The sequence below is a fragment of the Mustela lutreola genome, chromosome 6, assembly GCF_030435805.1.
Source record: "Mustela lutreola isolate mMusLut2 chromosome 6, mMusLut2.pri, whole genome shotgun sequence".
Lineage (NCBI taxonomy): Eukaryota > Metazoa > Chordata > Mammalia > Carnivora > Mustelidae > Mustela > Mustela lutreola.
Genome location: NC_081295.1, coordinates 101,486,605 through 101,630,783, shown reverse-complemented (window position 1 = coordinate 101,630,783; position 144,179 = coordinate 101,486,605). Strand labels below are relative to the sequence as shown.

Below are 144,179 nucleotides of genomic sequence, written 5' to 3'. Positions count from 1 at the left end.
AGTTTCCTCTAACCAAAATATACCTAAAATAAAAAATCAAGTATGTGGCTCTGTTCTTTTCACCAGTCTAATATTTATTTAGTTATTTATTTTCTTTCTTTCTTTCTTTTCCCCACAGTTTCAGATCTCTTCTGATTTGGTTAGTGTATATTTTTCTGGGCCATTGCTACCTTTTTAGTATTTTGTTCTCTCATTCATCTCTTCTTATCTAGATAAAATGACAAGGCAGAAAAACTCACTTAAACAAACAAACAAACAAACAAAAATAAACAAGAGGCAGTACTGATGGCTAGGGACCTATTCAATAAGGACATTGGTAATATGTCAGAACAAGTGTTCAGAACGATGGTTATCAAGATGCTAGCTGGGCTCGAAAAAAGCATGGAAGATACTAGAGAATCCATTTCTGGAGAAATAAAAGCCCTTTCTGGAAAAATAAAGGAACTAAAATCTAACTAAAAGGAACTAAAATCTAGTTGAAATTTAAAAAGCTGTTAATAAGGTGCAATAAAAAATGGAGGCTCTCACTGCTAGGATAAACAAGGCAGAAGAGAGAATTAGTAATATAGAAGACCAAATGATGGAGAATAAAGAAGCTGAGCAAAAGAGAGATAAACAACTACTGGACCATGAAGCGAGATTTGAGACATTAGTGATACTATAAGACAAAACAATATTAGAATAACTGGGATCCCAGAAGAAGAAGAAGGGGGGGGGGAATAAGGTATATTGAAGCAAATTGTTGTAGAGAATTTCCCTATTTTGGCAAAGGAAACAAGCATCAAAATCCAGGAGGCACAAAGAACCCCCTCAGAATCAGTAAAAAAAGGTCTACACCGTGTCATCTAAGAATAACTTACAAGTCTCAGTGACAAAGAGAAAATTCTGAAAGCAGCTCAGGACAAGAGGTCTGTAAAATACAAGATAGAAATATTAGATTGGCAGTAGACCTATCCACAAAGACCTGGCAGGCAAAAGGGGATTGGGATGATATATTCAGAGTGCTAAATGAGAAAAATATGCAGCCAAGAATACTATATCAAATTAGGCTATCATTGAAAATAGAAGAAGAGATAAAAAGCTTCCAGGACAAACAAAAATTAAAAGAATTTGCAAATACCAAACCAGCTCTACAGGAAATATTGAAAGGGGTCTTCTAAGCAAAGAGAGAGCCTAAAAGTAACAGACCAGAAAGGAACAGGACAATACACAGTAACAGTCACTTTCCAGGCAATACAATGGCACTAAATTAATATCTTTCAATAGTTATCCTGAATGAAAATGCACTAAATGCCCCAATCAAAAGACAAAGGGTATCAGAATGGATTAAAAAAAAAAAAAACCTATCAGTATTCTGTCTGCAAGAAACTCATTTTAGACCCAAAGACACCTCCAGATTTAAAGTGAGGGGGTGGAAAACAATTTACCATTCTAATGGACATTAAAAAGAAGCTGGGGTGGCAATCCTTATATCAGATAAATCAGATTTTGAGCCAAAGAATATAATAGGAGATGAGGAAGGAGACTATATCATACTATACTTAAAGAGTCTGTCCAACAAGAAGATCTAAAAATGTTAAATATCTATGCCCTTAACATGGGAGCAGCCAATTATATAAGCCAATTAATAAAATTAAAGAAACACATTGACAGTAATACAGTAATAGCAGCGGATGTTAACACTGCCCTCACTAAAACTGACAGATCATCTAAGCAAAAGATCAACAAGGAAATAAAGGCTTTAAATGGCACACTGGACTAGGTGGACATCACAGATATATTTAGAACGTTCCATCCCAAGGCAATGGAATACACATTCTTCTCTAGTGCACATGGTACATTCTCCAGGATAGATCATATCTTGGGACACAAATCAGGTCTCAACTGGTACCAAAAGATTGGGATCATTCCCTGCATATTTTCAGACCACAATGCTTTGAAACTAGAACTCAACCACAAGAGGAAAGTTGCAAAGAACTCAAATACATGGAGACTAAAGAGCATCCTACTAAAGAATGACAGTTTCGGTCCTGAGAGAAAAGTATATAGCAGCACAAGCCTTTCTCAAGAAACAAGAAAGGTCTCAAGTATACAACCTAACCCTACACTTAAAGGAACTTTCTTTGCTCTTCTTTCTCCAGCTCCTTCTCCAGCAGGAGAAGACAAATAATAAAGATCAAAGCAGAAATCAATGAAATAGAAACCAAAAGAACAGTAGAACAAACCGACAAAACTAGAAGCTGGTGCTTTAAAAGATTGATAAACCCCTGGCCAGACTTATCAAAAAGAAAAGAGAAAGGACCTAAATTAGAAAATCATGAATGAAAGAGGAGAGGTCCCAACCAACAAAGAAATACAATTATACGAACATATTCTGAGCAACTTTACACCAGCCAATTCGACAATCTGGAAGAAATGGATGCATTCCCAGAGACATATAAACTATAAAAACTGAACCAGAAAGAAATAGAAAACCTGAACAGACCCATACCCAGTAAGGAGATTGAAGCAGTCATCAAAAATCTCCCAACAAATAAGAGCTTAGGGCCAAACGGCTTCCAAGGTAAATTCTACCAAACATTTAAAGAAGAATTGATACCTATTGTCCTGAAACTGTTCCAAAAAAATAGAAATGGGGAGGAGGAGTCAAGATGGCGGAGAAGTAGCAGGCTGAGACTACTTCAGCTATGAGGAGATCAGCTAGATAGCTTATCTAAAGATTGCAAACACCTGCAAATCCATCGGCAGATCAAAGAGAAGAAGAACAGCAATTCTGGAAACAGAAAAACAACCACTTTCTGAAAGGTAGGACCGGCAGAGAAGTGAATCCAAAGCGACGGGAAGATAGACCCCGGGGGGAGGGGCCTGCTCCTGGAAAGCGGCGGAGCAACAGCGCACAAAATCAGGACTTTTAAAAGTCTGTTCCGCTGAGAGACATCACTCCAGAGGCTAAACCAGGGCGAACCCCACGCGGGGTCAGCGTGGCCTCAGGTCCCGGAAGGTCACAGAAGGATCGGGGGTGTCTGAGTGTTGCAGAGCTTGCAGGTATTGGAACGGGAAAGCCGGCTACAGAGACAGAGCCGACAGTAAGCTCACAGCTTGGTGTTACCTTGAACCGGTGGCAGGCTCGGTGAGCTCGGAGCACGGCAGGAGGTCAGGCAGACAGGAGTAACTGGGCACTGTTCTCTGAGGGCGCACTGAAGAGTGGGGCCCTGGGCTCTCAGCTCCTCCGGGCCGGAGACCAGGAGGCCGCCATTTGTATTCCCGTCCTCTGGAACTCTACGGAAAGCGTTCAGGGAACAAAAGCTCCTGAAAGCAAACCCGAGCGGATTACTCACCCCGGCCCCTGCTAAGGGCAGTGCAATTCTGCCTGGGGCAAAGACACTTGAGAATCACTACAACAGGCCCCTCCCCCAGAAGACCAACAAGAAATCCAGCCGAGACCAAGTTCACCTACCAAGGAGTGCGGTTTCAATACCAAGGAGAGCAGCAGAATTCCAGAGGAGGAGAAAGCAAAGCAAAGAACTCATGGCTTTTTCCCTGTGATTTTTTTTAGTCTTGCAGTTAATTTAATTTTTTTCTTTTTCATTTTTTGTTTTTTTTCTCGCCTTCTGGTAAAATTTTTTTTTAACTTTTACCTTTTCTTTTTTAACGTTTTTTAACTAGTTTAGTATATATATTTTTTCTTTTTTATATTTTTCTTTATTTGTTGTCTTTTTTTAAAATTATTTTCTTTTCTTTTTTTTTCTTTCTTCCTTTTTGAACCTCATTTTATCCCCTTTCTCCCCCCTCACAATTTGGGATCTCTTCTAATTTGGTTAAAGCATATTTTCCTGGGGTTGTTGCCACACTTTTAGTATTTTACTTGCTCCTTCATATACTCTTATCTGGACAAAATGACAAGACGGAAAAATTCAAAACAAAAAAAAAGAACAAGAGGCAGTACCGAAGGCTAGGGACCTAATCAATACAGACATTGGTAATATGTCAGATCTAGAGTTCAGAATGACAATTCTCAAGGTTCTAGCCGGGCTCGAAAAAGGCATGGAAGATATTAGAGAAACCCTCTCGAGAGATATAAAAGCCCTTTCTGGAGAAATAAAAGAACTAAAATCTAACCAAGTTGAAATCAAAAAAGCTATTAATGAGGTGCAATAAAAAATGGAGGCTCTCACTGCTAGGATAAATGAGGCAGAAGAAAGAATTAGTGATATAGAAGATCAAATGACAGAGAATAAAGAAGCTGAGCAAAAGAGGGACAAACAGCTACTGGACCACGATGGGAGAATTCGAGAGATAAGTAACACCATAAGATGAAACAACATTAGAATAATTGGGATTCCAGAAGAAGAAGAAAGAGAGAGGGGAGCAGAAGGTATACTGGAGAGAATTATTGGGGAGAATTTCTCCAATATGGCAAAGGAAAAGAGCATCAAAATTCAGGAGGTTCAGAGAACGCCCCTCAAAATCAATAAGAATAGGCCCACACCCCATCACCTAATAGTAAAATTTACAAGTCTCAGTGACAAAGAGAAAATCCTGAAAGCAGCCCGGGAAAAGAAGTCTGTAACATACAATGGTAAAAATATTAGATTGGCAGCTGACTTATCCACAGAGACCTGGCAGGCCAGAAAGAGCTGGCATGATATTTTCAGAGCACTAAACGAGAAAAACATGCAGCCGAGAATACTATATCCAGCTAGGCTATCATTGAAAATAGAAGGAGAGATTAAAAGCTTCCAGGACAAACAAAAACTGAAAGAATTTGCAAACACCAAACCAGCTCTACAGGAAATATTGAAAGGGGTCCTCTAAGCAGAGGGTCCTCTAAGAGACAGCCTACAAGTGGTAGATCAGAAAGGAACAGAGACCATATACAGTAACAGTCACCTTACAGGCAATACAATGGCACTAAATTCATATCTCTCAATAGTTACCCTGAATGTTAATGGGCTAAATGCCCCTGTCAAAAGACACAGGGTATCAGAATGGATAAAAAAAACAAAACCCATCTATATGTTGCCTCCAAGAAACTCACTTTAAGCCCGAAGACACCTCTAGATTTAAAGTGAGGGGGTGGAAAAGAATTTACCATGCTAATGGACATCAGAAGAAAGCAGGAGTTGCAATCCTTATATCAGATCAATTAGATTTTAAGCCAAAGACTATAATAAGAGATGAGGAAGGACACTATTTCATACTCAAAGGGTCTGTCCAACAAGAAGATTTAACAATTTTAAATATCTATGCCCCCATCGTGGGAGCAGCCAACTATATAAACCAATTAATAACAAAATCAAAGAAACACATCAACAATAATACAATAATAGTAGGGGACTTTAACACTCCCCTCACTGAAATGGACAGATCATCCAAGCAAAAGATCAGCAAGGAAATAAAGGCCTTAAACGACACACTGGACCAGATGGATATCACAGATATATTCAGAAAATTTCATCCTAAAGCAACAGAATACACATTCTTCTCTAGTGCACATGGAACATTCTCCAGAATAGATCACATCCTTGGTCCTAAATCAGGACTCAACCGGTATGAAAAGATTGGGATCATTCCCTGCATATTTTCAGACCACAATGCTCTAAAGCTAGAACTCAACCACAAAAGGAAGTTTGAAAAGAACCCAAATACATGGAGACTAAACAGCATCCTTCTAAAGAATGAATGGGTCAACTGGGAAATTAAAGAAGAATTGAAAAAAATCATGGAAACAAATGATAATGAAAATACAATGGTTCAAAATCTGTGGGACACAACAAAGGCAGTCCTGAGAGGAAAATATATAGCGGTAGAAGCCTTTCTCAAGAAACAAGGTCTCAGGTACACAACCTAACCCTACACTTAAAGGAGCTGGAGAAAGAACAAGAAAGAAACCCTAAGCCCAGCAGGAGAAGAGAAATCATAAAGATCAGAGCAGAAATCAATGAAATAGAAACCAAAAAAACAATAGAACAAATCAACGAAACTAGGAGCTGGTTCTTCGAAAGAATTAATAAAATTGATAAACCCCTGGCCCGACTTATCAAAAAGAAAAGAGAAAGGACCCAAATAAATAAAATCATGAATGAAAGAGGAGAGATCACAACTAACACCAAAGAAATACAAACTATTATAAGAACATACTATGAGCAACTCTACGGCAATAAATTTGACAATCTGGAAGAAATGGATGCATTCCTAGAAACATATAAATTACCACAACTGAACCAGGAGGAAATAGAAAGCCTGAACAGACCCATAACCAGTAAGGAGATTGAAACAGTCATTAAAAATCTCCAAACAAACAAAAGCCCAGGGCCAGATGGCTTCCCGGGGGAATTCTACCAAACATTTAAAGAAGAACTAATTCCTATTCTCCTGAAACTGTTCCAAAAAATAGAAATGGAAGGAAAACTTCCAAACTCATTTTATGAGGCCAGCATCACCTTGATCCCAAAACCAGACAAGGATCCCACCAAAAAAGAGAGCTATAGACCGATATCCTTGATGAACACAGATGCGAAAATACTCAACAAAATACTAGCCAATAGGATTCAACAGTACATTAAAAGGATTATTCACCACGACCAAGTGGGATTTATTCCAGGGCTGCAAGGTTGGTTCAACATCCGCAAATCAGTCAATGTGATACAACACATCAATAAAAGAAAGAACAAGAACCATATGATACTCTCAATAGATGCTGAAAAAGCATTTGACAAAGTACAACATCCTTTCCTGATCAAAACTCTTCAAAGTGTAGGGATAGAGGGCGCATACCTCAATATCATCAAAGCCATCTATGAAAAACCCACCGCAAATATCATTCTCAATGGAGAAAAACTGAAAGCTTTTCCGCTAAGGTCAGGAACACGGCAGGGATATCCATTATCACCACTGCTATTCAACATCGTACTAGAGGTCCTAGCCTCAGCAATCAGACAACAAAAGGAAATTAAAGGCATCCAAATCGGCAAAGAAGAAGTCAAATTATCACTCTTCGCAGATGATATGATACTATATGTGGAAAACCCAAAAGACTCCACTCCAAAACTGCTAGATCTTATACAGGAATTCAGTAAAGTGTCAGGATATAAAATCAATGCACAGAAATCAGTTGCATTTCTCTACACCAACAGCAAGACAGAAGAAAGAGATATTAAGGAGTCAATCCCATTTACAATTGCATCCAAAACCATAAGATACCTAGGAATAAACCTAACCAAGGAGACACAGAATCTATACTCAGAAAACTATAAAGTACTCATGAAAGAAATTGAGGAAGACACAAAGAAATGGAAAAATGTGCCATGCTCCTGGATTGGAAGAATAAATATTGTGAAAATGTCTATGCTACCTAAAGCAATTTACACATTTAATGCAATTCCTATCAAAGTACCATCCATCTTTTTCAAAGAAATGGAACAAATAATGCTAAAATTTATATGGAACCAGAAAAGACCTCGAATAGCCAAAGGGATATTGAAAAAGAAAGCCAACGTTGGTGGCATCACAATTCCGGACTTCAAGCTCTATTACAAAGCTGTCATCATCAAGACAGCATGGTACTGGCACAAAAACAGACACATAGATTAATGGAACAGAATAGAGAGCCCAGAAATAGACCCTCAACTCTATGGTCAACTAATCTTCGACAAAGCAGGAAAGAATGTCCAATGGAAAAAAGAAAGCCTCTTCAATAAATGGTGCTGGGAAAACTGGACAGCCACATGCAGAAAAATGAAATTGGACCATTTCCTTACACCACACACAAAAATAGACTCAAAATGGATGAAGGACCTCAATGTGCGAAAGGAATCTATCAAAATCCTTGAGGAGAACACAGGCAGCAACCTCTTCGACCTCAGCCACAGCAACATCTTCCTAGGAACAATGCCAAAGGCAAGGGAAGCAAGGGCAAAAATGAACTATTGGGATTTCATCAAGATCAAAAGCTTTTGCACAGCAAAGGAAACAGTTAACAAAATCAAAAGACAACTGACAGACTGGGAGAAAATATTTGCAAATGACATATCAGATAAAGGACTAGTGTCCAGAATCTATAAAGAACTTAGCAAACTCAACACCCAAAGAACAAAGAATCCAATCAAGAAATGGGCAGAGGACATGAACAGACATTTCTGCAAAGAAGACATCCAGATGGCCAACAGACACATGAAAAAGTGCTCCATATCACTCGGCATCAGGGAAATACAAATCAAAACCACAATGAGATATCACCTCACACCAGTCAGAATGGCTATAATCAACATGTCATGAAATGACAGATGCTAGCGAGGATGCGGAGAAAGGGGAACCCTCCTACACTGTTGGTGGGAATGCAAGCTGGTGCAGCCACTCTGGAAAACAGCATGGAGGTTCCTCAAAATGTTGAAAATAGAACTGCCCTATGATCCAGCAATTGCACTATTGGGTATTTACCCTAAAGATACAAACGTAGTGATCCAAAGGGGCACGTGCATCCGAATGTTTATAGCAGCAATGTCCACAATAGCCAAACTATGGAAAGAACCTAGATGTCCATCAACAGATGAATGTATCAAGAAGAAGTGGTATATATACACAATGGAATACTATGTAGCCATCAAAAGAAATGAAATCTTGCCATTTGCGACAACATGGATGGAACTAAAGTGTATCATGCTTAGGGAAATAAGTCAAGCAGAGAAACACAACTATCATATGATCTTCCTGATATGAGGAAGTGGTGATGCAACTTGGGGGCTTAAGTGGGTAGGAGAAGAATAAATGAAACAAGATGGGAATGGGAGGGAGATGAACCATAAGTGACTGTTAATCTCACAAAACAAACTGAGGGTTGCTGTGGGGAGGGTGTTTGGGAGAAGGGGGTGGGATTATGGACATTGGGGAGGGTATGTGCTTTGGTGAGTGCTGTGAAGTGTGTAAACCTGGTGATTCACAGACCTGTACCCCTGGGGACTAAAAATATATGTTTATAAAAAATAAAAAATTAAAAAAAAATAGAAATGGAAGGAAAAATTCCAAATCTCACACCACCACCTCACACCATTCAGAATGGCTGAAATTAACAAGTCAGGAAATGACAGATGTTTGCAAGGGTGGTAGAGAAAGGGGAACCCTCCTACACTGTTGGTGGGAATGCAAGCTGGTGCAGCCACTCTGGAAAACAGCATGGAGGCTCCTCAAAAAGTTGAACATAGAGCTACCCTATGACCCAGCAATTGCACTATTGGGTATTTGTCCTAAAGATACAAAGGTAGTGATCCGAAGGGGCACGTGCACCTGAATGCTTATAGCAGCAATGTCCACAATAGCCAAACTATGGAGAGAACCTGGATGTCCATCAACAGATGAATGGATAAAGAAGATGTGGTATATATAGACAATGGAATACTATGCAGCCATCAAAAACCCCACAAAATCCTACTATTTGCAATGATGTGGATGAAACTGGAGGGTGTTATGCTAATTGAGATAAGTGAACCAGAGACAGACAAGTATCATATGATATCTTTGATATGAGGAATTTGAAAGGTAGGGCAGGGGTTTGTAGGGGTAGGAAAGGAGAAAATGAACAAGATGGGACCCGGGAGGGAGGCAAAGCATAGGAGACTCTTAATCTCAGGAAACAAACTGAGGATTGCTGGGGCATTGGGGGGAGGATAGGGTGGCCGCATTATGGACATTGGGGAGGGTATTGCTATGGTGAATGCTGTGAATTGTGTAAGACTGATGATTCACAGACCTGTACCCCTGAAGCAAATAATACATTATGTGTTAATAAAAAAGAATAAAATAAAATAAAATAAAATAAAAGGATTTGAAAGAAGAAAGAAAACAAAACCTTGAATTTGGATAAGTCAATATGGAGCCTGATATAGTAAAGTATGTAACTAATCTCAAATCTGTAACTTTAGTGTGGATAAGGATTATGGCCATTCACCACACTTTATTTTTTTATTTTTTTAAAGACTTTATTTACTTATTTGAGTGAAAGGGAACAAGTGGTGGGGAGGGGCAGAGGGAGAGAGAGAGAGATAGATCTCCCTGATGTGGGGCTCAATGTCAGGACCCTGGGATCACCATCTGAGCTGAAGGCAGCTGCTTAACCCATGAAGCCACCTAGGGGGCTCCTGAACACTGCATTTTAAACACACATTTTGCCACTAACAAAACTAAGGTGCATTGCTATTGTGGTAGATGGTCTGTGAGAATCCCAAACATTCTTAGGATCCCCTGACATGAAATAAAGATAACTTAAAACTGACTTTTCATGTTCACTACACACTATACATTAAGAAATCTCACAATCTCTAAAACCATTGCATTTAGGAATCCAATAAAAGTAAGTGGGCTTCTGTCACCTTGACAACTGGAACAGCTGTTACTCCATGCAAGTCATGGAAAGGCTGGGCTGGAACACTGTGCAGCAACATGATGCTGGAAAAGCACCTGCCGCCCAGCAGCCTGCCCTGCCTCCCAGTCATTCCGCTCTAGCCGTCTGTAACCTCTGGCTTTCTATTTCTCCCAGTGCACTCAGAAACATTTTAAAGGTTGGATGGCATTTAAATATATACTTCATCTTCACATGTTTAAAGTTTTAATTCCCAACATCTGGAAATCAACCTTTGTCTAACTTTGAGTTCACTGGAGAAAACTGCTAAGAGTTTAAAAGTTATTACTGCCTTTATCCAAGAAAACACATTAAGAAATGCTGGTCTTACTTTGTTAATATTTACCTTGTGCCCTTTTTTCAAGGGGATTCAAATCACAAGGTAAATTTCTTAAATACTCAAATACTTCTGTTAAGTACCCAATATTATTATTTTCATGTATTATAAAGGGAATCAAGCACAAAGTTCACTGCCAGTAAGTGGTTTGTCAGAAGATAGTACATGGAGCTTTTCACTTTCCCTCTGTTCTCCATTCTATTTTTATCTAATTTTATTTTAAAACAGTGTCTTTCATCTTATCATGATTAGGATGCAAAATATTTTCAAGTTTTTCCTCTGGAAATCAAATGAGATCATCACTTAAAGTCCTTTCCCTGTGCCAAGCACTGTGAAAGCACTTGATAGAACAAATGTTGTTTAACTCTGAATCATATAAAACACATTTTTAAAAAATTCATTACAAAGTGCAATACATATTGTTTCATACTTGAATTAGCAAAATACATAACAGAATTGTCTTTTCTCTTTAAAAAAATAGCATTATATTCTGCTTGGGGGAGAACCATAAAACATCAAGCCAAGTTTATACTCCCCTGTGCATGAAAACTGTAGCAGGTGACTGATGTCAGCCTTCTGTGAATGTCTCAAGTGACCTCAAGGAGATCTCAAAAACAGGAAGAACTAGAAAACCAGCAAAGCAGAGGCATGTAGGCAATATTTTTGAATAATCAGGTATGACAAAAACATAATGTATTAAGATTTTTCTCCTGTCCATGTGGAAATCAGAAAACCCTAAGTTTTCTAACTGAAACAAATTATACCTTATGGCATTCTCCAGGTATTTGGAGAATTGCTTGCAAGCATATATCCCTACCTCCCACTTTTGTATATTTAACCCCCTGTAGCTAACAAGCCTTGGAACAATTCCTCAAAGCAATCTGAAAAACTGCTTCCTAGAGGATTATCCTCAGTAAGACAATTAATAAAACATTTACTAACCTATTTCGAGATTGGCTTTTTACCAGTTGACAATTTGGTGACCACGAAAGGACCCCAGAAGAGACACCACTCTCTCCTTTGGACTCCACCAGGAGATGGAGCCTTGCCACTGGCTCTTGTGCCAAGTTTACTTGGAGTACAAAGGACATTGTCCTTGGAGAACAAAAGACATGGTGGGTTCTTCCTGGGACTCGGACCTTCCCTTTTGGTAGATGGTCCAGAGCTTTATTCATTGTTATTTTTATTATCCAAAGTCAGGAGAAGGTGCTATTCTGTGTATGACCCAGGTTTCACCTCTTAACCTTTTCTTCTTTCTCTTGCAGTCAGGAAAGTGTGCCATTTTTATGCTTAACACAGGTTCCAGGTCTTATCTGTTGTCTCGTTTCTCCTGCATAAGTCAGAAAGGGCACCATACTGTATAGAGCACAGGTTTCAGGTCTCTTGGAGGGATAAATTTTCATCCCAGAAATTAAAAATCCTTTAGAACCTTGCCAATTTGAATACTTGATGCTACAATGACATAAATGAGGTTCTGAAGAAATCTGAAGACAAGGGCCAGGAGCTCCTCTCATTGAAGAATGCAGGGGTTAACATTACACCCTACATGGTTTCATAGAGATTCCCATGTACAATGCAGATAATCTAGTTGCTTTACCAAGGGATGCATGTAAATCTTATGCTCAGCATTCTGAGCACTTTCATTTTTGCCAGGCTTAATGGAGAGAGACACTGAGACACAAACGCCCATCAGCCACCTCCAGGGGGAGACCTGGAGGTGCAAGCTCACTCTGATCAACACATTGGTCCACAACTAAACCCCCTTAGGTAGTGCCAAGCATTTATACCCACTAGGACTGAGACAAACCATCACTGGAAAAACAGGGTGGGTAACACTTCGAACACTCCAGGGGGATTCACGTTTAACATACATGGATCATGTATTTCCAAGCTTCTAAATAAATGAGAGAATTATACTAAAGATAATTCTAACAATGATTTTGACATTCAAATGGCCTAAATGGGGATCCTTTGAAATATCGTGAATTTACTCAAGAAAGCCAGCGGTTAAATTAAACAACCAGAGTAGGAAGCATATTTTGATTGGTATTTAGAAGTTTTTGAAAGAAACACTGGTGCCAGTTAAGCATCTGCTTTGGCTCAGGTGGTGATCTCAGGGTCCTGGGATGAAGTTCCACATTGGGGTCTCTGCTCAGTGGGGAGTCTGCTTCTCCCTTTGCCTCTGCCTGCTGCTCTGCCTGCTTGTGCGCGCTCTCGCTCTCTCTCTCTCTCTCTCTGTCAAATAAATAAATAAATAAATAAAATCTTTTTAAAAAAACCACTAATCAAAGTTTGTTGGTTTAATTAAAACAGATTTTAGGTTTTTGTTGTTGTTGTTTTGTTTTGTTTTTGCTTTTGTTTTTTTGTTTGTTTGTTTTTGAATTGTCAACATTAAATATATTCGTATTCTACCTAGGTTTACTAAAAGTCAAACAAGCGCATGTAATCTTGGTTATAGAGTTTGTTAACAAGAAAGATCATTTTAAGATGATAGCAGATAAGCATCTTTAAGTTTTTATTAAGATCAAGGTGATTAAAATAGTTCTAAAAGTTTATAAATTTGTCAGCAATATTTGTGTCTACTTAAAGCATTTTCCTCTAATTTTTTTGTAAGTTAAAACGTTAGAGTTACATAATGGATAGTCATTAAATAAGCTAAATCACTTTCAAATAAGATAAAATACTGAAACATTAATTACTAACATAGGTTTATCTACATTTGACTTTCTATTACAGAGAAACTAAAGGTATTTGGGTCTGTTCATAAATATATTTTGTGCCATGTTGAAACAGAGAGAAAGCATATGTTTCTAAAAATTACTAAATGTATTTGTAAATTTCCCCAACTAAAAAATACTGGTATAACTAACAGTTCACAATTGCTTACTACTTTAGTTTTTACTAGAAACTAAGGTTTCTAAGATTTCAGAACTCTAATAAATATAATTAAGATTAATGGACATAATAAGGAAACAACTCTATGCAAAGACAGTAAGATATGTGTTTATGGTATTTAAAAAAAGGCATGGGAAAAGGGAAATGGATTTTTGTTGAGGAAAAACAAATTATTTTATCCTAAAGTGAGATTATTTAAAGAGGGAAAACAGAATAAAATTAAATGTAAAAAAAAAAGAAGACAAAAAAAAAAAAGAAAAGAAAAAGAAAAGAATGTAAAAAAATTTGCAAAAAGGAAATCTTTTGGAAAAGAATTTTATGTATGGCTAGTAGTGGCTAAGATTAGAATAAATTTATAGAAAATGAGTTTTAATGTCAAAAGTACACTGGTATAAGATTAGAATTTGGTTTTCTCTGTTAAAATAAAGTTTTCTTAGATTATTGGTCTAATCTTAATATGAAATTGTAAACAAAGGTTATTTATCTTTAATGTAATCAATCACTGAGAAAAAATTTCTCTGTTTTGTCTTTATGAAATATTTGATCACTTAAGATAACTGAATCTCCCTAGTATTAAAAGAGTTAAATTTTGCTGACAACTATGTAATTTCTTCATTTGCCTTTAGAATCTTTTATTGCTACCTTGCTTAAATAATTAAGCATTATAAAATATTAAGTTTTGATCTGTAATTCTGTTTAGGCACATCCTTTAATACTTTTATATTTTTGACAACCTTCACAAAATTCAAATTTTTTTTTTAAAGATTTTATTTATTTATTTGACAGAGAGAAATCACAAGTAGATGGAGAGGCAGGCAGAGAGAGAGAGAGGGAAGCAGGCTCCCTGCTGAGCAGAGAGCCCGATGCGGGACTCGATCCCAGGACCCCGAGATCATGACCTGAGCCGAAGGCAGCGGCTTAACCCACTGAGCCACCCAGGCGCCCACAAAATTCAAATTTTGAATGAAGTCTTTTTGACTGATTGGTCTTGTTTATTTGTTATATTAAATTACATGGGAAGCATTGGCAGATAAATGATGATAAACCTTCTTAGATTCTATTGTATGGGTGAAAGCTATTAATATAATTGTTCCAGAAGTTTTTTTAAAAATTAACATACAATGTATTATTTGCTTCAGGGGTACAGATCTGTGAACCATTAGTCTTACACAATTCATAGCACTCACCATAGCATATACCCTCCCTAATGTCCATAACCCAGCCACCCTATGCCTCCCCCAGCCCCCCACTCCTTAGCAACCTTCAGTTTATTTCTTGAGATTAAGAGTCTCTTACGGTATGAAATTTCTCAAGTTTTGGTATAACATTATCACTTGTAAATCTAATTATTGAAATGGAGTATGTTTCAGAAATAACCAGATTTCCTTGTCAATTGCCTTATAATAAACTCTCATCAGATCTTTAACCATGGCCATCTTTGAAACCTTTTTCATTTATCATTATTGTTTTTACTCTGATGTTCTCGCAAATGTGTTTCAGCTTCAAGAAAATTCATGGAAAGGACTTAACGACAAATATAGGTATCTGATACCCTTAAGGTCATAAAACTAAACTGGGTAAAAGATTGCCAGAACTAATGGGAATACTGGTTTCACATAGAACAGGAATTAGTAGCATGGTAGTGAATGGGCTGAGGAAAATGGTTCTATTTTTTATGACTTTTGGTTTGAAACACATACTGGCTCTATAATGTTTGCTCTTCCAGATTTAAGGAAACTTTCTTTCTTAAGCAATCTTTGACTAAGAGACATTTGGTAAAATATTCCTTTGCAAACAAATATGAAAGCTTTCTCTTTCTCCCTACCTGATCTCTCTAAAATTTGGGAACTCTCAGTAAGTATTCTTACTTCCAGGGCAGTTATAGTTATTTTCGTAAGTTCAGTAAGAATCTGTTCTCCTTATAACAGGACATCATTGGAAACAACACTTCTATTATCAAGACTTTGACTGGAATGTCATATTTGAGAGAGACATGCATAGACTCAGAGATCACCTGACAGCTTTAAGCAACTGAGGTTGGTTATGCAGCCAACGAAGGCCCCTTGGAAAATGAGCCTGGTACTGCTTGCAGGGTTCCTGGGAACTTTACCAGGTGAGTAAGGAAGGTCACTTCCTGGCAGGCTTTGAAACCTCAGAATATTTTGTGGACCTTAAGAAGAAGGGAAATAGCCTAAATCTATAGCTATACAGGTGAGTCTGATGGCAAGTATTGGGCTTGGTTTCTTAGCCTCGAAGGGCTGTTTGTTGAAAGTTCAATTTAAAATTCCTGATAGAAAGTTTCAGCAAAGCAGATTTGAAAGGACCTAAATGGCCAATCTCTATTCTCGCTGGCATTGTGTAAATAATTAGGATGAAGTTGTTAAAAGTGGACTTGTTTTACAAACAAATTAATCTTAATTTATCTCTCTTTGGGAGAAAAGAGGATGATTTCAGAGAGAAAAACTGTTTCAGTAACACCACTTTGTGGATGTTAGATTATAGTTCTGATTACTTGTCTTTGATTGCTTGTTGTTTGCCTATAAAATTAGGCTGGATCCTGAATTCCTCTGGTTTCCTCAAACATCTGGCTATGACTCTCCAAACTAAGATTTCCAATTTTCTTTTGTTCTTTTGACTTAGAATCATTGAGAACTTAAACTGCCCTTTTCCCTGAAGGCCTGCAGAATAAAGCTAGACAACTTGAGGTAAACTTCAGAGAAATTGCCACGATGGCCATATTTAGACAATCTTCATACTTGTTGCTAAATGGGCTTCTCAGAAAGATCGCTGGAGACATTCAAACTGAACTAGGAAAATCTGTCAGACTGCACTGCCTGTCCTCACTCTATCTAAAGATGCTTTGAGCCCGACATCTAGAAATAATCTCACTGATAACAGTCAGGACCCAGACACTGGGTTGATAATTTGCTCCATTAACCTGTATTTTTCTTTTCTTTCCATAAGAAATGTCTCTCTTCATTACTCACATTGCTTGCGCAATGTAGGCCTAACTCAGAGAGACCGCCTGCAGGACCGCTGAAATGAGACAACTGTATTTAACCGACCTGACCTGTTTTCTAAACTAGGAAATTTTCATGAGTGAGGAAACAGACTTCTTACCTAAGGTCCAGAACAGAACAGTTAAACTCCATCTAAGAGGGAACAGCGTTGACAGGTGATGGTATACTAAGGGGGGAAAAATCTTGTCAAAAGAGGAGAATGTTACTTTGTAACCATACCACAAGGACTTTGGGTGGAAATTTATTCCAGATATGGGATGGATTCGTGAAGATGACTCTCACTTGGGGTAACTCCACTCTGCTGGAACAAGCTAATGAAACCAAATATCAGCCTTAAGTGACCCAACGCCCAGTCTCAGGGAAGTGTTAGCTCAATGGCTTGGGTTCTGATATTCTTGGTATAAATTGATTCTAATGTTTCTAGCTAAGATAGCCTTTTTACTGTTAATAGATGTACTCTACAAATGAACTTCTTGTGTGAACTAGTGTACTCAGACTTGCACTAAGCTAACGATGGTCAAATATCTGGATACTATAAATTATATATACAGTTCTGTATAAAGTTTGACAGTTTATACCCAGACACAACAAAATACCTCAGGCTATAAAATTCCTAACTATAGCAGATTTACAAGTTTACAGATAGTTATTCTTTTTAGGACATGTTTGCCTCATCTATCAGAGTAACTAGGAATGAACCTTCCTAGTGCCCTGGGACAAGGAGATACTTGGTCACCATTGTCTCCCACAGGTTGCAATTTGCCAAAAAGGGGGACTGTGCATGAAGACTGCAGCAGGCGACTGATGTCAGCCTTCTGGGAATGTCTCATGTGACCTCAAGGAGATCTCAAAAACAGGAAGAACCAGAAAACCAGCGAAGCAGAGACATGCAGGCAGTACTTTTGAATGATCAGCTATGATTAAAACATGAGGTATGAAGATGACCTAAGGGTCTTTCTCCTGCCTGTGTGGAAATCAGAAAACCCTAATTTTTACAAATATTACAAATTATACCTTGTGACACACATGTATTTGGAGAATATGCAACCCCTCCCCCCTTTTTGTATATATAACCTATCGCTAATAAGCTTTGCAACAGTTCTTCAAAGCAGTTTGAAAGACTGTTTGCTAGGTGTTTGTCCTCAGTAAGCCAATAAGGCATTTACTAATTTACCACTTTGAGGTTGGCGTTCCTTCAGTCAACATTCCAATTATAAAAACACATCTACATCTGAGCTTTCTGGTAGACTCTTATTAGTTCTCATGCTTATTTTTTTTTTTTTTAAATTTTTCAAGATTTTATTTGAGAGAGAGAGAACATAAGCAGGGTGAGTAGGAGAGGGAGAAGCAGGCTCCCTGCCAAGCAGGGAACCCAACACGGGGCTAGATCCCAGGACCCTTGGATCATGACCTAAGCCAAAGACAGACACTTAACAACTGAGCCTCCCAGGCACCCAGAATGCTTATTTTTGATTTAATGAATATCCAACTTATTTAGCCTTAGTAGTGAACTCAAATAAAACTTAGGTAGTTTGTAAAACACCCAAACAGACCAAAAATACGCCCCCCTCCTAAGCCCCAATAGAACCTTCTTTAAGAAATGTAGTTTACGAAATCTAATTGAATGTGCCTGGTAACTGAGACACAGGGAGAGACTGTGAATAAGCTTTATTCCTATAGCTAGAAAAACGAAGTTTAGAGACACAATGTGTCAATGTTAATATATACCCTGAAAGTTGTTCTCTAAAACAATTCCCTGGATAAAGGTTCTTGTTTTTATTTTGTTTTGGGGGTTGTTGGTTTCTCATCCCAATTATCTCTTTCTAATTCAAGCAAAATAGTGGGGACCATTCTGTCAAACTGATTTTGTGAATTTTGTCACATTTTGTGTTTCCTTGTGGCTCTGTTACAGATGTGACTTGTACTTTCCTAGCCAATGGAGTTCAGCAAGAATAAGGAAACAGTAAGTTCCTATCTAAATCTGTTCTGACGGGGTGTCCACCTCTCCTCATTTCCTACCACATATGTTCTAGGAGTCTCCAGAGGCATTTGCTAGTTTGGCTTCCTCACGGCACCTAGTCTTCACTGCTCTGGCCCTCTGTGGTAATGCTGCCAAGGACCGCTCACCCCCAAAGTGGTAGATGTACTTGCTTGTGCCCAGCAGAGTCTGCAATTTTTGCTGTAACATTTTAATATTAGCAGAGGCTGCTGTTGAACTCAGGAGGCCATGCTGAGGACCAGGGGGCAGACACCCATGGTAGTGACCCTTGGTACCAATTCTCTATGTGCCATCCATGGAGAGTTTAGAGAACCATTCTTCTGCTACAGTCCCACATAGTCAACCTACCTTGATCGATGATCTGAATGACCTTACACAGTCCCCGCTTCCTTCCCTTCTGTGCCATCTGTCTTTTAACTGACTTTGAACAGCTCTACTCCATTAAGTGAATTTAGAATTCATTTTGAATTCTAAGGGAAACGGTTTCAGAGGATTACTTTTTGTGCATCAACAGATATATATAGGAAAAGCATGCTCAGAGAAGACACAGGCCAAAGGGTGGCCACTTACACAGAGTGGAATAAAGATGATTGCTCAGCTGCCGTCTGTATATAAATGACGTCAAGAATGCCCTCACTCTTTAGATGAATTTAGAATGAATTCTTTAGAATGAATTCTTCATCAGGAATTTTCTTTCTTTCAAAAAACATGTGGTCTCAAAGACTAGCCCTTTGGAGCTATAGATGTCAAGATTCTTGGTAAAGAATGGACCAAATTTATACTGGGACCCCTGCTGCATTAACTCATCCATTTTAATGTATTGATATTAGTGAAATATATATTTATCTAACTATAGTTAAGAAAATGACTGGATTCACACACAGAATATTTATCAGGCTTTTCTTCTGTGCACTTTGGTCCAAAGCACAAATCTGGACAAACAGTCTGTGGGTAGCATACACATTTTTGCTGTTAGTTTGGGCTATTCTTAAAACACTCATGAAAACTTGCTGCAGCTTCTGATTACCCAGATATTCTCTTTTTATTCTTATGCCAAAAGTTTGCTGTAACTTATGTACTTGGAACAAAGTAGGTTCCCAGTCCCAATACGCGTGTTAGATAAAAATTGAATCAAATTGGATTCCAGTGGCAGAGCTGTGGATGACCCCACAGTGAAACTGTGGATGTCCCAGTGAAGCTGGCTGTCTTCCCCAATCAGACTGTGTTGCTGTTAATCACTGGCATGTTCTTCACTGCCTAGTTCTTTGTTCATGAGGTTACCTCCACCAGGTGCACTCAGGGTATCTACGAAGAGCTCCTCATCTCCTTGGTGGCCTCACTCTTCATGGAATTTGGAATCCTCTTCTTGTTGCTCTGGGTTGGTATCTAGGTATGAGTTCCCAAGGGTTCCAACCAGGTGGTTTCACTGAATCATTAATTCACTGTGAATTAATTGTTTTGCCATTGTTGGAAGTGTCCTACCTGCTGCTTACAATAAAGGCAGATGTGTAACCATGTCCGGTTTGATATATTTTTCATCTATATGCCTCTTGCTTCAGTTTTTTACTGCTTTCAGCTCAGGTAATTTTACCTCATGTAAATCTTTTTTTTTTTTTTTTCCTTTGTAATTCTTTTTTTTTTTTTTTTAAATTTTCAGTGTTCCAGAGTTCATTTTTTATGCACCACACCCAGTATTCCATGCAATCTGTGCCCCCCTTAATACCCACCACCAGGATCACCCAACCCCCTACCTCCCTCCCCTCCAAATCCCTCAGTTTTTTTCTCAGTGTCCATAGTCTCTCATAGTTCATCTCCCCCTCTAATTTCCCCCAAATCACTTCTCCTCTCCATTTCCCCATGTCCTCATGTTATTCCTTATGCTCCATGAATAAGCAAAACCATATGAAAATGGTGGACTTATTTCACTCAGCAAAATCTCTTCCAGGCCTGTCCATGTTGATATAAAAGTTGCGTATTCATCCTTTCTGATGGAGGCATAATACTCAATTGTATATATGGACCACATCTTCTTTATCCGTTCATCCATTGAAGGGTATCTTGGTTCTTCCCACTGTTTGGCAACTGTGGCCATTGCTGCTATGAATATTGGGGGGTACAGATGACCCTTTTTTTCATCACATCTGTATCTTTGGGGTAAATACCCAGTAGTGCAACTGCAGGGTCATAGGGAACATAGGGAAGCTCTATTTTTAATCTTAAGGAATCTCCACACTGTTTTCAAAAGTGGCTGCACCAACTGGCATTCCCAACACTGTAAGAGGGTTCCCCTTTCTCCATATCCTCTCCAACATATGTTATTTACTGTCTTGTTAACTTTGGCCATTCTAACTGGTGTAAGGTGGTATCTCGGTGTGGTTTTGATTTGAATCTCCCTGATGGCTAATGATGATGAATATTTTTTTTTTCATGTGTCTGTTAGCCATTATGTCTTCTTTGGAAAAATGTCTGTTCATGTCTTCTGCCCATTTTTTGACAGGATTCTCTGTTTTGTGTGTGTTGAGTTTAAGGAGTTCTTTATAGATCTTGGATATCAGCCCTTTGTCTGTACTGTCATTTGTGAATATTTTCTCCTATCCCATGGTTGCCTCTTTGTTTTGTTGACTGTTTCCTTTGTTGTGCAAAAGCTTTTGATCTTGATGAAGTTCCAAAAGTTAATTTTCACTTGTTTCCTTTGTCTTTGGAGACATATCTTGAAAGAATTTGCTGTGGCCAATGTTGAAGAGGTTACTGCCTATGTTCTTTCTCTAGGATTTTGTTAGATTCCTGCCTCACATTGAGGTCTTTTATCCATTTCAAGTTTATCTTTGTGTATAGTGTAAGAGAATGGTTGAATTTCATTTTTCTATACATAGCTGTCCAATTTTACCAGCACCATTTATTGAAGAAACTGTCTTTTTTCTACTGTATATTTTCCCCGCTTTGTTGAAGATTATTTGACTATAAAGTTGAGAGTCCATATTGGTCCCTCTATTCTGTTCCACTGGTCTATGTGTCTGTTTTTGTGGCAGTACCATGCTGTCTTGGTGATCACAGCTTTGTAGTAAAGCTCAAAATCAGGTAACGTGATGCCTCCAGTTTTTTCTTTTTCATCATTTCCTTAGCAATTCAGGGTCTCTTCTGGTTCCATACAAATTTTAGGATTGTTTATTCCAGCTCTTTGAAAAATGCCGGTGGAATTTTGATCAGAATGGCATTGAAAGTCTAGATTGCTCTAGGCAGTATAGACATTTTAACAATGTTTATTTTTCTAATCCATGAGCATGGAATGGTTTTTCCATCTTTTTGTGTCTTCTTCAGTTTCTTTCATGAGTGTTCTGTAGTTCCTCGAGTACAGATCCTTTACCTCTTTACCTCCTGCCACATTACTGAATTGCTGTATGAGTTCTAGTAGTTTGGGAGTGGAGTCTTTTGTGTTTTCCATATAAAGTATCATGTCATCTGCAAAGAGAGAGTTTGACTTCTTCTTTGCCAATTTGAATACCCTTTATTTCTCTTTGTTGTCTGATTGCTGTTGCTACGACTTTAAATACTATGTTGAACAAGAGGGGCAAGAATGGGCAAAGGGAAGGCTGTCAGCTTTTCCCCATTGAGGATGATATTCATGGTGGGTTTTTTGTAGATTGATTTTATGAAGTTGAGGAATGTTTTCACTATCCCTATACTTTGAATTGTTTTAATCAAATGTGGTTTTTTGCATCAATTGAGAGGACCATGTGGTTCTTCTCTCTTCTTTTATTGATTTGTTCTATCACATTTATTGATTTGCAAATATTGAACCACCCTTGCATCCCATGGATAAATCCCACCTGGTCATGTGGATAATCTTTTTAATGTACTGTTGGATCCTATTAGGATCTTGTTGAGAATCTTAGCATGCATATTCATCAGGGACCTCATGTAATTCTTTCCCACATGCTTACTCCTTTCAATCCCCTCTCACCTTAAAACCAGGTACCTCAGGTTGGTCTTTGATTCCTAAAAAGAGCAGAACCTAGTTATGGGTTTCCTTTAGGATGGTCACAAAAGCAAAACCTTACCTATTTTCCTTAATAACTCATTGAACCAGGGTTTTCTTAAGCATCATTTACAGTAAATGGGGAAAAAACAAACAAACAAGGTTCTTACCAAAATTATAGTTATCTACTTAAAAATCACATTTGCCTTTAAAATGACACTATTTAATTCTCAATACCCAGTATTTCAACTGCATCTTAATCTGTGATATAAGGGACAGTTTTTGTTTTTGTTGTTTTTTCTGCCCTAAGAAAAATGCATTTTGAACTTAAATAACTTTCAGACTCTAGGTTATTTAATGTCATTAATTGACATACTTCAAATGGACCTTAAGAATATTTTATCAAACTAAATGCTACAAAGTTATACAAAAGTCAGCTATCAATTTTTAAGCAAAATTGTCTCATTTTTCAAAGTTTCAAGTTATTTAAAATAATTATATTATAGTAGCAATAGAAATAAGAGTTAGTGATAAATAACTAAAGAGAGTTAGAAATAAAGAGAGTTGTTTAAAGGAAGAGTATTGTCACTGGGTATCAGATATGGATAAATTTTTGAATGAAATATAACTGCTAACCCAAAATAAAATGAAGTGTTTAAGAAATTTCAAATTCATAAATATTTAAAAATGTGCACAAATATAAATGATATAACACTAAGTAAAAGCAAGTGTTTAAGTGGAGAAATGTTAGATATGAAGATAAAAAACAACTTACAATATATTGATGTTTGTACAAAATTATTTAATATCCATTTATTAGTTCTAAAAACAAGCTACTTAGGAAGAATATTTCTTTGATAACATTTATGTATATAAAAATGGACTCTTTGGTTTATAATTTCATCCTTTTCATTTTAAATATTCTAGAACCAAACCAAGTATTAAAATAAACTTTTTTAAAGCAATACCACACATAGTTAACGTGAAACAATGATTCTACTTTATATTCCTCAGCTGTAGTCACATTGAGTCATATTTGTCTTTCATGACAAATATCTTTGGAATAATAGGTGAATAACTGGATAATCTTGAGTAAAGTTAAAGTTGAATGTAGCCAGAGTTCAACTTCTTCCTTGCTTACTGGATCCCAGTAGATGTCATCTTAATTAAACAAGATATTTGCTTCCCTAAAAGTAGACTGCCAACATAGACCCATTACTCAATATGCCACGTTAGAATTATGGCTAATCCCAATCATTATAGAGAGACACTAGCGTGTTCAGGATACAGGCACTTAAACTATGCTGAAGGTCTCTGCCCAGAACTGCTTTGAATCCACACTTGTTTTCTTGAGTTTCTGCTTACAAACTAATGTACTATGTAGAGAGTAAAACCACCTTACCAAACTTTACTATGAAAGTACCTCTACGTACCATTATCTTCCCACCAATATTAATATGGGGAAAAAAGAAAGTATTTTGCTTGATAGGGTTACATACATGAAGTTTGGAAGTGTCTGTTGAGAACTTAAACTCTGAGCAAATTATTTGAAGTATTATGTGTTTGCTCAGCCTTCACCCTGAGGAATTTCTCAGCCACAGAAACTTTGGAAAGTTACTACACATAGATTCTGACATATAGATGTTTCTGGAGGGAAAAATAAATAAAAAGAAAAAAAAAGACAAACGGCAGAGGAGAATAAATCTGTACAAAAGCGGAAGCTACAGGTCACAGGGCGATGAAACAAAGCCTCTTGCATTTCGCAATGCCACGAGGGAGAGGAGGAATTCAGGAACTATTTACAAGCTATCTGTTTCCAGAAATGGTGGTGGTTGCTGCACAAAAAGGCAATAGGCTTTTGCTTGTGATTAAAAAGGATTAAAACTAGTCTATGTAATTTCAGTTTCAAAGTTATGTTGCCCTACATTTTTGGACTTCCAATTTCAGAGCTGCCTAACGACAATTAGCCCATTTTCCCCATAGACCTGAAAAATGTCCCATCTAACAACAAATGGGTACTATTAAAGTCAGTATGGTTTGGGTAATTGTGCGTTCTGTCTTTGGTAAGTGGGTAAAGGACGATGGTCCAAAATTACAAAAGTGAATTTTTCCAAGAGCAAAATGAAAAATCTTTTTCATTCACTTGACTCCAATTCTAATGCTTTTTAATAATTTGATACTTACATACAAGAGTATACAATTTTCAGAACTCTAAAAACGAGCCCACTAACGATTAGATTGTTTCACTGCAACTGAAATCTGTATCAGATTATAAGCAAATGCACCTTCCAACAGTTATTTTTAATTGCAAAACTTTTGTAGATCAAGTGGCTACTATGCCTATGAAAAATAAACTTTTCTCTCTCAGTTTTATTTGTATGCTATTACCTTATTGGAAAGTCTGCAAATTTTCCAATCCATTACATGCAGCTTTCCAAAACAATAAAATCCCTGTTGCAGTAGTTGGGAGTTCCCTAGGTTATAATGGGAGTCATGAAACCTACTTTTATGAATAATGTTAAGCTGAGTTTATATTCTGAATTTGTGTTTACAAAATGCTGTAAATGGGTTATGTTACCGCAGTATTTCCGATATATTCCTGCAATGTATAGACACAGAGCAAAAGAGAGAGAGACACCATTCAGAAAAGTTGCCTCAATCATAATGGAGTAGAAGTTGGCAATGTATGGTGTGGTATAGTATTAAAAATACTGGCTTTTGCATTCAAACCCAATTCTGTGTTCAAACCCAGTTCGACCCATACAGAGCCGTGTGACTCTTGGAAAGTTATGTAACTTCACGAAGGATTAATTTTCTCATTTGCAAAAAGGAAGTATTTACCTCACAGGGCTATTGTGAATACTTCACAAGATAATATATTTAACATTGAGTTCCATTCCCTGCCTAGCTTCCTAAAGGACTACTTTGCCTAGCACAGACACAAGTTCAACTTGTAGTTCCCTTTCCCTTTTCATTGTCATAGGTCAACTAGCCCAAGCTCAAAATGGTGGCCTGCCAATTAAAACTGGCTTGCTAAGTTACAATCAGAAATTAATGTCAATTTCATTATTTTGAGCCCTATGTGTCCCGTTGTCGGGTGGAATTCAACTAAAGTTTTCTTGGCTGCTTTTCCATTGAGACAGAAAATATAAACATTCTCTCATTTAATTCTCAACATTTTGGGCGAGGCAGATATTGAACACATTTGGGAGATAACAGGATATGAGAGAATGTCACAGGCACTTTTAGTACTGTGACTTATTAGTTATCTGACATGGAGCATTACTTCTCTGAGTCTCAAAGTCTCATTTATCACCTCAGACATCATCTACAAATAATGAGAACAAGAGTGGCCCCAAAATAATTGTTGTGGGAACTATAGGTTCTAGCTCAAGGCCTGGTCCAAAAAAGTGCTCACTAAATGTTAGGTTTTCTTTTTCCCTACTGTCATGTTTTCTCTTGTCATGTTCTCTTTGTGGTTTTTAAATACTGCAGAAAGCTACCTTAATGAGTGATACTTCAATGCCCCTTGTTTTAATGACAGATATTATTTGACTGAATCTTGAATTTTTAAAACAATATACTGCCCCACATTACAACTTAAAAGGTGTTGATATATTTAAAGTGTTACAGAAATATCTCACACGTCTCAAATGATACGTTGTTTCTTGAATTCTGTCCTTTGTAGATGAAGTGAAGTCAAGTTAAAGTCTCTTTAATGGATGTGGGGCTTTAATTTCAGTATTCTAAGAAAGGCAAATGGTTTCATATGATCTAAATGATTGATGATGATCCAGTTAAGATAGGGGAAGATTTAAAACTTTCAACCGGGTTCTCGGGTCATGAAAGAATTAGGCCAGTTGCCACTTCTTATGTCTATCACGGTACTTTCGTGAAAACAATATGCGCTCCCACTATCCCACTATTATTTGGCACAGCGTAAAAAAAGAGCAAGGACTTTGCAAGCAAAACACCTAAGTGCTGTCATACCGATCTAAGATAAAATTTATGCAAAAGTATACATTTCTCAATGGTTTTTTCTCTTAGAGGAGAGATACAATTCAGATTTCCCAAATATCTGCTACTTGCTCTAAGTTTGAAGGAAGGAATGACTATAAAAGTTCAGCATCTGACTGGTGAGAGCAGCGTGGGCTCATATGGTCCAGAGTAGAAAGCAGCACAACCTGGATGTTTTTCACAAAATGAGGAAAATAAGTTCCTACCATGTACCACATGAGGTTCATATTTTGCAAAGACCTCAGTCAAAATGAAAGATATGCTGAGCTACAAAGTTTAAATTGTATGTGCTCCACAGGGAAATTAAGAAAATACAGCAGCAAGCTGTCCTGTAGAGTTTAAAGGTAATTAAAACCCAAAAAGGCTTTTTCCTATTCTTCTCATAATTTGGAGATAAGAAAACCCATAAGGATATATTATAAAGGGCAACTGATAGTATTAGGATTCTTTCTTAAAAGGGAAGACTTTGGACCAAATGCTTCAAATCCATATACCATCTCTCTCTATCAAAGCTTCTATTTGAGACTTAAGATCTTCGGTCTGCAGAAAACAATTTAATTACATTCTATTTACCATTACCATTTAAAAGTTGTGTGTATAGAGACATTCCATCTACACTGTAATTAAGCACAACTAACTCTATCACACAGAAGAACTTTACCATATATTAGTATACTGGTAAACAAACACATCATACCCCAAACTCTCTCCCTATAGAAATCTATTGGCACATTACAAAAACGGTCCACAAAGTTCTTTGGACAAATGTTTATAGCTGTTGTCATTTGTGTTTTAAAAACTATTTGAAATTACAGTATTTCATTTATTTTTGTGTATAAAGTTTCCAAACTTCTGCATAAATCCTCGGAACTTATTTTCATTTGGCTGGTATGAGTGATAAACACCAGCGTTATAATTAAGCATTGGGCTGGACCTGCCGTAACTCTTGCCCACGGTTGTGGATTTTATTTCTGGGCGGTGCACACCAGTATTTGGTACGTGGCTTACTGACTGAATAGAGCTTTCAATCTTATAAAATGGCTCAAAGCGACTGTAAACGCGCCTGTCGGTTGAATGAGATCTTAGAAGCTCATTGGGCTTTGACCTTGGAGAAGCAGCTGGTTTTCTTTCAGGAGCAAGAGCTGTAGTAATCTCCTTCGAATCTCGATATTGGATCTGTTCAGTGTTAAATCTCGGGGCAGAGGCATCTCCTGCTCTTTCCAAGAACTTGTTTTCAACTGGACCTGGAGCAGTTATGAGTTTGCTACCTTCATCTGATGGAGAACTTATCCCCTGAGATGAGCTAATGGTTACATCTTCCTTACTCTTGTGAACACTGCCTTGAGAGTTTGATGAGGAAGAACGCTTTCTTCTAGGAGATGAATCAAATTTTGGTTCTGATTTTTTTGGTTTCTGATTCTCTTCAGCCTCAGAAACTAAAGTGTCAGAACTACTACACATTCTGTAGAAGGCAGGTGCTTTATTTTTGGAGAGATTTTCTCTCTTCTCTGGGGTAAGACTAAGTAATGACCTTAACTTCTGAGATCCCTTTTTCAAAAAACTGGGAGAGCCCTTAACTTCCTTCTTTGAAGTGAGTTCTTTGCTAGGTTCATCTTTATTCATATCAAGTAAAGCAGCGACGGAAATTGATTTGGTCGTGGGGCCGCTGGGAGGCTGTCTCTTAATGACCTCCCTGTCCTCTTCTGTGCTCTGGGTCACGTTGTGCATGCTTTTAGAACTTTTCAGCAAATCTTCTTTGGGTTTTTCTGGTTGTCTAACTCGATTCCTGGTAAGCGTGCTATATACATAATGCTTACTATGTCCATGATCTAAGTTGGCCTTTGAGTGGTCGAAGAATGGGAAACTACGCCGTTTGAGCACATTTTCATTTTGTTGATTCTTTAGATTTTCTGTCTGCTTATTTACACACAAGGATGTATATAAATAGTTGTTGGCCTCCGTGTGGCCATTTGTAGCTTGATTTAAGACTGGGGAGTGGTTTTCGGGAACCTGCAAAGTGTGCATTTGTGGTGCCTCTGACTGCAGTGGGAGCTTGGGGCTTGATTCTGGCACGGGTTTGTCTGTCCCGTGCTGTTCGCTTGTGGGGGTATCCGGGACCTCCTTAGGTGTGTCACTTCCCTGGGAACCAATGACAGTTGAATTTGAGGAGCCAGTCGTGCAACTGTTCACCTCCTGCTGTTCAGGTAATGTTGGTTTAAACACAAAAGAGGAACGAAGCCGAGAATGAGTATAATGGGCACTGGCTTTCACATTTTCAGAACTATCATAGCCCTCAAACCGGTCACCTAGAGCTGACCCGTTTGAATCAGGTGCAGCTTCTGAGTGATCATTTAAGTAGGATTCAATTCTCCAGTTACGCAAGAAGGACTTTGTGGTATGTTCAAGGGTTGGCATTCGTTGTTGCAAAAAGCGAATATGATTATCTGTCCCGTTAAAAGACCTCCGTACATTTGAGTTCCTCTCTGCAAGATTTGTTGTTTTTCTCTGGGCGAGCCGATCAGCAAAACTCTGGGCAGGTGTGTTTTGGCGGCTCATGTAGCCTCCTCGTGCTGAGGAAGCCACACTGAGACTATCTGAAGGCTTTTTCCAGTTACCTGGCGGATTAATGTTTCGATTCAGAGCCCTGTTAAGAAGCAGGTATGGTGCTGTTTCCGGCTGTTCTCCAGCATAACTATGCCTCTTCCAATTTTCATTTATCTGACTGGATTGATACTGACGGACTGTATTTGGACCATTAAAGTTTGGAATAAAATGAGGCTTGTATCCATGATTTCTTATGCTATATTTGTCATGTTCATTTAGAGTATATATCCCTCTGTTTTTGAAGTAACTGGATTCTAGTTTATGAATCTTGTCTTGTCTGCCAAAAAGGTTTCTTTGGCTGGAAACAGAAGCTAATGAAGAAAGTGAACGCTGATAGGTGCCATTCTCCCAGAGTGTTTTGCCGTGCTTTACCCTGGCTAATTCTTCTTGAGCAAATGAACTGGGGACACAGGATCTGGCATAGAGAGTTCGAAATTCTTCATCAAAGGACTCAACAAGTTGTCCTGTGATTATCTGAACCATGCTGAGGTGAGCTTTTTCAAATGACCACATGTAGCTGAAAAAGAATCAAAATTGGGAAATTTAAATTTTTCTGTTAGATTAATGACAATATATAACTTTACTAAGAAAAAATGTGCTGTTTAACATTGACAAGAGAATTTACGTTCATTTCCCCTGCCTACTGTAATTTAGAATATCTTCAGTCATTAAATGATTGCAATACCTGCCTTATCTCCCTTACTACCATATTTGTATCTTAAATAACAAAGCAACTCAAGTCCTGGCTTTGAATCCACCCCTAACTTCTTAAATTACTTTCTAGAAGTTCAAAGAAAAGCCTGCTGTGCATTTTGCATCCTGCCTACTAAGATTTTATGGTGTAGAAATGTTATATTTCATATAAAGTATCTTGGCAGAAGGCAAACAGGCCAGTATCAGTGGAAAAGTTGAGAGATCTGGCTTTTACTGAGCTATCTACACACATGAGTGTGGGCCTCAGTTTCCAAAATGCTAGCATAAGCCGACATTCCTTAGAGTTCTAGCATGTTATAATACAAGATAGGTTTTTGCTAATACATACATTTTATCTCTGGGGCTTACTCAGGAAGCATACTTTGGAATGCCAGGGCTTGTGCACAGAGAGAGGATTTGTGGGCTGCAGTCTCAGTCTATAAAAGACACTTAACTACTTACACAGTGGACAGAGAACTGGTAAATTTAGCCTCAAAAGCCATGCCAGTCAAAATGACACTTAAGATCTTTTAATATAAAATACAATTTCTAGGAAATTAAGGTTTGTAACTACTTTATAGTACTATGTGGGATTCTGCAGTTTAGAGGTGACAGTTGAAATGTCATATAAATTTTAAATCTGATTTGTAAAAGTTTAGATAATGTAACATACAGAGTCACTGAGCAGAAAAAGGAATTGCTAATATGCTATATATTAGATACTGTTACATAACATGATAGGGGTTAATAAAGGAAAAAGGAGACAGAGGAGCTTGTTTTTATAGAGGGGATATAGTAACAAAGGCATATGAATACTAAAAGAATATACAGAATATATTTATTTATTTATTTATTATTATTATTTTTTAAAGATTTTATTTATTTATTTGACAGAGAGAAATCACAAGTAGATGGAGAGGCAGGCAGAGAGAGAGAGGAAAGCAGGCTCCCTGCCGAGCAGAGAGCCCGATGTGGGACTCGATCCCAGGACCCTGAGATCATGACCTGAGCTGAAAGCAGCGGCTTAACCCACTGAGCCACCCAGGCGCCCCCAGAATATATTTAAAATACACAAACAACACTGCCTATCTAATATACTGAATTTTATCTAGTATGATTACTGGATGCATGTATGAGAAGAATAACTCAGTAGGTGCTCTTTTTGTACAGACCATGTGGGGGCCACCAGGCTGACTTAAAATAAATGATACAAAGTGAATCACTACAGGAATTTTCAACCCCACTGAAGATACAAATAAAAAATCTGTGAGAAGGAGCAAGTAGAGGAATGAATAGTCAGCTATGACATATGAGGAAATCTCCAGAGACAAGTGGAAGTTGAGCTATATTTTGACAGAGATTAGACAACCCAGAAGTTCAAACATAGAAAGTATGGAACAGTTTCTGTGGGAGGAGAGACATAGGGGAATAAGAAGGAAAGAATGGCCATGTTTTGGTTGAACACAGAAAACAAATTACATTTACCTGAAGTAAAGACAGTTATATAATAGACTGATGAATGGGTGGGGAAAATCTTAAAAGCAAAGCAAAATCTTAAAAGCTGAAGAAAGTTTGACTGTATAAGATTTTTTCCCCCAAATTCGGATAAATTATCATAAAAAGATGTTTGAGGAATGATTTTTTTTTTTCCCAGTAGGTATTTATAATACAGATTTGAAAGATGAGGGACTGAATTTACTGTGATGAGTGAAATAACTGAAGTTAGGTGATAAGAGCCTAAACCAGAGTGGAAATTGGAATAAAGACTAAAAATATTGAGCCAGTAACAAGAAGAGAGAACCAGAATACCGGCAGGTCATAAAGGACATGTACAGGTTATGAAATAAAAATAGCCTCCAGGTGTTGAGCTCAGGAAACTGAGAAGATAATGGTACTGGTGAATATGCTGCAACTGGAGAAGTTTCCCTACTTTGGTAAATCAAAAAATGATATTGTGGTATCACTTCAGCTAAAAGGAAGACATTCCACTGTATATATTCAGTGTAGAGATTATTCTCTGGAAACACTGAACAGCCTCAAATGAAAGAGCTAGTTTACTGACATCCAGGCATCTTACAATAAAACTGTCAAGATTCCAGCCAACCGCTCTCATGTAAACTCTGCTGTTGATAAACATTATCCACACAATTTCCAATAAGCTTAGAGTCCCTCAATACACAGCAAAAGATCAGCAGACATTTGAAGAATGTTTGGAAGATGGTTTATAAAGCTTAAAAGTTTAGATGCCAAACAGAGACCAAAACAAGCAGGAAACAGTCACCTGGAGGAAACAGAAACTGCATGGATAAGAATATATATAAAAGCAGAGCTACAAAAAACTACAATTAATATCCTCGAAGAAATAGAGAAAATGATGCATCTATAAAAACACAAACAGGATGCTTTGAAAATGATCCAAGCAGGAGATACTAAAACTATTTGATAGCAAAATTTTAAAAGAGAGTTGTGATACGTTAGAATAAACAACCAAGAAAATTCCTCAGGCAGTACCCACCCAAGACAGAAAATCAGAAGGGGAAAAATACAATGGGAGCAGAAATCTAGTTAATAAGAATTCCAGAGAGAGAAAGAGAGAGAGAATAGAGACAACCAAGGAGAAGAAATGATCAAAGAATAAGTAAGAAAATGTCCCAGAATTGGAGGATAGGAATTCTGGATTCCTATCCAGAATTTTGGATTGCCTAGAACAATAAATTAAAAAAAGCCTAGACCTAGAAACACAATAAATTTGAGAACAGCAGGGGATAGAAGAGAAACCTTGGACGTTTCCAAAAAAAAAAAAAAAAAAAGTTACATAAGAAGGATGGGAATAACAATTGTTTGAGACTTCTCAACAGTAACTTTTGATTGCCAGGCAGCATCTTTCAAATTTGGAGGAAAAAGGATTTGGCTTACAGTACCATCCCCAGTTAATCCATTAATCACTTAAAATTACAAATTTCGGGACTTTAGTTTTTTAAAGATTTTATTTATTTATTTGACAGACAGAGATCACAAGTAGTCAGAGAAGCAGGCAGAGAGAGAGGAGGAAGCAGGCTCCCTGCTGAGCAGACAGCCCAATGCAGGACTTGATCCCAGGACTCTGGGATCATGACCTGAGCCGAAGGCAGAGGTTTTAACCCACTGAGCCACCCAGGTGCCCCAAATTGGACTTTAAAAAAGTTCCATCCTGATGGAAATTGTTCTTGAGCAAACATGAGAGAAAAACAATTATTTGGAAACAAAAAAAGATGTAAAGATGGGATTAACATGGGGTTTAAGAAATTGTGGCTCAAACTACCCGGGAATATGGGATATCACAGGACCCCAGCAGCACTCCGGGTTAAAGACCTGTTAAGCCAGATGGGACATGACAGATTGTTGGTAGTAATTTAGCATTTGGAAAAGTTGTTCATGTGCTAAAAAATCTGTAGAATCAACTGGAAAAAAAAATAGTCATAAACAGAAAAAAAAAAAAAACAAAAACCCAGCAAATAAAACCCAAAACCAAACGGTCATTATTAACTTTGTTATAAGAAATGAAGCATATCACAAATGACTCCAAGGCTCTTCAATGACCAATTCTGACACAATTTAAGAAATGTAAACGGAGACTTCTCACTTAAGAAACAACTGTGATAAAACTGTACTGGGTGAGTGGCAACCAGGAGGTCAAGTGGATTTGGGTGAATAGCAAATGTAACCCTTCAATTACTATACTATAGAATGAAGTGATAATATCTAAAAGTGATATACTGAGCATTCACAGTATAATCATGTTACATAAGAGAATGTAATAACCATCAGAAGAACCAGCTGAAAGAAGTAAATACTGCATCTGGAGATCAGGATCCAGGAGTGGATCCAGATGGAGAACAAAAACTGGCCTGTATTGCATGCCTATCCTCCCTCCCTCCTTTTCTAGTAGGCTCTATGCAAGGCAGGGCTTGAACTCATGCAGCTCCACTGCAGTGCTTGAATTTACAACCCCAAGATCAAGACCTGAGCTGAGATCAAGAGTCAGAAGCTTAACCGAGTGAGACACCCAGGTGCCCCTGTATTCTTCTCTTGGTAATATTTGCTATTTTTAAAAATGTGCAGGGGCACCTGGGTGGCTCAGTGGGTTAAAGCTTCTGCCTTCTGCTCAGGTCATGATCCCAGGGTCCTGGGATAGAGACCTGCATTGGGGTCTCCGCTTGGCGGGCAGCCTGCTCCCCCCACCCTCTCTCTGCCTGCCTCTCTGCCTACTTATGATCTGTTTGTCAAATAAATAAATAAATAAATAAATAATTTTTAAAAAATGTAAATATTTTCCTGGATAAAAAATAGAATTAACTTACTACTCCCCCTCCCTCCAGACACACTGTCATATTCATGACATTAAGAAAATGTGGGAAAGCAAGCACAAAAGGGAAACTCTGACTTTCTGGTTGGAGGTATCAAGAGTGAAATCCACAGAGAAAGTAGTGACAGTACACCAGTCGTATCATGGGTCTCTAAATCCGACAGTCTTCAAGTCTGATCAAAGATGGTACCTGGAAGCCAACAACTTCAGTGAAACATGTCTTTTGAAAGTGGCTTTTATAGAGACCATGAGATTTAGAAAAGAAAAAAAAAAAAAAAAAAAAAAAAAAAAAAAAAGAAAAAGTTTATAAAATTCTCTCCCAGTCAAATTTGTGGACAATATTTTACTAAATAATATGTTCTAGACTTTATACAGTTTCAAAGAGGACATCCAATTAACAATCTGATTTGTACACATTGATAAAAAGTGTATTTGTTATATCTCATCACTGTTAGTATCATGATAGGACAAAGCATCTATTGCGTTCTGATAAAACTGTCACCACGATGAGTGAATAGTCACACAATGTATGACTAGACGTCAGGCCTCTCTGGAAATGCTTGGAGTTTAGAATATGAAGACATTTTGGGATACCTGTGTGGCTCATTCAGGTAAGCATCTGCCTTCGGCTCAGGCTATGACTCCCAAGGTCCTGGGATCGAGTCCCACATCGGGCTCTCTGCTCCTCGGGGAGCCTGCTTCTCCCTCTGCCTGCTGCTCTCCATGCTGGTGCGCTTTCTCTCTCTCTCTCTCTCTGACATATAAGTAAATAATATGTTTATGGAGTTATGGAGACATTTTACGGCAAAGAATTTTAAGTTAAAGAAGGTGGCATTTTGATTTGGGCTATGATGGAGACGATGACAATACTGGAATTAGAGACAAAGGCTGTTTTTAACCAAAAATAAGTCAGTTTTTTGGGGCGCCTGGGTGGCTCAGTGGGTTAAAGCCTCTGCCTTCGGCTCAGGTCATGATCCCAGGGTCCTGGGATCGAGCCCCACATCGGGCTCTCTGCTTAGCGGGGAGCCTGCTTCCTCCTCTCTCACTCTCTGCCTGCCTCTCTGCCTACTTGTGATCTGTCAAATAAATAAATAAAATCTAAAAAAAAAAAAAAAAAAAAAAAAAAAAAAAAAAATAAGTCAGTTTTTAGCCAGTTTCCATGAAGACTAGTTCATAACTGTTCCACCAGATCCTGTTACAATACTGTTAGAGGAAAGGTCCATGACAATGCAGGGGTAGCGGCGAACGAGGGTTAGGACAGTCATTTTTTAAAAGAAGTATATTTAAAATTAACATGGAATAATAAGAAAAATAGAGTTGTTACAGAAGAGTTTTGGTTATTTTTTATCATCTGTGGTCCTAGGTATTCTACATATTCACTTCCATAAATAGTAACTTAAATTCTGCCTTGGCTTATGATATACATAGAAAGATAACGAGTTTCTGTTGCTGTTGTCTGTTTTTCCCAACATCACTTTAAAGTAGTTTAGCCATAGTCATCTCAACATGCAGCTCCTATTAACGCCTAGCACTAGCAAAACAAAGTTAAGGTGAAATTATTGTTCAAGGTAATCTTAAAAGTCAATTTAAATAATAAAAACAGAAAGCATTCATTAGGATGAAATTAAGCAATAAATACCATTCTGGAAGCCAAGTGAATGCCTAATTTTAATTAAAATTTCAATTAAAACCCCTGTAAAACCAAGTGGGTCTGACCAAATACATACATGCATAATGAGTCTTTAAAGGACCCATTAATTTCAAGCACTGGTTGTAATTTCTGCTCTTAACAAGTTTTCCTTTACAACTCCAAAAGGCAGTTTCAAGAAAAGGTCCCTGAGCCTAAAGGGAAAGTTAGCAGATAGTAACAGCTAAAACATGCCTAAAATAATAGCTGACTTTAGGGGCCATGCTGCACGGACTCTTTTAATTCTCACAAGGACACAAGGTAGGCTCGCTCTATCGTTAACTTTATAGAGGAATAAACTTGAGTGCAACCAAGTTGAGTAACTTGCTCATGACCAATCACTTCAACATGTTGTCTCCTTCTTGCAGACATTCTAAGTTCCAAGAGAAGAGGGAAAAGTTTTCCTTCACTGTCCTGTTTACATCCACAGCTCTCCTGGCCTGTTTCCACGGTCTTTAGGAATGAGTCTGTGCTGCCTGATGACCCAGCAGTTCACATGTGCTGGTTGGTATTTTTATCTGCCTGTTGATCTAACCTTATTGTGTAGCCCATTCAGGACCCATGTCTGGAATATATCAGAGAGTATTAGGGTAGCATTGTACTCTGGAGCCAGCAGAACTTGGATTGGGCTGTCCGTCTGGGACTGCTTCTGACCTATGGCTGGGGAGTTTTCAGACAAGTCACTTAGCCCCCTGGAACTTCAGTTTCATCATTTATAAATGTAGATGAGAACAAATATATCCAAAAAGTGGTAAGGACTGGGGAGTACATATGTGGCAGAGCCAAGGTGGAACAGAGTAGGCATTCCACCAGTGGTCTCTTGAAAGAGGTCAGATCACAGTAACCCTAGTAAACCCTGTCCAGTGTCTATCATGGCATTTTTAATAGCCTGACTCTGAAATGCTTTTTTGGGTAGTGCTATATATAGTGACTACATGATGATAACTATCAGATTCTTAATAATACTATAATAAGAACAATCCAGAGATCAGGCTGCTCAAAGTGATAAAGTACCTCTATTTTTTTTTTTAATATTTTATTTATTTGTTTGACAGAGAGAAATTGAGAGAGCACAAGCAGGGGGAGCAGCAGAGGGAGAGGGAGAAGCCGGCTCCCCACCTGGGGAGCCTGATTTGGGGCTCGATCCCATGACCCTGGGATCATGACCTGAGCCAAAGGTACACATTCAACTGACTGAGCCACCCAGGTGTTCCAGGGCTTCTATTTTTACAAACAACTGTTATTATTAAGCCCATACTAAGACTGTTTTCATAAGGAGCAAAATCACTCCTAGAATTACAGAACTTTAGGGAACCTGAAATATATCTCAACACCCCACCCCTCATTTTGGGGATGGAGAACTTGGAGCCCAAGGAAGTTATACGACTTGCCCAATGTTTTAATGTTCTTTAGCGGCTCAACCAGAACTGAAACCGAAGCCTCCAAACTTCCATGCAAAGGTTCGTTTTTTATCTCGAAGAAATAGCTAAACAGATTATGTTAAAATTTGAAACTAATATAAATTCTGTAAATGACTGATAATGCTGGAGCTAAACACAATGATCTTACCTGTAGGAACCATACATAACTTTCTGGCAGTCAATTAACAAAAATTTCTGTTCCAATTTTCCATGAAATTTTGCTCCTGTTTTGGAAAGATAATCTTGGCCTTTTACTGTCCGCACTCGAATATTCTAGAATTACATGTAAACAGAAAGTAAAATTATAACTAGAAAAGAGATATTTTGGAAGTGAAATATATGTCAATATAAAATCTTAGTACCAAAAAAGTATACTTGAAATAATCTTTTAAATCAGCAATAACAAAAAAAATGGTAAAAGCAAATGTTAAGACATCACCAAAAAAAAAAAAAAAAAAAAAAAAGGCTCAAGAAAAACAGTCACTTAAAATATATATTTTAACATAAATAGGAGGCATTATTCTACATTTATACAGAAGGACTTCATAAATCACCTAGAGTCCTATTGCAAGAGAGCCATTCAGGTTACAGTAGCATGATTCCACAATAACTACAATTAAATTCCACGTTCCTTTTTAAGAAGTCAGATGTAACTGAAAACACTATGCCTAATGACTGTGATAAGCAACATCTGCTGAATGAAAGAATTACTTGAGTCAGTGGTTTCAAGGTTATTCATGGAGAAACTAAAGCATTTATTATGACTGAGCAAAGCTAACTCAGAAGCTTAAGTGCCCCATCAAGAAAGGTATCTTCTAAAACCATCATGAAGATGTGTGTTCTCAATCATAGTCCAAAAAAGTACAAAGGTACCCTTCTGTGATAAATCATTATAACACCTTAAATATATTTATGCATGTATGTAAATATATTTATTTTGGGAGTGATATAGCTTAACTTGCCTTAAATTCAACTAAGATAAAAATGATACACAAAATACGTGAAGGAAAAACAAATAAACATGGAATTCTTACCCTGAGTCGTTGAACTTGACAGCCCTGTTTTTCAGTCATATTTAGGAAATGATTAAAGTTGGACTCATCAAGCAGAATGTATATGGATATCCCTCGAGTTGATGCCTCCACTATTTCTTTGAAAATGTCCACATCTGTAAATATATCCATCACTAAAGCAATGACCTATAAAAGACAAAAATGTAAAACAATTTTAGATAACAAGTAGAGGTTTAGAAATTCCTTTCTTTCAATAGTAATTGAATACAATGGAAAATATTCAAATACATAATACTTATAAATGTATAAGTGTGTATAAGTATATAAGTATAAATGCAAACACACACAATGTGTGTGCATTTCCTAAAGTAGAAGATGCAAAAGTATACTGAAAATAAACAAGTGACTACATACAGATTTGCAGAACTAAGTAATTTTATATTGGTTTTATGTCAAAGGGAATCTGCATTTCAGTAGGTTTGCTGAGCAAAGGACAAACCCAAATCAGAACAGGGTAATGGGAAGGGACAGGTAGATGGAAGGTGGAAACCAGTGTTAAAATTTTTTGTGGGAAATATTTATGGGGAAAAGCAACCTCTCTGAAACTAGCTATTAGTAATAAATGTTTTGGGATACTGGGAAAGAGAAATAATTTTTTTTTTAGATTTTTATTTATTTATTTGACAGATCAAAAGCAGGCAGACAGGCAGGCAGAGAGAGAGAGAGGAGGAAGCAGGCTCCCTGCTGAGCAGAGAGCCCGATGCAGGGTTCGATCCCAGGACCCTGAGATCATGACCTGAGCTGAAGGCAGAGGCTTTAACCCACTGAGCCACCCAGGTGCCCCAAGAGAAATAAATCTTAAAGAAATAGAAATATAGGTAGGAAGCAGCCAAAGCTGAGAAAGGGCATCGGACTTAAAAGACCAGAAAATTAAATATATATACCTAAAATAAGCTTAGCAGACAAAATAAACAGAATAAGCAAAAAGGCAGTACGATTAAAAAGATAAACACAGAAATTTCCTAAAGAACAGACTCCTAAAATGGAGAGAGTGCAAGTTAAACTATGGGCAACAGAACCATTACTGACTCTGAGAAGCAGTGGAGGGAAATAATGCTGAAAGAAGGGAAAATGACTAGACTGTCTACATACTATTTGTTGGAGAAGAACACAAAATCCCTGCTCTTGGTGAAGATTGCATATTAGATCAGGGAAGAAACCATAAGCAATAAATACAATAAATAGATAAATTCGGTAATAAGTTATAAGGTGTTTTTTTTTTTTAAGATTTATTTATTTATTTTAAAGAGAAAGAGAGGAACAGAGAAAGAGTGCCTGTGTGCATGCATGAGTGGGGGAAGGGCATGGGGAGAGGGATAAACGGACTCCTTACTAAGCCCTGATGCAGGGCTAGCTGGATGCTTAACTGACTGAGCCACCAAGCACCTCTGTAAAATAAGAAGCTTACTGGGGAAAAAATATAAAAGAGTAAGGGGGTTATAAGCCCCCCAAAATTGAGAAGGTAGGGTTTGGGACTTTCTAGATAAGTCTCTGTGAGAAAGCACCCTTTGAGCAAAGACATAAAAAGGAATGGAGTTAGTCATCAACATGATTATCCTGACAAATTGTGTTCCAGGCAGGGGATATCGGCAGTGCAAAGGCCCAACATCAGGAGTTTGCCTGGCATATTCAAGAAGCAGCAAGGAGACAGCAGAAACGACATGAAATCACAAGGCCTTGAAGGTATTCTAGAGCCTTCAGCCTTCTGTCCTGAATAAGATTATAAACTATGAGAAGCTTTTCAGTTGAGGCAACAAGACGATATGATTTATGTCTGAAAAGGATTTGTTCTGGTAACTGTGTTGATGCTAAGGGTGGAAGCCAGGGTGGAAGCAGGCAGGCCAGTTAGAATTACTGGAGCAATTTAAGTGAGGGGTGACGGCTGCTGGTCCGAGTCACCATCAGTGATGAAGACAAATGGCCAAATGTCAGATACTTTAGAGCCAAAGGATTTCTGAATGGATTGAACATAGGATGTGAGAGGAAAAGCAGGGAAAGAGACGTACTCTAAAATTCTTAGCCTCATCAATGTGAAGGACCAAGTTGTCATCAACTAAGTTCGGGAAGACTACAGCGACGTTAAATTTTAGGGAGAAGATTAAAAAGGCTAGTTAAGTTGGAGGGGCCAGGTGGAATGCTAAGTTGAGAAGTCTAGGCCAGACACGCCAACTGGGTGTCAGTTGTGCGGAGTTGACAATTAAATCCAAGTCACCAAGGGAGACTCGATAAAGAAAAGGAGACCTAGGACTGTGCCCTGGGACAAGAGAAGGTATCAGCAAAGGACACTATAGTGTCAGTAGAGTGATAAGCACAAAAGCCTTACTGTAAGACATTTAAGAGGCAATGCGGAAGACAAGTACCGGAAATAGCAGGTACAGGCAACTCTTCTCGAGTAAACTGGCTCTAAGAAGAAGCAGTGACATGAAGAGGTAGCCGTGGGGAAAGCTGGGTCAAACGGGGTTTTACTTTTTTGCTGTTTTAGGGTGAGGGAAATAATGGCCTGTCTGCACGCTAATGAAATGAGTGAAACTGAATGATGTAGGAGATGGTGGGAGACGGGTGGTGAAGGAAAGAATTTCTGCAGAAAAGTCTTTGAGGAGGCAATAAAAGAGCAAATCTAGTGTAAAAATAAAGTTATGAGAGCACAGAGAATAAAGACCAGGAAAAGATCACCTATAATATCAAGACAGAAGGCCCAGTGTGTGGTAGTGGCGCTGGGCACGTTCTCTTGTGAATGCTTCAACATTTTTCATGAACTGGGAAGCAAGGGCTTCAACGGAGAAGACCCTAGATTATGGAAGATGTGTTAGATAGAGAATGATGACAGGGGTAGTAAGTCATCATCGAGGATGGTAGGAAACAGAATCAATTACAGAAATACAGTATAATTACAGGACATATTAAGGACTCTCTAAATCATAAATTTAAAATGAGAAAAGTCAATGTGGTTGTGAGTTATTCTCCACCTTTTTTCAGCTGCAAGGCTGCCAGCACGAAGGAGGCAGAAAGTTTGATTAAACCATGGATGTAGTGATGGCCATGAGAGTATAATGGAGAGAGATAAGGAAGAACTGAGGGTATAGGTAATGTGGGAGGCTAAAGTGACTTGTCATGGGATTTAAACTAGACAAAGAGAGGAAAAGAGGGTGTCATGGATGTGAGAAGCAGTGAAATAAGACTGGAATCAATGAATTTGTGGTCTTGCTGAGGTTAAAAAACGATTAAATATTAAGAAATTACTGTTAATTTTTTCCATGTTGACAGTAATAATAAATCTTATCTTTTAAATATGCATATTAATATGGCTACAGGTGAAATGATATGTTACCTTGTATTTAGTTCATATGATGGTCAATGAAACAAAACTGGCAAAACATGAAGGTTCTATATACTTACTTTCTACTTTTGGATACTTCCACAACACGAAGTTTAAAAAATAAACAAATAAAGGAATGTTGGATACTATCAAGTGCCAGAGGGAAGTGAGAGTCAGACGAGGATAGGCTGAATTAGGTTCTAGAGGATCCACAGTTATAGGCTACGCTGTGACCAAGGATACGACCAGGAGTCAGGGGCTGAGGTCTGCGTAGGACGAGATCATGGGAGGCAAGGAACTAATCTTTAGAAGCATCTCTTAATGGATAGCTGAGATAGGAGGAGCCCTGGAAAGAGCGATGGAGACCAAGGAACAAAACTGTCAAGAAATGAGAGGGGAGGGAATAGACATGGCAACAAGAACAAGGACAATGTAAGGGGCATATTATGAATATGTTAGAAGATGAAAGAAAGTCATGGATGATATGTATACTTCTTTGTATTTATTCTATTGGGATATTATAGGAAAATGCTGGACCATAATAACACCCAAATTTACAAGTTGATGACATTCTTCAAAGTACCTATGAAACATACTTGAATCAGATTTGTTCCAGGAAGAACAATTTCAATCACTCTAGTAGTGATTGAATGACCCTTTTCTTACTTGTGAATGGTATGAGGTGCCAGAAGAAGGAAAAAGACAGTGGTAACAACCTCATCCATGTCTTGTGCATATTCTTTATAAAACGAAATATGAGGAAGAAACCTTCAAGTCACAGCAAAGTTATTAATTAATGCATTTACACAGAAATAACAAGTGGTATGATGAGGTAGAACATTGAGATAAGGAAAAGAAAATGTCCATATTATAAACCTATTTTACAGAATAACTAGAGAGGAAATTGTTTTTTAAAATAAGGAAACATTGGGTGCCTGGGCTCAGTGGATTAAGCCTCTGCCTTCGGCTCAGTTCATGATCTCAGGGTCCTGGGATCGAGTCCCGCATCGGGCTCTCTGCTTGGCGGGGAGCCTGCTTTCTCCTCTCTCTTTCTCTGCCTGCCTCTCTGCCTACTTGTGATCTCTCTCTGCCAAATAAATAAATAAAATCTTTTAAAAAAATACAATAAAGTAAGGAAACATTGTACTGTTTAGGAAATTTGTATTGTGTAGGAAATTAGCACATCTAGAAAAATTTCTTTTATTTGCTAGAATCTCATGTAATAAATTAATTAAGACTTTGGAAATAAACAAAATACATTACCAGGTTTACACACTTCACAGCATAAAAAATATATGTTTATAAAAAATAAAAAATTAAAAAAAAAAAAATACATTACCAGGATAAATAAAGGTTTCTGTTTGCAAAAACGTAATTGAAGTTAGTCAGCCATTGGATGATTCTAGCATACTAAATGTAGAACAAATTACAGTCTCTCTTGCATGACAGATAATATACTGGATCAGGATCCAAAAGACTAGATTACACATCTTTGACAAAGCTTATCTGATGTCAACCAAGTCAGGTAGCTTATCAGGACTTCTGGTTTCCTGCATTCTCATGAGATGGAAAATTAAATAAGGTCTACAGAAAATTTCAGCTGTGCCAAGAATGGCAAAATAAAATGCAGGATTTTTTTTTTTTTTATGGTGGGTTATATTCCTGGAAAGGAATAATAATTACTAAGGAGGTATGCCAACCTGATCTGAAAGTATTATAATCTCAAGTAGTTAACTAAATCACACTGTGCTATAGAAATCCACAAAGATCATTCCTTATGAATATGGAATAGACAGGATTTACACAGTTTATGAAAGATCTTGAATATCTGAAAGAAAAATTATATACCTAATTAGCACAAGGCTTTTCGAAAGGCACATCAATTGGTTTTTATAAGTCAATAAAGAAACCATTCACATGAAATAGTATTCATTAAACTACTATGATGTTATATATGGTTTAAATTCTTATTTTGCTTCTTCATTGATTCCTGTTTTATTCTTGCTTTTGTAAATTGAAAAAGTAAACAACTAAATGCATTCATCAGCAACAGGAGACTTAGAAAACTTTTAGAAGATATTCTGGGTCATTTTTAAGATTTGAGTGAAACTTCACATCTTTTAGTAGTTTCAGAGAACCTGACTCAAGGTCACTGGTTTTCTCTTATCCGACTTACAGCAAGGAATTCTCCCAAAGTGACCCAGACACGGCAGGTCACACTAAATTAAAATAACATGAACACTGACAATAAATTTCTCATAAATTCATGATCATGACACAGTCTAAGGCCATTCCGGAGATTGTACAATCAGTTGTTAAGTAATATAATATAATCGTCATTCAGAGAAAGAAGTAAATGCTCTGTATGTGCATGGTTATTAGGGGTGGGTCTACAGCAGAAGGGAACAGACTCACAGAGCTTCATGGATAAGCCTTAAATAATGAGTAAAGATTACGTTCAGCTATCCAAGCTGGAGGATCAACATTGCAAAGATAAGGAAGCAAAGATTAGAATAAAGATAGTAATATTTTTATAAAAAATGTTTACTGAATTAACCTCAAGTTAAACACAAAGATCATTCCTTATGAATGTGGAATAGACAGGATTTACACAGGTTATGAAAGATCTTGAATATCTGACATGTTTAGTTTTGATTTGGAAGTGCAATATAAAGCCTGAAAAATTAAGTATCTGGACAAAACAGTGTCCCGAGAAAATGAGTCCGATAGCAATATTCATACTGAAAATATCTAAATTCCACTGAGTGATGCTGTCTGAAGATTATGAAGCCTCATTATTCTTACTGTAATGTTCATATTTATAAATGCACTAAAATTTTTTTAAAAAGGTGAGGTAGGAACCAGTGATAAGATGAAAAGAACTGAAAATTGAAGATAGATTTGATATAAAATTTTTATTACAATGTTAATATTCAATACCTGCATTGCCTCAGAAACACGCTTCACAATCTTCAGAATTTTTAATTTTGAGCCCTATCTTATTTTTCTCATTGTCATCCATTAGGAAAGAAAGCCATTAGCAATATGCTTTTATATGACCTAGATACTTCATGAAATGTAAGTATACCTTGGGTTAATGTTCTGTAGTCACAGAACTGTCATTATCATCCTCAAAATTGAAAAATTGAATATTATACCTTTTATGCTTCAAAATACTAAACACCATTTGAAAGGGTTCAGACTTGCTTCGTAATTGCCTGCATGGATACAGGAGGATTTATTTTTTCCAACAGAAGAAAAGCTAATAAGGAGTTCAAATTTTTAAAAAAGTAAACAAATGGAGTTCTATAATAACTATATTTTTAATAAAATTCGACATAGTTAGAAAACTTCAAATTGAATAATAGAAATCAAGGGAAATGATTCCTTAGGGAATACATATTTTTCAGTCTGTAAAAGCAATGAGATAAGTGGATTTCAAAAAAAAGGTGATGTGAAGAATAAGTGCTTTTTGGTCCTTATCCTTTTGCAGCCTAAGGAAAAGCGTTCATTTTGTGTAAAATGTAACATACACTATATTGTGTGTACTATACTATTTAGTATGACAGCTTTACATTATGAATACTTTAATTTTTGCAGACATTTAACAACCTGTACTAATAGTTGTTACCAATATATCATTTGCTTGGTCTATCACAAGTGACCTTGGGGAAGCCACTGAAACAATTTTGAGTCTCACTGATCTCTGTTCTACATTAAATAAACCAGAGAAGATTTTGCATTTTACCAAGTTCTAAAATTTTGTGTTTCAAGAACTGTTGATTTACTCCCAATTACCCAACATCTGGGGAAATGTTTGGGCTCTATTATGGCTGTGACATAGATTTGTCGAACTCGTATGTATGTCTGACAACTCAGAAGAGAAACTGCATAAATTATTTCCTGCATCTTTTACATTGTACTATATGATAGAAGGTACTTATACATCACTGTTACAGACTGCATGTTTATGTCCTTTCAAAATTCGTTTGTTGAAATCCTAACACCCGGGGCAACTGGGTGGCTCAGTGGGTTAAAGCCTCTGCCTTCAGCTCAGGTCATGATCTCAGGGTCCTGGGATCGAGCCCTGCATCGGGCTCTCTGCTCAGCAGAGAGCCTGCTTCCCCTCTCTCTGTGCCTGCCTCTCTGCCTGCTTGTGATCTCAATCTCTGTCAAATAAATAAATAAAATTAAAAAAAAAAAAAAAAAAAGAAAGAAATCCTAACACCCAATGTGATGGAGTTTGGGGGTGGACCCTGGGAAGTAATTAGGTCCTGAGGACAGAACCCTCATGGATAGGAATAGTGACTTTATAAAAAAAGACCCCAGAGAACTGTCCTGTACCTTCCACGATGTCAGGACAGTGAGAAGACGGCTGTGCATAAAGCAGGAAGGGAGTCCCCAGACAGACACTGAATCTGCCAGCATCTTGATCTTGGACTCCAGAACTGTGAGAAATAAATGTTTGCTATTTAAGCTACCAAGCTACCCAGTCTTTGATATTTTTGTTACAGCTGCCCAAATGGACTAAGACAACTACGAAAATGCATTATGTTTTTATCTTTATAATTTAATCAAAGCCTTTTATCAGCTCTGTGCAAGTCAGATAGGGGAGGGGAAGGGAAGAATGAATTGGGAGCAGGCCTAAAAGCCTGAAAGCAACTGCAAAGAAGAGCCATACTCCTTTCACTGATTTCATAGTTCAGTATTTTCCCTAAAGTGACGTTTCCTGAAGTGTGGCCTGCCAAGGGTCTTCTTGCACGAGCCCCCAAAGCTGACGCTGGGAAAGTCAGCGCTGGGAAAAATGAGCTCAGGACTTCCCAGCCTCTGTGATCACAGCCACTGTCCATCTGACAGCCAAAGCAGGAGCTAGCCCAGGAATGACAGGGAAAGCCTGAATGACAGCAGGCAGCACCAAAGCCTATTCTGTTCAACTGGCAACAGCTACCATCCCACTGACTTTGTGCAAAGCCCAAGTCAGTAGGTCAAAAGGATGCTCTTTAAAATAAAGACCTGTGATCTGTCATAGCACTAGAAATGCTAGTTTATTCTGCTGCTATAGAAAAATCAGTCACATTTTAGTCAAATTCTGGCAACATTTGTAAAAAAAGAGTAGGCGCAAGTTAAATTTATATAGTTATTTAATAGTAAAAACTCCTAATTACTAGGAAACTATGACACATTCATAATTTCTAAAAGACACAGTACATGCTATATAGTACCCTAATACTCTAAGGTATATATGGCAGTATAGAAATATAGTAGTATTACCTCCCTAGGAATGAAATAAAATGCAATATTTATATGTGACTTTTTAAAAAAACTTCAGTCTTAACTTTGATTATCAAAATTATCAAACATATAGAAAAGTTGAAAGACTGACACCAATATTTAAGAAGTGTTAAAATGCTGTCACGTTTAATTCTGTGTAAATGTATTAGAGACTTGGGATCAAAATTCAGAATAAAAATAGAGAGAAATCTGATTATGGCTGTAATTTTTACGCAGGGTGTGGGAGATGGCTTGGGTTGAAACAGAAGGCATTTGACTAGAACAGAAGATTCATTTGAGACCAACAGCCATTCATTAATAGTAATAAACATTTCTCTACTTAGTTTCTTAAAAGCTTGCTATTAACATTTCAATTTTGCACTAAAATTGTATGTGTATTTTCACTGATGATGTTTAAAAGAAAGCATTATTATGCTGAGTGAAATAAGTCAAGCAGAGAGAGTCAATTATCATATGGTTTCACTTATTTGTGGAGCATAACAAATATCATGGAGGACAAGGGGAGATGGAGAGGAGAAGGGAGTTGGGGTAAATTGGAAGGGGAGGTGAACCATGAGAGACTATGGACTCTGAAAAACAATCTGAGGGGTTTGAAGTGGCGGGGGGGGGGGGGTGGGAGGTTGGGGTACCAGGTGGTGGGTATTATAGAGGGCACAGATTGCATGGAGCACTGGGTGTGGTGAAAAAATAATGAATACTGTTTTTCTGAAAATAAATAAATTGAAAAAATTAAAAACAAAAAACTAAAAAAAAAACTAATACCCAAATCAGACACAGTACAAATTTAACTGGAAAACAAAACAAAACAAAAAAACCTAATCCTTTACACTATGCCAATTCAATATATGTATCTTTAAGCCAAATTCTTTCTGAATTATACGAGAAATTTGAACAAAATATATTAAATTTTGTACTTTGCATGTTTACATTAGTGTCACAAATAGTGATGAAATAAAATCTATTTAAATTATCTATTAAAAAAAAAGAAAGCATTATGGGGAAAATGACTTTATTAGAGTAATTATCATTTTAAGTCATTAATTTAAACAAAACAAAACTACTCAAAATTCTGACCAAAGAGGTAAAACTATGGCAAAGGGTACGTCACTATATTTTCTTTTTCCTTTTTGCTTTTTACCAGCCATGAGTATTAGCATGGCATTAAAATGAGAAACTATGATAGTTGTCTTTCTTTGCTTGACTTATTTCGCTAAGCATGATACGCTCTAGTTCCATCCAGACAACTATCGTATGATCTCCCTGATATGAGGAAGTGGTGATGCAACATGGGGGCTTAAGTGGGTAGGAGAAGAATAAATGAAACAAGATGGGATTGGGAGGGAGAAAAACCATAAGTGACTCTTAATCTCACAAAACAAACTGAGGGTTCCTGGGGGGAGGGCGTTTGGGAGAAGCGGGTCGGATTATGGACATTGGGGAGGGTATGTGCTTTGGTGAGTGCTATGAAGTGTGTAAACCTGGTGATTCACAGACCTGTACCCCTGGGGATAAAAATATATGTTTATAAAAAATAAAAAATTAAAAAAAAAAGAAAATAAAATGAGAAACTATTTTTTAAAAATATTTTAAATTTAAGAAGAAGCCACTGGGAAAGAAATAATTAGGAGTGGAAAATTCTTTAAAAATCATTTTATGGTCTTATAAAAACTATAATTTTAAGTAAAACCTGTTTAGACTAAAACATATTTAGTTGTTCTGAATAAGTGTGCTATAATTATTGGGTTAGTTAAACCTTTCTGTAATTAACTCCACAAAACTTAAATATATTTACATTGTTACCCAGCCTCCATGGACAAGTATACCTGAAAGAGATCGGGTGTTTAATTTTTGTTGTTGGCCAGTGGCTACATGGCATCTGGTCTCAAGGAGCACATAGTTTCCTGAGAGATTCACTTGAAGAACTATAAATCAATGTGATACTTGTGATACTTGTCATAATAAAATTATAACCAAACTACTGTAAGGGAAACATTTCTTCTAACTAAAAACTGTATGCCATCAATACCTGGAGCCTAGCTGAGTGAAGTGTCTCCTTAGATCTTGTGAAATAAGGGAAGGAGACTACCTTCTAAGAATTAAATGCCATTGAAGAGTGGATCAAAGCACTGGTACAGAGAGTCCCTTAGCAGAGAAAGAGAGGTCTGCACAATATGAGGACAGCCAACTGAGTCCACATGAGTGACAGCAGCATAAATAAAGGTAGAGACTTCAGCAGAATAGGGCAGTAGGTTAACTGTGGAAAAAGAGTCACAGAGACAAACACTGCCCACTTTCATTTAAATAGTGTCCAGAGGGACAGATGGATGACCAAGGCATGAATTTGACCCTTCCGTAATATTGGCCAAGTAAACTTGGTTTAGTAACAGCATCTGAGCCAGACACATTTTAAACCTCATATAACAAGTTCCTCTTATTCTAATTTTGTGGCTTTTAAGTATACTGGGGCTTACTATGCGTATTGCCAACAGGGAGAGAACGAGGCAGCTAGGTAACTGAGATCTGTCAGGACTGTGAGCCCTTAAAATGGGCATTGTTAAAATGGCATTCTGATGTCAGACATCAGTGTTCAAAACTTAGTCAAAATAAGTTTATTTTAAAGAAATGGATGAGGCTTTGAAGTCTAAGTTCCAAGATTTAGGTCTGGATAAGCTGACTAAACTTTTTGTTCTTCCTGAGACTCCTGGGAGATCTTTTTATTCTGAAACATAATCATCCATGGGCTTGAAATACCTTGTTATGTGACTTTTTGCAATATAAAGGGGGTCTGTCATGAAAAGAGTGAAAGGTACTGGAGTCAGAAAGAGAAGAGTGGAAACCCTGGTGTGTTAGGAACATTGCAGAATACTGCCTGAGGAGGGGTTTGGGTAACAGGAGCTGATTCATAAGGCAGGCTCAGAAGCATGGAAGCACCATAGTAGGAACAGCTAGTGATCCAGTTTTGTTGCAACACGGAAATCTGCCGAGGAGGAGTTAGCAATAAGGCTAGATAGCCTAGGATGGTCCATTTGGCCCTGATTGGAGGGAGAAGTCCTTGAATGCCAGTATAATCAGATTCCATAAGGCACAATGAGGAAACGGTTAAAGCTTTATGGTCAAAGAACGATGTGGTCAAAAATAGTACTTGAGAAGATTAATATGTTGGTAATATAGGATGAGTTAGAAATTGGAAGATCTATCAGCAGTAGAGCAGTTAGCTGATTTCAATCCGAATGCAGAGTAAATGTACAGGATTCCAATGCGGATAGTGGTAGCACAAAGAAAAAGAAGGGGTGGAGGTAAATTCGCAAAGGATGTTTTGACAACACTCCATAGCTGAGTGCTTGAGGAACACAACACAGAGCAGCTAGTCTGGTATCATTAGGGATCAGAGAACCAAATTAAATGGACAGTTGCAGCACCATTATAAGAAAACTTAAAATTCAAAAGTAGCATTTCACATTTTTATGTAGGAAAGCCAAAACAATGTGATGAACAATGTCCTAAAAAAGTTGCATTCTTTGATTTTTTTAAATTAAATTTATTCATTTTCAGCATAACAGTATTCATTATTTTTTCACCACACCCAGTGCTCCATGCAATCCGTGCCCTCTCTAATACCCACCACCTGGTACCCCAACTTCCCACCCCCCCGCCACTTCAAACCCCTCAGATTGTTTTTCAGAGTCCATAGTCTCTCACAGTTCACCTCCCCTTCCAATTTCCCCCAACTCTCCTCTCCTAACTCCCCATGTCCTCCATGATATTTGTTATGCTCCACAAATAAGTGAAACCATATGATAGTTGACTCTCTCTGCTTGACTTATTTCACTCAGCATAATCTCTTCGAGTCCCGTCCATGTTGGTACAAAAGTTGGGTATTCATCCTTTCTGATGGAGGCATAATCCTCCATAGTGTATATGGACCACATCTTCCTTATCCATTCTTTGATTTTTCTCTCTGCCTACCTATCCATCCATCTATCCACCCACCCACCCACCCACCCATCCATGCATTCTTCCTCTTTTTTAAACCAACTTCAGCATTTTTAGGTATAAGGGAAAAGGTAGGTGAACACCAAAAGAATAAAATGGGAAAGAGTGTAATTAGGTTGATGGTATAAGATCTCAGTGGTGTTAAAAGGGGATGGAGTGAGCACAGGAAGAAGAGTTTGTCTTCAAATTAGGTTACACAAAAGTGCTAGGACCACAGGGAAGAAGAGAACTGGTAGTAAGTGACAGAAATAATACAGTTCATGGTTGGAGTTAAAGTGGTCCTCTGGGTGTGCGGTCAGTAAGAGTTCAGATTGTGGGCTTGCACGAGAATGAAAAAGAGCTACTTTCAGGAATACAGTAAAAAGGGGGAAATTAAAAGAGTTTGTGGTGTAAAGTGAGACCAATTGGAATAAAAAATGTGAACTTGTCATGGACTTTTAAGCAAGTTTTTGAGAAATTTCCCGGCAATGTTCAAGAGCTATCAAAGACATTTATGTAGCAAATAGGAAAATCTTAATACTGACTGGATATTTAATAATATTAATGAGTTTTTTAGGTTTGATTTTTTTAAAGCCCTTATTTTTAAGAGAATGAAACTAAAACAATTACAGATGAAATGAAATGATCTGATATATATAATTTTCTTTTATTCAATTCAGCAGCAATGGGAGTATGGAGGAAACAAAACTGACCACAAGTTGGTCATTACTGAATTGAGTGGTGGGTGCATGAGGTTTCATTATATTATTTTCTCTTTTACATATGTTTGAAAACTTCCCTAACAAGAGAAGTACTCAAGAAACTAGACTTCGACTCAACCCATCTGATTCTTTTTTCTTTTCCTATTTTTATCTTTTTAACTCGTGCCATCCATGCTAAATTTTCCATTTATTTTTGTACTCATTCTTCCTAAGTCACTTTTCGAGGTTTCCTTTTCTTCTACAAACGTCTGTCCTTACGTATCTATTTGAATCTGGGATCAGCCACTTTCTAACTGGGTGAAATCGAGAAAGGAAAATTAATCTCTTTAAGCCTCAAATTTCTCATCTATAAAATCAAGTAAATAACTCCTATCCTGTAGGATTGTTAGAGAAATTAAGATGACGTGTATCACATTGCTGGTAAGTGGCCCATGATAAAGAATAATAAGTATTATAAGCACATGGCAAAGGATCATTAAATAGTTGCTATTATTAAAAAAATGTTGGTGATAACATACATTAAGAATAGCCATTTTTGTTATATTGAGCAGAACTTTATAGTCCCTAATTTAACAAGAAGACGAGTGAAGTATTTCACATTTCTCACTTCATTATCCTCTTCTTTTATAATGCTGGTCTAAAAGACATTTTCTTGAATCATTAAAACAACAACTACTACAAAACAAAACTAGAACAAAACTTTCTATTCATGCTTTAAGAGGCTGCATTCTTTACTTGGGCAATAATTGTTTTACTTTAATACCAACCATAAATAATTAACATGACATTTAAAAAAAACAAACATACTGCATGACAAAAATATCACAAATCCTATTTATTCTAGTAATTTCTGTTTGAATAAGGAACTTAAATAGCAAGGAGTTAAAGTCATGAAATAATTGCAGTGGCTTTTGTATTTAATTAAACACATTGCCATGTCCTCCTTACAGTCAAACCATATGTACTTAATCCCTTGCTCATTTAACTCGAATACTCTCTTGGGTTAATTTTTACACTACTAACTTCTGTGAGCTGTGTATTATTTTTCACTTTGGTGCTTGAAAGTTGCAAGACAGCATTCCTTTGGTATAGGGAACAATGTTTCTAACAGCTAGGAGATACGGGCAGTAATTTTCAGGAGACCATCAAGCTAAATTGAAAAACTTTGGCCACATTACTTAGACTATCTCCTGAATAATCCCTCTCCCACGCACTTCAGGTTTCTTAAGTGTTTTGAACACCTAATAGCAGTCATTCTAGACAAATAAACGATATACAGACACAAAACAATAAATGTTTTTCAGTGGGGCTCTAATAAGAAGACACAGAATTTTTGGTTTTATTAGCAGCTATTTTATTTTCAAGTTTTCAGTAATATTATTATAATCCCATTGTGAAAATATTCATTTTCTCTACTGAGAAAATGATGAAGTATAATTTGTTTTCCCAAGGCAGGTTCATAGCAAGGGATGGGTCAGATGTCTACTTAAAGTCTGTTTCTGTTTATTACACATTTTGTATCTGAAAGCTGAGGTTTTATCAAAATGAGACTGCCATCAAGAGCTGAAATAATCACATTTATTCTAACCATTTCCATTTCATTAAACCCAACTGTTTCATCTATAAAATTAAGAAAGTCCCATGTCCTCATATATCACCCTTGATTAATTCTACATAAATATGTCATTGGAAAAATAAAACGTGTTCCATATAATATATCCTCAAGCATCCAGTCAAGCTGTAAATATAGATAAAACGGAAGTTAATGATTAAAAAGGAACAGAATGAGGTGAGGATAAAAAGGAGAAAAACTATACAAAAATTCTCTTGGAATAATACATTAAATTTGTACTTCCATTCTAACAAAATTCAGACTGGAGTTTCAATTTGGGCAAGTAAGATTTTTTTAAAAAAAACTAAATATGTCTATAATTTAGGTTTCTTGAGACTTAATTTTTGGAAACAGATCAAATGGCAAAAGAAACTTATACCAGATAGGTATTAAAACATTAAGATAATCACGGCAGAAGAATAAAATTATCCTAATGATTGAAGTGTGGAGCAACTCAATAAGAAATCCAACCATAGCTTTTATTATTGAGCTAATCATATGCAGCAGTAAGCCTGCCAACTGCTAAGGGGTCCAAAGTAATTTGTCCTCTGAGAAGATGTAGAAAAGGGTTATGCAAAATACTCTTGGGAATTTAAATAACTCATAGAATGTAGCATTTTAAATAACATATTTAGTTTTAAGTTAAATTATAATTCATGAGCATCTAGAAAAGACTCCCAACCCTACTTCATATTACCAGTTAAAAGATTATCTCACCTTTTTTTAGACTTAATGTTAGATTTGCCCTTTTCTAAATTGAACTCAAATTTTCTAAGTAAAATTTAGGGGCATTTCTTTCAATTCTAGCATCTGGGTCAGAAAGTAAACAAATCAGCAGTTAGCAACATTCTTGTAACAAAAAAGTTATAAAACATTTGTCTATTATGCAAATACAGAGTTTGTCTAATTCTCTCCACCCCCAGAGTAAAAATTACAAAAACAAACAAATTCATATTAAGTAAAGAAAAACAGCAATATTTTCATACTTATGCCAGGAACAATAGCATCTCCCTTTCGTACTGGAGTATGCGTTTTGTTTTTGTTTTTTAACAAAACTGAGATTATATGATTTAAGTAATACCATACATTGGTCATTACAGAATATTCACCTATTACTCAAACTGTCATAACATCACATGTTCAAAAAACATAGTTCTCCAAAGCAGTGTGAAGAATGCAGTCTGAAAAGAGAAAGACCAGTTAGAATTCTGCTACAAAAGCCCAGAGCCCTAACTGGAAAAGGGGATTCTATCTTGCAGAGTTCTGGTAGGAAAACAAATTTCCTGCTGACAAATTTGTGAAAAGACTATTTATTTACAGAAATGTGGGCATAGTTATGGGTACCAAGAAGGGAGATGGAAGCCTGGCACTCAAGCAGGGAGTGTGCCAGGACAAGAACCAAAAAGAAAATGAACTATTCTCTGTCCTGTCTTCGCTCTCCTCCTGATGCCTCCCACTGGGCAGTCTTTCTCCCCAAGAGAAAAGCAGGCAGGGGGGACCCAGGTGATGCAGGCTACTGTAACAGCCTCCAAAATCCAAAGGGCAGAGAAAGGTGGAACACAGATCTGAGAAACATGGGGCAGGAGGATAAAACACTCACAGATGTAGAACACAAGCCAGATTTCAGCAATATTTAGGATGCAGATAACAAAAGCATGGGACAGTCAACTGGATGGTGGGGTACATGAGGAGAGTGTACTTCTGGAAAATGTCTGGATTTCTAGATTGTGTGACTGATAAGTTGATATCAATGACAGGTACAGGCAGATGGGAGTTGGAAAGAATGAACTTGGCTTTGGGTCTGTTGCGTGTCAGCCATCAATGACACAGTATTTGGAAACACATATAGGCTGCTGGCCTCTGGGGCTGGGACTCAGAAGAAAGCTTCTGGCTTCCAATTTCACATATTCCATTCTATATTTCAGACTATTCAAAAAAATGTATGGAATCAAACAGGATTTTTTTTTTCCAAATGCGGATTTTTTTTTATAATGGGATTCACCAATCCAACTTTTCTTCTTAGTTTCACACATCACTGCATATTCCATGCACCCCATTCTGATGGCCGTGTTCTTTCACCATCTTTCATACTGTACGTTTGCAGTTCCTTTTGTTTAAAATCCCCATCTTCCCCTTGCTCGATGAAAATCCAGCTTACCTTTCAGTCCCTAGCCTACCTGCAGGTCCCTTTCACAAAGCCTTTGACATTTCCCTGAGCCTAGATTAACTGCATTTTAACTTGTATTCATATTTTATTCATATTCAGTTTATATTAATTTATATTGGATTTTATTTATAGTCCACCTGTAGGTTATTTATACTTTCAGCGTAGCCATTTATTTCACTCTGCTCCACTGCTTACTTAAAATAAGCTACCAGAGGGTAGGAGGAAGAAATAAGCTACCAGAGGGTAGGAGGTATACCAGTCACTTTTGTGTCCCTATCAATTTACCAATAAAGCAATAATATGACTGATATTTCTCCAAAGCCTCAAGTGTAGTTATTTTCAAATAGTAAACAAGCAAATATTTTAAATGAATATTTACATTTCTTCTTTTGAACTCCTCAAGATTTTTGTGATTTTCTAAATAAAGCACGGTCTCGGAAACCTCTCATGGTGGTTGTCACTTAAAACTGACAGAATTTAAATCAATCAATCAATCAATCAATCTGACAGAGTTCCAGGAAGGAGGTAGAAGGAAGCACATGGACTGTTATTACTATGTTTACCGTCTTGTGTTTATAGGCAATATTTTATGTATGTGCACCTGTATGAAAAAGCCAGAAGATTCCAAAAGGTTATCTGCCTGCTATTCAAATAAAGTAGGTGCTGAAATGCACTGTGATTGCCACAGATAATATATATTAAAAATGTGGGTCTCAGTAAACTGGGAATACAAACATTTGCACTGTGGAAGGTATTAACAAGAGTCATATTTCTCAAAACAGCCCTATGAGTTGGGCTGGACAAGGAGTATTTCACACCAATGACATCCATGACAAAAAGCTATTGATCACAGAAACTAAGATATTTATTTAATACCACACAGTAAGCGGTAAAGTTATGACTAGTACTAATTTTCTTCTAGTTCAGCAGTCTAAGATGATGTCATATGAGCCCGTCTCTATCAGTGGGAAATGTGTTTACTGGAGGAGGTTCCAGAACATGGTGGCCATGTCTTGTGATAGAGTTCAATTTGATCCCAGATGTATGGTTAATGCTTCACTGATAATAAGAGGCAAAGAATAGTCTGATGCAGAGTTGCATTCTTGACATAAAGCTGTATGCTACATTCTGAATGTTATCTAAAAAATTCTGACACTCTCCATATTATTGTCTTTGGATTAAACTAGTATTGAATTCTACTTTCTCTCTATTTAGTCTATGTAGTCTATGTCTATTTAGTCTATTTAGTCTATCTAAAACCATTATGGACAGAGCCTTAGTCTGAAGAGTCTGTTCCAAATGTATATAAACTCATTATGGGTGATTTCCAATATATGCATAAGTGATATGAGACATGAAAATTACTAGATTTTTTTCTTTAAAAGTATAGCTGAAAAGTGGTTGGTTGAAAATCTATCTCATTAATTTAAAAATTAAAAATCAAGTAATCAAAGTGAACCATATGTTCATCTATGCTAAAATTCATAGAATATTATATAAGACAGGTTTCAGAATGTATAAAGGAGCTCCTCTCTTTGGTGGTAGAACTATACCTTAGAAATATTTTTCAGAATGGAAGAACCTTAAAGGAATCAAAACTGTAAAAGTATAACTAGAATGGCTCATGAAAGAAACTGCTTAGTTTTTAATAAAGAAACAAAGGGGGAAAAAGTGGAATGAGCGAATAAGGAATTTGAGAGTGAATGAAATTATTGACTACAACTTCTATTAGTGGAATATCTTCCCAGCATCCTTGCCAGCATTTGCTAGGCATTTCTTTTCCCTCCAGGGAATCCCAAAAAAACAATGCTCTCCATTTAGTCAACAAATGAGGTAGCAACAGCTGCCTTTTATTACACAAATATCAAGTTCACTTATTTTTTTTCCTCTAAATTCTGGTAAAGGAAACCCTTAAATAAATACTGGTAATTTTTTTAATCCCTTGAGTGGATTTTCTTTCATAATGAGTTCTATATCACATCTGTTTAATGCCATTCATTTGATAAAAATCATATGGTGACTCAAGTTAAATGTGTTACCATAACATTTATGATATTTGACCCCTTTCCAAGCCATAATAAAAAAAAATCTTAGCTTTAGAAACTAAGATTCCTTCAATTTTTTATATTCTCTGAAATTTGGTCAACACTACAATGTATAACTAGAACCCTGCACAGAGTAAAGAAATTCATTCATTTATCAAAGGCATAAATTAGGTGAATTCTGACCTCTAAAATTCTTTCAAACTCTGAGATTCTATACTCCTTTTAAAAAAACAAAAACTAAAACAAACAATACCTTCATAAAACACATCCCCTATGAAAATGTTACCAAGATTTCTATTTTCTTGGTCTCATGCCATCAAGAGGCTCCTTATGTTATAAGCTAAAGAGATGTTAGGTATAGAAGTTGAAGTAAAGATCACATGAGAGCAAAGAGAATAGGGAACTGAAGAGACACAGTACTCCTTTTATGAGAATGGCTAACAGTACTCAAAAGTGTTAGCCACAGTAAAAAAACATTTTACTTTTATATTTTAGCAACATTGTAACAATGCTTTGGAGTTTGATGGTTTTCCTTGTAAAGTTTCTAAACAACTGAGATCATAAAATACAATTACACTAAGAAAAATAATGCATTCTTAAGTACTATTTGATTGAATAAAATAATGATAGGAACAATCTTCTTTAGTTTAATTAAAAATATACTAAGACTTATCTCAATAATAGCTGTACACTACAGAAACAACATCAACAACAAAAGAGGCTGGAAGATGTTTCTAACTTATTTTTTTTTTAACATTTAACGAGCATTCAAGAAAGGGCACAGAGTAAAAATGTATGCAAAGCACATATAAAAAAGTAGGCTTTCTCCATATAACTGTAATGGGATTTATATTTGATGGTACTGTTTACTCTAAATACACTGCAATAATAACATAAAATGGAAATGGGCACTTCATAGAACAATGAATTTTAATACAATCACACAAGAATGTCTAACCAAAAGTGTTCATGAATACATATTGAATGAAAGAGACTGCAACATCCTGCTGGACCTGTGGACGGATATTTCACCATGTTGTTATTTAGTCAGAGCATTTTACCAGGATTTAAAGATAATTCTTAGCAACACTGTATCAAATCTCCATGTTTTTAAAATCACTGATAGCAACTGTAGGAATAGTAAATAACAACTTCTGCTTTGACAATATAGTCTATAGTAGCGACTTCGATTGAGTTCTGAGTCTAGTAACATAAAGATTTTTTTAAAAATTTCAATTTAGATGATCAGATAAAATAGATAAAGTAGCAGCTCCAGTCAGTCCATGTGTCACCTATATGGGATCATTGTCACAGGTTCGGTTGCTTTTATCTGTTCTTGATAGCCTAAATGATCTAGTTTATTTCTAAACTGAGCCAGACATTCTGTAAGTTGTGGCCTTTGAAAGTGCCACTTAAGAGGAGTTCAGGTTCTCTGCGGTGATGGAATAGGGTGGGCGGCTGGAGCAAGATCGGATTCTACATTTAGCCCCATCAGCGCGCGCGCGCGCACACACACACACACACACACACACGGATGCCTTTACATAGGAGCAATGGGGACACCTGGCCACAAGGTCGGTATGAGAGCAGCTTTGACAGGCACGGCTGAAGCTCACAGCGACCTCCAACTGCTCCCAAGCCTGACATTTTCTCTGCAGCAATTCTGCTTCCCCTCTGCTTTCCTCACCCTCTTCCTCTTACCTTGAGTGGAAACAGAGAAGACTTTACACTGAGTAAGCGGTATGACGTTAGCAAGTGGCCTGAAGCTCCTCCTCATCTCTGCCTCCTGCATTCCTACCTCCACCTGACTACTGCCTCTGGGATTCCTCTCCACTCCCTGCCAGAACATCCCTTTTCCTTACAGGTCCTCCCTCCCATCCATCCCCGACTTCCTCCTCTCAGCACTTTCTCCTCTCTCATTTTATTTCTCTGTCTCTCTTTTCCCCCGTTTCTCTGTCCCTCTAGATGTATTTTTCTTTGCTTTGCTTCTCTTGACCCCTTGGCTTCTCCAGAGAGTTAGTTTTTGCCTCCCATGGCCACTTGGCCAACTTTGGCATGTGTGAGGTTCAAGTAGCCTGAGCTAAGCTCTGGGTCTATTGCTGGCCTCACAGCTCTAGTGCTAATGTCATCTACAGTCTCTGGTTTTGAATCTCTTGGTCTGGTTATCTTAATGCTCAGAACCTCTTAAGCCCATCCATGAAACAAACACTAACAAATGAAATGGGGAGAGGAGAGTCATGTCCATCTGTATATTTTTTTATTTAAAACAAACAAACAAACAGTATACTGAGTGCCAGACACTGTGAGAGGTACTAAACTGTGGTCAGATGGAGAGGGGTCAGGGTACCGTAGATGACTGTTTATCTTAAATTACCTTAGAAAAGTGTGGGAGGCAGTATCTAGGTTACAACAATATTCAATCTTTGGGCAATAGTACTTCTAGACAGACATGGTAATATGTGTACATTCACTTGACAGGGTGCCTTAGGACTTTCAGAAGATAATGCTACTCACTACTTTTAAATAAATTTTGTTTGGGTGAACTTGTTAACTGCCTACATATCAACATAATTACTTATCATTACTCCCTAACACTGTTAAATACCTGAGAACTACTTTGCATTTTAGAGTAAAGAGAAATAGTCTTTCATTTATAATTTTTTAAAACACTGACTCAATACTTAATCAAACACTGAACAATATGTAAACAAAGACTTTAAACTATTTGTGATTAGTCACAGGAGACTTAAAATAAAAAGCAAATATCTTGGCCAAATGGGGTGGGGCAGTAACAATCGAGGGTGCGTGACATAATTCTCACTCCAACGAAGAACTCTTCCTTTAGTCCTACTGGATAAGGGTGGACACTAATCCTTAATGAGGAAGAGCTGGGCAGTGCTAGCAGAACCTACTCTAGATGTGCATGATGTGTAAATATATGAAGTCATGTTTCTAATATTTTCCTGGAAAATAACACATGAATATATAGAAAAATTCATAAAAATCTAAGTAAAAAGTATAATATTTTGCTAGAGTTAAATAGTATGGTACTAACACATAAAAAATAGGCCAGCTGAAAGGAATAGAAAAAAATAATAAAGGAAAGAAGAATGAGTAAAAAATATATTCAAGATTCTTTTGGATATAGATGATTTTAGAACAGTTGAGAAAAAACAATGTATTACATAAATGGAGTTAGGAAATAAGAAAATAAAGACTAATACTTCTATAGAAAAATGATTAAAACCAATATACATATCCAATAAATGTGTGAGAGGATGTACATGACCTCAATAACAGGCAGGATTACAAATTAAACTGGTTATCAGGTTTTACCTATCACCATGTCAAAAAACAAAAATGATTAGCAACAGTCAGTGTTGTCAGGTAATGAGAGAAAACAAGTACTCATAGGAAATCTCAGAGGGAGTACAAACTGAAATAATTTCCTAGATGACAATCTGGCAATGTTCTTTACAGTTAAAAGGTGACTATACCTTTTACCACACCAGATCAATTCTCTGGACTTATCCTAAGGGGGGACATTACTCAAATGTAGAGATGTAAGTACATGCATGTTCAATACCCCATTCTCTAAAATTTTAAAAGCAACCTAAATGTCTGGGAAATAAAAGGGCATTAGTTATGGTACATCCACATAGCAGTAAAAAAGTGATGAAGATATGCCAGATTCAAAGAGTATGTAGGATAGAAACCCATTTATTGAAATACAGAGAAATATAGATAGAAAAAATCTACCACTATACTCACCAAATTATTTCAGGTTATTTTTATTTTCTTCTATGTACCTCTTGTGCTGTATTACAATTATGATAAGTAGGGATAGTTCCATTTTTTGGATTATCAAAATGTATTTAAATATTTATGAAATTAAATTATATAGATTTTACCTTACATAATTGGGAGTCAGTCATTCTGAACAAATCATTTTGTTTTATCCTAAAAGCTGAAGTTAAAGAGCCCCTCAAGATTCTTGTGCATAGAGAGAGAAAATACAGTAACCAGCACTCTAAAAAATTCTGTCTTCATGAAACTTATTTCTTCTGCCCAAGTGAATGATGGGTTATGCATAGAAAAGATTTTAGACATAAGACTAAAATCTTTAGACATAAGACTAGTAAATAGACGTAAAATGAAGAGAGCACTCTTAAATCTTATACAATATAAGGAAGGTCTGCCTAGAATTCTACAGTCCTTTTATCTTAAGACAAAAGTATTGGACATTGTCAAAAACAAGATGATTGTAATTAAGAAGGCCATGTGTAGCCTCTCTGATAACCAAGACAAACTGATTATAATTCTCAGAAAGACTATTATCACAAGAGAGTTGAAAACTCTCATGAGAGGCCGGGACAATCCCTACTAATGTGTCCCTAATTAAGACAAAATTCTATCTAGGGATCAGACTTCCAAAATTTCTCCTTCTGGTAGTTGGTAGAGTCAAATAAATGGAAATAGGATCCAAAATTACTAAAAGTGAATTCACGATTTATAGAATCACATAGGCCTCTGAAATAGAAACATAGAGGCATTTGGGGACACAGTCTTCCAATTTCAGAGTCAACATCACAAAACACAATTACTCGGCTATCTCACAACACGCTGTTTGATTTCAGTGTCAGAAGCAAAACACAGAGATATAGGAAACAATGTTCAATCCCAAAAGGCAATCCTTTTACCATGAATTAGATGAAATAAACAACTGTCCTGAAAGTGATTCAGGCAAACGGTGGCACAATCACATATGATGAATGCAAATAAAGACCGTCGTCGTCATCTTCTTCTTCTTCTTGTTCTTTTTTTAAGATTTTATTTATTTACTTGACAGAGAGAGAGAGAAACGAGAGAGGGAACACAAGCAGGGGGAGTGGGAGAAGGAGAAGCAGGCTTCCCGCAGAGCAAGGAGCCCCACTGGGGACTTGATCCCAGGACCCTAGGATCATGACCTGAGCTGAAGGCAGACGCCTAATGACTGAGCCACCCAGGCACCCCAATAAAGTCAGTCTTAGCCTCCCTAAATAAGACAGATCCAAGGATGGGAAAACAGCTAACATCTAAAGACTGGAAAAGGAGGCAGGAGAGGGGCTCCTGAAAGAAGATTCAATCTGTCAAATTAGCTACTTGCCATACAAATGACACACCTGTCACTAAATAACATCGACCTGTCAGAGTTAAAGTGCTTAATTATCTTAAATTACTTCTTTATCAAGCTGGTTAATAAAAATTATCTGCGTATAAAATACTGACTTCTCTTCAAAGTCATTCCAAAGTAGAACTTAGCATTACCTCAACAGCACAACTTCAGCCAGCAACTATTCTTCTGTTTCAATATTAAAAAAATGGATAAAAGGAGCATGGCTATTTTTATAAGAACCTTCATGTCATTTTATTAACTACCTCTATCATGGCAACACTGTGTCACCACAGAACTTTTAAAAGCTTCTTTCAGTGAGTACATGATGTGTTACATATTCTTTCATAGGACAGAAAAGTCTTTAACATAATGGTTTCAGGGGATAAGACTATCACCTGTTGGCCTTATTATAACAGGCTTTTACCATGTTTTTTTCAAGTGGATAATAATATACAATTTTTTATAAAAGTGAGTCACATTGTAAACCTGATGCAATTTTGCTTACTGAGATACTATGTTGAACTCGGTGTTTACCAAATTCCCTAGTCCCTGTGATGTTTCCAGTCTAGGAAAGCATGGCTAATGTATTAAGAGGAGGGCAACAGATTTCAAGGATAATAACCTTAAAAAAAAAAAAAAAAAAAAAAGGCAGGGTCAATATAAATTATATTCTGAGACATTTATCATTTTTAACCTTCAGCCTTGTTCTTTTTAGACTACTCAAGAATCCTGATTTGGCTAGATAGACAGATTCCCAGTTCTTCTACATATGTGTCAATAATAGCTTTTGTTGCCAGCAACTCAGCAAAGTTGACTTGTGTCAAAGAGCAGTCATGTTCTATTGAAGAAATTTAAATTCTGACCTATGACTGCCCTTTAATGTCTGAATACACAATTAACATTGCTTTGAATGGTGAGTATACCAGTGCCTGCAGTTACACACCTAAAAAGATTTCTTGTGGTCTTGCATTCATATTTCCCAGACATTCTAATTAAGTAGAATGGGCGGTCTGTCATGCCCTTCAGTTTTGGCATCTCTCACTTTCTTGTTAAAGGGACATATTTGAGGCTTACCACCATTTAATAGAAGCAGAGTTGGTGCAGCCTTCCTATGTCATGCATTTTATTTACAATGTAAATGTGTTATAGGTATCTATGCATATATTGTCACTGATATCTCCCATTTCCTCCCTTCAGTCATCAATATTTACTTGATTAAGAGAAAAGACAGAAACTGTAAAGCCAAAATTATTATTTTGTAAATGCTTCTTTTCAAGTATGTGAAAATATAAATGGCATTTTATTTTTGGTATCTTTGAAATATGAAACAAAAGTGTTCTCAACCACTGACTCCTTTTTCAGTAGTACTCTCGTTTTTTCTGCCTTAATATTCTTCAAGAATACCACACTCTCATCAAGGAAAAGCTAGCTTTACATGGCGATTCCTACTGTGTCCAAGAACAGTGAGCAGTCTGAAAAGGCCCCCAGAGATTCTGAGATGCTGCCTTGGCGGGACGAGGCTGGGAGTGCCTCACGCTCTTCCGATCACCCCACCCGACTGAAAGGCAATGATCTAAAGATAAATAAGTTCTATGTTCTTGCTTTCAAGTTGTGCCTTGTAATTTACATGAGGATACTAAAAGCTGCAAAACCCCACCATTAAGCTGAAGTATGCTATAATAATTATTACATTAATAACTTCATGTACATAATTACATTTGCACATAAATGCACATTTTCACAAAATCCTAGTCAATTTCAAAAGTGATACCACATTTTGTAACCATTCATAAACTATATATCCTGGAATAAACTATTTTAACCTCTTTCAGGTATTGGTTTTATTTTTGTCTGTTTTTACCTGAATCATTTCATTATGAATCATTTCATTTAAAAAAAAAAACTGTGCTCTGGGTCATCTGGCCCCTGGAGCTCAACTTACCTTCAGTCACCAAAGAACCCTTTAAAAGCATTCAATTTCGTAATTTCCACTAGCTTTTGAATCGAATACTGACAGAACTAGGTAGAGTGCTGGAATATTGTGCATTTTGATTCAGGCACAGACTTGCCACATTTACTACTGCATCCTAAATTCACAGTGTAAAATCATATTTGCTTGTGATTCTTAAAATGCTTAAGAGAGAAATGTTTGGGAAAACCTGGAACCTATTCTCCTATTCACATAAATGCTGTACATAATGTGTGTTTAAAATATAATAGTAAGACTTTCCTGATTTCTCCTTTATCCATTTATACCACTAATTTTGGATTTCATAACCCATCAGAACATTTTCAATTCATCATTTTGATTTAGGAAAGAGCTGGGCATTTACTCTGTGCTCAGAATTTCAAAGTATACCAGACAAAGGTCCTTTCTCGAGGGCTTCCAAGTCTAGTTGGAGAAACAGGGACATAAACAAAGATGTGGATCACAGCATGAGTAAGTGCTACAACGATGTGCATGGGAGCACGGAAGGCCATACTGAACTAATGTGGGAAATTCAGGAAACACTTAGCAAAGACAATGTGTTAATTAAAACTTGAAGATTAAGAAGAAATTAACGGGAAGGAACACTGCAGGAGAACAGACAGATAAGGGTTTCCCACAACACTATGGGCAAGAGATCATGCAAGTCTGAAGTAGAGCAGATGGCACTGGGGACAGAACAGATAAAGCCAGTTTGGCATATGTTGGTGAGACAATCAACAGGTCTTGATTAAAAAAAAAGAAAGAAAGAAAGAAAGAAAAGCAAGAAAAGAAAAAAAATTAAATGGGGGTAAAAGAAGGTATATGGGAGAAGGAGAGTTAAAAAAAATCTTATTTCAAGGTTACTATTTTCAATGGATGGTAAGATGGTGATACCATTATCCTAGTGAGAATATATAAATGTAATATCCAATTTGTAAGAAGGGTAGATATAAATAGTTCAGTTCGGCAAGGACTAAGTTTGGGGTATAGGAGGCACTCGGACAGAGATGTCCAGAAGACAGTGATTGTGAACTAATGATAGGCAGCAATTCATTCTTTCTGCTCTTGTCCCAATTCTCAACAAGTAACAAAGGACCTACAAGCCCAGCCATCTCCAGGTCTGAGTCTCTGCACAAAGTATAGTGAATACCCGGGCCTGCTTTCTACCTGAAAACAGCTAGTGATGAGTCTCCCAAGGAATCGTATTATTCCTGCAGAGTCTGGGGGTTGGCTGAAAATTCTTTTCTGAGCAATAAGCAGCTTGGGAGGAGAACAGCAACTGACAGCAAGAGGCCAGTTTGAGTATGCCAGAACCTTCTTGTTCATCTCCAGCATTAATTCCCAGGGGACGTATAAAGAAAGCTATGTTGGTTCCTTGGAAACGCTACTTAAGCAAAGAAAAGAAAAAAAAAAAAAAAAAAGAAAGAAAGAAAGAAAGAAAAGAAAAAGGTAAAGTAGCTAACCATCCAAAGAGGTAGGGAGAAGGTAACATTAGCCACTCTAAGACTCTAAGAAGGCCATCCTGAATAGAAAAAGCGAAGTATGTAAGTGATACCATGATTTTGAGCATGCCTGAAAATGCTGGTAAAAATGTATACTAATTCAGATATTTTCCTTATTCAGGTCTTCTCTTTGGCAGAGAGAGTTGATTGTTTGACTTGATTGAGCTAGAACACTGAAATTCCTTAAACTGTAAGGTGGCTGATTGGGAAAACAGGACAGGCATTATTTTTCTTTGGTACATGCCTAATTCCTCCCTGCTTGCCAAAGCATTATGGACTGTGAACTGAGCTGCTTAGTTCTTCCTCAGTGAGATAGCTCATGTCTTTATTACTGTCATATTATCCTACTCGTCCAGAATAAGAAAGTTACTAAGAAGTTCCAAAATATAAATCTACCAAACAAAAGCTTAAACTCTTTGACCTGAATTTGACAGCTAACTTAACAGTTAGCTTTTTATGTTCTTTTGTATTTTTCCAGAAATCTGCCGAATTTTTCAGATGGAAATTATTACGATTTCTGTCAAAAGATCTAAGACAATTTCCTTAACCCTCTGCCCCTCTATTCTATTCATAGAGACCACAATATTATGTAAGTAAATGCCAGAAATTTTGACTTTATTTAGGAGCCTTCTATTTACAAATTTAAACTACCCAGAATACATAATAATTCAATCAAGGCTTCCCTTATCAGCAAGATTATAAACATTATTTTACATTAATAATGGTAGCCATAGCTGTGTCCCATCTGAGGTTTCCCTACTATCCAGATGTCACTGTTGTGGTTTTTCACTAGGTTACGTGCACACCAGTGTAGCAGCAGAATTAACAGGTAAAGCTGTCCCCGCCCTGTTAGAAGGCAGTAAGTTGTCCAAAGGGTCTCAGGGAGAGGACATGGGAAGGAATGATGCAGTGTTGAATAAAAAATTAAACGAGATATTAATAACAGAGAAGACCTTGTGAAGAAAATACAGATACAAGTTTTAACTAAATACTAACAGTCAAGATGCGTCAAATCTATTTTTATGTTATTTTTCATTCCTATTCTTTTCCAACTGACCTCTAAGAATCTAGGCTTGACTGCAATATTCAATTACGTTTAATTTTTAACAAATATGCTTGATTTTTATTAAAGAAGGTCCTTGTTCTTGTTCTGGCTAACATACACAGTGAGTTTTCCTGATAGTTGAATGTGACTTTAAGTACCAAAATAATTGTGTTGTTTTTGTCCAATCGATTTTAAATGGAAAACATTCTTACATAAAGAACAATCTTCCTTGACTTTTCAAGCATAGTATACCGAGTATAATTTAAATCTGGAATTATTTAAAGGTTTCTAAGATAATGGCAAATTATTTAATCTTTTCAATGTATAAAATGCTTTTGATTTAATAAACAGTTAAATGTAACATAATCATAAGAATATTGCAGAAAAAAACAATTTAGTTTGGATCACTAGGCTCTCTTTTCACAAGGAGATAATAAATGTTCTTGAGCCAAAAACAACTGGGTAGAAGTCTCAGGACTGCCTGCCGGTCTGCCTGCTTGCCTCCACCCCTCCCTCCCTTCCTTCCTACTTTCCTTCCCTCTTTTTTATATTTTTTTAATCTTCTGTCTTTTGGATGCGTTCTAGGGAACTTGCAGAATCCATGTGAAGGGATTCATTGTTTACCTATCATAACATAGTATAAATATTTTTAATGTCAATAAATATACATGATGATATATATGTATAATCTTAAAGCAATCACAAATACTATTAGTGCTAATAAATGAATTCAGCAATAGTACAGGATTAAAAAAATAGTGAAAATGCATATTTACTGACAATGGCAATTTAGAAGGTTGCGGACAGTGCCCATCACTACATTCTAAGTTGTAACTGCTAAAGCTCAGAGTATTCTTTTGTCGGCTTCTCGGTTTTTCTCTTATTATCAAGGTATCAAATTGATCTTTCCTCTTGTCAGTATGGCTCCCTGTTTTCTAATGTAATAGTTGTAATCTGATCTGGGTTGGGAAAGATTAGGGAGTTTATTTTAATTGTGTGTAAAATAAAGGTAAATAGGCTCTGGAGGAGGACCAAACAGCATGCCTTCCCTATAAAGCTGTAGTTTCTGGTCATGTCTATATTGGCTGTTTTAGGGCTAATTCATCAATTTCTTGGTTCTTTCAATCATTCTAGATAGATGCTATAAACCGGCAACCGAATCTTGAAAGGTAACACATTAGGCATATACTTTTGTTTTAAGCAGTTGATAAAGTATTTTAACCAATGATAAAAACAAACAAACAAACAAACAAACAAAAAAACTATGCCATGTTATTGGTTACTGGCTTTGAAACCCATTTTCCTTAATTTCGTTTAAGTGTCTCTCAACAGAAACAACCATTATACATAATACATACAACCCATACAAAGTTAAAACTATAAATGTGAACTTCACATGCTCAATGGTAGAACAAGCATCACCTCGGGGTGCCTGGGTGGCTCAGCCATTAAGCATCTGCCTTTTGGCTCAAGTCATGATCCCAGGGTCCTGGGATCGAGCCCCGCATAGGGCTCCCCATGCAGTGGGGAACCTGCTTCTCCCTCTCCCACTTCCCCTGCTTGTGTTCTCCTTCTCTCACTGTCTCTCCTTGTCAAATAAATAAATAAAATCTTAAAAAAAAAAAAAAAAAAAGAACAGGCATCACCTTGGTTATGTAAGTGTGTATTAACATTCTCTGATGGAACAACTGTATTTGAACACATCCTGCTTATCAGCTTGTCAAAGTAAAAGAACCACAAACTTGCACATCTACCTGAGAACAGAAAAGGTACCCACATATCATAAAGGAAATCTCAAGGAAATAAAAAGACATATAATAGAACTTAATGCAAGGCTAAAATGATAAGGACTGAGGAGGCAGCCTTTTTACCCTCCCTTTCACCTTCCCAAAAATATGCTTGCTCCAGTCAAACCAAAACTTGTTCTCTCACAGCTCAGGAATGATCATTGTTTCAATAGTTCTTTGTCATGCTCATTTTCACCCCTCCCTCCAGTATTTGGAAATTATTGTTGTTACTGTTTTCCCACATCTCTTCTGAGTTACAAAGTCTACAACAATGAAGTATTTGTAAACCCTTGGCAATAAGTCAGACACGGGTTCCAGTCCTCCAGCTACCATGTACATCAGCTGATAATCTTGGTCAAATCACTTTCTTGAAATCTCAATTTATCTGAAAAAATGGAATAATAAAACATACCTACAGTGTTTTCAAGGATCAAATGAAATACTCTTTTAGGCACAGGGCACCATACCTAGCACATAATAGAAAACTAAATTGGTAGAGCTGGGATTCAAAGCCAGTCTGGATCCAGAGTCCACACTCAAAACCACCACCCCAAGCTGCCACGTACACTTGTATATTCTGAAATTTCTCTCTGAAAGGTATAAAGTCAGATTTGTCCTTGCTCATTTCTAATACTTTTCTCACCAAAGAAAGCCATTCTCTACTAGAAGCCTAAATTCCAAGGGCCTGTACATTTCTAGCATGTCATCTACTGCAACCTTAAGGAAGAGCTTTGCATTCTATTCCAGTCAAAAATAAAAATGTTAATTCAAACACCAGATGGTTGAGGACAAACCCCTGTAGAGTTGTTTTTTAGGTTCCCTAAGATGACACATATTCTTAATTAAAATCTCTTCAAGTATGTTCTCTCAAATATTAGACACCTGCATAAAACAGATTATATCTGTCCATTTTTTGGCATATGTGTTTTTTATTGGCAGACATCAAACACATATGTTAAGTTATAGAAAGTAGGTTATAGTCCCCTAATTTACCTCTGAGACTGTCATCTTAAAATCAAGACATTCATCAGAATCCAAGAGACCACTTATACCAACTGACCACTATTTATCAGGAAATTAAAGAAAAAAATGCTTCTAGGCCTTGAGAGTTATACATTCTTGGTAGATCCATTGCTTCCTGAATTTAGATATGCAATACCTGGGAGAGCCACTGAGCGCAGTGGAAACCACCATCATCGAAGGCCACCGGCTGCATATACTGCAGAATTAACGTGATTAAAGAGCAAATCACACACTGTTAAATATGAGCCTAGAAAGAATTCTTCTCTCTCACCCTTAAACTAACCCTCTACAAATATAAATGTCCAAATGGAAAAGAAGAGTTTCCTTGGTGGCGTAATTAAAGAGGACTGTTCTCTGACCACCATAAAACATACTGATTCAGGTTAAAATAAGATGACAAAAAAACCAATTATCTTTTAGCACTTGTAACACTTAAAGGGATTAGATTGCCAAATCGCTCCCAAAATGGAGAAGTAGAATGGCTACAGTCATAAATATTGAGGTCTCATATATATAAATGGCTATTATAAGATACTCTTTAAGATTCCTTTTTATATTTCTTTGCATATAAATGTTACCAAAGGAGAATCCTTGGTGCTAAACTTTAGGTTTTTATAAAAAAGAATCACTTCCTATCTATGTCACTTTGTTCAAGTCTTCAACCGTAGATTTAATTTAGAAATTGGCTGCAACTTGCAACCTGATTTAGAATTACAATATTTTAATTGGTTCATGGATGTTGACATATAACATAATTGGAAATATGAAACGTAAGATGCTGAGAATGTCTTCTAAGAACCATGAGGTGATGGTAAATGATCACTTCTAGAATCTCCTAAGACATAAAGTGTGGTTACTGAATTGATACATTGTTACTGAATTGATACTGAATTGAATTGGTTCATATTTTAAGCTCTGATGTATTTACATAGTTATTAAACAGTTCAGACTTGTATAAATTCGCCTGAATTCACCCAAGTATCAAATTTATTGATGAGTAACTACAATACAAATAGACAGTGTCCAGGAACAGGTCAGTGGTATAAATGAAGAGAATTCTAAGGAGGAATCTCATCTCACTCGCAGAGATCAGGCCTCCTGTGTTGGTGATCTATCATTGCATAGCAAATCACTCCCCAAATTTTGTAGCTTAAAGTAGCATATGTTTATTATCTCACAGTTTATGTGGGTAAAAAAATCGAGAGCAGCTTAACTGAGTGGTTCTGACTCAGAGTCAAGGTTGCAGTCATCTGGAATTGGCTGGGAGGGCCTATCTGCTTCCAAGATGCTTAACTTTCATGTCTGTTGGTAAAAGGTCTTATTTCCTCAGCCCACGGGCTTCTCTGTAAACTGCTGAGTGACCTCAAGTCACAGAAGCTGGCTTCCCCACAGAAAGTAGTTGAAAGGGAGTAAGGAATAGGCATCATATCTTTTGTAACCTGGTCACACCATCACTTCAGCCATGTTGTTTTCATTAGAAGAGAGTCACTAAGTCCAGTCCACACAGAACTGGAGGTGTAAGATGAGAGAGAGATGAATCATATGATTCCTCAGTAGCTAAGAAAGTGGTGATGCCTTTCACAGAGAGATGACAGGAGGGGAAGTACTGTGAAGTTCATAAACTTGTAGCTGTTACTTGGGACACACTGCATTAAATGTATTGCGGGCCAAACAAGTAAAGATGCTGCCGGACGGTCAGCTAGAATCCAAGGCCAATGTTCAGAAGACAGGCCACCCCACAGTCATGCATAGCACTGGTAGCTGAAGGTGTGGAGTGGAAAGCAGCACTAAGGAATAGAATGCACAGAGAGAACAGACCCAAGGAGAAAAATCTTTTAAACATTTACTTTCAGGAAACATTAAGAAACAACAGTTAATATCCATCACACATATAAATGTCCATTATAAAGTCCTCTTTAAGATTCCTTTTATATGTCTTTGCATATAAATACTATTCAAGGAGATGCTCAACATCACTCATCATCACGGAAATGCAAATCAAAACCACAGTGAGATCACTTCACGTCTGTCAGAATGGCTAGAATCAAAAAGACAAGAAATAGCAAGTGTTGGCAAGGATTTGGAGAAAAAGAAACCTTTCTACGATCTTGTTAGGGATGAAAATTAGTATAACCACTGTGGAAAACAGTAAGGAGGTTCTTCAAAAAATTAAAAATAGAACTACTATATGACCCAATCACTCCACTACTGGGTATTTACCCAAAGAAAGTGAAAATGCTAATTTGAAAAGATAAATGCATCCCCATATTTGTTGTTCCATTATTTACAATTGCCAAGATATTGAATCAGCTCAAATGTCTGTCAATTAGATAAATGGATAAAGAAGATATGGTGTGTGTATATATATATATATATATATATATATATATATATATATATATATATATACAACAAAATATTATTCAGCCATAAAGAAGGATGAGATGTTGCCATTTGTGACGTGGATGGATCTACAGGATATTATGCAAAGTAAAATAAATCAGAGAAGGATAAATACCATATGATGTTACCTATATGTGGAATCTAAAAAATAAGACGAATGAATATACAAACACACAAAGCAGAATCAGCAGAATCGGACCTATAAATACAGAGAACAAACTGGTAGTTGGTGTAGGGGGTGCAAAATGGGTGAAGGAGAGTGGGAGATACAGGTTTCCAGTTATGGAATGAATAAGGGTCATGGAAATAAAAGACAGTGATGTTGAAATCTATATTGTGACAGGTGGTAGCCACACTTGTTGTGGTGAACATGGCATGACATATACAGTCTGTGAATCACTAGGCTATACACCTGAAACTAATTTAACATCGTGTTAACTACAGTAAAAAACAAAAACAAAAATCAAAGTAATAGAATCGCAGGGGTGTGGGTCAAGCTCACAAATGTTTTTTCCTCTGAAGAAAACTGATTAGAAGAGAGGGTAGCATTTGAGATGGAAAAGCTGAAAACTTCAAGGTATTTGCTTGGACAGTCCCCAGTTGGAAAGGAAGCTTTGGGGATTTTATACAAGCAGCCCTTGGCATTTGAGAACAAAAATGTTCAGTCTAGTTTTAAATGTTAAGCCCCATGTTAAGTGTGTAATTAAAAAAAAATGTTCTTATCACTGTTTCTTCTCAGTTAATATGACCACATGAGTTGAATATATTGTTACATAGGTTATAGCAATCTGCACCAGTTTCTTCAGCAGTAACCAGGATAAACAGAAAATGGACTTTTTTATTTCTGGTGTTGAGGGGAGAATTAACAAATAAGTGCATTCTTTGGGTCACATTTCCTTAAGTATTATTTTGAAATAACTGTTTGGCCTCTCAATTTCTTTGATATTTCCCTTAAAAATAAAACTGTGGATACACATATTTATGTGAAACTAAGCTCTGGGAAATCTGTGGATTTGAGCTCCAGGGATTTTGCTACTGTGAAACTATGTAAATAAATCCTAAAAGCTATGTTGATTGAATCAGAATTGGTCTAAACATAACAAAACATAAAATGGCAGCTGACAGAGCAATCTTTGATTTTAGGAATGAGCCGCATGGTTTTTTCACATTGGACTGTTAACTGAAATACACTATTTGGAATGTAACTTATAAAGAGAAAAAGGTTAGTTGTATTTGGCTCAATGGATACATTTACTGTTTGAATGTGGAAAATATTTTTGAAAAAGATAAGGTATACAGACACTTGAAAAGAAATTAATATTACACTTTCCCAAACTTGCGTTTTATAGAACACAACTGTGAAGAACATAATGCTATAAAATTCTTGCTCTTGGTTTCATTCAGGGTTGTTTTCATCTTCATATTATGAATAGATTACGGTATATATACTTTTGTTTTAAAAAATAAGTTTACCTGAAAGTGTTAAAATACAAAATTTATGGGGCGCCTGGGTGGTTCAGTGGGTTAAAGCCTCTGCCTTCAGCTCGGGTCATGATCCCAGGGTCCTGGGATCAAGCCCCGCATCAGGTTCTCTGCTCAGAGAGCTCTCTCTCTGCCTGCCTCTTGGCCTACTTGTGAGCTCTGTTAAATAAATAAATAAAATCTTAAAAAAATAAAAAAATACAAAAGTTATATAAATAAAGCTTATAAATAAACTATTATTAAATCAAATATGGCTGTATATATTTTTGAGACAAAGAGTTAATTTTTTAAGACCCTAAACTTGAGAGTACTTAAGCTCTATTAAATTTCCCAGTTAAATATTTGCATTTTTCAAGGACTTGCAGTTCTCTCTCTAGTATTTTAAACATATAGAACTAAAAGTCTATACTATAGCCTCATATATATACATGAATGTTCATCCTTACATAGGTAGCATATCTATACCTAAATATATTCTCACATGTATACTATTTGACTAATATTCTAAACATAAGAATTTATCATTTGTAACTTATGCAGACAAAATTTCATTGGAATAATGGTTAGAATAATGTGTTTCACAATATGCATTATACAGAGAAATGTTGACAAAGGCATGAGAAGTTAAAATAAGATACAGGATGGTTTCCATTCATAAACATGTTGGAAATACTCAAGAATAAAATAAAACTAGCCATTAACTGATTCACTGAATGAGAAGAAATACACTTATTTTTATACTAGACATAAAATTGCAAATAATTTTTTCCTAAACATTTAAATAGTGATAGTTATCATTTTTAAATTTTTATTTAAAATTTAATTAGCTAGTATACAGTACAATATTGGTTTCAAGAGTAGAAATCAGTGATTCATCACTTACATACAATACCAAGTGCTCATCACAACAAATGTCTTCCTTAAGGCCCATCCCCCATCCAGCAAAATTATGGAATTCTTCATGAATTTACATGTCATTCTTGCATAAGGATCATGCTAATCTTCTCTGTATCATTCCTATTTTAGTATATGTGCTGCTGAAATGAACACTATCACTGGTTTTTATTTTAAACTACTTACCATATATGATATGTGTTTTTTTTTCTTAAATTCACCTACAGATTTTGTGATACTTAATCATACTAATGCATTCAAAATAAAATAAAAGGGACTTCTCTAATACAAGACAATGATAATTTTATTAGACCAATTCTCCTCCGGGAAGTAACAAGGTTCAGAAAAACAAACAAACAAACAAACAACAAACAAAAAATGCAGCCAGTGTTTATGGAGCCAAGATCATAGATAGAAGAGAAATAACAAGGTAAGACAAATTTTTCTTGCCACTCTTTCACCTAACACTCTTACATGCTTGCCAATTCAGAGCAAGGCACTGATACTAAACAGTAAGTTATGGTGAAAACCTTTTAGCAATCTCAGGGGGATAGAGAAAACAAACAAAACTGGAGGCCAGTACCACCAAGGGAAAAGAACTTGATAAGTACCACCAAGGGAAAAGAACTTGATAACCCGTAATCACAGAGCAAAGGGAACCACAAAGTGATCTCAAGATTCCTTGTGGTAATGTCCTTGAGACTCTTGCAAAATCCAAAATTTCTGCCTGAGTAAAAGGATAAGAAACCAAACAGAAGGAAGTTGATAAGAGGGGAAAATGCTTAAGAATAATTTTGAGAATCACACTGCATTTCAGGTTCTTCTAAGAGAAGAGGCCCCTGCAAACAACTTCAGTGTTTAAAGGAGATCCCAGAAGTGTTACCCTAAGGGTAAGGGAAAACTGGAGATAAATCACTATTCTGAAAGACTAAATCTCAGCCTCATTATATCCCAATCCCTCTCTGGAGTAAGGGTATCTAATCTTACTTTAGCTGTCAAATCAAAGAAAACTAATCCTATCTAATGGAGATCAGCTCTATAATTTTTTATACTAAATATCCAGTATTCAATAAAAAAAATCCCAAGTAAATGCAAAGACAGAACCAAATGAGCAAACACCAAGAGAAAAAACAAAAAACAGAAACAGACCTATAGGTAATCCAAATATTGGTATTTTCATAAACAAACTTTAAAGTAACTGTTATTTAGGCAGTCAAGAATTACATGATTGAAAAATATCAATACCAAAATTAAGAACTCAATGGTTGAGTTTAATAGTAAATAGTACTCTAATGAAGGATTAGTGACTTAAAGATAACTATATAGAAAATATCCAAAAATTAAGTAGAGAGAAACCTATGAAAATTACAAAAATGAACATGAAAGTTATATGGATGTTTTAAATAAAGAAACAATGATGTGTACCATGCTTCAAATTAGAATTAGAATTAAAATCAAAGGACAAGTACAAAGGTGGCAATATCCTAGGAGATGACTCATCATTAACATGGATTTTTAAAAACTGAACAGGAGACACAATACAGGAAAAGAAGCTGCAAGTGGGGTAATAACCATTACAAAATTAAGAAGGAATAAGCTACCACGACACACCCAGAAAATGGCAACTCAATAAAACTGGAGTTTAAGGTGATTGATGGGAGGAGGAAAGAAGATAAAGCACAAAGGTAAGGATGCACCAAGAGCCTCATATACGCCATGCTTACTGAGTAGGACTTTATCTGGTAGACAAGCAGGAATCAAGTGTGACAAGACCTGCCCAAAAGCCTGGTGAAAACTCAGCTGGTCTACATGGTAGACCATGAGGCAATACTGATGGCTGTGTGTTCTGTTTGGACTCCCTACTGGGGCTCAAATACCAGCACTGCCATTTCCTACTTCTAAACCCTAGTATAAGTTCTTTGATCTCCTTGTTCTCACCTCTGAGAGGAGGCAATAGAGCCATTCATCTTCTAGAGTGGTTATGAATATGTTAATACAAATAAAAAGCCTAAAACACTGCCTGGCACACAACAATAAACATTAGATATTATTAATGTTGTTGAGAAATTTAGTTCTCCTTCCCAGTAGAAAAGTAACATAACATAAAGCCTGATTAATGGAGGGTTGCCTGGGTGGCTCTGTTGATTGAGTGTCTGACTCTTGATTTTGGTTCAGGTCATGATCTCGGAGTCCTGGGATAGAGCTCCACATTAGGCTCCTTGTTCAGTGCTAAGTCTATCTGACCTTCTCCCTCTGCTCCCCGCCTCGTGTGCACATGCTCTCTAATAAATAAATAAATAAAACCTTAAAAAAAAAAAAAAAAAAAAGTCTGGTAATGGAAATTGAGAAGCCTGAATACTATCTGCCTTAATAGCTACTAATCAGTTGGGTGACTTCAGACTTTTGGATTTTCTCAATTTCCAACTGCCCATTTGTAAAAAGACTACATGGTTCACGACTCTTTATTTTTTTTTTTTCCAGTCACTGCTCCAGGATTTCAGCAGGCTTAATATGACTACTATGAAACAGATACTGATTTTTGTTCATGATTATGGATTTTCCAGTAGCACCTATTGGATTGATATTTAGCCAAATGGCAATGTTTTTGCTTTTCACATTTATTTACTTGTTTATAATATCTGTTTGAATTCTTAAGGGGGAAATTGAAAGGTGATTATTAATAAGAAAATACAGCCCAAAGGAAAATGTTAGCTTGTGGGGGAAAAAAATGTGTACTGACTACCGTTTTTCTGCTGTTAAAGCTTTGCGAGTCAACTAATTATGGAGTGTCTGATGATTATACAAAAACAGTTATGAAGCTTTGTACCTATCTAAAGGAATATTACCATGAGACTCTCATCATATCAGCACTGCTGAACCAAGGAATGACAGGAGGGGTAAGGATGGGTGGGGGGAGCAGGGATCTGCCCCGGTGAGGAACAGCATATCATCACTGACATTATTTACAATTGCCAGCATATGGTGTACTAAAAAGCAGACTGCCTTTTAGTGAATCTTCTTGCTATTTTTAAATTCCCTAGAGATAATGAACTTCCTTATTACCTGCATCCAGGCCAGGCAGCTCTCACTGTTCCTGCTTTGTGATGCCACTGCTTATCAGTACAGGAAATCAATTATTTTATTATGGGAAAAATCCTAAGTGAAAAAAGTGGGAGGCAGATTTTTATACATAAGTTCAAGTATGATCTCAAGTATATTACATATCAACATTCAATTTCAGAGATCTACAGAAGGTGTTACAATGTATACACACACTTATGTGCATATACTTCCCGATCCAACCACTTCTCTTACAAGGAAGAAAACATCTAGATTTTATTTCCTTATCTCTGTCCCGTGTGTTTTTCCCCGTCTCATGACTTCCTACTGGCCACAACCACTGAACTTGTTTTGAAAGACCTCTACAATTTGATCCCAATCTACCCCTCCAACCAACCCATGCCTTTTTTTCAAAACCACACCACATTCCCTACTATCTGAAAATGCCAAATTTATCCACCCAAATGACCTGTGAAAAAAGTGACCTCCCAAGTGACAACTTTCCAGTATCTTATTCTGTCTTTCACTCACCTGACCCAGCATACGAGAGTTGCAAAATAATTGCCTTTGGGAGCCTCCATGTCTCAGCAGGTTATGTAAGTTCCTGCTTTATCAGGTCCTGTGTCAGCATCCAGCCAGCCAGCCTTCTTATCTCTCACTCTGTTATCTGCCCATTACTTCGTATCTGAATCTTATGTAAGTTACTTTTCATCCCTCACTTATAGCGTCTTCAGGATCAGGACTGATCTCCAAATCCAGTTTCTCTGTGTTTGGATTCAGAAGTGATTCCCAAATAGCTTTTCAGATCTGTCTGTAGGTGTTGGTGGCTAGGTTACTGATCAACCATCCTGGGGAAGTGGTGAAAACAGGAACTTCCAGGCCTCTGTAATCTAGTCTCTGTGCTTCCTGATTCCAAATCTCTGATGACTGACGCCACCTTCAAATGACAATGCCATCATTCCAATTGCTCAGGCCAAAAATTCTGGAGTAATCTTATATTCTGTAAATTATTTCACACCTACATTTATTGTCTTCATAATATATCCAAAAACTAACCATCATTGCTGCCATCCTGACCCTCTAACACATCATCATCTCACACTTGAATTATTTTCAGAGCCTCTGATGTGCTTATTCTTGAGCCCAACAGTCATTTTCAATATTGAAGCCAGATGAACCCTTTAATATAGCATATTTGAAATTGATTGTATCTTTCTTTTGCAGCTCAAAATTCTCCAGTGGCTCCCAATTTTACATAGAGCGTAACAGTTCATGCGGGCCTCCGGGTTACTTCTCTGAACCCACCTACTCATGTCCCCGTTTTCCCAAGTCCACCAACTGGCATCCTTAATGGCATCCTTTACAAACAGGAAGCCCTGTCCCTGCCCTATAGCCTACCCTATGTCTAGCCCTCTCTGCTGCAGAGATATGCATGGCTCATTTCCTCTTTCTTCAACTGTTGCTTTCTTGATGAGGTACCCTCTGAGCACGCTATTTAAAATGCAGACTAACACCATTACCACTCTTAGTCCTCCTGACCCAACCATATTTGTGCTCAGTTTTTCTTTTTCTCCATAAGCATTTATTATGCCTATTATCTACCTCATTTGTACATAAGCTCCATTCATAGGCAAGGTTTCTTATATACTTTATCCTCTTCTGTATCCATAGAATTTAAAACAGTACTTGACATACAGTAGGCATTAAATATTTGCTTGAATGAATGAACACACGGTCATATTTTTTTTACCTATAAGGTTGGGCAAAGACTGACTGATCCCACTCACAGCTGAAGCCTGAAGAAGCCAAAGGACAACATCATTATGTGACTGTCCCTTCTCTTACTTCTTCAAATTTCCCCTGCATTTAAACTCAAGAGAACCCATTTCTTTTTAGTGCCTCCTGATGGAGTCTGTGTCCAAATCCTACATCTCATCAACTTAATCATAACCTTCTGTCAGTGGCTGGCACATTACTGTGACTTCTTCTTCTTTTTTTTTTTTTTTTTTAAGATTTTTTATTTATTTGTCAGAGAGAGAGAGAGCAGAAGCATGGAGAGCTGCAGGCAGAATAGGCAGAGGGAGAAGTAGGGTCCCTGTTGTGCAATGAGCCCAATGCAGAACTCGATCCCAGGACCCTGGGATCATGACCTGAGCTGAAGGCAGATGCTTAACCAGCTGAGCCACCCAAGAGTCCCACATTACTGTGACTTCTAATAGCAAGCCCATAATGGCTTTGCATTTGGTTCACTTAGAAATCAGTGCTTCTACATCTCCATCATCTAGTGTTAATCCTAGAGCCTCTCCACGGTATCTTCTAATACCTCCATTTAGGAATAGGATGTCATCACTGCTTTCCAATTATGGTCATTTTGGAGTCATACCTATCACAAAAAAGCAGATTATCCATCAGTAAAATATGGATGATAAAAGTATGTAATTGACAGTGTAGTTGTGAAGGTCACTTTAAGGTAATGCAGGTGAAGTGCTTAGCACAGTGCTTGACACATAGATGCTCGGTATATATTACCAGATACTGTTACTAGATTACATAACAGAAATCCATTACTCAAAACCAGATCCCACTTTTAGTCCTGACGATAAAAGCCAACAATTTTTTTTCAAAATAATTTCAAGAGTGACTAGTTTAAACAAAGAGTAATTAATATAGGGTTGCCTGGGTGGCTCGGAGGGTTAAAGCCTCTGCCTTCAGCTCAGGTCATGATCCCAGGGTCCTGGGATGGAGCCCCACATAGGGCTCTCTGCTCAGCAGGGAGCCTGCTTCCCCCTTCTCTCTCTGCCTGCCTCTCTGCCTGCTTGTCCTCTCTGTCAAATAAATAAAATCTTTAAAAAAAAAAAAAGAAGAATTAATATAAAAATATAAAAGTACACACCACAGAATGAATCTGTGGCAACTATAGAAGGGCAGGCTGAATCCTTTAAATACAAAATGTCAGTCTGGTGTTACAGCCCTCATCATCTCAAAAGGCTCCCACAGCAAAGGGCCATTACATTTTACATCTCATTAGAGGGACAGATAAGTAAAAGACAGTTATATCCTCTTATTCTCATGAAAGTGAACTTTTGATAAGAGGCCCCAATGTGCACTTGAGGTCTTAACCTTATCTCATTTAGCCTCAAGGTATGTTTCATTTATTACATTTTAAACAAGAATGCCTACAAAGTCAAGTTATCTTCCCTCTGCCCCTGTTCTTTTCAACCCTGCTGCAAAGAAGTACCATATGCCTTCTTCTCCTCTGTGGTTATTTTTCTAGCTTGGCCCTAAACGATCTGAGTTTGGGCACCTGGGTGGCTCAGTCTGTTAAATGTCTGTCTTCCGTTCTGGTCACAATCCCAGGGTCCTGGGATGGAGTCTCACATCTGGCCTCTGGCTCAGCGGGGGAGCCTGCTTCTCCCTCTGTCTGCTGCTCCCCCTCCTTGTGCTCTGACAAATAAGTAAATAAAATCTCTAAAATGAATGAATGAACGAATGGATGAATGTGTGTTAGGTGTCATGTATGACATGTCAACTACCTCACAGGGAGCCTATGGAGTATTAGCAACTCCATTTTACAGGTGGGGAAAAAAAAAGCTCAGAGAGGTTGTAGTATAACAGCCAATACAAACAGCTGTTTGAGCTGGATTAACCCAGCTCTAACTGACCCCAAGATTCAGAGCCTTCATACCCTGAAGCCTCTTTAAAAAAAAAAAAAAAAAAAAAAAGCATCATTTGAAATTTGGTCATCTGAAAAGAAAGAGCAAAGAAGCTACAGTATTTTTGTCCATGTAACTTTTCAAGTCAACAAAGGAAGCCCAAAACTTGATCTTGCAATATGGTCAGAGTCTCTACATGGTGTCTTCTCTCCTCCCCACCTCCCTTAAGCAGTTGTGTTAAAAACTGTATACTGTATCATCAGACTTACTGCTAATAGTATAGGAAGGGAGCAGGTAAATGAACTGGGGAGAATGTGGAAAGTGTTCTCTCCCTGTATGGCACAGGAGCTCCGTGCAGAGAGCAACAGTTCGCACAGCAAAGCCTGTGCACTTTTAACAAGATCTCGCCCTCTCCCAATCATACACACAAATGTCACAGGATAAAAAATGTTATTAAATCGGACTACACACACACTTCCTAGGGAAAAAAAAAAAAAAAAACACATTTTGACTCAAGTTCAAAGAATGAAAAGATTCACAGTGAGAGCGGCAAGAGGGAGGGCAGAGAGGAAATTCTTAATAAAAATTGGGAGCATCCGGGCAGGGATGATCCTAGCCTAATAAAAGCCCTGATAAATAGATTAATATCACTTAGTGGGCAGGATATGACCACAAAAATCATGCAGATGGAAGTGACACACTAGGACACAAAAAAATATTCATATAATGGACTAATTCAGCAAGGAGTATACCATATTGAAATAATCTTGAATTGGAAAGCACTGTTAGAGATCTGGACAGAAACACTAGATTTTAAAAACACCGAAAGGCTTTGCTTCATATCTTTCACCACATAAATGAAGATACCTGGGGAGGTACTATGACCTGTTCAGTCTCTGACTAGTTAGTGGTAGACCCCTGGTAACAGAGCTTCTAGTCTAGCACTCCCTTTACAATGCCAGGCAAATCCCAGGAAAAGGCCCAAGGACTGTTCACCTTCCCATTTGTGGCCATGGGCCAATTGTTGGTTAATATTTCTCTGTATTACTAATAGTTCCCCAGGCCATAACAGCCACACCCAACAGCAGTGACTCAGGAGAGACAGTACTGAACACCTCAGGAACTACTCTGCCCTAATTCTCACTAGATTCATGCTTATGTGTCTTCTTGAGTCCCTGTTTCACAAGAGTAAGATTCATACCTCACAGAAGAGAGCTAGCCTACACTAAGGAACCAGATGAAAAGAGCATTCTGATTAAGCATTCCCATATTGAAGACTATCAGAAATCGTAATTTTTGGGATATCCGCAGAGAGACTACAAGAAAAATTACCTTAATGAAAGATTACTTTTTAAAGTAATTAGAGAGGATACTTTCATAAGAGGTGTTCACAGTAATTAGGAATACACGCATGTATCATCTTGGGAACACCTCTTGAGAGACAAGTAATAACCTGGGAAAAGTCTTGCTAGATGCTATCAGATGATATAAAGTTGACCTGAATATAATTATGGCAACCACATAGAGAAAAATAGGAAGAAGTTAGAAAAAAGAGCCAGTCAATAAAAATATGGCATATTTAGGGCACAAGTAAGAAGTTACTCCTCAACAGGATTCTGAGCTATTTTCTGGTATGGAAAGAAGTTATTCCTAATTGGATTTTCCCAAAGGAAAATTCTCTAATGACAAAGTAAGCAGACATACAAAGAAAAAACATACAAAAGGAAAAAGCAAGAACATAAAACAAAAAACCTCTATACAACTTTTATTCAAGTTTTTTTTTTTTGTTTTTTAATTTGACAGAGAGAGAAAGAGCAGCAGAGAGAGAGAGAGAAGCAGACTCCCCACTGAGTAAGGAGCCCAATGTGGGACTCAATCCCAGGACTCAATCCCCTCCCTGAGCTGAAGGCAGACCCTTAACTGACTAAACCACCCAGTGCCCACCTTTATAAAATTTCTGAGTGACAACTGGCAAAAACAAAATGAGTAAATTAAAAGAAAATTTATGGATCTTTGAAATACTATAAAGATTATATTTTGCTTGTAAAATAGAGTGATTCAGAGACTGCCTCACTTGAGATAGAAACAAGAGCATATAAATCAGTGAAATTTAAAAACAAAGTATTTCCAATAAAGATAGATATGATATACTTTCATTTTTAATTCCTTTTTCAAGGGACTAGAAGGTTAATTTGGTAGTCAGACTTCCAATGCTTGGACCTTTAAGAGAAGTGCTTTTTTGATTCTTTTCATTATTTTAAGATTTTTCCATGATTTATTTATTTGTTTATTTTTAAGTTTTTTTTTGGTTTGGTTTTTTTTTTTTTTTTTGTAAGTACTTTCTGTCAATTGCAAACAGGACAGTGAAAATGCACTTAAATTATTCTCTGAGATTACTTTCCTTGGGTTCTGCTTTGCCAGTTCCTTGCCCTACTTGTTTGGCTTCATATCTCAATAGTTTCATAATATTGATTAAAGAATCTCCCTAAGAAATCTAAAGGCAAGAAAATTTATTCTATTCATTAAAATATATATTACTCAAACACTTTATGGAAAAAATACCATCTTCTTCATAATGCTATGACAATTCACTGAGAGTTATCCAATAAAGAGAATTTGCCTTCTGAAAATAATTTGAAAACAGAAAGTTGACCCTGATAATAAGCTTCCTTTGATTCCAAAGATTATGAGAATCTGACTTATCTGCTAAGTAAATAACAGTCATAAAAACCACACTTAATCTACAAAGCAATGTGTTCTGATGAAATTTTACTTCAAAATAATATTTGCTCTTCTTATTTTAAATTTTTTTCACAAGACTTTGTCCAGTTATGGGCTAAAGAGTGTAACATTTTGTAAAAATTAGTTCAATAGCTTTTTCTTTTCTGGATATTGGATCCTTCAAAATTCATTAAATGGACATAGTGACACACAAAGATATTTCCAAAAGACTGGAGAAATACCTTACATACATATATAGACAACTTGACCTCAATATTTAATGCATCTTGGCAGAAATCAAGATGTTCTCCAACACTTTTGGAAAACAAAACAAAACACTATGTTATGTAATATGTTTTATATTCAAATGCACAAGGTTCAAATAATTCTTTCTTGGAATATATATACATAAAATCCAATAAAGGTAAAATTCTCCCTCTAATTTCATGCTGCTTCGATTTTGTGGAAGAGAAACAGAACATTAGATCACTATTTTACAGTATGGACTTCATGTTTCTCATCTTGCCAATGTAAGTGGGAGCTCCCAGCAGACAATGACCAGGCAAAGGATATTACTTTTAGAGGCTCACTAAGTAAATAGCCGCCACATTAGAAAGAAAGAAAAACACATCAAACAGTCATGACTGATGTTCAGTTTCCAGTGAGTGCTAGCCCGTGAACTTAAGATATCTCCTGAATTTCATTTTTTACCACAGAAATACAATGCTCCAGAGAAAACTAGCTGGGATGTAGGCTCATGAATTCATAACTAAGTTTACCATAATAATAATCTTAGTCTTCAGTGATGTTTCAAATGTTCAGTTTTTATTATAGTCCAAAAACATACTGTCTCTTGAAACAGAAATTAGCAAATGTTATAGTACTTGATATCTGCTATTCTACCTTTACAAGAATTCATATATATTCTTGGCTTTTGTTCTATTGTTTTACAAAAATACAATTATATAACGTGTCCACAGAGCATAGGATGGTAGTGTTAAAAATACTCGGGGCACCTGGGTGGCTCAAAGGGTTAAGTGACTGTCTTCGGCTCAAGTCATGATCCCAGAGTCCTGGGATTGAGTCCCACATTGGGCTCCCTGCTGTTTCTCTCTCCCTCTGCTGCTCCCCCTGCTTGTGCTCTCTCTCTCTCTCTCTCTGTTAAGTAAATAAATAAAATTAAATAAATAAATAAATAAATAAAATTTTAAGAAAAATAAAATAAGATAAAAATACTCATGGTTCAATTCAGAATATTCAACTAACAGTTTAATTCATTCAGTACGTTTGGACCCCTACCATGTATCTGATTTTATAGGTAATTTTTAACAAATAGACTAGATTAGTACTTTCTTTCATGTAACTGCTAAGTTTATGGCTAAAAGCCAGGTTATTTGAATTCAAAAGGCATGGGGGGAAAAAGTCACCTTACTTTTGCAAAGTCCACATTTGACATTAGCCTCAGAACACTGCGTTTCCCGAACATGATTGGAAGGCTTTTAGTTGCCTATCTTGCAAACGATAATGTCACTGAGAATTTCTAGAGTCTTATACTTCTGTACTTCATAAAAAGCAAGCTTTTGGAGCATTTCTGGGTCTTAGTGACATGAAACAAAGCAATGTCATGTATGTGTGGATCCTCAGGTCTCTTCTAGATCTACATTTCTATATTGCATGGCATCTGTAAGAAACAGATACCTTAGGGATGCCTGGGTGGCTCAGTTGTGAAGTGTTTGCTCAGGTCATGATCCCAGGTTCCTGGGACTAAGCCCTGCTTTGGGCTCTGCTCCCTGCTCAGCGGGAAGCCTGCTTCCCTTCCAACCCAACTCCCCCTGCTTGTGTTCCCTCTCTCGCTCTCTGTCAAATAAATAAAACCTTTAAAAAAAGAAAAAAAAAAAAAAGAAAGAAACAGACACTTTATAGTGAAAAATCATAACTCCTTAACCATCCTTTTTAAAGCTCTAGGTCGGGTTCAATAAACAGCTTAGGTAATTTTGTTGTCATCTCAAAATTGTCTATCACGGTACTGATTACCTAGCAAACACTCAAACACTTGATTGATCTAAAGAAAATTTCTACAGTTTTATTCAAGCCCTAAAAAAGAATTTCTGAGATTTATAAGGCAATATAAATATTTAATAAAGAGCACAGAGGCCTAAAAGGCTAAGTACTTCAGGACCTTACCTCAGAATTTTACATTGTCATGCCTGATTTTATACCGTTTCCACACAACTGAGGAAAATAAATAAATAAATCTATGGTTTATTTAATAGTGTAAACTATGTCCAGAGCAAGAATCAAGGTTCAGTCCTTTTGAGTACAAAAATATTTCACCAGATTTCCCAATAACATATTTCCGTTCAGAGACTAAGGAAAACGTGAGTGCTTTTAACTCAATGAATGTATCACATCAGCTTGTTGCCAGTTCATATGCCTTCATAAGCAGAAGAAGGTACATTAAAAGACAGAAATCTCCTGTAGCAGGGACCTAACCACTTTGTTAAATATAACAAGATATGGGAAGTACAACTCTCCTATGTACTCATGTGTATTTTCTGAGAATAATAGGCATGGTCCAACCATACAGAGATTCTTTTATCATACCCGCTATATTACTCTGGTGCATTTTCCACATATTTCATATTTTTCGTTTAGAGTGGAATGAATAAGTTACGGGGATGAAAAGTACAACATAGGGAATATAGTCAATGGTATCATAATAGTGTTGTATGGTGGTAGTAGACAGTACACTTGTGGTGAGCACCAGATAAGGCAGACTTGTTCAATCACTACGTTATACACATTGAAACTAGTGTCACATTGTGTGTCAACTCTACTTTGATGAAAAAAAATTCACTTAAAAATTTCATTTAGAAATGAAAATATTACCTTTCTTGCTTCTTTGATCATCTTCCGAATAGTTTCCTTAATTGTAAGTAATTGTGCTCTCGGTGGATGAAAGAGGAGGTCTATATGGGTGCCCCCTAAGAGTCCCGGCATCACATACGGCCAGCCCAAGTCAAGATTTGGAGCTTCCACATCGGACTCAATGGGCCAGTAAGTCCCTGAAGAGGAGGTATCATCGTAGGAGTTATCAGTACCGTGAGCCGTAGTTTGTGCAACTTTCTGGACATTTTTCAGAATATAATTAATTTCTTCCTCAGCTAGAAAGTCTGATACTCGTTCCTTGGCAAGAAATTCTTGGTATGCTTCTAACCCATGTTCAATGAGTGCATCAATGGCTACTCGATACCATTCCTTGTAGTGAGGCTCAATGTAATTGTCTGATTTACACTCATCATTCAATGAGGACAGCATCGATGAGGTTTCCATGATTCCAAGTGTCTGACAACAGCACTTTCAAATGTCCATTGGTACAATAATGAGAGGTATCTGGCTATCTGAAAGGAAGGACATGAAGATCAGTTAGAATTCTGTAATGATATTTTTTTGTGATCCAAATCAACCAACAGTTTTGCATTTATTCATTTCCACGACCGATAGTAACTCAATAGGACATACACTTCACATCCAAAGTGTCATTAATTGCACCATAATTCACATACATATTACAAATAAACTGAACAGATTTCCTTTTACAAGCCACTAGTTGGTTTTTCTTTTCCAAGGTACCTCTACTTAGTTTCTCACTTAAGAAAAAATACCTTCCTTTCTCTGACATCCAGAAAGGTCACCTTTCTTCATTTTAATCTGGGACTACAAATGGTCCTATCAGTTTCTATACATTTTCTTAATTTGGGTTTTACAGTATTTTAAAATAGAATACAATCAGTACCTGGCCATCCATGAATGTAAGTTTTTACTAAGTACCTGTTACGCATATACTCACATACTAATGGAATATAGAAAGCATGAAATACTTGCCTTCCAGAAATATATTAATTAGCTGAAGAGCCGAAACATACACACAAAACTGTTACCACTTTGTACAAAGCCATATATTGCTAAGGGCCAAAATGAGTACTGTCTATAGTCAATGCTTTCAGATTAAAGCAAGTAGAAATCAATACAGAATAAAGTATTTACGTATATCCCTGTGCAGAATATAGGCTTCAGCTGAACCTAGGGTGATAAGTAAGAATGTGATCAGGCAGCAAGAAGGAATGTTTTAACCCCACACAAGAGTGAAAAACATAGCAAAAGCACGGAACAGGTATGAGCTTGATACATTCATGAATTAGTTAAAAACAAAAACAAAAACAAAACTGCTGGAAAGCAGGCTCCTTTCACTAGGAACAAACGGGACAAATTTGAAGAGACACAATGGAGCCAGGTGTGGAGGGACACAGGAGACTTTTGTGATTCAACAAAACCAGTCTTGAAAACAATTAGTCTGGCAGTATCAGGGGAATGGAGGGGAGACAAGTAGCTAAATCTTTCAGTGTTCAAACACCCAGTCAAGTAGTGACAAGAATATTCAAGAGCTGATTCAAAGTAAGAACTCCTGAGATTTGACGGTTTGACAGCATTTAGGTGATAAAGAAATTTATCATAGCCAAGATAATTCAGGGATTTCTCTTAGGAATTCAAATCTGCCTAACCAAGCTCATACCCCAACCCTCACAATGCCCACCAACTGTCATTCATTCAGTCCTTCACTGTGTAAGATGCCACACTAGACTTTATCTTGATCAAATAAGGGACTTTCCAATCTTTGAAGTCATGTTCTCCGTTGTATAGATGCAAACAAAATTCAGCTCCATGATGTGCTACAAGCACTGAAAAACTAATTTGACCAAAAACATCTTTGTCAAGGGCCCTGCCCTAATTTAAAATTTTCCACTTAACCCAGCTTTTTCAGACTCAGGACTATGGAAACTCAAACCTGATTTGAGAGGGTAACCCACAAAGCCATTATCCAGTATTAACTCCTCAGCTCAAAAGATGCAACCAGTCACTAATCATACAGAGACGTTGTCAGGAAATGGGAAACAGGGCCACAAGTTTTGTTGAAAGGGTGGGGAGAGCAGAAAAGGTTCAGCACACATACTAAGGCAGAGCTAACAAACACGGAAGATAAAAGGATCCACTTAGCTCTTTTAGTGGAGACAATCCTGTCCCTATCCCTAGGCTCAAAATTTTTACCAACAAAGTCCAAAAGTATAGTGAGCCTAACGATTAAATTGATACAAGAAAACAAAACAAGACATGTTTATGTAACTGGCATGTTCTGGGTAGAAGCCAGGGATGTTGTTAAACCTACTTCCATACACAGGACAGTCACCTGCATTAAGAAATTACCTGACCCAAAATGTCTATGGGGCCATGTTTGAAAAGTCTTCATCAAGCTGTTCACTTAATATGCATGGTATCATACTACTAATTAATGACCTTTTCAATGTACATTAAAGTTCTTTTTTGTACCTACACTGGACTCATTTTTAACAAAGACATTAGGTTTTAATTTACTTGACAGAATCAATCCATTGGATTATAGTATAGTTCCCTAAGGTTTACTGAGGTGGGGTGTTCATTTAATAATTCCGGTTCATGTAGGGACAGCATCCAGTGAGCCCATGAAAATCACATCTAATATTTGTAATTGCTTAAGACAGTAGTTAATTACTGGTTGTTTACAAAAATCTTTAATTTTCTTAGCAGTTATTTCCTAAATTTTAAAATGTAACTTTTGAACGCCTGTAACATGAGAAGCTAAATACCTATTATCTATGTAGAAGCTAAAATGCATGAAGTGCTTTAAAAAACTGTATTGATGGGGCACCTGGGTGGCTCAGTGGGTTAAGCCTCTGCCTTTGACTCAGGTCATGAACCCAGGGTCCTGGGATCAAGCCCCACATTGGGCTCTCTGCTCAGCGGGGAGCCTGTTTCCTCAACTCTCTCTCTGCCTGCCTCTCTGCCTGCTTGTGATCTCTGTCTGTCAAATAAATAAAATCTAAAAAAAAAAAAAAAAAAGAAGGTTTAAATTTAAAAAACAAACAAACAAACAAACAAAACCTGTATTGATTCCCAAGCTTTATCTAGGTAAATATGTACATTGCAACTATAAAAAAAAAAAATCACTCAAGTTATGCATAAACTGCAAAACCAGAGACATCAAAAAGGACCATGAACATAAAATAAACCCATGAAGACAAAGACACACAGTTAATTATGAAGGGAAAAAAAAAAACTGAAGATGAAAAAAAGTAAAACACCACAGGACTCATCAAATGGCAATGCCAGATACAAGCAGAAAATCACGTCATGGAAAAAAATGCAACAGCTATGAGCATGTAAGTTGAGATATTATGTAACAGAGCTAAGACAAAAAATAAACAAGCTTGACGCTGTCCTGCTAGAGAAGCTACACCCTCTAACAACTGTCTAGAAATACACATTTGTCACAAGAGCTGTTTACAAGGGATAAATGTGAAAGAACCATTTACAAACAAATTTTAAGGGAGACCAGTAAGGTAATGGCACTTGCATAAATGGGTATTGCAATAAAACAGCACCTGTATTTAGTTACAGATCAAATATAGCACTCTCAGGAGTTCACTCCCTGAACATTGGAAGGGCTTAATTTGAGGACAAAATTAATTGGGTATGCCTTTAAACATGTAAAGGTTCATTATTTTATTAATAACCATTAAAAACTCCTAAAAAGTATATAAGCATACATAACAGAGTTAATGAGTAGAGCAAAATAAAATTTCACTATGATATAAAAGCTAAACCGACCACTGGTCTCATCTGCCTGTAAAGTGACTCATTCCAAGAAAATAGGCTTATAAAATACGGGATTCAAATCCATGCCTCAAAAGCATTACAAATTTATTTGATATTGAATCTTTGGTGTCATTTGTGGAAGTATAAATTCCAAAGGTATTAAACATTAGAATTCAACTCATAGGCTACTCTGGAAAACATTTTGGCAGTTTCATTATAAAATAAAATATGCAAACAACATACTTGTTTATGGTTTCTGATCTGAGAAGCTTCATTGAAAAGACTCCTGAAAGAACAGGTCAACAGAAAAAAAATGCTCCAAAGAGAAATTACAACTTCCTTAAATATACAAGTAGATGACCCAAGGTCAAGATTCTGAAAGAAACACAAAAAGGATCACAGCTGCTGGTATCTCTGAGGTACCTTTTCCAGCCTCTGTCTTAGGCTGTTTCTATTCTACTCCTAAATGCTCTTATGGGTTAAATAATGTCTTCTAACAAGGTATGTTCAAGTACAAGCCCTCAGTATCCGTGAATGTGATCTCATTTGGAAACAGGGTCTTCTTTGCAGATGTAATCCAGTTAGGATGAGGTCATATTTAATCCATGGTCCACAACAGTTGAAAATTATGTATCTTTTTTCCTTGAATTTTTAGCTACCAAGATTGTGTTTGACTTTGAATTTGATTGCCCAAAATTTAAGATGGCAATTAAAACATTAAAGATATTATATTAAAAATTTTACTATAATTGTCAAGCTGCCAAGTACAATTTGATATCAAATTTTAGCATCCAAACTTTTAAAAAAAAATTCTCAGCTGGCTTTATAATAATACTTACAACAAGATAGCCCAACAGTACCAATTACAGTCTTCCACAGGGTCTGATTTTCTACAGGCCCAGGAATACATGAACACACAGCACACACAGTTACTGGGTTCTAAAAGCAAATATCTCCATTTGTAGATCACAGATGGAATCACCCATCTCATCCAAGTCATGAAAATGAAACTAAATGCCTCCAAGTCACTTTATAAATCCCAAATAAAAATTCCACTTGCTCAATATCTAAACATTTTTTAATCCTTTAATTTCTTTTAATCAGGCAATGGTATGACTTTACTGATTTCATAGTATCAAAGTACTTAATTCCAGGGTTTGTTTGTATTACCTGTTACTCAATATATTTTCCATCCTCAGTGTAAATTATAGTCTAGGCATAAGAATACAAAAGCCCTCAATATATATGAACAATATTAAAACATACCTATTCACTGTCATTTGGAATCATGAAGTAATTCTGCAGAGAAATTCATAGGGAAAAAAAAAAAAACAATAAACCCTTTTCTTGGAGAGCATATACTGTATAGTCAAACTTTAGAGGATTACTCTATGCATGGCTTAAAATGCAAGTGGAATTAAAACAAATTACTGTTTTACCAACACCTAAACTACTCCTGAATTGCATCTATCATGACACAAGCATTCCAGAAACTCCAATGGATGAGATAAGGTCATCCTAATGGGGTTGAATCTTGTGCTGTAAACTGTTTCATCTTGTCCTGATCTTGATCAATATATGTAACAATCATCCAGATGAATCAAGAGAAACACATTTGATACAGTTGGCAGAAATAAACAGCATATGCATTAGTTGCCAGAATTAATACACAACATGATCTTAAACTGGTGAAACAATATTTCAACATGAATGAGATTAAATCTAATAAAATAAATGTAAAAGTTTTAATTTACATTAAAAATTAAACACACAGGGATACCCAGGTGGCTCAGTTGGTTAAGAGTTTGCCTTCAGCTTAGGTCATGATCCCAGGGTCCTGGGATCGAGCCCCACATCGGGCTCTCTGCTCAGTGGGGAGCTTGCTTCTCCCTCTCCCTCTGCTCTTTGACCTGCCTGTGCTCACATCTCTCCTCTCTCTCTCTCAAATAAACAAACAAACAAACAAACAAATAAATAAATATTTAAGAATTAACCATACAAGTATAGGATTGAGCAGAGTTGAGGTAGATTATGTCACAAAGAAGAGCTGAAAAATTAGAGGGTTTAATCCAAAGAGAACACTAACAGAGACACAGGAGAGCAGTCTTTTTTTTAAAGATTTTATTTATTTATTTGACAAGAGAAAGATCACAAGGAGGCAGAGAGGCAGGCAGAGAGAGAGGGGAAAGCAGGCTCCCTGCTGAGCAGAGAGGCTGATGCAGGGCTTGATCCCAGCACCCTGAGATCATGACCTGAGCTGACGGCAGAGGCTTAACCCACTGAGCCACCCAGGTGTCCCAGAAAAGCATCTTTTAACTGCATGAAGGGGGAAAGTAGGGTTGAGTGACAAATCGATGGTTAGCTCAGGGACACAGAGGGGGTGAGATGGCTAAAGTTATGCCTTTCGCTCTGCCACATATGGTGTTCAGATTTTGGTCACAAAATTTCAGGGCTCTAAGCTACATGTCCCTTACTAGGAAAATGGGTAAAATAACGGTACTGACTGCAAAGGGACTAAATGAGATAAAAGCCCTCAACTCTGTATCAGCCATAAAGACTGCTAAAATAGGTAATAATGAAAGATGACTTCAAATACTTCCATTTTGATCTCAGTGAGTACTTTGTAATTGATTAAATTCTTCTTCCCAGCTTATCTTTTAACTCAAGCAAAAGACCCTTCAGGCAAAGCATCCCGTGATGGTAACTGAAATTAGCCCTCAAGCAATGAGGACTGCCCTGAGCCAGTGACACCCGCCATGATTGACCCCAAGACAGTTATGGACCTGACCTTTCTTACCCACCTGCAGGTACCCACTGGCCTTTGTCCCACATTTTCCTTATATAAACCTGGAGGTATTTTCAGCACTTTGGAGACAGTCTTTGAGGAGCTAGTCCACTGTCTCCCTGATGGTGGCCTCACGGAAATAAACTCCTTTCTCATTTCCCTACCACTACTGTCTCTGCCTTTGGACTTTGTCAGCAGCGAGTGGCCAAACCTGGTCTGTTTGGGAACTTGGAGCCAGGCACTCTTGCCCCACACCCTGGTTATAGCAATATAGAGGAGAATTTTACTTAATAATATGGTTGGAGCACCAAGGGGCTCAGTCCTTAAGCATCTGGCTTCAGCTCAGGTCATGATCCCAGGGTTCTGGAACTGAGCCCTCCTCTGGGCTCCCTGCTCAGCAAGAAGCCTGCTTCTCTGTCTCCCACTCCCCCTGCTTTTGTTCCCTCCCTCCCTCTGTCAAATAAATAAGTAAAATCTTTAAAAATAATGATAGTGATAATAATATGGTTCTATTTTTCTCTTACTTTCTTAATGAGTATTCTCTTTCTGTATGTAATCAAGCAAAGGGCATATTTCTGAAAGAATCTTATAATGTGTAATAAGCTGGGCTCCAGGGCACCCTTGCCAAAATTCTAATATGATATTCATTTTGCCTGCTGAAAAGATCTGTGATGCCCAGAAACCTGCTAACATTGTCTGGAGGGAGGGAGGTGGTTAAAAAAAGTGTTTATCATATGACAAGGAACTGCCTCATATCCTCAGTTTCTAAGTCAGCCTTCACAATTCAGCTTCATTTTTTTTTATTATGTTCAGTTAGACACTATATAGTACATTATTAGTTTTTGATGTAGTGTTCATTATTTACGTGTAACACCCAGTGCTCCACACAATACCGGCCTTCCTTAATACCCACCACCAGATTACCCCATCCCACACCCCTCCCCTCTCAAACCCTCAGTTTGTCTCCCAGAGTCCATAGTCTCATGGTTCCTCTGCTTCTCTGATTCCCACCCCATCAGTTTTACCCCCCTTCCCCTATGGTCAGTTTCCTTTTTTTTTTTTCTTTTCCGAGAGAGAGAGCATGCACACAAGCAGGCATAGCTAAAGATGGGGGTGCAGAGGGAAAGGGAGAGAGAACCTTAAGCAGTGCATGGATCTCACCATCCATGACCTGTGATCATGACCTGAGCTGAAATTAACAGTCAGACACTCGGGACGCCTGGGTGGCTCAGTGGGTTAAGCCTCTGCCTTTGGCTCAGGTCATGATCTCCGGGTCCTGGGATTGAGTCCCACATCGGGCTCTCTGCTCAGCAGGGAACCTGCTTCCTCCTCTCTCTGTCTGCCTCTGCTCTGTGTATTGTGATCTCTGTCAAATAAATAAAGTCTTTAAAAAAAAAAAAAAAGAGTCAGACACTCAACCAGTCAACTGAGCCACTCAGACCCAGCCCCTCAGCTTCATTGTTTTGAGGTGACATAAAGAATATTCTATACACTCATTCTCAAATGCAAAACAAACAAAAAGCCAAGAAGCCAAAAGCCGCCTCCAGTAGTTTTGATAGCATGCAAAAATGTGTATTTTTTTTAAAGATTTTATTTATTCATTCGACAGACAGAGATCACAAGTAGGCAGAGAGGCAGGCAGAGAGAGAGGGGGAAGGAGGCTCCCCACTGAGCAGAGATCCCAATGAGAGCTCGATCCCAGGACCCTGGGATCATGACCTGAGCAGAAGGCAGAGGCTTTATCCCACTGAGCCACCCAGGCGCCCCAAAAATGCACATATTATGATACTCTATGGAAAGCAAGCAGGCTACCAAACTATGTAATAGCAGAATTATAATTAAAGAAAATTCATCCAAAAACAAAAGTAAAAACATATACATAAAAATGAAAGTGGCTGCCTTGGAGAGGCGGTTTTATGGGTAACTTCTTAAAACTACTTTACTCTTTTCTGTGTTGACCAAATGTTTACCAATACATATGTACTATTTTGCTTTGGGAAAAAAGGAATTTTTAAGAGAATTATTCCAATAGTTATTTTTTACTTTTGAATATCCTCTTCTTCTTCCATTCATGTATTAAGTTGACGGTCATAGGTAATTCAAAATGCTGCATATAAAAGAGTTTAATAATTCTAACAGAGCAACATATGAACAAGTGCAGAATATGAGAAAGTAAAGCTATATGGATTCAGGGACCAAGAAGGAAAAAAGTAAAATAAAAGTAACTGCATACACTTAATGAGGACTGAGTAAGTAGTTCACTGATGGTGCAGTGCCTTCCCCAACTCCCCGGGGCTAGGAACAAAGGCATTGCAAGGAGCGCCCATAGCAATTTCTGCACATATTATCACTTTCCACGCACTATTTAAATGCATTATTCCCCACCTTCTTCACTATAAACTCTGTGATGGTGGAGATTATCTTTGTTTAGCACAATTATTAATGCTTAGTACATAATTGTTACATAACAAGCTAATAATACACTGCTTTAATAACAGCATAATAGAATGAGGGCTGATTAAATATGATAGGCCCAACAAATCCTAAAGTATAATTTTTTTAAATGGTAATATCCATGCAGAACTTTTTAAGACTGAAGCACATAGCTGTTTCTATTAAATGGAGGTTAGTTTTTTGATAATATGAACTATTACCCATTGAAAAGGGCTTTTAAAAGACTAATTACAAAACCACTGAGCACTGCAAAAGTAATTAGATAAATCCATAGATCTCTATCAAAAATAAACATAAATACCAATTTCAAATTTGTACTTTGTGAAAAGGATAGAGTTGTTATCAAGTGTCCTTTGGAAATTCTCCCTAAGAACTGTATTTTGAAATGTTTAATTATGTTCAAATCAGTCTGAAAATCGTTTCTGTGTGTTTAAATTAATCTTCATGAAACAAAGTTCTAAGTCTTCTTTTTTAACACAGTGATACAAATTAGCCGTAAAATAGGACTTAGTTTTCCTCTGTTTTTGATATTTGTTCTGTCATTATATGAATTCATTTCACCAGGAAGAAAGGACTCACTAGGTGTTTAAATGGATTATAATCACAGATATTTAGTATGCCATTAAGGTGAAATTAGAGTAAACTATATATTCCAGAGGAGTACTGAGAAGTTTCAAAGTCTATATTTTCCAACGTGGTAAAACTGAGCAGTGTGAAGCTTAAATTTATCTATGACATCATCCAGATGCAAATCCAGACAGATTCTAGTTTCAAGAAGTATGGAGATCTCTCTACCCTAAAGGTAGGAAAACTTGCAACAAGATCAGAATCTTTTATTTTTTTTTCCCTCCCCTTGAGAGTCCTACAGTCCTAGAAGAAATGATTCTGAAGACAGACTACTGTTACGACAATGGTACCTGAATATCATTGCTTGGGATACTGGTTGGCAGGTCAAAAGGCTAAGAATTTCCTTCAAATGCCATCAAAGCTACTTATTTTTCTGCCATCTGGGCTTGGACTTGGGAACTTGACTCAGCTGTACTTTCACTCTTCTCCATCAGTATTCCTCCCAGGGTAACATCATCCAGTCTTACAAGAGGAAATACTCTATATCTGCGGATGATTTGAACATCTTCAGATGTTCAGATGTGACTGGTCCCCTTGGCTCCAGACTCATCTATCGGCCTGGTTTCTGAACACCTTCCCTGGTTTACTTTCTTTGCACTGAACATGCCAAGTTAATTCCTGTTGTAGGATCTTTGCACTAGTCATTCCAACAGTCTGGAATTATCTTTCTTTTCATTCCTATCTTACTCATGTGGCACCTCCTTAGGGAGGTCAAGAACCTACCCTCTCTGCTATGCTTAACTCTATTACCTGGTTTTATTTAACTTCTAGCACTTATAATTATGTAAAAATAATCAAGACATTTATTTGCCATTGGCTGTGTCCTCCTCACTAAAATGCACGTTGATCAAAGGCCACCAAGCTGTTTATTCTAATTTATCTGTGCCCCTGTCATATCGGGTATTCCTTGAGTATCACTGCTGTCTTAGAGAAGGCCTATTGTCTTACATCTTAAGTATGCTGGGATCTATGTTCCACTCTCTCTCACTTGTCATCACAAAGGGGAAATAACTAGGGGTCTCCCTATTTCCTTACTTGTTTGTCTGTCATAACACCCATCCATGATTCCCTGATTACCACAGGAAGTGGGTTCAGGATCTTTCAACCTCAGCTTTTAAACCTCTGTAGAATAGAAAACAAGGACTTGATATATTTAGATGAGAGCACATGGGGCCCCGCTGAGCAAAATGTTGAATGTGTCTCATATGCCCTCTTGTCCCAGCTTCTGAGTCTACTTAAGACAACAGAAAGCCAATCTGGGCACACACTGACATTTACAGAACAGGTGCTGTAGGAAAACATCATGAATACGTGCTCCCGATGAACAATGAAAATGGCTTTCCAAATACTGGTAACAAAAACAGTGTGCTTCATCTATGAAAAAGTGAAAGTTTACAAACAAAAGGTCTGAAGAAAATGTGTTTTCCTTATGCACCTTGGGAATGTCAATCAAAACTCAGTGTTGGAAGTATTTAGAGGCAATAAAAAAATCTTGGGACTATTAAAAAGTAGAGAAGTGGGGCATCTGGGTGGCTCAGTTGAGCATCCGACTCTCGATTTCAGCTCAGATCATGATCTCAGGGTCCTGAGATCGAGCCCAGCGCAGTGCTCCAATTCTGCCTGACCCTTTTCCTCTGTTCCTCCCCTCACTCCCGCTTGTGTGCAAGCTCTCTCTTCAAAATAAAAATCTTTAAAAAAAGAAATTAAAATAGAGGTTTAAAACAAATAATATTGTAGAAACTGTGCAAGGAAACACAAGTTTATTTAGTTAACATGACAAAAAATATTTAGTATTAGTAATATACCTAGCCCAGAAAGATCTTAATTTGTATAATTTGATTTGTATAAAGAGCCATATAAGTAAACAGAACGAGTAAAGCAATTCCAAAGTCTATTTCTCTCAAGATTCACTTTTAATTAAGCCTGCTTAGATAGCTCTATCACAGATGAAATGAAGTGCTTCTTTTTTATTTTCCCTCAGGAATTCCCCCAAAAAATCTAATTGGAAAACTAGCCCATCCTAGTTTAGACCTCGTATGGTTTCCTTCATTGGCTCTTCTCACTTACAGAACACGTGCACATACAGAAGTTAACCAAAAAGACATAAATACATTTTTTTTTTAATGTGTAAAATGCTGTTGGTTTGTAAAAATGGGATTTCTAGGTCTTGTGGATCCTGCAAGAACAGTGTTCCCACTCCTGTGCTACATTCCTATGACAGTGGTTCTACCCTGGGAAACTGTAATGACTTGAGTGAAGGCTCAGGCTTCTAAAGTTTTAGTCATGGTTCTCTAAACCAGACCCAGGCCAGAAACTGCACCTGGCAGCTCTTCCATTTCACTCCCATTTGTCTGTAAGGCCCAGGTCAGTATAACTGTGACAGAGAAGGGAGACGATACCCCAAATAAAGATACCAGTATGCTGAGAATTAAACATAATAATTAGTTTCTTTAACCCAAGTAATTCATGATTTTATCAAATCATTTATTCTATGTATAATACATGAACACACACTTAATTACAATGTTCATAGGCTCCTGTCCCAACTTTTGTATAACTATGTTTTGGGTCCTACGGTCTTAGAAAGATTTTAATTTTCTTTAGTGTCATTTTCTTACTGAGATCTTTTTAAAACAAAGTTTCAATTATATGTATTAGTAGTACCCTACTTAGTTTTTTTTGACCTTTGAACTTTTCTACATTAGACACTGACACTAAAAAGTACCTATCCTGTCATGAATCCAGTTTTCAACCCATCAATTAACAAATATTTCAACTTACTGCACAGAGGATATGGGCATGTCAATATCCAGTTTGAAAAACACCATTATCCTTCTTTTTTACTATCTTATTTATAAGCACCCTTATTTGAATATCTTCTTGAAACTTCAATCTATTTTATAAGTTTTAGGAAAACGGAAAAATGCGTCTTGATGTTAGTAAAATGTTTATCTAATAAGTTGAGTATAATGGAGGTAAAGATAGAAATTAGTGAACATGCCAAAAAAGGAAAATCTTGAGTTTTAATCAGATGATCACTGTACACATGTTCTATTGTGAAGGTAAAGAACATGTTTTGTAAAAGATTTTATTTACTTATTTGACAGAGAGACGGAGAGTGAGCGAAAGAGCAAGAGCACAAGCAGGGGGGCAGCAGAGGGAGGGAGAGAGAGAGAGAAGCAGGCTCCCCACTGAGCAGGGAGACCAACATAGGGCTCCATCCCAGAACTCCAGGACCATGACACGAGCTGAAAGCAGACGCTTAACCCTGTGCCACTCAGACGCCCTAAAGAACATTTTTTTAAAACATATAAAATGTCAGAAGTGTATTGTTGAATAGTGTCTCTAATATTTGAAAATGTAACTGGCAATTTTATTTATATTTTAACTCTTACAGAACAAAATTAACTCTGCAATATGTTATTTGATTTTCATATCATTTGAATTTTTATAGACTTTTAGGAACCTAAAATGTACCAAAATAGAAAACTGCACTGATATTGAGAGATGACAGACCGAAATAAAGGCAAATAGGTGAACAGATGGAGAAATAGCCAAATACACAGAAGTAGGGAATGGGAAAAAAGGAAAAAAAAAAAAATGATGAGAGGTGAGCCAGAAAATGAAGATGAGCCTAAGGAGGAAAAGGGACAAGGAAAGGAGGGAAGGAAAGACAGAGGAAAAGAAAGAAAAGGAAGAGAAGCATGAACAAAGAAGCCAGAAACCCTAAGATACTACAAAAGATCAGAGGGACAGTAAGAGAGGACGGAAAGAAGAGATGGAGGAAAGGCAGGCATGAACCTGTAGCAAGCAGAGAGTCACGGGGGGCCATGGTCACCAGTTCCTTACTCAAGAACAACTCGGCTTGATTTTGCCCTTCTCTAACAAATAATCAGAAATCACATTTACTCGAGAAAAAGACAATTCTTTCAACACATCAGGAAACAGCTGCTGAATGAGTCAGAGGAGACTAAGCAGTTGGAGCAATGTACTGTTAAGAATGGAGCCATCGCTGCCTACGTGTGGGAAAAAGGACCGTCCGGACAAACGCTCCGCTGGGTGACTCTAACCGCAGCCACTGAGGTGGAAGATGCCACTTTTTAGTGCTCTGGAAACTGCCGTTTCTTCCCCCAAGTGAGTCATGTTTATACGATCAGAGTGACAACTTGACAATCAATAGAGAACTAAAACCCTTTGAAATGAAACTTTGACAAAACAAGTGAAAATAATGAGCTGCCCAGTGATACGATGGAGAGACATCAGTTAACATTATTTTACCATACTTTCCATACAAAGCGATCACAGAGAATCTCAGAGAAGGATGGTACATATGGAACATGCCACTGAAAAACCAGAGAGGCCAGCAGAGTTTAGGTACTTTGTCTAAAATCCCGACTGAGTCAGGTCTGCTAATGTTCAACTTCACAAATGATTAAAGGACATACAGAATATCTGCTGGGACCTCTAGAGAATATGAAGGAAATATTAAGTAAGTCGACCAGATTCATTAATTTCTGTTTGCACTTAGAAAAGTTATTAGGTCCCCAACTATAAGCTTCCTGAGATGCAGGAACAGTCTCTTGCTGGCTCTCTTCCTACCCAGAGTGGAACACATTGCTCAGCACAAAACAGTCAACACATGCATGTTTAACGAATGCATAGAGTGTAAAAGCAAAAAGTTATAACTTGTAGATCTCAGTACTGCATAACTTCTGTGTAAACTCTTCAAAATCGGCCACTGCCAGCATCATGGAGATGACACCTGGCCCATGCCAGTTCTCAAGAGGCTGACTACCATGACCTTACCTTCCCCAGAGATGGGTGCAGTCTGCAAATGACTTGCTACAAAGCCCAAAAGATAAAAGTCATGTGCCTTTAGGGGACATCTGACCTAACTCCTAAGGACAATAAGAAAATAAAACAAAATTACAAACTGAGGAGTAATTAGATGTCCCCAGAGGAAAAGGTTCCTCCTGTCAGCTATGATCACATGATTCAAACACTTCCCAACACAGATGTCCCCAATGGGTGAATAGTCTTTGTGCTTGGATCGCCTCTCCAACCCAGTCTCATCTTCCTCACAGCACCATAGCTGCTGAAAACATCATCTGTCTCTCTGAGGCCCCACCCTGACCTCCTGTATATGTAAGCCTCCCAGCTCCTGAATAAACCCTCCTTCCCAATTCTGGAGCCAACTTGCTTCCACTCCATTTCACCTCCACATGAGCCCTTTCGTCTGAAGCCCAGCACTTGCCCAGTTCCTGTGTCAGCAGCCCACAGTACTCAGTTTCCAAGGATTAGTAGTACTAATCCACACCCCCACCCCCTGAACTCTACTTCACCCTTGGGGGCTTGGATAGACACCATAAAACAATGCTAATGCCCAACGGCCTGCCTCAGTAAGAAGGAAGCTCTAGCTAAAGGCTCCAGCACATTTTCTCAGAGAAATGTTGATGGATTTAATTTTTGGTGGAGCTTAGGCGCTATGTACATAAACTTTAGTCCACAGTATCTTAAAATCTATAGTCATCACTCCGAGCACCATTTTTGGGGTGGTGGGGAGACTGTATTCTGACTTTTAAGTGATAAACTCACCAACAAAACTCTAAAATACATTTCACTTCCAGATTAGAAATAATTAAACAAAAATATATTTCAAAATTACCAGTAACATTGTGTTTAACAGACTCTGAATTGTGAAACATCCTTAGAACACTCATATTTTACAAGTTACAGAAGGACAGATATGCAAACTTACCCAACTAGCTAAACAAGGACAGCTTGTAATTTTACAAATAATTAGTTAAATTAAACTAAGTGGGACCTTTTCAAAAGCTCTCAGCCAACCAGATAATGTTACAGAAGAGGCCTGTTTTACTGGGATCACACTTTCACACACAAGATTCTCAACACTTAAACTATAATGTTACATCTTGGAAACTCATTATTGTATAATGTAATCAAACAGGAAACAGGTAGATGAGTGGCTGTGGGATAAGTCATAGTCAAGAAAATACTCAATGTATGAACCTCCACCATAAACTATAAGGGGATATGGTAGCAGAAGATTTAATAGCAAGAATTATAAAATTAACCTATCCCAAAAGAGGTTAGTTATAGTTAAAGCAATAATCTCCAGAGAGTAATCACAAAGACATCACTGAGTCAGCACCAGAGGTGTGGTTTGTCTCCGTCTATGCAATCCCTTTCAGCAACTGTTCAATAGGTAAAGCTTCCCACAATAAGTTCTGAGCATCTGTAGTCTAGAATGTGCAAGCTTTAAAAGCAGGATCCACCCAGCCCCTCAGGCAGGCTCTGCAAGGTGAAGCCAGCCCTCTTTAATAGGTGTGTACAACCCCATGTGCCCTAAACCCAAAAGCCAGGGGGTGGAATTTGAAACTGGAAGGTGTGGGGGCTGCCATCATCTTGGGAACAGCCATGATCCTGAGAAACAAAACAAAGAAGGACCCCAACCCCCACTTCATGCTGTTTCACATCCTGCTCATTCTTTAGTTATTTTGAAAAACCAACCCAACAAACAAACAAAAAACCAGCTTTCTCTTCTAAGGCTCTTTCATCACTATTCCCTTGTCCTATTTCTTGTCAGGACTGATTCAGCCTCAGTCATAGATTTCCCTGGGGCTCTTGCGCTGGTTGGGGATGAGAAAGGGAAAGAGGGGCGGTACCTGCCAGTAAGTAAACGGGCAATATATGTAGCAAGTGGGAATCTGGAAATGAGTTGCTGGGCCATCTTGGTCTACACCCTTGACTGTTTGCAGCCAGCATGGCCTTTTCTTTGTGTTCTGGCCTTCTCGGAGTTCTCCACTTCTGGGTCAGAAACCCTAGAACCTAGAATCTCATCACTGCATGCACAGTCAGGATGATATCTTATGTTCCCACAGCTTCCTCCCTATAAAGCACCATTGTCTCTTTATATAGTCATGAATGCAACTAACACATGGACATTCTCCGCCTCCTCACACACCTTCTAGAGGTAATGTGTCTCCCAGCGTGTTACAAAGAATAGGCCCAAAGTCTCCAAGTACCTTTCCAGAAGCTATCTGCTCTAGGCACACTGTCCCTTTAGAGCAGTTGTTCTCAAAATCTGGAATGTACCAAAATCACCAAGCAACCCAACCAAGGACACAGACCCAGGCCAACTGGAGTTTTGAAAGCACAGGTTTCAACTCATCTGTGGACAGAAGCCCATTGGATACAAACAGGAGAAGAGATTTTGTTAAGAATAACTTTGCCTTCCCTTCCCAGTTCCACTCCCCACTCAAAATCTAAAGAACACATGTGCCCTTCTGCAGGCTTGCTGCCCCCCCCCACCTTCGCTACTTGGGCCCCCATCCCCCCACCCCCGCCCGACCACACTACCCCCTGCCTTTACTTCCTCCCACAAGGCTCTTCCCAGACCCTTCCCACCTCTCCCTCCACAGGAGTGCGCGACGGACTTCTTGGGGACAGAGAAAACAAATGCCATGTCCAGGCTGGGCGGCGCCCGTTCCTGGGGGAACCCGAACCTTCCCCTCCCGAGACCTAACTTTTCAAACTTCCCTACGCGCTCTTAGCCACGCGACAATGAAAGAAAGTTGACCAATCAGAGGAACCCGACCTCTGCACCCCCGCGAACTGCCGACCCCGCGCCGGCTTCCCACGGGTGATCCCCATCCCTACACCCCGCCACCGGGCCGATCCAAGGTGGGTGCAGCCTCGGGACCCCACCGCATCCCGCTCGCGCGCCCGCCAGTCTCCCGCCCACCGAAGCCGGGGAGGGCAGCCCGGAGCCCCACTTACGGCCAGGAGCGCCCCCGAGCCGCGCGCCGCTGCGCCCGCCACCGAACGTTTGCCGCCCAGGAAGCCGCGAGGCGGAGGGAGGGGAGGGGAGTTACCTGCAGAGCGTCAGGTTGGCGGAGGGAAGCCGACTCCCGCCCCGGCCGCGCCTCCCCCGGCCTGGGTGCAGAGCCCAGTGAGGGCGGGTGCGGGGACGAGTTGCAACAAGTCCCAAGCGGTGCCACACCAAACCTCGCGCAACCAAAAAGCGCTCGCTACCTGTCTGAACTCAGAAACCCAACCCTCTCGCAACCCAGCCCTCTCCCTGCAAAGTATAAAGCCTTCCTTCCCGGTCCGCCCTCGAGGCTCCGGGGCGATTACAAGTCCCGACACCTGGTCCAGGGCGAGCAGAAATCCAGTAGGACCACAGCGCACACCTGGGAAGGGGGTGGACCTCTGAGAAGCCGGGCTGTGCTGTCCTTCCTAGGCTCTGGAATGCGTGGGGCGGGGGGAGAAGGGGTCTCGGGGTTAGAGGGGGGACGTGGGGGAGGGGGTGGTACCACCCTCGGGAGAGTGGGGCGGATTCAGCGTGCAGGAGATAATTCCACTCAGCAGCCAGCAATGCAGACCCCTACCCAACCGCCTGAATGTTTCCAGGCTTGGGAAACTGCAGGGGTGGAAAGGTGGTAGAAACACTGCTTGTGCACTTACCTTTTTATGTGAAAGAGAAATTCTAAACATCATCAAAGATTTGGTATCGACTTCGGATGACCCTGGTTGCTGACTTGAGATGAAAGATACTACTGTTTACAGTAGGAATACCTGCGTGAAAAGCAGGTCATTCTAGGTGGGATACTGTGTAACAAACTAAAGGGGGAATAGCGGCATTACCACTTGGTTTTAACATAAAATAATTACAGCAATTAATAAAATTTATTTTAAAAACGTGTCTACATCTCAATAAATCTCTTAAGAATGTTTCTAATAATTGTCTAATCATATAGTCTTCAAAATATAGCTACTTGCAGCAAACGTTAAAAATTCAGCCTACTACAGGAAATAGGGAAACTTAGGGTAATAATAAGCATAGTTTAAGCTTTTGGCATGCTATGTAAATTATCATAAATGGAATTGACCTTAAAAATGACTTTTATGGATATTTCGCTCTGAATAAAATGCTTGGGGAAAATGTTAAACCATAGGGATTTCAGTTAGGTCTTGACTGATGAGTAGATTTAGACAGGAGGATGAGATTTACATATTCTAGATACTGAAACAGAACAAACGACTATGTTAGTAAAAGCAAGTTCCAAGAGAGAACAAAGGTAGGCTTCCCAGATTGTGGTGTCTGTGATTTACAGTTTCTTTTCTCCACCGGTATATAGAGAATTATCTTCTTTTATATATATATGACTTTTTTTCTTCTGTCCCTGTAATTTCCATGTCTAACCTTTTAATATTTTTGCAACCCAGGTCTTCATTTTGACATCCAACTCACTCAATTTGTATTATCTGTGTGATACCTCATTTACTCATTTGCTTTTACAATGTTCAAAAATAATTCTAGATGTTTCTTATGAACATTTCAGACTGTAGTCATAAATATACACTTACTTAAAAATAGCAAGAATGTTTAAACAAGTTAAAATGCGCCCATAGAAAGTCTGATTTTGTTAAGATATTCATTTATACATAACTCAAGTGAAATTTCAAAGAAGGATATTTACTAGAGTGTTAATTATTAAAAGCAAATGAAAGAGAGGAAAATGTAGGTAGGAGAGAGAACCCATTAAAGGTGCTATGCTAGGGGCGCCCAGGTGGCTCAGTGGGCTAAAGCCTCTGCCTTCGACTCAGGTCATGATCCCAGGGTCCTGGGATGGAGGCCCACATCAGGCTCTCTGCTCAGCGGGGATCCTGCTTCCTTCCCTCTCCCTCTGCCTGCCTCTCTGCCTACTTGTGATCTCTGTCAAATAAATAAATAAATAAAATCTTTAAAAAAAAAAAAAAAGGTGCTCTGCTAAAGGCCTTCTGTCCTCAGTGGGATGGGAAAATATGTAAAACTGATGTGACCCCTTAAGCAGCTTGTAACTCAGGTGAAGACACTGCTCTCTTTGGCAGCACATATAATAACTCAGGTGAAGACAGAGGGCACATGAACAAGGAAAGGAAGCTAGTAGTACAAGCCAGTATGAGGAACTAGAAATAGAAAGCACACAGGTCTTTAAAAGGTAAGAATAAGAAATGATTAACTGCTTAAATCATTAAGGGATGCTGATGGAACTTCACAGAACTGTAGGAATTTGAGTTGAATAATGACAGAAGTCATTAGTAGACTAAGTTTGTGTCCTTTTAAGAGCTCTAAAATAGGGGCGCCTGGGTGGCTCAGTGGGTTAAGCCTCTGCCTTCAGCTCAGGTCATGATCCCAGGGTCCTGGGATCGAGCCCCACATCAGGCTCTCTGCTCAGCAGGGAGCCTGCTTCCTCTTCTCTCTCTGCCTGCCTCTCTGCCTACCTATGATCTCTGTCAAATAAATAAATAAAATCTTAAAAAAAAAAGCTCTAAAATATACATATCTTAATGCAGTTTAAGACAATGGCTTCCAGTCAGATAAACGCATTGATACAGAAAGAATGTCACATGTAACAATAAAAAACTAGACATGTTTATCTAAAACATTTTTCCCAAGTATGCTGAGGGAAGTTAAGAAGCAAAACTACTCATAGTGTTGGCAAAACCTACTACTGGCTGAATCAGAACATTAGTTTAATAGTCTTAAGACATTTCATGTTAAGACTACTGTGAAAATTATTGAATAAGCTTCATAATCATTTCATATATATGCCACATTTAAATTGTTACATAAAATATTATGTAAGTGTCACTGATTCAATACATAGATATTTAGAGTTTTCTAAGGAAATGAATTGTGCCAGGAACTGGGCAGAGGATGGAAAGATGGATAAAGCACAGTAGATACAGCCTGGAATCATCCATGTTTATCTGAATTCTTGACTTGTCTATGTGTGCTTGTGTGTGTCTTTATATGTGTGTCAAGATGGAACAACTTAAACACAATTTAAAGTCCACAAAGATGTTAGAGTATTTGTGAAGAAGAGGTGTAGAAACAAATATAATTAAATAAAATTAGATAGATACATAGATTAATAATTATTTTATTTTCCATCACAAAAGTCCTTTAGAAGGAATGAAAAATAATTATACTTTGTGATTCCTTCATTTTCAAAATTATTATGTAGTACTCTGAAGTTTTTTTAATCTGTAAGTATCTAAAAGTTTAGATAATTTTAATATTATTTCAGGGAATGAGCTAGAGAAATAAAATGACAAAACAGAAGAAAACCATGGTCCTTTCTTTCTAAATAGCTAAATCATTAGATCGTACCCTCTCATGAATACATTCCCTCTTCTGTTTCTTTTCAGCAGATCAAATACATGAAAATATAAGGTTGTTTACATTTTTCATAACACACATAAATAATTTTTAAACCCTTGCCAGTATTTACCGGTAAGATGAATAATCATGCAATTAAGTGGACAGACAGAACATGAAGTGATGCTAATAGAAGATATTTGATATAAAGTACTGATTACTGTAATGATTCAATGTCTTAAACATTCGTTATTAGTCTTTTGTTGCCAATATTTGCTAAGAGATATGAAAATTGTCCAAGTTAAATATCTTTTAAATTACTTCTCCTGAAAAGTCGTGAGCTCTTTGTCATCGTTATGGATGAATATGAATGCCATCTTCCGAGGTATTTTATCATGGCAATACGTAACAGTCGTCATCACCAACATTATTAACACAATCACAGGCATCCATTGCTATCCTATGTTGTACAAATTATGTAGAAATACATCAGTTGTGATCTTTCTAGGTGCCCTCAGAGGCAATCATTACCTGGACCAGATTTCACAGAGGTCAACTGAGGTCTGCAATGTAAATTATAGTTCTGTAGTTAAAAGAAAAAAAGAAAGAGGCAGCAAGAGAAAGAGAGGAGAGGAAAAATTGATTAACTGCCAACTCCATGGGCCTTTTCTGGAAGATCTGGCTTTCAGATGTCAGCCATTCTGTATCACTGTCTCCCAGACATAGAATGTTTATTTACACTTCATGCCTTTGCCCATCTCTGCTCAGTAGATGTCCAGCCTGTGATGCCTTTCTTGCTTCTTCCTGCCTCTCCATAGGTTCGCCACCCTTCAAGACATCCTTCATTGTCTAATTTTAGCTTTGGCTTGCATGGGCTTCTTAAAAATGCATAAGCCTTAATCCCCTTTCTACTTCTCTACCAAAGATATGTGACTTTATAACACCTCCATTATTGTTTGTATCTGTGTGGGTTTTGTTTGTTTTTTGTTTGTTTGTTTGTTTTGTCTGTTTGTTTTTTTCTCCTGGGCTGTGGTTGAAGTCTTCAGGTATAATTTAATCTCTTCAGTGTCTTGTCTTATATTCCATTCAGATCAGTAATTCTCAGTACAAGGGCTACCAACCCATAGGGGACTTGTGAAAGATGCTATAATGACTGAGGGCTCTACAGGAACTTAGTGGGCGAGGATCCAGAATGATATATATCCTATAATATGCCCTTTACAATGGAAAACTATCCCCTTTCTTGTACAAGTAACAGCAGTTCTGCCAGATATAGTGAAGGTGAAAGGTCATTAATAAGTACCTAAGTCTAGAATTTCTCTGTTTTACACACAACAGAGGAATGTTTTTGCACAGTCTGAATATATACCGAATTCCAGGAATCCAATTACAGTATTTTTTTTTAATTTAGACATCTGTTAAGAATTATTCATTATTTTATTTTATTTTATTTTTTAAGGCTTATTTTTTTTCTTTTAGAGAGAGAGAGACCAGTGAAAGGGCAGAGGGAGATGGAGAGAGCAAATCTCAAGAAGACTCTGCACTGAGTCTCTGCAGAGCCCAATGTGGGGCTGGATCTCACAACCTTGAGATCATGACCAGAACAGAAACTAAGAGTTGGACATTCAACTGACTGGACACCCCAATTCCTTATTTTTAAGTCACAGCACTAACAGAACTACATCAGAGTTACCAATAAAACTCATGAGCCTCCTTAAATATATATAGGTCAAGGATATGACAACTTAGTGTTTTCTGGTCTACAGAGCTGATTATTTATACACAAATAGCATTCTTTGTAAATTGCATTAACTTATTGTTAGACATGACATTACTTTTTAAAAATATGTGAATAGGTCATTTTTTTAAGAAATTTCATTTTATTTTACTATAATACAGGGATTTTAACCTTATTAACCTCATTTGTTCAGAAACATAGAGGATCATTGTGTCTGAGTGGTGAGAACTACAGAGTCACCCTATACCCTTTCATGGGAGAAGCAGGACTGAAAGGAGGCGTAAGAAAAGTTGAAAACTAGGATTTTTTTTGAGTGGTCCTTTTATATCAGGCATAGTGCCTTAGATTCTAATATATAGTCCCTATAGTGATGGCAGGTCACTGCTAAATGATGAAAGAATAAATAGTTCAAAAGTATAAAGCATTCACTGAATGATAACAGCAAAGTCCTTCATATGGGTAATTCTTGTATGGTCTTGCTTCTCTGCTTTACCTGGCATCTCCTCTTTTCCTCACATCTCAGCCCCCATCATTTCTAAGCTCTACCCTATCATCCCCCTTTCAGTTAATCTGCTTCTCATTCTGCAGATTCTCTTCATCAGGGCATTTGCAAATGCTCTTCCTTTTGTTTGGAAAGCTACCTTCACCCTGCTTCCCCTATTTTTCCCTTGAGGAAACTACTCAGTAGAATTATTCCTGCTTGTTTTGTTTATTTTAATAAATGTTCCTTTGCCTGTCTTTTAAATTTTATTTATTTATTTAACAGAGAGAAAGAGCAGAACCAGGGAAGTGGCAGGCAGAGAGAGAAGCAGGCTCTCCACTTGAGTAAGGAGCCCAATGTGAGACTCGATCCCAAGACCCTGGGATCATGACCTGAGTAGAAGGGAGACGCCTAACCTACTGAGCCACCCAGGTGCCCTATACATGTTCCCTTTCTGATGTAGTATCACTTCATGGAAATCCCTCTGTTTCAAAAAGTAAAGCTCTCCTCTTTTAAAATTAATTTTTAATAGGCACGTAATATCCTTTTGTGAGGGTATCTATTATATATGTGGCATTCCCCTATTCATTAGAATTCTATGTTGATGATATTTTTCTACTATTTACAATGTTGCATTATCCTTGTGTTTTTTGTTTTTTGTTTTTTGTTTTTTTTGATCTATGAACTGCTCCTTCAGAGTTAAATGCAATGTTTCGGTTCTCAGGAAAGCCTTCCTAGTTTCTCAGACCAGATGAATTCTAGGTTTATAAAATGTCATGCGCTTTTTCTTCAAAACCATTTATTTATGCGAAACCCAATTCTTCTCATTCCCAAAGAACTCCCGCTAGTTTGCAGGGAACAACTGTCCATTTGTTTCTGTCCATCATTGTACCTCTAGTGCTTAGTAGGGGCTCAACAGATACATGAAGAATGAATGGGGAATGAATGAAGTATATGAATTCATAAAGTATTATAACAGTACAGCTTGGCTTTAACTCTTCCAAATAATGCTGGCATACTCTCTCCCTTTTATCTCTTAACAAATCTTGTAGCTCATATTTCCTCTTTCCTCCTGAGAATTGAAAACTGGTATGGGGTGTAAAGGATAAATGGAAGAGATGGTGAGTTTCAAGGATTTGACTTCCAAATTCCTCAATATCAAACTTCCAATATAAAAATTAATCTCTTCATCATTGCTATAAACATTAGAGTGATGTTATTCATGTGTAAACACAAGCAGACACACTTTTGAACAGTGCCCTTTTCTGCTTTCACTACTCTCCGTTTGACAACCAAAAGTATATTTCCCTAGTGGAGATTAAACTAGAATTTAATTTAAATACACTAAACTTCATTTAACCAGATGTTCCCTACGGCTCCAATTCTGTTTACACACATTGGCAAAATAAAATCCACCATTATTGTGATTGTTGGTTGGAAAAAAGGAATTGACAGAGTATGTTTAACCAAAGGAAAAAAAAAAAAAAAGCCAAAACATAAAATACTATGGTTGTGGTGCCTGGATGGCTCAGTCAGTTAAGAGTCAGCCTTTGGCTCAGGTTGTGATCTCCCAGTCCCGTGATGGAGGCCACACAAAGCCACAGGCATTGGGCTTTCCGCTCAGCATGGAGTCTGCTTCTCTCTCTCAAATAAATAAATAAAATCTTTAAAATTAAAATAAAACAAAATACTATTGTCATAGATTACACTGCCATTTGTTATTATATGAAGAATATAGTTCTTTATTTTAAAAAAAAATTATATTGTGAAAAGCATATGAGATTTTAGAGGAACTGGAATGAAAAAAAAAAAAAATGGTTAAGAAAAAAACAGAAATTCAGATGGACCAGAGATTGAAATCCAATACCATTACCTAAATTTACTGAGCCCAAGTTTTAGAGCAACTTGATTTTCATTCAAATCTTGGCTGAGTCATGACTCTTCAACATGGCATCTTAAATTCCCATGTCATCTTAAATTCCTGTGTCTCCATATCCCCAGATCTGGTGTAATTATAATATCAATGACAAGCGTCAAATTGATGTTGCATTGCTTGGAAAACCTGCAATTATCATACAAAAGTCCAATATTACTATGGTTATCATTACAGACATTCCCCATGAACTACAAACATCAAAGCCAAGGTGAGCTCTAGGATGAATTAGAACAGAATCACAGTCTTAGTCTCTATGCGATAGAATTCCATTCTGATGTTTTATCTACAATGATCATGTTCTAAAGAGATTACCTGATGTTTCAAAACAACTCCCCAAGATGAAATTTTCATCTTGCACAACCTATGGAATAGGGGAAGGTATTTGTGTTAAATTAAGCCAATCGGATTTCCTCCTGGAATTTAGAAATAACTTGAGCATGTGTCTGGAACTATCAAATCAGTCTGTGGAGTAACCATATTTAGCCATGTAGACAAAAAATAAAACTGGTTTGCAAAGAGGATGGGGACACGCAAAGGTATAGTGCAAAGTAGAGACAAAAGATTACACTGAGTCCTAATTGTTTTCCACTTCCTAAATCCAGATTCTGTTGTGGGCTTGAATGCAATCCTGCCCTGGGACTTGGGGGAGTAGGCATCCAGCCTCATAACATACTTTCCATTCCTGTATTAGTAAATACGAGCTGGTTTCTGTTGCTTGTGATCTAAAAATTCTAACTAATGACTCATTTCAGTATGAGGTGAAAGGCTGAGTATAATAGACCTTCAGAGAATGTGAAACTGGCTAAGGCAGTAAAAGGTCAGGTCCAGAGAGGGTTTTCTCACCCCAGAGGAAGAAGCTGATAGTCCATACCATACCACAATGAAAAATTTGATTGTGCTATTATCTGTTGGCTCTTGAGACCTTGTCTGAGTACTCAACAATGATGAACATTAGGGGAAATAGTAGCAAATAACCCAATATGTAGGAGTGTGAGTGTGTTGTTTGCACCTTGAAATTTTTAGTTTTAGTCCAAGATATGCTACAGTTCTGCCTTCAGCAGCAAACATATAACAAAAACCTGGGTTATTTATTTAAAACAGAGGTTTAGACAAAAAAAAAAAAAAAATGTGAATCACATGAACTGCAGTAGGTAGATTTTCAAGGTACTGGTATGGATTCAAAAACTCCAGAATCGAAGTATTACGTGTACATATATCAAACCTGATCACCCTCTCCCTTTCTTAAGTCTTTAAAGCAGTCATCCAATTCCTGATAGTAAAGATGTCTGCATTTCATCATAAAACTCCGTCTATCACTATGTGGTTAGGAAAAAGCACCAGGATGGGGCCCTGGTAAGAAAGGCTTCTTGCTTATGTCATTGTTACCCACCTGTGGTCTGTGGCTGAGGTCCATGAGCAGAGGAAAATAGGGATGATTGAGCATTGAGGACAGCTCATGATCACAGGCAGGGGGCTTTTATGGTGAAATAGGGTTTGGAGAGCGTCCTGACAAAGAGTATCTTGAGGAAAATTTTTTTTTTTTAAGATTTTATTTATTTGACAGAGAGATCACAAGTAGGCAGATAGGCAGGCAGAGAGAGAGAGGAGGAAGCAGGCTCCCTGCCGAACAGAGAGCCCAATGCCGGACTCTATCCCAGAACCCTGAGACCATGACCCATCTGAAGGCAGAAGCTTAACCTACTGAGCCACCCAGGTGCCCCTTGAGGAAATGTTTTTTAAACAGATACAGTTCCCCAAATTGAAATCAAAAGACTGTTCAAGAAGTTTCAGGGCAGTATAAAACTCTGAGGAACAGAGTTTGACCCACAAATAGTGTGGGGAGCATTATCCACTTGGGTCACCCTCAGAGCCCAATCCAGCACTGCCAGGAAGCATGGGGTGTTTGCATACCTATGTGTGTGCGCTTACACACACCCCCACACACAGGGGAGCCTTCCTCATGCTCCTCATGGGGGTGGTTCTGAAGGGTACTGCACAAGGAAAACATTAAGATTTACTACATTGAAGACTCATCTTGGTTTTGTTTGTTGTTGTTTGTGTTTTTTTCCCTCCCATCATTGTTTATCAGGTATGTTGACCATAGTTAATGTTATACTTTGGGGTCATAGTATATAAGGTGCTAAGAATTCATACCTGGACAGATTTCAAATGAACTAGAGAAGGAATGAGTTTCACTTAGGGAAAACTAACCCATTAAAAAGTTCCTGAATTGCTTTTGTCTAACCAATAACCCCCTCTTTTGGAAAACCATATTTTCCCTATTCCATTTGTATCTGATGGGTTGAGAACCTCAGTACCTCTTCATTCTATCCATAGCCACCATGTCAGCATATGACTTGGCTTCCACATTTTATGGGGAAAAAAGAAAAAAAAAATGAGGGGACAGGCTGCTCAAATCATCCAGATAGGGCCAATCTGAGATTGTCTCTGAAATCAAACTCCCAACATTAATAATATTTTCTTTTTTAAATTATAAAATATCTTGGACATACTAAAATGCATAAGGAATAATGTAACAAGGACTTGTGTTAACCAATACAGACAGCTAAAATCCCTAAAATACCTCACCACAACTCATTCCCCTGTGATCTCACAGAAGTAATCACACTCCCCAGTTTGGTGTTTATCATTCTGATTTCTATTCTAACACTTGTTTTCTTCACATATGTTTGTATCCTTAAGTGACATATAGGATTATGCTGTAAAGTTTAAAACAATATCAACACATCACAATGCAATTAGAAAATTAGAAGCTTTCTGCTGAGATTGTTAAGCCAAAGTGAAGGAGCCTGGAGAACCGGCTTCTTTCTTTCTTAACTGCATGAAGGAATGTTGGAGAAGGAAAGTAAGCCAATTTGTGAAGGAAAAGGGAGGGGTCGGGGGAGGAATTCTACATGATGATTGAGTCCTAGATACAGTCAAGTATAAAACTATCAACGCAGTTCTGTTTCAGATTTAATCTGAGTTGTGTTTTGACACTTGAACCTCAAAGAATTCTCATATATAAAGTGGTATCTTGAAAAGGAATACTGCAGGTAACAAAACACTGAAATGGGAAATTGTCTGAGACCACATGTCATTGTGAGCAGAAATGGTCTCTGTCTCTGCACAGAAAGTTGGAAGTATTTGATATGTCTCTGATGTATCCTAGAATTCAGGCCCCATGCCTTCCTTGGGTGGAACCTTTGGGGACCTAGCAAATATATGAAAATGTTAGCAAGTGCTGGTCTTTTTTAGCAGCCTCCAGTGAGATCTGGCAAGAATGGGACACACTTAGATTCCCAAGTCAGAAATCTGCAAGCACAAAGAGAAGAGCAGCATTTAGATTTGTTTATATAGCACAACACAGGAATCTGAGACAGCTAAGAGTCAGAAAGCCAGTGCCTTGTTAATCATAAAACAAAACACATTATTTGCCTTCCCCCTCCCCCAATTAGAACAAATGAAAGCAGTGAGCTGAGAAAACATGACTGGTCCTCAGAGTGGTTTAAGTCATAGATCATCTTCCAAACATCTCCTAATGTTTGTATCTAAACTAACAGTCAATACTTTTTCTCTAGGAGATAAATAGTGTAAAGCACTATCTTCTGAAATGAAGCAGAACAGGGCAGAGGTGGACTCCCACATCCTACTATTAGCTTGGGCCAGGCGGAAGTCCTGTATCAGTGACTTTGAGAGATCAGCACTTATTGCAGTAACAATTATTGGGAGAAAACCTGTGGGTTGAAGATTCAATGCTCTTGATCCGGGATATTTTTTTTTTTAAGTTTTTATTTGTTTACTTAAGAGAGAGAGCAAGCTATAGAGATAGCATGAGCACGGGGGGCAGGGGTAGCGGGAGAGGGAGAAGCCGACTCCTCTCTGAGCAGGGAGCCCATTGCCAGGGCTCCATCCCAGAACCCTGGCATCATGACCTGAGCTGAAGGCAGATGCTTGACTGACTGACCACCCAGGTGCCCCTTATCCAGGATTTCTACTGCTAATTACCATCCTGTGGAAATTTCAGAAATAAATGAAAAAGTGGAAGAATGGACATTTCAGAAAATGTAATTTTTCAGAGAATCCTCAAGCCTGGAAAACAGAGATCTACTCTATTGCTCAACTCTAATGACTCAGGTCATTATAACCGTGTTTACAGACAGTGGGTGGATTCAGCAATTACAGTCCTACTGAAGGAATCCTTTCATACGCTCCTTTCAGACATGGCCACTAAGGAAAATGGTCCCTCACAACACTCGCAACAGTGAGAACAAAGGGAGGCAGATCAGAATTTACTCCAGACATAAAATTCACTCCATGGGCAAACAGCGGTTTCTTACTCTCTTTTCCTATGGAATATAATTTATGCTAAGGTTCAGTGACAGCTATCTATTATTTCTTATCCCCTTTTTCACAAATAGGAGGTTTACTAGAGTTATTTTTTCCCCCATCCACCCCCATTCTGGATTGTAAGTGTTAGCGTGGTTAAGTACTTCACAGAGACCCACATCTGGGTCTGATCCAGGAGGAGTACACATCAGTGGCTGTGCTGCTAAAGGTGATACTGATTTGTTTCTCTTTGGAGAGTATATATTTCGTGACATTTATAATTAGTATAACATGTTAGGTGAAGACATTTAATAAGTGGTTATAATGCCAGTAATGGACAACCATGGTTGGAATACATGAATGGTCTGGGAAGTATTTTACCAGTACTTCTACCTTCGTGGATCAATTCTTTCCCCAATCACGAGGTCCTGTGGGGCTTTCATACAGCGTATCCCTACACCCCATATATATATTCAGCTTCAGAAGTATATACACGATGCAGTCCTGACCATAGAAAGAACTCCATTTTTCTTAAATAGAACAATGATCCAGGATGGGCCTCGGACCAAAATTAGATCAATCACAAGAGTCCTCCTCTGTATTGCATATTTGATAGTGGAGAGAAAACTGCAGCAACAAATCACGATTCTAATAGTGACCTGTCACCCCTGGACACGTGGATGAAGTCCTTCCGAAGCAGGGATAAGATACAGAACAAAGCAGTAGAGGTAGAGATAAACATATTGGAAAGTTGTTTGAGCTTTGAAATCCAATTGAGCCTGAATCTCAAAATATCTTTGCACTTTCCAATTAAATGATTTAATAAATTTCTATTTTAGTTTTAAGTTAAGCTGAGTTGTTTCTCTTGTAAAAAGTCCTGATACATTCCCTGGACACGTCTATGGATTCAGTAACAGATTACTTCAGGTTTCCTCCAGTTACAGTGTTGAGGGTGTTTGTTGTTACGCTTCAAGCAGTTGAAGTGTGGATAGAGTATCTTTTGGATAGATGGAAAGAAAGATATATATGTGCTAAGAAATCAATAGTAGGACATAGGGTTTTTTTCAGCAGTGCTAACAATAATCCTTAAATTATACCATCTCTTTGATCCTAACAGAGTCAGGAGGAGATTAGTGAATCCAGATGGACTGATCTCATTTCCTGTTTTTGGAGAGAAATGGCCTTGAGAGCTGGGTAGTTAGTCCAAGCATGAGATTTGAACTACAACATGTGAACTCAGAGGCTATGGATGGAGGGAGAATTTTGATGGCTCTCCTGGGCCTAATCCTATTGTCTTCTGAGGCTCCATGGGTCCCATCCTTACGTCGCTCTTTGATCTCTGCAAATTCCTTTCAGTTTTATTGTCTTCTTGCCCTACTCCTGGATGGGTTCTCTTTACTTGCAACTGGATGTGTCAAAATAAAATGGTTGTGGAGTTTTAATAATAATTTTGGTGATAATGATAATTATAATGCTAACTAAAGTTTATTGAGCATTTTTCATAACATTTATGTAATTACATATGTAATTTATATAACATTTATTCTTCACTATAACCTCATGAGATAGATGTTATTATCCCCAATTTAATGATGGAATGAATGTTAACATATATTGTTATATGTGTAATTGATAAACTACTCAAGAAAGTTATTATTACAAATTAAAGAATCAATAAATATTGAATTCCTTTATTTTTATTTTTTTTTTTAATTTTTTATTTTTTATAAACATATATTTTTATCCCCAGGGGTACAGGTCTGTGAATCACCAGGTTTACACACTTCACAGCACTCACCAAATCACATACCCTCCCCAATGTCCATAATCCCACCCCCTTCTCCCAAACCCCCTCCCCCCGGCAACCCTCAGTTTGTTTCGTGAGATTAAGAGTCACTTATGGTTTGTCTCCCTCCCAATCCCATCTTGTTTCATTTATTCTTCTTCTACCCACTTAAGCCTCCATGTTGCATCACCACTTCCTCATATCAGGGAGATCATATGATAGTTGTCTTTCTCTGCTTGACTTATTTCGCTAAGCATGATACGCTCTAGTTCCATCCATGTTGTTGCAAATGGCAAGATTTCATTTCTTTTGATGGCTGCATAGTATTCCATTGTGTATATATACCACATCTTCTTGATCCATTCATCTGTTGATGGACATCTAGGTTCTTTCCATAGTTTGGCTATTGTGGACATTGCTCCTATAAACATTCGGGTGCATGTGTCCCTTTGGATCACTACATTTGTATCTTTAGGGTAAATACCCAATAGTGCAATTGCTGGGTCATAGGGCAGTTCTATTTTCAACATTTTGAGGAACCTCCATGCTGTTTTCCAGAGTGGCTGCACCAGCTTGCATTCCCACCAACAGTGTAGGAGGGTTCCCCTTTCTCCGCATCCTCGCCAGCATCTGTTGTCTGAATTCCTTTAAATAAACAATGGTAGGGACTTCCAACAGAAAATGTAAGGAATTACCGCAGGAAGAGAATAGGTTCTTTTTTTGTATTTGTTATTCACTGGCATGGTATGATAATCACTAAGAGGTAAATATCAGCTGTCAGGTAGCATTATGACTCATTTTGACAGATATTATTATTTGAGCTAAAAAAATCCCCCAAAACAAAACAAAACAAAACAAAATGATATCCTACTCTTTTAAGTTCTCAGTAAAAATCTTGGGAATCTGTTTAGAAAGATAGCACTTAGTGCATTCTGTCTTAGCTGAAGTTCTGGTTTTAAATTTTAAACAAATGCTTACATCACTCAGACAATTTGATATAACATGAAAAGACAATTTCGCCCTTGTTGAACAGAAGTCTCGTGACTGCCTAAATAAAATTATCAGGAAAAACGTTAACCATGGGAAGCCTTAACTATGACATGACTCATCATAAAATAATTCAATATAAAGACATAATTTGAATCTAATATGTCACTGTGCCTTCTATCACACTTTGTGTGCTTTTATGTAGTACTCACTAGATATTTTTGAGAAAATCAATGTAAGGTAGATCCAAATTTGAACTGCATCCAGGGATATGATCCAGAAGGCTTTCATTTCAGCAATTCACCATGATCACAATATCCTGTTAATGTTCCACAGACAGCTGAATGGTATTTTCACTGTTTTACCGTGTATTTTCATAGTATTTTCATATTAATCTCCCCTAATAGAATGATTTCCTTAATATCACAAACTGTGCCACCCTTAGTTGCCTTTCTTTCTGTGGTGCCTAGTGCACTGTGAACACTTGATAAAAACAGGCAAAATGAATCATTACTACATCAAACACAAGATTATCTCATAGTTTCAGCATAGTCATATACCTCAGACAGCTTAACTTGAGGAGTACAGGAGTTGTTTGCTTACCTGTCCTCTCTTTTTGTTGCTTCCATCTCTGCCATCTGCAGATTTCTTAATCACCCTCTCTACTTCCTTGAAGACTCTTGAACCTGGTTTAGTGTCTTATTCTTGGTGAACAAGGATCCACAGAGATCATCTTTCTCATACATGCTGGTGACTTAAGTTTTTAATCTCTTCTCCCACAATTTTAGCCTTCAATTTACCTCAAGGAACATTTTCACGGTCATAACTTGGACTTTACTATTACCCTCAGTAGTGCCCCCTCCATAATACTGGTGTCAAACATTATACACTCAGACCTTTATCTACATGCTTCTCTTTGTTCCCACTACACCTCTGATATCTAAGCCTCGAACTCTCATAGACCTTCAGTTCCTCAACTCCAAACACCTTTCCTTCTTGCCTCCTCATCCCTTACATTTCTCCTCCTTGGCTTAGATTCCACAGTCCATCATTACAGTCATTCCTTATACATACTCTTAATTCCTTTTCCCTCTTTCCCTCTGTTGTATTATCCTGGCCAAGAGCCTGATCTTGAGTGCCTATAACCCTCCAACTACACTTACACCCAAGGAGAGACAACAGCTGGAGAAAATATCATCACCATGCTGACTGTTCCCAGTCTACAATTATGAACACTAACTTCCAGCAACACTTAGAATAATTCCCTCTTGGGTACCCCCCGTTACTCTTGTTTAATTTACTCCACACTGTACTTCATATTTCCTAACTTCTCTTCTGTCCCTGAATCTCAAATATCTTCACCTTTCCACTCTTGGCTAATGACTTTGTCTCTTATTTTACTGTGAAAGCTGAAGAAATCAGAAGAAAATATCCCAACATTCCAGCAACCAAATATAAAAACTTGAAAATAAAATCCTGCTCTGACCTTTGTATGAACTATTTTTTACTCCTGAGAAAGGCCAATTCTACCACATGTACACTGGATTTCCAACTCCTGGCACCCTCTCAAAGGCAGAACATGCTTCCTCTCTCTCCTGCTTCATTCTTTCTACTGATTCTTTCCACCGAATCTTTTCGGTGAACATACACACATAGAGTATTTCCCATCTAAAAGATAATGAAAAAAAACTTAAAAGTTACTTTCTCACCCTTCTGTTTCTCTATGCAACAAAGATTCTAAAAAGAGTTTACAGGAGTCTCTAATATCTGTCTTCTTTCTGGAATCCATCCCAATGAGCCACCCCCTGACCTCCCCATCTACCTAGCCAACTTAATAAAAACAGTTCTTGACAAAATCATCTGTGTCCATGTCATTCATGTTGCCAGTTCCAGTGGTCAATTCTTGGTTTACACTTAACTCCAACTATCAACGCTCTATTCTTGGAACACAATCCCTTACCCCATGCCTTTTGGCCTCTAAGACACCTCTCTGGCTCTTCCCTCTGATTTTTCTTTGCTAATTCATCTTCATCTTTTGAATTTATATACATGGATGTTTCTCAGTCCATCCTTTGATCATTTCTTTATACTTATTCCCTAGTGATTTCTGATGAGTCCATAATTTTATCTCTAGCCCAGTGTTCTCCCTTGAACTGTAGAATTATTTATCAGATGCCCCTATCATATTTCAATTTGGAAATATAATAGCATCCTAAAACTAACATATCCAAAATAAAATCTTGCTTATTTTAAGACTTCAAAAATAAAACAAAACAAAATTCTGCCCTACTTGTAATCTTCCCTGAAACAGTAAATACTAACTCCATTTCTTTTCATTTCAGCTAAAAATATGGAAGCATGATGATTGTTCCTTTTACAATATAATCTGCACTCAATCCACCAACAAAAATTGGATTGTTCTTTGAAATGTGTCTTGAATCTTGTCACTTAACTATTATTCCACTGCCTCTTAACTTCTGGTCATCTCTTATTTGGGCTATTGTAGAAGATTCCACATTTGTCAACCTGCATTTACTTTTGCTCCTATGACTGTTAAGCTTAGATTCTGCTATATTTAACGGGAGTACACAAGTGGTGGTATGAGCAAGATAGAAACTTCCAGGAGTGCAACAGTCATCAGGACCTCTATTATACTGTTCTACTGTATTAAGAAAATTGCCCCCAAATCTAAGACGTCTGCTCCAGCCTGGGCACCTGTCTGTATTCTGAGGAGCCAAGAGGGAGAAAAGCATAAAAACAAGGCTACTCCCACTGCTAAAAATCCTTCACATATGCTGAGTGAAATAAGTCAAGCAGAAAGAGTCAATTATCACATAGTTCCACTTATTTGTGGAGCATAACAAATAGCATGGAGGACAAGGGGAGATGGAGAGGAGAAGGGAGTTGAGGGAAATTAGAAGGGGAGGTGAACCATGAGAGACTATGGACTCTGAAAAACAATCTGAGGGTTTTGAAGGGTTTTGAAAGGGGTTGGGGGAACCAGGTGGTAGGTATTAGGGCACGGATTGCATGGAGTACTGGGTGTGGTGCAAAACAATGAATACTGTTACACTGAAAAGAAATAAAAAACTTTAAAAAACTGTTAAAAAAATAAAATAACTCATCTTTTAGTTAAAAAAAAAATCACTTATTATTTGCCAGAATTTTTTACTTGGCCATGCCTACCATTAGAGATGTGGGGGTGTATGTGAATCCTCCTGTCAGTGTGTTGAGCTAACGAACTATTACCAAATAATAAGGGGAAAGTAAATATTGAGAGGCATCTAGCACTTTCTGCCACACTTTCCTATAGTGTATTCTTCAGAGCTTGTAGCTATTTTAGGCAACAACAAATATCTAGATACCTCATCACTATATGACTGGAAAGAGACTATCACCTTAATTATTGGAAAAGCTTCTTAGCCCATCTCCCTACTCTTGCCCCATCAGGGCTATTCTCACAGAGCAGTCAGAGTGAAATTTTTAAAATATATCTGATCATTTCATTCTTCATTATAAGACTCTCTAATGGCATCGCTTCACACTCAGAGTAACAGCCAATGTTCTCACAATAGTCTAAAAGGTCATACACAAATTTTCCTCTGGATACCTCTCTGCTTTCATTGCCATTAACTACCCCCATCGCCACCCCCATACTCACTCTTCTATGTATGCATTGTCCTCCTTGGTTTTACTCATTTATCCCACAACAGAGTCTCACTGCAGTGCCTTTGCACTCACCATTCCTTCTGGCCAGAATATGCTGCCCTCAAATATTCACATGGCTTCCTAAGGATGACTTCATTTGTGAGGTCTTTCCCAACCCCTCTACATAAGAGAACCATCCACAGTCATATACTAGTCCTTTTATCCTTCTTTATTTTTCTCTATAAATTTATACTTATATAACTTTTTTCTTGTTATTTTATTATTTTTATGTCTCTTCCTATTACCATGTAGTCTTTTCAAGGGCAGGGATTTCACAACATTTGTGATGAATAACACTTGGCACATAGAAGGCATTCAGGATATAATGAAGTAGTAATTAAGTTTATTAATGGGTGGTAGAAAAAGTTAGTATCTATTGTAGAAAATAATTTTTGAGTTCATTAACTTTGCTTTTCTGTATACATCTAGAAGAATATTAATTACTCATTTAATAATGGCTTCATGGGTGAGATTAGAAGTGTTGCTATGTGAATGTTTTTGATCATTCGGATCCCCTGGTGTGGAACATGACAAACACATACCTCCTCCCATTTCAAATGTTTATGAAATTTAAATAGATTTTCCTTATCAAGAAGTTTTGCTCAAGGTGAAATTATTCTCAAAGTTAATGAGGCCTCTTAGAATTACACTTAAACAGTCAAAGACTCCCTAAAGCCACATTTTAATGTGATCAAAGACCTCTAGAGATCTTCATGTATATGAATGATGGGATTAGGTATTTCAACCTCTAATGAAGAGAGTTTTGAATGAAATTTTTGTAGTTCTTCCTCCAATAATTTAATATTGTTAATATGAAAAAGGTTAAAGATTTTTTCTAGAAATAGATGTTTGGTTGAAAAGTTTCCCTTTCTTTCTGTTCTGTAATTAACAACTATACTGAAACTAATTTGACCTCATTGAATTCAATAATCTGGCTGTTATTTTTATACCTTATGTTTGTTGGTTGTCTCTTACCTTGCTTCTGAAGAAATTAATTTTTTTTTAGCTGAGTTTCAAGTTAAGAGCTATTTTTTTTTTCTTGTGTCCTAGTCCTAAGTAGATTGTGTTGCTCTATTTCCTGGAGACTCCAGACTGTTAATTAAAATGTACAAAATTTACTAATTGAGTCTTACCATTGAATCTATATATTCGCCTAATGTATATAGTATCATTAGCCCACCTTAAACTAGGTCACCTTATACACATACTATCTTCTCATATATTTAAGATCTATTTGAGTTTTCTATTCTGTTAACTTTTTATTGTTAACATTGTCCATTTTTCAATTAGCTGATGATTATTTACTTAATTGTTTGGAGGAGTTGATTTTAATTTATTTATTTTGTAAATTAGGGAAATTAACTCTTTGTCTAAAAGTTACATTATTTTTAGTTTGTCTTTATAATGATTTTTCTTATGAAGATTTTAGCCATGTAGTCATTACTTAAATTTTATTTTCAATTAATGAAGTTCATTAATATGTTATTTCATGGCTTTTTTTTGTATTATATTTGGAAAAATCTTCTACATTCTGAGATTAAAAAAGAATTACCCTGAAACCACAATGAGATATCACCCACACCTGCTAGAATGGCCATAAACAAAAAGACAGGAGATAACAAATGCTGGCATGGATGTGGAAAAAGAGAACCCCATGCACTGCTGGTGGGATTACAAACTGCTACAGCCACTATGGAAAACAGTATGAAGTGTCCTCAAAAAATTAAAAATAGAACTACCATATGATCCAGCAATTCAACTTCTGGGAATATATCCAAAGGAAATGAAAACACTAACTCAAAAAGATATTTGTGCCCCCATGTCCATAGTAGCATTATTTACAACAACCAAGATGAGGAAACAACCTAAGTGTTTCTCAATGCATAAATGGATAAAGAAGTTGTGTATATATATGTATATATATACATATATATACACAATTGGATATTATTTAAGCACTAAACAATGAGGAAATCTTACCATTTGTGACAACGTGGTTGGACCTTAAGGACATTGAATGAAGTAAGTGTTGAGTGAAATAAGTGAGACAGAGAAAGACAAATTCTTTATGCTCTCATTTAGATGTGGAATCTAAAAAAAGAAAAAGAAGGATGAATAAATTGATAGAAAGAGATCAGGCTTGTGGCTACTAGAGATAGAGATAGAGATGAAGGACAGGGGGAGTTGGAAGAAGGTGTCCAAAAAATATTAACTTCTAGTTATAAGATAAATAAGTAGTAGAGATGTACTATACAACATAGTGCTTACAAGTGACACTGCTGTATGATTCATAGCATTAAGAGAGTTAATTTTGAGCTTTCAAAGCAAGAATACCTTTTCTGTTTTGTTTGTTTTTTTACTGTATCTTTATGAAAAGATGGATGTTATCTAAACCTACTGTGGTAATCATTTCACAATATATGTAATATATGTAAATCAAACCATAATATTATACACCTTAAACTTATATAGTGATATATGTCAATTATTTCTTAATAAAACTGGATAAGAAAGAATTATCCATATACCACTTAAGATGACTATTAAAAAAATAGAAGACAGTAAGTGTTGGAGAGGATATGGAATAACTGGAACCACAGTGCATTTGCACATGGGAATGTAAAATGGTACAACTGTTATAGAAAACAGTATGTTAGTTCCTCAAAAAATTAAGCGGAAAAAATTACCATGTAATTCAACAAGTTCACTTCTATTGAGTGTCCAACTCTTGATTTCAGCTTAGGTCATGATCTCAGAGTTTTGAGATCAAACTCCATGTCAGGCTCATGCACTGGGTGTGAAGCCTGCTTGGGATTCTCTTTCTTTCTCTTAAAATAAATAAATAATTAAATAAATAAAAAGTTCTGAAAATGGATAGTGGCACTGGTTGCACAACTGTGTAAATGCTCTTAATTTCACTGACTTATACACTTAAAATGGTTAAAAAGGTAAAATTTATATTATGTATATTTTACCACAATTTAAAAAATTTTAAAAAATATGTTATTAGATACTTTTTGTAGTTTTATTTTGTAGATTTCAATATTGGATCCATTGTTCAGTTACATAAAGCAGGCAATTTAAGTAAGAAAAGTTTATAGAATGACATTTATTTATTCAGTTTTATACTAGCTTATTTAGCATTAAAAAGGAATTTTTTTTTAATGTTCAAAAAGAACCCACAATGGGGATTTTTCTGAAATGTGTATTTTAACAGAAGATAAAGCAAAATTAACATTTATTAGTTTTAATAGTGGTTTTATTTGAGAAAGGGAAAAGAAGAGGCCATCCCTAAGGCTCACTTTGTATTATTTTGTAATACTTAGGTATTACCAAAAATCAAAGTGGATAATCGTGCTGTGAAGTGTGTAAACCTGGTGATTCACAGACCTATACCCCTGGGGATAAAAATATATGTTTATAAAAAATAAAAAATTATATATATAAAAAAAAAAGATAATTCAAGGTTGGAGTGCCTGAGTAGCTCTGTCAGTTAAGTATCTGCCTTTGCCTAAGGTCATGATCTTGGCATCCTGGGATCAAGCCCCTCATCAGGTTCCCTGCTTGGTGGGGAGTCTGCTTCTGCCCCTCCCCAATCCCTTCCCCCACTCATGCTCTCTCTCTATCTCAAATAAATAAATAAAATCTTTTAAAATATATATTAAGGTAAGGTTTTTCTTTTTATAAGTTTCTCTCCCTTCAGAAAATTCAACTTATTAATATTTCTTGTGTTATATTCTTTCTTAGTACACTATATCTAGCTAAAATATTCTTTTTCAAAATTTGATGAGAATTTAAGGATGACCTTAGTCCATTTTTTTCAAACACAGAAGTGTATAAAAGACCATATTTCCTCAAAAACTACATCTTCAGCTATAATGATGATTGTTTTTACCCCCAGAAATTTCAACCAGTATTTTTATATAAAAACCCAAGGTTTCCATCTTATTTTATCTTAACACAAGTATAAAGGAGGTATACTATATTTTCAGAAATTGCTCCTAAATACAAATCTACTAACACTACTATTTACTAATGTGACTAGTACAAAATGATCACGCCCAAGAGCAGAAAGAGGCCAAGTCAGTAAGATTGCTGGGGCCAGATTATGCAAGTCCTTGCAGTCTCTGATAAGGCCTTTAGATTTTTATGCAGTTGACATAGGGAGATACCAGAGGGAATCTAACAGAGGAGTAATTTAAAGCAATCTTTCCACTGCAGTCTTCAGAAGATTCTATAGAAATGTAAGGGCAGAAGCAGCTGGACCAGTTAGGTAGCTATGTCAATGGTCTAAATAAGAGATGATAGTTTCATGGTTTGGGTGGTGGCAGTGAGGGTGTTGAAAAATAATTGGATTTGGGATATGTTTTTAAGTTAGAGTCAGTGGGTTTTGCTGATAGATGCTATAAGGTATAAGAGAAAGAGAGGAGTTAAGGATGACTCAGGAATTAGAAAATCTGTGTTTGGAAGAAATGGAAGATTAGATAAATACAATGAAGACAATTAATAAGAATCATTAGTGCCAGGTGAGTAGTTTGGACTTGCTCCTGTAAGCATTACAAAGTCAGTTTGGATTACTGGGTAGGAGAGTAACATGATGTAAGAGGTGCTATGAGAGCACCTGGCAGCATTATCTAGCGAGGCTGGAAGAAAAATGATGAGGCGGGACAAAGAAAACAGGACTCTGCTGGTTTGTGCCTAATGGTGGTAAGACTTGTTCTTCCTCTTTCCTCCTCTGATAATGGAGACCCGCTCCACCAATGGGTCCTTGTCTGTATTAAATATGCCCTCCAGTTCCCTGTGGAATCTGTTGGAGTGAGAACATTTTAGAATTAGTATGAACACAAACCCCCAGGCCCCAAGACACAAACAAAGTTTACTTGCCTCTCATAGATCTTTCCAGACAGCATAGGGAGCAGGTTGGTGGAAACAGCCCAGACTAACTGATTTTGCACTTTCATTTTACTACTTATATTTGCCCAAATTTGGGCAAATTATTTAACTTCCCTATGTCTTGGTTTTCTCATCTGTGAAAGGAGGTTAAAACAATACTTAACTCATAGGCCCAAGGTGAGAACTAAATGAGTTTTACATTTTAATGCATTTGGAATGCTGCCTAGGACATGGTAAAATGTTCAGTCAATTTAAGTTGATTTTTCCCCTTAACCTTCAAATAAAAAAGTCAATGTAGACTAATCCATTAGATATATTCTTACAGTAATCTTGGTATAGATTGATCAGGGTTTGTAGAGGGTACTGGTGACATCATCATTTCAAAAAAAACAATAACAATTTGATATCTGGATAAAGGAAACAGAAGTGTGCATGATGATGTTGAGTGACTAGAAGAAGAGTGGTGTCCTCAACAAACAATGAGGAAGTTTGGAAAGAACCCACATTTTTTTTTTTTTAATGTCAAATGCTTTACAGCTTAACATGTGTTATTTTATTTTATTTATTTATTTTTTAAAATAAGCTCTACACCCAGTATGGGGCTTGAACTCACATCCCTCAGATCAAGAGTCACATGCTTAATGGACCGAGCCAGGCCAGGATGCATGAACCCACATTTTTAAAAGGAGAATTTGGCAAACTTCTTTGGAAATGTATTTATTTCAATCAATACTTTTTGATGACCATATGACATGTAATATTTACAATTTAAAATAATTCTAAAATTCTAAAATTGCCTGTAACAAAATTTCTCCCTAGCTTCAGTGAAGATTTTTATTGATTAGAAAAAAAAGAACAAAGTCCTCAAGGTGTATAAAGTGTGTGTGATCACTTTCAAACACAATCTTATAAGAAAGGAACTATTCACCATTATTATATGGCTGTGTTTTCTGTTTTAAAATTCCCAAACACTTTTCTCCTGGATTAAAATTTTATTCTTATTACCATGGAGATTCTATGCATATGTGCTGACTATGTGATATTGTTACCAGTCACATATAATTACATGATTTAATTTGTTGCATGTTTTTACATAATTTGCAGCTAGAAATATTTTCATCTTCTTTAATGATAAAAAATATTTAAGATACAAAAGCCTTGATATTTAAGAAATATTTTCTAAGTGATTAAAATGATATTTAGACATACTAAAAGGAAGTTAGAACTTTTGAGATTAATAAGGTTAGTTATGGCAACAATTTCCTATACCTAGTACTCATTTGAGGGTCTTTATTTTTTTGTATTTGCGGTGGGCAGAATAATGCCCCTCCAAAGATGTCTATGTTCTAGTCCCCAAATTTGGGAATATGTTCCTTTACATGGCAAGGAAGTATGAAGATATTAGATAGAAATAAAGTTGCTAATTACTTGGCTTTGAGATGGGGAAATTATGCAGGTTATTTGGGTAGGAGTTGCTATGTAATCATAAAGATAACTATACGTAATGAGAGGAAAACAAAAGGGGGATAGCCTGAAAGATAGGCAATATGGAAAAGATTAAACCAGCCATTGTTGGACTTGAAGATCGAAGTAGAGAATAAGCCAAGAAATGTGGGCAGCCTCTAGAAGCTGGAAAAGGTAAGAAAACAGATTCCCTCCTAGAGACTCCAGAGGGAGCACAGCCCTGTGGACACTTTGCTTTTAGTCCAGTGAACCCCATTTTGGATTCCTGAACTCCAGAGCTGTAAGATGATAAATCTGTGTTGTTTTAAGTGAGTAAATTTGTGGTAATTTGTTACAGCAGCAATAGAAAACTAATAGATCATATAAGAGACATACCAAAATATGTACAAAATAGTTTAGTATTTCAACAGATAAAAAGGATGAAGAACAAATGTTTAAATTCAAGATTTATAAAATCCATGATGTCTTTCACCAAAGGAATCAAAGTTAGATGTTAAACTGAGTATTCAAATTAGCACCTAAAGCATTTTCATTTTATTTATTTATTCATTTATATAATTTCTACACCCACCATGGGGTTTGAACTCATGACCCCTAGATCAAGAGTTGCCTAGTCTTCCAACTAAGACGTATAGGTGTCCCATAAGCATTTTCATTTAAACTCTATTCCTGGATTACTATCTCATTCTGTCTGTAGAATTTTTACAGATTTGGCACAACTACAAAAACAGTAAATATCAAATATAAGAACCTTAAAAGAAAAAATGTTTTAAAATACTTTTGTTTAATACATTAGAGTGGCATTCTTTCTAACCCAAACCAGTCAGAAATATCTAACTAAAACAGTCAAGGAATTTTTTATAAATTATAAAATTCAGATCTATACCAGTAAGTTTTACAACCATCAGGCTGTATTTCTAACATTGTGCTTAATTTACCATATTACTTTCAGCACATCACTTAACATCATCATTTCTAGATTACAGATTTACAAAAAAATAGAGACACTTAACCCAAGGAGTGAAGTGATGGTTAATTAGACTATATCTGTAAAATATTCTATACATCTAATAACATCTTTTATCTGGATATCCTGAAGCACAGTCTATTAAGCGTTAGTGAGTCTTATCTCAATTATCTGAGGGGGAAAAAGGCAGAAGGATTAACTAGATCAGAAAACGTCATAAATTACCCACTGGTGGGGTGCCTGGGTGGCTCAGTGGGTTAAAGCCTCTGCCTTCAGCTCAGATCATGATCTCAGGGTCCTGGGATCGAGCCCCACATCGGGCTCTCTGCTCAGCGGGGAGCCTGCTTCCTCCTCTCTCTTTGCCTGCCTCTCTTCCTACTTGTGATCTCTCTCTCTGTCAAATAAATAAATAAAATCTTTAAAAAAAATTACCCACTGGTAATAGTAGATTTTTAGGGCTGTAGATGCTGTGCTTCTATCTGCTTACCAATATTTTAATCTCTATTTCATATCACTAGGCATTATCAATAAAATCTATTATATCATAAGCCATAAAACTAATGGAAAATGTTTTAGAGATCCAAGCCTTTGTTTAACATCATATGGAAAGACTTAATTTTTGACAAAGGTACCGATAATACACAATGGAGAAAGAACAACCTCTTCAAAAAATGGTGTTAGGAAAATATTCACATGCAGAAGAATTAATTGAATCTTTATCTTAACTGGCACACAAAAATCAACTCAAAGTGGATCAAGGACTTAAACATAATACTTGAAATTGTAAAATTTCTAGAGAAACAGATGGAAAAACCTTCATGACATTGGTCTTGACAATGATTTATTAGATCTAACATCAAAAACAGGAAAAAAAAACAAAGATAGGTAATTGGGATTACATAGAACTAAAAACTTCTCTACAGCAAAGGAAACAATTAACAAAGTAAAAAGACAACTTAAGGAATGGAGAAAACATTTGCAAAACATAAATAGGGTATATATGGTATATTACTTAGTATATTAATCATACGAAAGGTTAATATCGAAAGAAATTTCTTCAATGCAATAGTGCATGCACATACACACACACACACACACACACACACACATACACACACACAGAGGCACAGGACTTAAATAGACATTTCTGCAAAAAAAATATATATATACAAAAATATATATATATATATATATATACACACAAAGACACAAATGGTCAGCACATATATGAAAACATACTAAACATCACTAATCATCAGGGAAATGCAAGTTAAAATTATAATGAGACATCACCTCACATTTGTTAGGATAGTTATTGTCAAAAAAGCAAAAGGTAACAGTGTTGATGAGGATGTGGAGAAATTGGAACTCTTGTATACTTTTTTATTCTTGTATATTATTTTTGCAAATGTAAAATGGTACAGTCACTATGGAAAACAATATAGAAGTTCCTCAAAAAAATTAAAAATATGATCCAACAATCCCACTTCTGGGCATTAATCCAGAAGAGTTATAATAAGGATTTTTGAAAAGATATTTATACTTCCATATTCATTGCAGCATTATTTATAATAGCAATAATGTGGAAGCAATCCAAATTTCCATCAACAGATGAATGGATAAAGAAAATGTGGTATAGACATACAATGGAACATCATCTAGCCTTAAAAAGGAAGATAATCCTGCCATATGTGACAAAATGGCTGACCCCTGAGGACATTATGTTAAGTGAAATAAACCAGTCACAGAAGGACAAATACTGCATGATACCACTTTTATGAGATATAGAAAATAATAAAAAAACATAGAAACAGAGAGTAAAGTAGTGGTTACCAAGGGTGGAGGAGAGGGAAAAATGGGGAATTGCTATTCAATAAGTATGTTTCCATTCCATACGGTAAGTACCCTTTAGAAATCTTTTATATTTGTCAAAAACAAACAAAAACATTTTAAAAAAGAAAGAGTAAGTCATCTCATCAGAAAATGTTGACATTAACTAGGCGAACTTCAAAGATTGAAAATGAATATGTAAATAAAGCCCAACTAAAGTATTTTCTTGCAAATGTAAATCCTTCTTTATCAATATTTACTTTAAATATAAATGGATTAAACACCTCAATAAAAAGGTGCAGATTGGAAGAATGGTTTACAAAAAAACACAAAACAAAATATTCATTTTATGATTCATTTTTATGATTCATTTTTATGCTGCCTCCAAGAGATTAACCTTAGACAAAAAGGTACAAATAGGCTCAAAGTGAAAGGATAGGAAAAAAACTATTCAATGCAAATAGTAAGTAATAAAGAGAGGTTTGAATATTATGATTTATATGTTTATATAACACTTTGCACTGTGCCTGGTATATTTTTAGATAAAATTAAATTTTATGAACCATACAAGAATATGGTGATTTTTCATATTTATTTCACTCAATATTACCATCAGATTGTTAATATCTCCTCTAATATTAATAAACCATACTGTAATTGGATGTATTGGTAATAGTGGAAATTCAAAGAATGTGGAAAGTGAAATTGACTCTTAGAGAGCTTTAATTGGGTTGGGTCAGCAGGGATATGGGTAATGTGGACTCTCGTGCTTTAGCTCTTGCTTAATATATAAAGTTAAATTAATAGAAAAAATAACCTATTGAATTCAGAGAAGGTAAAATCAGTGACAATCCAGTTTCATTTCTATGAATATAATTTTAGGCAAATGGAAAAATGTAAAGAAAAATTTTAAAATGACCTTATAAGAGCACCACATTAAATAAGATAGAGCTGATATCCCCACCAGCTCTTACCACATTTCCTACAGACACATGAGGAGTATGAGTCTGGAGGAAAAAGAGCCAGTGATATACATTTTTTGAAACCATACCCTCTAAAACACTGAGTCTCATGTTATACACAATAACATGTGTATAATTCCTGTTTCCAAGGTTTAAAAATATTCATAGGAGAGGTCCAAGGCCAACTGTGAAAAATGAGGGGGGCCCTAATTAGAGTTACTGGGATAGTTCCACCTTAGCAGCCTAGAACTTAAAATTACATTTCAAAAAATACCACTTTCACCAAAAGTGTGTAATAATATTAATTTCTTTTCATCATTATCAGTATTAAATATTATGTCTTTATTGTTCTTCCCAATCCAATGGATAAAAACACTAATAACACTAAAAGAGCAAGTAAAGTTCTAGAGATTTTCTGTACAAAATCGCATTTATAGTTAATAATACTGTATTGTACACTTGGAAGTTTGTTAAAAGGGTAGATCTTATGTTAAGCTCTCTTACCACACATAACAATAACAATAACAATAACAATAACAGTAACAGTAACAATAACAATAACAATAAAAGTGGTGTCACATGTTTTTTGTTTGCCCAAATTCAAGTTTAATGCAGCAGGCACTGCCTCTATGAATATTTTTTTCAGGAGCTTCTCATCCCTGAGTTGGTACAACCATGTAGTTTCAAGTGGTTTTTTTTGGTTCGGAAAAGTTTCATGGTTTCCATAGCAACCTCAGTTCCTAGTGAGTGCAGAATATCTTGGTGAGTCTGTTATCTTTGTTCAATGCTGAAATTGCATCTAATGTGGGTTCTTTTCCAGCTTCCTGCCCAAACTAGTGGAACCCATTCAGTTGGACAGCTCCACCTGTGACTCTTACCTTCCAGATCTAAACTTTACCATGGGGGCCCCTCACTTGGCTCTCAGCCCATGGCTGCTTCTTTAGCTCCCTCCACCCCCAACCCCTACAGGGCTCACAGATATCCCAAAAGCTATGGTTTCTTTGTTTGTTTGTTTGTTTGTTTTTTAAAATTGAGCTCTTGATACCTAAGAAAGAGACTGAAAATAAACTGTCTCTGGTCACTGTATCCCTCACAGAACTTTTAGTCCTGACACTCTTTCCTGTCCCGAGGTGGGTGTCCCTTCTTAGGCCTATTCTTACATACATACCTTATCTCTAAATACAAAGCTGCCATAACTTTATCCTTCTAGATACTTGTTCCAAAGGTCATAAAGAATTACCATCAGGATTTCAATTTCCAGTTGTGAAACACAAAGACTCTTTATTCTTTTTCTCCCCTGACATTTTCATGTGAAGAAGTATCTGCACAAGTAAAACCGGCTGCCCTCTTTAGAAGTTAAACCAGAATAACTATTAGTCTTCTTAAGGGGTCCATAGCAATGAAAAGCAAAACTAAGCTCTTTTTTGGTGGTTTATTACATGAACTTGCTATAAAATTCTTCATAAATCACTATACCCTAATAGTCCTATAAAGTGTATGGAGCTTCCTGGTATTGTATAATGGCACACTTATTTTCAGATATCACTTCTATCATGAAGTGAACTTCTCAGGAAAAGGGATTAAACTATTTATTTATTTATTTATTTATTTATTTATTTTTTAATATTGCTACCCCTTCCTCTTCTTTGTGGACTACAACTCAAGAGCCCTTTTCTCAGAGATACAGAGAGCCACAGCACCCTCCCCCACACCCGGTATATGATAGATCACTTTGGAGAGATGGAAAGATTTCTGAAGAAACCTGCTAATGAGCACTGATACTTTGAATAAATCCATTTAAAATTATAGATTTACAGGTCTGGAAAAAAGTGACATAGTTTGAAAAGACCAAGTGGCATAAAGAATTATAAGAGACATCTGGGAAAGGGAATTAAACCAGATATTACGATCACTTTAGGTGAGACTTTTCTAAAGGCCTGTTATAAGGAGGCACTACAGATTAATAAAATAACCCATTTTTTAGTCAGTAGAATTTACTTTACGTATGTAAGCCTCTCCTTACCAATGAGAAGGAATGAATAAAGACACACAAACATTACTTTAAAAATATGGTAGCCTCCACCTTTATGAAAGCAAGGTCTCAATTCTACCTTTAAAGTCTCTACAAGTTATTTATGGGTTTCAAATACTTGGGGTATGATCTGTCAATATCTGTTTCATGAATATTTTGTGAAATTTTCCTTTATATTTTTATTTGACTGTGTTTCACAAACTCATTTGATAAATATTTCCTGAGCATCTTCTTTGTGTAAAACTTGCCTAAGTAGATGCATGTCTGAGCAAGGCATAATCTCTGATCTGATGTCTAATGGGAAAGGAGTACAAATAGTGCTAATTAAAAGAAAAAAAAAGAGAAATTCCATATGAAAGTCATAAATATAAATATTTCATAGTTCAGAGAAGGAAAGTACTAGCTTATTCTGTTCTCTCAGAAAACTTTAAAGAGAAAGTGGCATTGAAATGAGCCTTAAAGAATGGGTAAAATGTTTTAAAATTACATTTTATGAATCTATTCTATATCGCAACTATTCAATCTAAATTAGAAAAAATAAGTTTCAAATATAAGGAAATAAAATTGTCTATAAGCGTGTCAGTCAAAATTAATTCTGTAATTGTAGAGGATTTAATTACTGGTCATAATTTTTTATCCTATCTATCCTTGACCTTGCTATGTGACTTGCATTTTCTCCCACTAAAGGTTGTATATACTTTCATGTGTCTGGATTATGGACTTAGTCATATGACTTTCTTTGGTTGCTGGATATTAGCAGATGTGACACAAGCAGTGGCTTGAAATGTGCCTGCTTTCTTATACTTCCTCCATTGTCATGGAAAATAAATAAGTAAGTAAATAAAAAAAAAAAAAAGCTAGACTGCTGGACTCAGAGGATAATAACTCATAAAGATGACCCACTGGACCCAACAAACAAGTTGGGGCCAAGTCCACCAGAGTCTTTCCTAATTAACCAATTCCTAGATGATCAATAGACTTGCAACTGAAGTAATTAATTATTTTTGTAAGCAATTGAGTTTTGGGGCTCATTTCTTATGCAGGATAATTTTGTTAATAGTTAATATGGTGCTCTCTACACTTTCAGATCATACTATAAATGCTATTGTGTAATCTGATTGCATCACTGAATATATTCTGATTGAATTTCCATGCTTTTACATCATCTTAATATCTGAAGGATTTTTTACCCAGTTCTCCTAAGTTGAAATCTGCATATGTTAGTTTTAGGTTTGGTTGCAAATCAAAGAAAACCAAGACCAAGAATAGATTAAATAAGGCAGAATTTTCTTTCTTGCATTATAGTTCACATTTTTGCATTAATGATCTTATATCATATTGGTAATACATCTGAAAAATGAGCAAAGAGATATTATCTTTTATGCACGAGGAAACAAAAAATCTCAAGAAATGTATTATACTTTGCCAAAGATCACACAGCTAATTAGAATAAAATCTTGGAATTAAGGCTAGAATCTAGGACTTATGATTCATATTACATCATATTATATTGCTTTTCTAGCCTGAAACCATAAATGCTTCATTTAAATGTAACTGGATTTAATATGATGCATTCAATGGGAAATAAATAGCAGGTCCTTAATTAGAAATTATCAATAATTTAAAATTATTATTCCAAATAATATTAATATCGAAGTGGTATCAACATTACTCAAATTACCATTACTGATTGGTTTGTCAACTGCTTGTTTTTTAAAAATTTTACCCCAGTGAGGTGGAAGAATCTTTAAAATATATTTGATGAATACCAGATACAATTAAAAGTAACTCTCAGGATGAAACATCAGGATAATTCAGGCCTTTTATCTGAGTGAGAATGAAATTTTCTCACCCAATTACTTTATTCTAAAGTAGCTGGCCTTTCTAAATTTTATTTGATTTATAAAATCTGTCAGTTACTCTAAGTTATGGGTGCAACCTGTTGGGAAAAAAGATATTTCTCTGCCTTTTACAGTTCTTTTGTGTGATCCTATGTGACACAAGACAAATTAACAGAAGAAAATCAGATTTAATTACCTACGTATGGGGAATTAACATAAACACAAGAAATTTCAGACAGTTGAGAGAATGAAATATATGTATCATCTTGAAATATGAGACATGGGTGTAGATGTCTGGGATGCCAAAGGGTAGTTCATAGGAAGATTAAAAAGAGTAAATTAAACAAATGTTTGCTACCAGGCCCTACAGAAACAATAGGACATAAAAAGGAATTTTAAGACTTTCCAAAAGTTCATGTCACAGTTAACTCTTGAATAACATGGATTTGAATAGCATGGGTACATAATATGTGGATTTTTTACAATGCAGTAATATAAATGTATTCTCTCTTCCTTATGAATTTCCTGATAACATTTTTTTTCTGTATATTTTGTTGTAAAAATAAAATATATAATGCATTTAATTTACAAAATATGTTTTAATTTACTGCTTATGGTATTGGTAAAGCTTTAAATCAACAGCAGTCTTAGTTAAGTTTTGGAGTGTCAAAATGCTGATTTCCCATTGCAAGGGATGGGGGAGAGCACCCCTAATGTCTACACTGATCAAGGGTCAACTGTATACAGTTGTTATCCATGGTGATAACTTCCTTCCTGGAGCATGTCCTCTATCTAAATTCTTTTAGGCTGTTAGGGGAAAGGTCAAAGGTTTTTCCTGAACCTCTATTTCTTAAAAGAAATTATAAGCCTGAAATAATCCATATGCCAAAGAGGCATATTTTGGGCTGGGAAGTTTTGCTCCTCTATAAATCATTACCTTTATTGGATAGAAAAGAAATGAGGTATTCTTTCCCTCAAAAAAATTAAAAATAGAAATACCATATGATCCAGTAATTCCACTATTGGGTGTTTACCCAAAGAAAATGGAAACACTAATTGAAAAGGATATATACCCCTCTGTTTACTGCAGCTTTATTTTCAATAACCAAGATATTGAATCAATCCAAGTGCCCCATCAGTAATAAATGGATAAAGAAGATGTGATGTATACACACGTGCACGCACATACACATGCACACACACAGAAATATTACTAAGCTACAAAAAAGAATGAGATCTTGTCATTTGTGACAACATGGACGTACATGGAGGACATTACTCTAGGTGAAATAAGTCAGAGGAAGACAAACACAATATGATTTCACTGACATGTGGAATCTAAAAACACATAATAAAACCAACAAAAAATATCAAGCAGATTCAAAAATAGAAAACACCAGAGGGAAGGTGGGTAGGGGTATGCGTGAAAGAGATAAAAATGATTAAGAGGAACATACTTCCAGTTATAAAATAAATAAATCATGGAGACAAAAAGTACAGTATAGGGAGTATTGTCAGCAATATTGTAATGATGTTGTATGGTGACAGAGATTATGTTTACCATGGCAAGCACTGAGTAATGTATAGAATTGTTGAATCACTATGTTGTACAACTTACACTAATATAACATTGTATATCCACTATACTTCAATCATAAATAAAACAATTAAATAGGGATTAATTCTTTTTCTTAAAAGATTTTATTTATTTATTTTAGAGAGAGGGAGAGAGAGTGCAAGCAGGCTGAGGGGCAGAGGGAGAGGGAGAAAAAGAATGTCAAGTAGACTCCCTGCTGGGTGTAGAGTACAATACAGGGCTCGGTCTCACCACCCTGAGATTATGAACTGAACCAAAATCAACAGCCGGATACTTATCGGTCCGGTGCCCAAGAGATTCATTCTTTGTTTTAAAAACTTTGTAATTTATAGAGCAGTTTAGGTTTACAATAAAATAGAGAAGAATGTGCTGAGATTCCTCATATACTCACTGTTCTCACACATGCATACACTCCCCAATTATCAACATTACTCACAAGAATGCTTCATTCTTTACTAAAGATGAACCTACACTAACACACCATAATTAACCAAGTACATAGTTTGTCTAAAGATTCACTCTTGGTGTTGAACATTAAATGGCTTTGTATAAATATGTAATGACATATATCCATAATTATAATATCATACATTTTCATTCATAAAAATTCTCTCTCTTCTGTTTCTCTCTGCTCCCTGCCCCCTACACTGCCAGCCACTAACCTTTCCTTGTATCCATATTTTGCTTTTTCTAGAATGTCATATTTTGACATAATATACTACATAACCTTCTCAGATTGGTTTCTTTCACTTAGTAATATGCATTTAAGTTTTGTCCATTTCTTTTCATGACTCGAGAGCTCATTTCTTTTTATTGCTGAATAATATTCCATTGCCTAGTTGTACCACAGTTTATTTATCCATTTGTCTTCTGAAGGAGAGCTTGGTTGCTTCCAAATTTGAGGAATTATGAATAAAGCTGCTATAAACATCACTGTGCAGGTATTTGTGTAAACAATAAGTTTTCAACTCCTTTGTGTAAATACCAAGGAACTAGTGCTGGATCATGGTTAAGATACATTTGATTTTATAAGAAACTGCTGAAATGTTTTTCAAAGTGGCTATACCATTTTGTATTTCACTCAGCAATGTATGAGAGTTCCTATTGCTCCACATGCTCACTAGCATTTTGCTGTTGTCTGTCTTTTAGATTTTGGTCATTCTAAGTTATGTAATGGTATCTCATTTTTTTTTTAAGTTTTTTTTTTTTTTAAAGATTTTATTTATTTTTTTGACAGAGAGATCACAAGTAGGCAGAGATACAAGCAGAGAGAGAGGAGGAAGCAAGCTCCCTGCTGCACAGAGAGCCCGATGCAGGGCTCGATTTCAGGATCCTGGGATCACGACCTGAGCCGAAGGTAGAGGGCTTAACCCACTGAGCCACCCAGGCGCCCCTTAAGATTTTGTTTATTTATTTGACAGAGAGAGAGAAAGCACAAGCAAGGAGAGCAACAGGTAGAGGGACAGAGAAAAGCAGACTCCCTCTGCGCCCTGACATGGGGCTCAATCCCAAGACCCTGGGTTCATGACCTGAGCCAAGGGCAGGCACTTCACTGACTGAACCACTCAGGTGCCCTGATAGCTCATTGTTTTAACTTGAATTTCCGTAATAACATGATGTGGAACATCAAAGGCTTATTTGTCACTATATATCTTTGGTAAGATATCTACTAATGTTTTTATGTCCATGTTTAAGTTTTTTTTTTTTTTTTTATTGTTGAGCTGTAGAAATTCTCTATATTTTACATAACAGTCCTTTATCAGATATGTTTTTGAGATATTTTTTTCAAATCTATGACTTGTCTTCTAATTTTCTTGATTTTTTTTTTCTAAGCAGAAGTTTTTAATTTTAATTTTGATGAAGTCCAAGTTTTATGAATACAGGTTGTGCCATTGGTGTTGTGCCTAAAAAGGGATCATCACATCCAAGGTCATCTAGATCTTCTCTGTGTTATTTCCTAGGGCCTTTATAGTTTTGTTTTTTACATTTAGGTTATGATTATTTTTAGTGAATTTTTATGAAGAGTGTAACATCTCTGTCTAGATTTAGTTTGCTGGCATGTGAATGTCTGGTTGTTCCACCACTGTTTGTTGAAGAGACTATCTTTAATTCATTGTACTGCTTTTGTTCCTTTGCAAAACATCAGTGGACTATATTTATGGGGGTTTGTTTTAGGATTCACTATTTTGCTCCATTTATCTATTTGTCTAGGCTTTGCCAATACTACACTGTGTTGATTAGTATAGCTTTATAGTAAGTCTTAAGATCAGGTTGCACCAACCCTCTAACTTTATTCTTCTTCCTACTCTGGGTCTTTTTCTTCTCCAATTAAATATTATAACCATTGAGTTTATATATGTAAAATAATTTGCTGGATTTTAATTGGTATTACATTGAATCTATAGATAAATTTGGAAAGAACTGAAACCATATTAGACCTATCTTTGATCATGCAGCATCTCTTCATTTATTTAATTCTTTGATCTTATTGATCAGATTTTTATAGCTCTCCTCATATAGATATTGTATACATGTTGTTGGATCTAGAGCTAATATTTCATTGTGGATTGCTAATGTAAGTTGTACTGTGTTTTTAGTTTCAAATTCTATTTGTCCTTTATTTATATATAGGAGATATTTGTTTTTACAGTTGAAGGGTTGCAAACATTTTTCTCCCAGATGGCAAGATTCTTTAGTAATAAAGCTAACTAAAGCTGTGTATTGATAACTGTGACAAAAATCTGCCTGATGAATAAAAATTTTTATTCAATAGATGTCTGCTATAACTGATTCAATATGTGCAATTTATTAATATTTTCCTAGTATACAAAGCAAAATAAAAGTCAATTAAAAAGTTAATGATTTGTACCAATCTTGTTGGGACAGGAATGAATAACTTGGTCTAAACAGCTATTTTTATTTTACAAAACATAAACCAATGCAATTGTACTTGATCAACAATGAAGTTATATTAGGGTGCCATTTAAAAAAAAAGATTTATTTATTCTAAAGAGAGAGACTGTGTGTGTGAGCAAGAGGAGTAGCAGAGGTAGAGAGAAGCTCTGCAGAGAGAGGGAGAGAGAGAAAGAGGCTCTGCTGAGCACACAGCCTGACACGGGGCTTGATCCCAGGACACTGAGATTGTGATCTGAGCCAAAATCAAGAGTTGGATGCTTAACCAACTAGGCCACCCAGGTGCTTCTATCGAGTATCTTTTTTATATAAAATTGTGTAATATATTTGATGTTCTTATTGACTTTAAACCCTGGTAATAAAATCAATAGTAAATATTTGTTGAGTGAATAATCAGATACAGGTATAATTTTTATAATTTTATAATACCAGTTGAATGTCTAGACTTCAAACTAAAGACCGTCCATCAACTTGACTTTTCTGTTATTTTCCCTTCATAAATTATCTCTATATATGACAATATTCTGAAGAAAAATATATTAAACATAATTTAAATGGTATAATCTTGGTATAATGGTATAATCAAAGAGTCAAAGAGTCAAATGGTATAATCTTGGAATTAGGGTTCACAAAATTAGCAATAATAATATAGGATTCCCAGTTAAATGTAAATTTCAGACAAACAACAAATAAATTTTAGGTCAAGTATGTCTAAATATACTTGTCTAAATATTCTAAATATTGCATATGCCATATTTATACTAAACAAATTATTTTTCATTTATCTGAAGTTTAATTTAACTGGACTTGCTATATTTTATGTAACTACTCTATTTGGCATAAAATTCTCAGTTGGCTCTGTTTAATCCAGAGAAGTATGTTACAGTGTTGAAAGAATGAGTAGTTGGGCGCATGGGTGGCTCAGCGGGTTAAGCCGCTACCTTCGGCTCAGGTCATGATCTCAGGGTCCTGGGATCGAGTCCCGCATGGGGTTCTCTGCTCAGCAGGGAGCCTGCTTCCCTCTCTCTCTCTGCCTGCCTCTCCATCTACTTGTAATTTCTCTCTGTCAAATAAATAAATAAAATCTTTAAAAAAAAAAAAAAAGAAAGAATGAGTAGTAGACTGAATGGTCCATTGTAAATAATTTAATTGTTAACAACAATTAATATTTAGCTAGTAGAGAAAATAATATATAATTGTTATTAACAGTTATTTTCCTTCTCCTGCTTATTAAAGTGAGCATTTTCTAGTGTCCATAGTATTAGCCACATGCTATTTTCTGCATATGTACTCAGCATCAGAAATTCATTTCTACCCTCCTTCCCCCTTGCACTGAAATGTAAGCTCCAAAAGGATAGTGCCATCCAGCCATATGTTTTCCAATATATCCTTAGCTGCTAGCACCATACTTTTACATATAGAAGTCAATGAACAAAATTATTGAATAAATAAATAAGTTGACCTTTAACTCTTTCTTCTCTGCGCATAAATCCTGAATCTAAATTTCTGTGCCTGACATTTCTCAAAAGCTCTTCAGAAATGGGTTTCCAAGTACTGTAATTACAGGGTATATACAAATGTGTGCCCAGCCACTGTTTCAAACTAAAATGTCCTCAATTAACTTCTGTGATTCCATCAGTGATTTTATCATTCCCTGAAGAAAACCTGAATTTTTTTTTAAAAAATTATCTCTCCTTGTTGTTGCCCAGAAGAGCAAACAAAATCTAGGAAGACAACCATGAATAAAAATAACTAAAATGCAACATGAAAAATACAGCTCTTGGACTAAGTTAAAAATATTACAGAAAAAAGTAGAGAAAACAATTAGTTCTGAGGAATTCAGGGAAATTTTCAGAGAAGGTGATAGTCAAACAAGGTCTTAGAGATAAGTGATTTTATCAGGCAGGGAAGGGAGGACAATTACCCTGGAAGACTGGTCTCAGTGACTGAAATTCTATTTATAATAGTCTCAGAACCTTCAAGAATCTACTGCAGCCAGAACACAAGGACAAATGCATGTGCTGGGGGAAGTGGTAGGGGTACATGAGAGATGGAAGATGAAGCTAAAGAATGCTTTCAAATTTTCACTTAGTTTCTTTAATATTATTGATAATTAAAAAAAAAAAAAACAAAACCTTTTCTAATTATAAATCAATGCATTTTACTGCAGAAGTCGTCATGATCAGCTGGACTCACAGAAGGCCCCTCCTTACCTCACTTGCCTCTAAACTGGATTACTCTCAATCCACTCTGCATACCATCCCATGATTGCCCATGCTAACTGACTTCATGGAACTCTCCTGATTAATGTTACAGATAGGATAGATGCTGTGGAACAACCTGCAGTTACCTTAGCTGATGTAGTTATTCACAACCCTGCTGCTTAATGAAAATGTCAGTGCCCGTAGGCTTAACTACCAGAGGTTTTAATGAATTGGTCTGAGGAAGGGGTCTGGTGTCAGTGTAGCTCTAAAAAACCTTCAAGTGATGCTGATATGAAGACAGAATGAAAATCACCAAATTAATTGATAGCTTCTTCTAGCCTCACAAACAACTGATCATCCACATTTGGCTTGAATATTTCCATTTTCATGAAACCAGCTAAGCTATTTTCAGCCAATTCTATAAAATATTTCTTATCTAAAACTAGAATTGGCCTACCTTGTGACACTGCAAATAAGTTTATATTTTTTCACATGACAGCCTGATTTC

General features: G+C 36.9%; 1 protein-coding gene and 1 non-coding gene across 2 annotated transcripts; both read right to left on the bottom strand.

The window, feature by feature from the left end:
• Window positions 1-23,401: 23,401 nt before the first annotated feature.
• On the bottom strand, window positions 23,402-104,964 carry FAM83B (family with sequence similarity 83 member B). The gene is made up of 5 exons (XM_059178284.1): window positions 104,637-104,964; window positions 87,170-87,681; window positions 38,422-38,586; window positions 37,536-37,660; window positions 23,402-29,758 (listed from the first exon to the last, which is right to left on the bottom strand). The coding sequence occupies exons 2-5, from the start codon at window positions 87,611-87,613 to the stop codon at window positions 27,457-27,459; spliced, it is 3,036 nt and encodes a 1,011-aa protein (XP_059034267.1). The 5' UTR covers window positions 87,614-87,681; window positions 104,637-104,964; the 3' UTR covers window positions 23,402-27,456.
• LOC131834913 (U6 spliceosomal RNA) lies at window positions 74,896-75,002 on the bottom strand. The gene has a single exon (XR_009355005.1). It is a non-coding gene; the product is annotated as a U6 spliceosomal RNA (small nuclear RNA).
• Window positions 104,965-144,179: the final 39,215 nt, after the last annotated feature.

Excerpts from the sequence above, each read along its gene's own strand:
- FAM83B (XM_059178284.1), bottom strand. The coding sequence starts at position 87,613 with ATGGAAACCTCATCGATGCTGTCCTCATTGAATGATGAGTGTAAATCA. Across the intron at positions 38,587-87,169 it reads TGATCAAAGAAGCAAGAAAG|GTCATTGCTTTAGTGATGGA; the intron begins GTAATATTTTCA and ends TGTCTTTTATAG. Across the intron at positions 37,661-38,421 it reads GTCAAGTTCAACGACTCAGG|AATATTCGAGTGCGGACAGT; the intron begins GTAAGAATTCCA and ends ATGTAATTCTAG.